At 47.9% G+C, this 121,295-nt stretch overlaps 2 protein-coding genes across 2 annotated transcripts; both read left to right on the top strand.

The window, feature by feature from the left end:
* Positions 1–15,187: 15,187 nt before the first annotated feature.
* LOC148140773 (class I histocompatibility antigen, F10 alpha chain-like) lies at positions 15,188–27,450 on the top strand. The gene is made up of 7 exons (XM_087979558.1): positions 15,188–15,360; positions 22,029–22,289; positions 22,714–22,989; positions 23,106–23,384; positions 25,611–25,730; positions 26,666–26,698; positions 27,419–27,450. Exons 1-7 carry the CDS (start codon positions 15,309–15,311, stop codon positions 27,448–27,450), a joined length of 1,053 nt encoding a protein of 350 aa, XP_087835684.1. The 5' UTR covers positions 15,188–15,308.
* A 28,242-nt stretch (positions 27,451–55,692) lies between these two features.
* Positions 55,693–90,941, top strand: LOC148140772 (cytochrome P450 2K1-like). The gene is made up of 9 exons (XM_087979561.1): positions 55,693–56,136; positions 67,072–67,234; positions 69,372–69,521; positions 77,814–77,974; positions 79,104–79,277; positions 80,638–80,779; positions 83,338–83,525; positions 86,326–86,467; positions 89,283–90,941. The coding sequence occupies exons 1-9, from the start codon at positions 55,945–55,947 to the stop codon at positions 89,459–89,461; spliced, it is 1,491 nt and encodes a 496-aa protein (XP_087835687.1). The 5' UTR covers positions 55,693–55,944; the 3' UTR covers positions 89,462–90,941.
* Positions 90,942–121,295: the final 30,354 nt, after the last annotated feature.

The raw sequence follows: 121,295 nt of genomic DNA, 5'->3' as shown, positions 1-121,295 counted from the left end.
GTCTTCAGTGGGTCACTGATTTACCTGAAATGAAGCAACATCCCGAGGCAACTCAGAGGCAATTTTTATATTGAAGGAATTGATTTTGCATCTGACGTTAACAAATTTCAAATGTTATGTAAATCTCTGTACATAAATATCAGTTTTACATATTCTAGTTCTGAAATAAATATATAAATATTATAAATCTGAGTTATTGTTGAATACTAAAATCTATCACTACTTATCACCATTGTTTAACTACAATCACCAATATGTGTCATTTGTAATCATTAAATGTTATTTATTGACTTATTAATTTTGATGTTTTTATTAATATTTCACAAGAACGATTCTATTCATTTACACAGCAGCAGCTTGTGGCTCTTGGAACCAGCAGATACTGAGCTTCAATTCAATGTGAACTGGGGGAGTTAAGACCATATCCATCTACCTCTATTGTAAAATCCAATTCCCAGATGATAACTCCATACCCGTCAACACAATCAGGGAAAGTCCATTCCCAGAGAGTGGGAACACACAAGTGTGAGGGAATGGAGATTGTGTCAGAACCTGATGGAGATTCTGGACATCGCTTCCATTCCATCGATATTCCCTGAGGATGTGAGTGTGTGTGGTGGGTTTGATCAACATCAGACTTGTACTAAAGGACATAGCTGCTAGACTGGGTCTGCAGCAGGTGGTGAGGGAACCAACAAGAGGGAAAAACATACTTGATTCCATCTTTCCAATCTGGCAGCTGCAGGTACAAATGTCCATGACAGTATCAGTGAGAGTGACCATCGCACTGTCCTTGTGGAGGCAAAGTCCCACTGTCACATTGGGAATAACCTCCATCGTATTGTTTAGATTAGATTACTTACAGTGTGGAAACAGGCCCTTCGGCCCAACAAGTCCACACCGACCCGCCGAAGCGTAACCCACCCAGACCCATTCCCCTATATTTACCCCTTCATCTAACACTACGGGCAATTTAGCATGGCCAATTTGCCTAACCTGCACATTTTTTGGATTGTGGGAGGAAACCGGAGCACCCGGAGGAAACCCACGCAGACACGGGGAGAACGTGCAAACTCCACACAGTCTGTCGCCTGAGGTGGGAATTGAACCCGGGTCTCTGACGCTGTGAGGCAAAAGTGCTAACCACTGTGCCACCATGCCGCCCACAAAGTATTGTGTGGTACTATCACTGTGTTAAATGGAACAGACTTGGATCAGATCTAGCAGCTCAAACCTGGGTATCCATGAGGCACTATGGGCCATCAACAGCAGCAGAACCATACTCCAGCACAATCTGTAACCTCATGGCCTGGTATAGCCCCCACTGAACCATTAACACCAAGACAGGGGATTAACCCTGGTTCAATGGGGAGTGCAGGATGGCATGTCAGGAGCAGCACCAGACATACCTGAAGATGAGGTGTCAACCTGGTGAAGCCACCAAACAGGACGAGTTGCAAGTCACATAACATAAGCAACAAGTGATAGACAAAGCTAAGTGATCCCACAACCAACAGATCCGATCTCAGCTCTGCAGTCCTGCCACATCCAGCCAACTCACTGGAGGCTCCCTAAATATTCCCATTCTCACTGATGAAACAGCCCATTACACCAGTGTGAAAGATAGGCCTGAAGGTTTCACAGCAATCTTCAGTCAGAAGTGTCATCTCAGCCTCCTCCAGTGGTCCCCAGCATTACAGATACCAGTCTTCAGCCAATTCAATATCCACGTGATATCAAGAAACAGTTGAAGACACTGGGTACTGCAAAGGCTTCAGGCCCTGACAACATTCAGGCAATAGTACTGAAGGCTTGTGCTCGAGAACTTGCCACTCCCCTATCCAAACTGTTCCAGTCCAGTTACAACACTGGCATCGACCCAACAATGTAGAAAATTGCCCAGGTATATCTTAGACACAAAAAGCAGGACAAACCCAATCTGCCCCATCAGTCTCCTCTCGATCATCAGTAAAGTGATGGAAGGTGTCATTAACAGTGCTATCAAGCAGCACCTGCTCAGCAATAACCTGCTCAGTGACGCCCAGTTTGGGCTCTGCCAGGGTCACTCAACTCCTGACCTCAATACAGCCTTGGTTTGAACATGGACAAAAGAGCTGAATTCCAGAGGGGAGGTGGGAGTGACAGCCCCTGACATCAAGGCTACATTCGACTGAGTGTGGCATCATGGAACTCGAGCAGAACTGGAATCAATGGGTATTGGGGGAAAACTCTCCAGTGGATAGAGTCATACCTGACACATAGGAAGGTGGTCTTGGTTGTTGGAGGTCAGTCATCTCAGCTCCAGGAAAGCTCTGCAGGAGTCCCTCAGGGTAATGTCCTAGGCCCAACCGTCTTCAGCTGCTTCATCAATGACCTTCCCTCCATCATAAGGTCAGAAATAGGGATGCTTGCCAGTGATTGCACAATGTTCAGCACCATTTGCAACTCCTCAGACACTGAAGCAGTCCATGTTCAAATGCAACAAGGTCTGGACAATATCCAGGCTTGGGCTGACAAGTGGCAAGTAACATTTGCGCCACACAAATGCCAAGTTATAACCATCACCAACAAGAGACAATCCCACCACCACCCCTTGGCATTCAATGGTGTTACCATCACTGAATCCCCCCACTGTCAACAGCCTGTGAGTTATCATTGATCAGAAACTCAACTGGCCTCACCACATAAATGTAGTGGCTACAAGAGCAGGTCAGAGGCTAGGGATACTGCAGCAAGTAACCCATCTCCTGATTTCCCAAAGCCTGTCCACCAACTACAAGACACAGGTCAGGAGTGTGATGGAATACTCCCTGCTTGCCTGGATGAGTACAGCCATCTCAACACTGAAGAAGCTTGATACCATCCAGGACCTAGCAACCCAACTGATTGGCACTGTATCCACCAACATCCAGTCCCTCCACCACTGACACTCAGTTACAGCAGTGTTTGCTATCTAAGGAAATTCATCAAAGATCCTTAAACAGTGCCTTCCAAACCCACAACCACCTCCATCTGGAAGGTCAAGGTCAGCAGATATATGGGAACACCACCACCTTCATGTTCCCCTCCAAGCCACTCACCATCCTGACTCGGAAATATATCACCATCCCTTCACTGTTGCTGGCCAAAATCCTGGATTTCCCTCGCTCATGGCATTGTGGCTCAACCCACAGGAGGTAGACTGCAGCAGTTCAAGAAGGCAGATCACCACCACCTTCTCAAGGGCAACTAGGGACAGGTAATAAATGCTGGCCAGTCAGAGACACCCACATCCCACACAAACAGAATCAATACAAAAACTGGGGGAGGTGTGATACATGGTTATTGTCTCTGGAGGAGGAATCCCGTGACCAAAGTATCATTCCAGAATGAGAAGCCTCTTTCTCCTCCAGGGAGTTGTTCAATGTTCACACCTGGATGTGACAGGACAGCAGAGCTTCGATCTTATCTATCGGTTGTGGAAACACTAAGTTCTGACTCTACTCCCTCTGCTGTTTACTGCACGATCAGTCCTGATCTGTCACTTCACTGACCAACACCATCACTTACAAGTTCCCCTCCAAGCCACTCACCATCCTGACTTGGAAGTATATTGCACTTGGTTCACTGTCACTGGGTCAAAATCCTGGAATTCCCTCCCACCACCACATGAACTGCTGCTGTTCAGGAAGGTAGCTCACCCCCACCTTCTCAAGGACCGTTAGGGACGGGAAATAAATTCCAGCAGCCAGTGATTTCCACGTCTCTCCAGTGAATAAAAAAGACATAATTTTTCAGCTCTGCTTGGTCCTGCTCCTGTGATCCCTCCCACATTCCTCATTGAACCGGGGTTGGTCCCCTGGCTTGGTGGTACTGAGAGACTGGGGGTTGGGTTGAGCCATGAGGTTACAGTTTGTATTGGATGGCAGTTCTGCTGGTGTTGATGACCCACAGTACCTCATGGACACACAGTCTTCATCTGCTCGACCTGTTCACATCCCACAGGAGGGGAGGGGCTTGGGGGTGTGCCATGAGGTTTAATGGTGAAATGTGTTCCCATATGATGGTTATTGGTAGGAGCAGGGTGCAGTGAATGGGCTGTAACCACCCGGCCCCCACTGGGTTCTCTGTACCTGACTCTCACCATCAATCCCCCTCCCCTCTCACACTGGGTTCTCTGTACCTGACTCTCACCATCAATCCCCACCCCCCCTACCCTGCAGATATATGGGAACACCACCACCTTCATGTTCCCCTCCAAACCACTCACCAACCTGACTTGGAAATATATTGCCATTACTTCACTGTCGGTGGGGGGGAGCCTGGGTGTTTCTCTCTCTGCAGTTCCCCCTTCCACACTCCCCTCCCCCAGGGTCTGAGTGTCTCCCCTGTGACTGTGTCCTGAATTAGACTCAGTACCTGGAAGAACACTAGGGTCCATGGGATTCCCAGCCAGCCCAGGGTTAGCAGTGACTGATACTGACCTGTGACCCATGACCCAGGGGGACACCATGCCTCAGTGGTTAGCACTTCTGCCTCACAGCACGAGGGACCTGAGTTTGATTCCAGCCTTGGGTGACTGTCTGTGTGTAGTTTCCCTGATTCTGCCTGGGGTTCCTCCGGGTGCTCCAGTTTCCTGCCACAGTCGAACAGGTGCACCTTGGGTGGATTGGCCATGCTCAATTGCCCACAATGTCCAGGGATGTGCATGTGTATTATCTATGGAACATGCAGGGTTACGGGATGGAATAGAGTGGTGGGTCTGGGTAGGAAAGTCTTGAGAGGGTCGGTGTTGACTCAATGGGCTGAATAGCCTGTTTCCACACTGTCGGGATTCTATAATTCATGAATGGCCTTTAATTTCCCAGTTCCCAGAGACAGAATGGAAAGCTGAATTCTGTACTCATCGGGAGAGACTCAGGAAAAACACAGGGAGGTAAAGGAAAGGATCACAACATTCTGGGAATACACTGTCCCTATTCCAATCAGGGACTGGGAATTAAACACTCTGAGGGGAAACAGCTTCTGTTTACAAACTGGAAAAACCAGTAATACAACAATCTTTGGAAACAGCACCCTATTTGTTGAGAAATTTGATCCATTGTTTGATGTGAAGCTGCAGAAACAGAAAAATGGAACAAGTGCTAAGTGATGACCCGGTCCCAGTGACGGGGAAGCTCCAGCACAGCCAGGCTGAGGTTCAGGCTCTGAGCCAGTAAGGCTGGGGCTGAGAAGAGGCCTCCCCCACCAGCTCTGGAGAATCAAGACAGCACTAGGACCCTGGGGTACCCCTCTCACAGTAAACATATGGCTCACTCCTTCCAACTGGGGGAGGTGACGGTACATCGGGATTGTCCCTGGAGCAGGAATCCAGCAACCCAAGTGGAGCCTCCTCCTCCTACATTGAGTTGTTGAATGATCATGACTGGATGTGGTAGGACAGCAGATCTGATCTGTTGGTTGTGGAATCACTGAGCTCTGTCTCTGCTGCTCCTGTTGTTTCTGCACACCTCGGCCTGTTCTGTAGCTTCACCGAGGAACACCATCATCTGCAAGTTCCCTCAAAGCCACTCACCATCCTGACCATCCATTCCTTCACTGTCACTGGCTCCAAATCTTGGAATTCCCTCCCTCCCTAATGACATTGTGGGTCTGCCTCCAGCACATGGAATGCTCCATGAGGATCACTGGGGAGATGGGTTCTCCCATGACTGCAGGGAACCAGCTGAATCTCCATGCTGGATTCTCTGTACCAGACTCTCACCATCAACTCCCATACTGGATCCTCTGGGACTAAACGTCCCACACCACTCTCTGTCATTAATCCACTCCATGAAGACTCCACACCACACTCTTCCTTTCTCTCTCTGCACACCCCTCCCTCCCCCAGGGTCTGAGTGTCTCCCCTGTGACTGTGTCCTGAATTAGACTCAGTACCAGGAAGAACACCAGGGTCCATGGGATTTCCAGCCAGCCGAGGGTTAGCAGTGACTGATACTGACCTGTGACCCATGAATGGCCTTAACTCTCCCAGGTCGCATTGAACTGACCCTCAACAACTGCTGATACGAGGACCCACAAGCTGCTGAGTGAAAATCTCGTGAAATTATTAGCAATGAATTCAATCAACAACGAACAATTATTTATTGATGACTGACTACAATTATCAGCATTTACAGTCAGTTTAATGATATAAATAGGAAAAGATTGTTTTCTCATTTGCATATTTGCTTTGTAAAAATTGTAAAAAAAAATTCCGTATTGGATCCAATTTACATGACACAAAGTGCAAAGTCAGTCACATTCTTTCAGTGCAGTCTGTGGCTCTCTGAGCTGCCTCACTACATTTATAATTGTCGGTTATATTTTACAATATACACATCACGTTAATCAGACAGCTCCCTCAAGGGGCTTTATAAGGTCATCAATCTCTTCCTGTAATGAGGTGGGAGGGCTGCAGACAAAGACCTTGCTTCATTCAGCATCTATGGGACTTGAAATCCCTTTACATGAAATGCCCCATTCTGGGTTTCACATATTATTGGTAAATGAGGTTTGGCTCTGAAAGGGTTAATGCTGAGGAGTACATTAAGCACTGCCCAATATGATGATGTCACATGGACTTGGATGAAGGGATCAGCTGTGGATGTTGAAGGGGTGAGACCCAGCATGGATATCTCCCTCATCGTCTGTAAAACAATGTCCCCCTCACTCCCCAACGCCAGTGTATCCTGGACCGAGCTGTTACCATGAAGTAAACTCAGTCCTGTTTAAAACAAGAGCCTGTGGTTTTCCTCAACTAACCACTTGACCAACCAGGTCCTGGAGATTCCAACCAGGAAAGAGGATGTTCACATTTAATCTCTCAGATGGAACTGGAGGAGCTGTGGGGAGGATCCATCTTACCCTACGTGTCTGAAAAGTCAATGGTTCATGGTGTCAATCCCTTCAAACAGCCGTGGAAGTGTTCTTGAAGAGCTCGAGGTTAATGAGATCTGGGTACCACTCTGTTGTAGACTGGAATTTTACCTTCCTAACATCTCCATCATTGCACAATGAAGGACCAACGCCATCCAGATAATGAACCATCACTGGATATCTTGATCTAACACTGTATCTATATCTGTATGTGTATGTCCATCAGTATGTTGTGTCTGGATGCAAACAGATGTCTCTGCCTTTGTACTTATCCCCATCCGTGTATATCTTTCTACACTCCTGAGTGAGCTGTGTATGAGTGCACACTGACATATCTAACACTGACCGATATCTGTCCATCTCCCTTTCATTATCTGCCTTTTCTCTCTCACTCTGTGCAATCCACCTACTGACAGGATCCTGCTCTCTGTCTGTGAAATGTGGATCATGTATTCAGACCACATTTTGACCTGGAATCACTTTCCCCTGAGCTACCTCACACTGCCAATGGGGATCAGGCAGTTAACAAGATCCTGACACTAAAATCCATCTAAAAGCTGAGCTGCCAGCTATCGATGCTCTGACCATGAATCACGGTGACAATGTTCAGCTCATGTGGTTCCAGTGTCTGAGGATCCAATCCTGAAGATGGTCTTATTGGGTAAGTTCAGAGTGAACAGTAAGATTATAATGTCTGTTTCAAAGTGACTCTGACACAAAGCAACACAGATGTCTGTAATTGGGAACAAGTTGTTGAAGATGAGAAAGGGTGAGGGAAACCAGCCCTGAAGATCCCTTCGACTGTGAGAGCCATCACCTTGCTGACACTGGATGGAGCCACTCCTGGGGAAAGTCTCACCTGAAGAATCAGGATTCTGACCTGGTGGATCTGGGATCCACAATTCAATTTGTGGAAGCACATTCCCAAGAAAAATCTATATCAATCATTTGATAAAAAACGGTTATAGAGTCATAGAGACATACAGCACAGAAACAGACAGTTCAGTCCAACACATCCAAGCTGACCAGTTATCTTGACATCATCCAGTCCCACTTGCCAGCACCTGGCCCATATCCCTCCAAACCCTTCCTGTTCATTTAACCTTCCTGATGCCTTTTAAATGCAATTGTGCCAGTCTCCACTACTTCCTCTGGCAGCTCATTCCATACACGTAACATACTCCATGTGAAAACGTTGCACTTGAGATCTCTTTTATATCTTTCCCCTCTCACCCTAAACCTATGCCCTCTAGTTCCAGACTCCTCCAGCCCATGTCTATTTATCCTATCCATGCCCCTTATAATTTTGTAAACCTCTATAAGGTCACCCCTCAGCCTCCGACGCTCCAGGGAAAACAGCCCCAGCCTGTTCAGCCTCTCCCTATAGCTCAAGTCCTCCAACCCTGGTACATCCTTATGCATCTTTTCTGAAGCCTTTCAAGTTTCACAACATCTTTCTGAAAGAATTGCATGCAATATTGCAAAAGTGGCCTTACCAATGTCCTGTACAGCTGCAACATGATCTCCCAACTCCTGTACTCAATATTCTGACCAATAAAGAAAAGCATACCAAACGCCTTCTTTACTATCCTATCTACCTGTAACTCTACTTTCAAGAAGCTATGAACCTGCACTCCAAGGTCTCTTTGTTCAGCAACACTCCCTGGGACCTTACCATTAAGTGTATACGTCCTGCTAAGTTTTGCTTTCCCAAAATGCAGCACCTCACATTTTCTGAATTAAACTCCTCAGCCCTCTTTTTGTCGACTGTATGGAAAGCTCCCCATTACCCTTTCCTTTCACAGCTTATGGGGCCATCTGCCCAATGATATGCCGGAAGAACATGACTTGGATTTTTGTGAACTCACTGTTCACCAGGTTTAGCACCAAGCACGCCTTCGGAAGTTGATTAAATAATTCTGAGAGATACTCCAAATGATCCTTCCACGTGTGTCTGAAAATGACAAGATCAACCAAGTACACCACACAATCGAACAATCCCAAAATAGCCTTCTTCGTTAGTCTTCAAAATATGGCATTTTCCGTGTCAAAAGACATCACTTTGAACTGGTAAAGGCTGCTCGCTGTCATATAAGCCACAATTGCCTTCACTCTTTCAGTTAAAGTCACCTGCCAGTATCCTCTGAGTAGTTCAAGCTGAGAAATGTAAGTTGCTTGTCCCACCTTCTCAATGTAATCTTTCAATGTTGGCATAGGGTACAAAGCAGGTTCCATCACTGCGTTGTATTTTTGATAGTCCACACAAAATTGTTGGGTACCATCTGGTTTTGGGACCATCACTGTGCGTGAGCTCCATTCACTGCAACTCATTCAATTATGTCATCGCTGAGCATGTTTTCAAACTCTTTTGGAACTTTTAGCAATTTCAAAATATTAAGTCTACAAGAATGTTTCTTCATTGGAAAAGCATTTCCCACATTTCCACCATGAGCAATTACTTGACTACTTCCCGGCTTATTCCCACATACAGCTATATCTTTATGTGATTGCAATCAGACTTTCAGTACAGTTTGATTTTCCTCTGGATGGGAACTCAGTAATTTAGTGCAAGTTTCTTCATTGTCCAATTTAATTTGAGGAAAATCAAATTCAGACTTATTTGGATTTGGGTCTTCCCTCTGAGTTGTAACAAGTATCCATTCTCATCTCACTTTTCTTCCTTCTCAAACACTTTCTGAGCAAATTCCCACCCTGTTTCCTTTCTACCTGACGTTCTTATCAAATAATTCCCCTCACTCAATTTCCTTTTGATTCTATAAAGCCAACTAACCCTTACCTTTTAATGTTCACCTCCCACTGACAGTAACACGATCCCCTTATCCCCATTAGCAAAACTACACATGTCTGAGCACCTGTTTGCTTCCTGAATCACCACGTGGTGTGCTGGGTTTACACACTGTCCAGCCAACTCACACACTCTATTTAATTTCTCCCTAATATTTATTATGTTGTCCTAATACTTAGTCTCTTCAATGTTGACTCTTCAATATTTCCTTAATTAATTTAAATGGTCCCCCCACCTCATGTCCGAATACTAATTCAAATTTAGCTGATTTATTAGGTATATCCCAAATTGAAAAAAATGTACAAATACAATTTTGTTCTCCCAGTTGTGATGACACTGTGGCATTAAGTGATGGATTTTACCCTGGTTTTTATTTGAAGAGAGATTTTAAGGCAGAGGTACTGAGCAGTCCAGCTGAGCCGTGAGAGTAAACAGCTTGTGAGGCCTTGGGGTTTTTATAAGTTGGAATAATAGAAGCAGCCTGAATGATCCTGTGGGGTCAGGCTCCCACAGAACCAGGATTTTTTTATACCTTTCAACAGTTGCTGTTGGGTTTTGAAGACGTGGAATCTATTTGTCCCTCTCTCAGTTACAGCCAAAAGCTGGGGGTTCTCTTCCTGTTATTGCAGTTGGATGTGAGACAGTCTGTTTTCTGAATTTACAATTTGCCAAGAATATATTTATGGGATATTACTCTATTGGAACAGTTAATTACTAATAGTTATTGCTTCAATTATTCTGTTATGTTTTTAATAGAGTTGTTATTTTGTTGTATTTTGACTACAGTGGGTGAATAAAGTGTGTTCTGCTTTAAATCCGGTAGATGGACCAATCAAATTGCATCTGGAATGCAGCATCTCATGTTGAGCTTTAAAATAAGAAAACGTTAGTGTTCAGACTATCTTCTGAATATTTTGAGGGGATTTGGTCTGGTTCATAACACAATCCCCTGGATTTTCTTGACTGTCTGCCCTCAAGATAGTGTTGAAATGCGGGTGTTCCCCAACAGGAAACCCTGGATGGATCAGGACATACAGAACCTGCTAAAAACCAGGTGTGAGGCCTCACATCAGGAGACCCACTCAAATATAAGGAATCCAGGTGTGACCTTCACAGAGCCATGAAGACAGCCAAGGATCAAAACTGATCCAAACTCGAGACCCAGACAGACACCCGGCAACTATGGCAAAGGCTGAATGACATCACAGGCTTGAAAAAGAGACAGTGCAAGATAGCAGACGATGACACATCCCTCCCAGATCGTCTCAACACCTTCTATGCTTACTTTGAGCAGACCTCTGGTGGAGAGGTAACACCTATTCCAACAAGTCCTGATGAACCTCTCCCAACCGTCGCTGCATCAGAGGTCAGGTCAGTTTTCCTGCGTGTGAATCCAAGCAAAGTAATGGGACCAGAGTACCAGGCCGTGCACTCAGATCATGCGCAGATCAACTGGTAGAGGTCTTCTCGGACATCTACAACCTCTCTCGGCTCCCCACTGCTCTTGACCCACTCCAATTTGCCCATTGGACCAACAGATCCACGTCAGATGCCATGTCACTTGCCCTTCACTCGTCCCTAGAACATCTTGACTCCAAGAACAGCTACATAAGAATCCTACTCATTGACTACAGTTCAGCCTTCAACACTATTATCCCCTTGAGACTGATGACTAAACTTACTGATATTGGACTAATCCCCACTCTCTGCAACTGGATCCTTAGTTCCCTGTCCCACAGGCCACACTCAGTGAAGACTGGGGACAATATTTCATCCTCACTAACACTCAACACTGGAGGCCCCCAGGGGTGCGTACTCAGTCCCCTACTGTACTCACTGTATACCCATGACTGTGTCACCAAATACCAGACTAATGCCATTTACAAGTTCGCTGATGACACCACCACAGTCGATCGAATCTCAGATGGCAATGAACAGTCTACAGACGGGAGGTGGAAGACCTGGAAAAACGGTGCACTGAGAACAACCTAACTCTCAATGCCAGCAAAACCAAGGAACTCATTATTGACTTTCGGTGGGATGTTACTCCTGCCCCCCTGCACAGAGGTGGAACGAGTGGAGAGTGTCAAGCTCCTGGGAGTGGTCATCCACAACAAGCTTTCTTGGACTCTTCATGTGGACACACTGGTGGCAAAGGCCCAGCAATGTCTCTTCTTCCTCAGGCAGCTGAGGGAATTTGGCATGACGCTCTGCCAACGTTTATAGGTGTGCCATCGAGAGCATTCTGTCTGGATGTATCACAACCTGGTATGGCAACTGTACCATTCAAGATCGGAGACGGTTACAGAGAGTGGTGAACTTGGCCCAGACAATCACAAAGGCCAACCTCCCATCTATAGAATCCATCTACCAGGCCCGCTGTCAAGGAAAGGCCGCCAGCATTCTCAAAGCTCCATCCCACCCTGGCAATGTTTTTCTTTCACCTCTACCATCAGGGAGAAGGTACAGAAGTCTGAACACATTCACCAGCTGGTTTCAAAACCGTTTCTACCCGACTGCTGTTAGAATACTGAATGGACTCACAAACTCTTAACATTCGCCTGTACCTGTGTTTTTGTTTTAGCCGCTGTTTACCTATTATTTACTATTTCTGCTATTTAAGTCTGTGATCTGCCTGTATTGCTCGCAAGACAAAATTTTTCACTGTGCCTCGGTACATGTAACAATAAATTCAATTCAATTTAAAGTTTGAATGCTCCCCCATTTCTGGATGGTACACAATTGATTTAAATTATTTAGATGCCTGAGCTCTTCATAATTTCCTTGAATAACTTTGATGTAAAATTTGATCCTTGTTCCAATTGCATTTCTACAGGTTGTCTGTAATGAGGGAAAAATACTGAGTAATTCTTCTCCACTCCTTTCAGCCATGCTATCTCATTCTGGAATGGCCTCTGGAAATCTCAGAGACACATCCATTATCGTCAACAAATATTGATCCCCACTTTTTGTTTTAGGGTTGGGTCTGATGCAAATAATTAAAACTTTTGTAAAAGATTCATCAAATGCTGGAATAGGTATTAAGGGTGTTGGTTTGATCAATAAATGAGTTTTCCAATTATCTGACATGCCTGACATGTCTGGCAAAATGCAACAACATTTTGAAGGGCTTTTGCCAGAACCATGGATTTTCCTGCTCCACGGATGCGGCCTGACCTGCTGTGCTTTTCCAGCACCACTGTAACCTTGCCTCTGATCTCCAGCATCTGCAGTCCTCACTTTCACCGAACATCTTTCTGCAGTCCAGGCCAATAAAAATAAACTTCTATTTTCCTTACTTCCAAATGACCTCCTACTGGTTACTCTCATGGTGCTACCCACAACACCTCCTTTATATCACACACCAGTAATACAACTTGATGAGCTTCTGCCCATTTTTCACCCACTTGAATATGTGATGGTCTCCATTTCCTCATCAACATTTCATTTTTAAGAGAGTGACATTGTGGGACAGGCGCAGATTCACCTTTTCGGTAAAACTGTATTATCTTTCCACCTTTCTGTTGTAATTTCGCTAACATCTCTGAGCTAGAAAACGTATGCTTTGTTCTTGCTTTTTCTCAACAAATTGAACAAATATAGTTTCTGATAATTGAATTTTAACTTGCTTATCTTTTCTCTTCGTTCTCTCCTTCTGTTCAACCTGTGGCTTTGTGACCTTGTTATCACACATTCAGGAATAATTCCAGAATGAACTGTTCTGGAACCGAGAATTTCTCTGTTACTCCATCCACCACTTTTCATCAGACCCTCTAACTTCACCTTACATGAAAGAACACTATGTTTCTCACCATGGACTCCATGTATTCTAGCAATACTTTTTCTGATTACACATCTCTGTATCTCTCCCTAGCAAAGATTGACTTGCTCCCATATCTCTAAAAATCTTAATTTCTTTTCCTACCCGTCTTGGTAAACATGAGGAAACTTTCCTCGCACAAGTGCTGCAAAGTTGAAGAGAGTACTTGTGGATTGGAAGGTAGAAAGCTAGAATTTGGTATTTGTAAAAGGCTAGGGGTGGATGGGGGAAAGCATTGCTTGGTCCCTTTAAAAATCTAGTGCTTTTTCTATGTTTAGAGATTTAAAATGGATGTCTGTGAACAGCAGCTTGAAGGTTTGCAAATCCACAGAGAGCACCCAAATTGAAACATTATATTGAAAGGCTATACAGTTAGCAGGCTAAACACCAGTTATTTTTTCAAGACAACAGGCTTTTGAATTTAGCCAATTAATTTGAGCAGCGACTTCGATACCAAAAATCTATTAAATTTAAGGCTGATGATTTTAACAACAGAAGACCAATCCTATTGTGTGAAATATTGATATGTCATCAAGGAGATGAAGGTAGGGGGCAGTTGGATAAAGACCCCAGAGCTAACTGCCCTCCAGCAGAGCCAATGGCCCTCAGCTCTTAAGAGAGAATCACTGGCTCTCACAGCCTCATCTATGTCTTAGAGAAAGTGCCATTAAAATAAAAATGGTACCAGTGGTACAGCTAGTTAATATTCCTGACAGAAGAATTGTTGGAGAAGGCATAGAACATTCCAGAAGGCACGTAACATGGATGTAATTTTGAGAGACTAAATATTTTTATGTATAAGTGGGACTGTTCTTTATTGGAACAGCATACCATTAGAATCTTGCTGTAATTGGGAATAGTTAGAAGTTAATCAGGATTAATTCTGCTTATTAATAGTTTAGTTAATTTGTTCACTGTTCGAGTGAGATAAATAGATGGTAACGAATTGATTTTAAAGTGAGTGTCAGGGATTTATTTTATTGAACCGCTTGAAGTTGCTGAGGTACACCACTCTGCACACCCCCTTTTACAGATTATGAGGTGAGGTGTTCCTCTTTGGGGATGGGGGGGTGGGGTCAACCTCCACTTTATAACACAAGGAAATTCTTCGCAGTTTTAACTCTCTGCTCTTCATCATGAGTTGCCAATACTTCACAAAGTGAATTCTTGAACTCCAACAAAGTAGTCTCTCCAAGACTGTGATATGTGTCTGATTTATTTTCATGGCCTTATCCACTTCTCAATGTTACTTTGTTTGATTTTTTTCAAACTTTGACCAAGTTCTTCCGTTAGATTTTGAAATTGTTTTCTTTCAGCTTCTGGTACAAGTTCATATGAACATGAGACGGCTGTTTTTAGAATCATGGATTCATAGACTCCCTACAGTATGGGGACAGGCCATTTGGCCCAACAAGTCCACCCGACCCACCGAAGGGTATCCCACAAAGACCCCACACCCTGTGTCCTGCCAATGGGAGAAAGGTCAGTTTTCCCTGTGTCTGTTTCACAGCGAGTAACTCAACCTGTCTGTGTCTGATCTCCCTGGGAACTGGTGACAGAAATCTGTTCACCTCTTTATTGGGTTTTTTACTGAGACTGGGACTGAGACTGGTTCGGCAACTTCAAGTTCAGCAAATGATCAAATTACTTTGTCGATCGGGAAATGGCATTATGGGTAGGAAGGAATGTTTATTTTGTTAATTTTTCAGTTTGTGAACAGCAGATATTTTCCAATCACTTTTTATTCCCAATCCCTGACTGGAATAGGGAGAGTGGATTCCCAGAATGTTGCTGATCCTTTTCTCCGTCTCCCTGTGTTTTTCCTGGGTCTCTCCCGGTAAGTACAGAATTCAGCTTTCCATTCTCTCTCTCTCTCTCTCTCTGTGTCTGGGGTGAATGTGAATCTCTTGGTGAGAGTTTGAAATGGGGGATATTTGATCAGCCGCCTGTTATACACATTGAAGGCAGCACAGTCTGGAAGACTCTGATGGGATTTGTGTCCAGGTTCGTAATCTAAAAGCTTCTTAACAGTGCAAGGTTTGTGAAAGTTTGCAGCTCAGGTTGAGATTTAGGGTGTAGGTTTGCTCACTGAGCTGTAGGTTTGATATCCTGACGTTTCATTACCTGGCTCGGTAACATCATCAGTGGCGACCTCCAAGTGAAGCGAAGCTGTTGTCGCCTGCTTTCTATTTATATGTTTGTCCTGGATAGGGTTCCTGGGATTTGTGGTGATGCAGTAAACTAGGTTGGAAGAGAGACAGGTGAATCTCTGTCTCACCTGGAAGGACAGTTTGTGGCCCTGGATTGAGGTGAGGGGTGTGTTGAGCAGGTTTTGCATTTCTTCTGGTTGCACAGGGAGGTATCTGAGGGTTCGGGGGGGTTTGGTGGGGAGAGTGGTGCAAAGCAAGGAGTGTCAGAGGGAATGGTCCTTGTGGAAAACAGAGAGGGTTGGGGAGGGGAAGATGTTCTTTGGGAAGGGGAAGATGTTCTTGGTGGTGGGGTCTAGTTGGAGTTGGCAGAAGTGTTTAAGGGTGATGTGCTGGATGTGGAGACTGGTGGGACGGTAGGTGAGGACAGGGGGGACCACCCCCTTTATCTGCAGCTCCCCCCATACCCACCCCAAGTCCTGAAGAAGGGTTGTCCCCAAAATGATGAGTTCTCCACCTCCTGATGCTACCTGGCTTGCTGTGTTCTTCCAGCCTCCTGCCTCTCTGGTTTGGATTCCCAGCACCTGCAGTTTTTTTGTCTGTCAATAATAAAATGTGAGCTGTGGTGTGGATGGCCCTCAGTTTGAAATGTGTAAAAACAGTGTATTTTTATTGTGATTTTTAATATTGTGGACTGAAATGGGAAAGCCCTGTTTTCCAGCAGGGATTTACAAGGATGGCTGCATGTTTTGGAAGTAAGGAATTCGATACCTTTTGTGAACCCTGTTTGTGTAGCTGTTGGTTTCAGCTGAAATATCTCCACCAAGGCTGGTATCCTGTCACCAAGTCACATGTTCATAAGATCGAGGAGCAGAATTAGGCCATTCGGCCCATCAAGTCTGCTCTGCCATTCCATCATGGCTGTTCTGCTCCTCACCCCCATTTTCCTGCCTTCTCTCCATATCCCTTCACCCCATTACCAATTAAACATCTGTCTCACTCCTCCTTAAATTTACTCACTGTCCCAGCATCCACCACACTTTGGGGGAATGAATCCCACCGATTCACAACCCTTTGGGAGAAGTCGCTTCTCCCCAACTCTGTTTGAAATTTGCTCCCTCTCATCCTACAACCTCCCGTCCGAGGATGCCCCACAAGGGGAAGCATCCATTCCCCATCCATTTTATCCATGACTTTTATCATCCTGACAACCTCAATTTGATCTCCCCTCATTCTTCGAAACTCCAGAGAGTATCGGCCTACACTGGTCAATCTCTCTTCATGTGACAAACCCCTCATCGCTGGGATCAATCTCATGAACCCTCTTGGGAACTGCCTCCAATGCCATTACATCTTTCCTCAAATAAGGGAACCAAAGCTGTGCACAATACTCCAGGTGCGGTCTCTCCAATGCCTTGTATAGCTGCAACAATACGGCCTTCCCTTTATATTCTATTCCCTGAGCTGGGAAAGACAACATTCCATTCACTTGCTTTACTATCTGCTGGACCTGCATGCGAGCTTTCTGTACCTCATGAATGAGGACACCCACCTCCCTCTGTACCTCAGCATCACAAGTCTCTGCCCATGTAGATAAAAGGTCACCTTCCCATTGCTCGACCCCAATGCATGACCTCACACGTATCCGGGTTAAACTCCATCTGCCACATTTTGGCTGACTCCCCTACCCTATCTGTTGTAAGGTTCCTGTTTCCTTATTGCAATTTACCCTCCTGCCTATTTTTGGCAACCTTCCCTATATCCAAGTCGTGAACGTAGATTGTCAATAACTGGGGCTCAAGGACCAAACCCTGTGGCACTCCACTCGTAACCTTTTGCCATCCGGAAAAAAACCCTATTTATCCCGACTCTCTGTCTTCTGTCCATTAGCCAGTCATCTGCCCAAGATAATAAATTACCCATAATCCCATATTATCCTTTTGTGCGGCACCTCATCAAAAACCTGCCAAAAGTCCAGATACATTACACCTAAAGGATCCCCATTATCTACTTTGCTTCTCACATCTTCAAAGCCATCTAGCAAATTAGTCAAACATGATTTGCCCTTCATAAACCCATGCTGACTCTGATGGACCGCATTCTGACTTGCCACCTGTCCTGATATTGCTTCCTTGATAATTGATTCCATCAACAGATATTAAACTAACTGGTCTATAATTTTTGAATAAGATTAGTATTTTTCCAATCCATGGGAGCTTTTCCTGTGTCGAGGGAATTTTGGAATATTGTAATGAATGGATCCATGATCTCCACCGTCACTTCCTTTAATACCCTCGGCTCTCGGCCATCTGGCCCTGGGGACTTGTCTGCTCTCAATCCTAATAGTTTGCTGAGTACCTTTTCCTGATCAATGCTGATTGTTTTACGTTCTTCCCTTTCTATTGCCTCTGACTCGAACCAATAAGAATGGTCCTTCACTGTGAAAACTGGGGCAAAGCATTGCTTTGGCATCTCTGCCATTTCAGTTGTCCCCACAATTAACTCTCCAGTTTCACCTTCCAAGGGACCAACATTCACATCAGCGGCTCTCTTCCCTTTTGTATACTTATAGAAGCCTTTGCTCTCCTTTTTTGATATTTTGTGCCAATTTTCTATCTTCATTTACCTTAGCTCCTGTTATTAATTTTTTCGTATGCCTTTGCTTATGTTTGCTAGTTCCCCAAGCTTCCAGCCTGCCACTGGCCTTTGCAATATGGTAGACCTTCATTTTTGACTTTATATTGTCCTTGACCTCCTTTTTTAGCTATGGAAGTTTTTGACCTTCTACCCCCTGCCCTCCACCCCACACACTCCCCCCCCCCCCACCCCTCCCCCCACCAACCCCCCAACGCCTTACCACCTTTCTTACTCACTGGGATATATTTTAGTTGTGAGGAATTTTACTAGCCCCTTAAACAACTGCCACTGCTCATCCACTCTCTTATCTTTTAGCCTTCCTGCCCAATCTACTCGAGCCAAATCTATTCCCATGCCTCTCTCATTTCCTATGTTTAATTCCAGAACACTAGTGTGGGACTCCACTTTCTCCCCCCAAACTGGAGTCACCCTTTATTTACAGGTACATAGCACATGACAGTGACTCAGGTAGCACGGAGCCAGCTCCTCGAGTGGACAGAACCCCTGACCCTCCTGTTTATATCTGTCAGCTGGGGCTTCCTGATTGGTTGAGGTTAACAGCCACAATCAGGGAACTCATATTCGATGAGATAAACCTGAGTGATATCATACGGATCAGTACACCAGTAAACTGGGGCTGAGGGGTGGTTTAAAGTGAAGCTGATTGGTTTGTGGCCTCATAGCCGGTTGTAATGACAGGGCTCCTCTGCCCGCCAACAGCAAGGTGATTGGTTGTCAGGGAACTGAACAGCTCAGGGCTGACAGCAAAATTGTATTGAATTTATTGTCATGTGTACTGAGGCACAGTGGAAAGCTTTGTCTTGTGAGCAATACAGGCAGATCACAGAGTTAAGTAGCATAGATAAGCAAATAATAATTAAAACAGCAGCAAAACAAAAACACAGGTACAGGCAAATGCTCCGCGTTTGTGAGTCCATTCAGTATTCTAGCAACAGTCGGGTCGAAATGGTTTCAAAACCAGCTGGTGAATGAGTTCAGGCTTCTGTACCTTCTCCCTGATGGCAGAGGGTATACAAAAACATTGCCAGGGTGGGATGGATCTTTGAGAATGCTGGTGGCCTTTCCTTGACAGTGGGCCTGATAGATGGATTCTAAAGATGGGAGGTTGACCTTTGTGATTGTCCGGGCTGAGTTCACCACTCACTGTAACCGTCTCCGATCTTGAATGGTACAGTTGCCATACCAGGTAGTGATACATCCAGACATAATGCTCTCAGTGGCGCACCTATAAAAGTTCGCAGAGCGTCATGCCAAATTCCCTCAGCTGCCTGAGGAAGAAGAGACGTTGTTGGGCCTTTGTCACCAGTGCATCCATGTGAAGAGTCCAAGAAAGCTTGTTGTGGATGACCACTCCCAGGAGCTTGACACTCTCCACTCGTTCCAGCTCTGTGCTGTTAATGTGTAGGGGGGGCATGAGTAGCATCCCACCGAAAGTCAATAATGAGTTCCTTGGTTTTGCCGGCATTGAGAGCTTGGTTATTCTCAGTGCACCATTTTTCCAGGTCTTTCATCTGTAGTCTCTATCGTCGCCATCTGAGATTCGACCGACTGTGGTAGTGTCATCAGCGAACTTGTAAATGGCATTAGTCTGGTATTTGGTGACGCAGTCATGGGTATACAGTGAGTAGTGTAGGGAACTGAGTACGCACCCCTGGGGGGCTCCAGAATTAAGTGTTAGTGAGGATGAAATATTGTCCCCAATCTTCACTGATTATAGCCTGTGGGTCAGGAAACAGGTCAGGTTCAGAGAGTGGGGCTCAGTCTGAGATCACAAAGTTTAGTCATCAGTCTTGAGGGGATAATAGTGTTTTAATTTTTTTTAAAAATTACATCCTCAAGTGCATTTTAACAAATGGCCCAGATAAGGTATTGAAGGTGTAAACTCCCTGTGTGAGAATGTCTGTGCCACAATGGTCAGAATGATTCAAATCTAAAAACGGATTTACAGACTCTTACATGGATTCATGCAGTTTTTGAGCAAAGTACAATGTAATTCTGCAAGTACAAATTCACCCACAAACTTATATGTGTATGTGTGCATGTGGGTGTGCGCGTGTGTATGTTATGTGTGTGTAGGAGTGTCTGTGTGTGCCCGTCTGTGTGTGTCTGCCTGTCTGTGTGTGTGTGTGTGTTAGGTGTGTGTCGGAGTGTTCGTGTGTGTCCGTCTGTGTGTGTGTGTGTGCATGTTATGTGTGTGTAGGAGTGTCTGTGTGTGTCCGTCTGTGTGTGTCCGTCTGTGTGTGTGTATGTGTATGTAGGAATGTCTGTGTGTGTCCGTCTGTGTGTGTATGTGTGTGTATGTGTATGTAGGAATGTCTGTGTGTGTCCGTCTGTGTGTGTATGTGTGTGTATGTGTGTGTAGGAGTGTCTGTGTGTGTCCGTCTGTGTGTGTGTGCGTGTATGTGTGTGTATGTGTGTGTAGGAGTGTCTGTGTGTGTCCGTCTGTGTGTGAGACATAACAAACAATCCAGGTCTTTTTCAATATATGGTTTCAGTTATATCACACTGTAAACTTTTGCTGTAAATTCTGTGTCCTACAATCTTATTCTCCACAATCACCTGATGAAGTAGCAGCTCTCCGAAAATTAGTGCTTCCAAATAAACCGATTGGACTGGAACCTGGTGTTGTGTGATTTTTAACTTTGTCCACCCCAGTCCAACACCAGTGCCTCCCAATTAATGAAGCAAACCCCAGTTCGAATACCGAATGAAATGATGTGACACAGCTCCTGTTTAAATGACAGGGATAAATGAAGCGAAATTGGACATTTTTAACATCCAGTGGCAGAACTAGGAAATTTCAACCAAATCATTGAGCAAACTTCCTCGTCTCTTGCTTTCTCCCAACAATCTCTCTCTCTTCCTTCCCGCTGTTCTCTCTCTCTCTCTCTCTCTCTTTCCCCTCCCCAGTGTCTCTCTCTCTCTTTCTTTCTGTTCCTCCTGAGTCTCTCCACCTCCTCCCAGCTCTTATCCCCTCCCTACCCTCAGCCTCTTTCTCATCCCCTCTCCAATCTTTAATCCAACCTTCCCCAGAGTCTCATTTCCCTCCCTGGTCTCAACCCCTCCCCCCGCTTCCCATCCCAGTTTCTTTCTGTCCTGTGTAATCTCTCTCTCTCCCCCTCCTTCACAGTCTTTATCCCCTCATCAGTCCCTTTGCTCCTCCCAATCCCTTTCCCTCCTCTGCAATATCTTTGCCTTCTACGCCTGTCTCTCGCCCTTCTCGATCTGTAACCCCACCCATTCTATTCCTCCAGGTCCCAGTCTCTTTTGTCCTCATCCCAATGCTCTCTCTTCACCTCTGACCTTCCTTATCTCATTTCCAAACCCTCCACATTCTCTCCTCACTCCTCAGTGTCCCTCCTCCATGCTGTACAGTCTCTCTTCCTTATTTCCCAGTTCCTTCCCAGTGTCTCTCTCTCCCCCATCCCCAGTATTTATTTTCCAATGCTAGTCTCCATCCCACCCCAGTTTCTGTCCTTCCCCAGTTTCTGTCCCTCCCCTGTCTCTGTCCCTCCCCAGTCTCTGTCCCTCCCCAATCTCTGTCCCTCCCCAGTCTGGCTCTCCTTATCCCCCAAGTCTCTCTTCCTCCCCCCCACCAGCCACATTCTGTCTTGTTTGCTAGTTCCTCTCCCTCCCAGTTTCCCTTCCAGTGCTTGTTCTGCAGTTTGATAACCAGCTCCTCGAACTGTTTATATTACAGAGACTAACTCACGAACTATAAAATATACAATTGTCTCAGGAGAACAAGATTTCCCTGAAGTCACTGTTGTTGCGATGGTCAACGGAATACAAACAGGTTACTTTGACAGTGATACCCGTCGCTGTGTCCCCAGGCAGCAGTTCCTGGCTGATTCACTCAGTGTGAAATTCTGGGATGATGCTACAGATCAGGCGATCACACACACCAGGCTGGCAAAGGGGAATCTGAAATCGATCATGAAAAGGACAAACCAGACTTCAGGTAAAATCTCACCATCAATTGTCCACATTATCCCCCAGGTCACTCCACTCGGTCCATCTCCCAGCACTGACCGCTGGGTCTGTCCACTTAGTCCATCTCTCAACACTGACCCCTGGGTCTGTCCACTCAGTCTATCCCCCAGCACTGACCGCTGGGTCTGTCCACTCAGTCCATCTCCCAGCACTGATCCCTGGGTCACTCCACTCAGTCCATCCCCCAGCACTGACCTTGGAATGTAAAGTGAAATGAGGACTGTCAACTAATTCTGCAACTTTAACTTGAGATTGGAACCCTTTCCCCTCTGATCAGACTGTGACCCTCATCCCCTATTTCCATCTGATATTTGATCCCCTTTCTCTCTGATCAGACAGTGTGTGATTATCTATTATTTATTGATGATTGATCCCTGTCTGGTCACTGACAGGAATTCACACTCTCCAATGGATACATTCTGTTGAGGTCAGTGAAGATGGATCTGTGAAGAGATCGATGAGATTTGGATTTGATGGAAAGGACCACATTAGTTTAGAGCCAGACAGAATGAGATGGGTTGCCGCAAATCACTTTGCAGTGATCAATAAAGAGAAATGGAATTCAGATCAATCCTGGAACTACTATTGGGAATCATATCTGCAAAAAACATCTGTTGAACATTTAAACAGATATCTGGAAGTTGGAAAGGATTATTTCACAAGGAAAGGTATGTATTTCAGTTCTGTTCCATGTTCTGATCTAACTTCACTGATCTATGAAACCGCTCTCCCATTCCATTCAGTGTCTGTCTATTGTTTGTGATTTCACCCTTTCCCATCACAGTTCAGCCTGAAGTGTTCATCTCCAGGAGGGAGCCCAATGGTCAGGACAAGCCGCTCACTCTCTCCTGCCTGGTCACTGGGTTTTATCCTGTAGACATCGAGGTGACCTGGCTAAGGAATGGAGAGGTCATGTCTGAGACACATTCCTCGGGGATACGACCGAACCACGATGGGACCCATCAGATCCAGAAAGAGATTGAGATCAATGCTGGGGATGAGGATCAATACTCCTGTCACATTGAACACAGCAGTCTGGCAGAGGCCCAGCTCTATCAGTGGGGTAAGGGACTGGAGAGTGTGTTTGTGTCTGTGTCTGTGTGTCTGTGTGTCTGTGTGTCTGTGTGTCTGTGTGTCTGTGTCTGTGTGTGTGTGTATATATACATGTGACAGATGAAACTATTTAGAGGACACCTTTTCACTTCCTTGTTTGCAACTACCCACCTTGTTCCCTGTGTTGATATGTCATGTTGGTCTCAATTGTGTTAAAGATTTCAATTCTAAGTTTGAAAGGGTCTCCGAATTTGAAACTTTATTGCTGGAACAGCACAGCAGGTCAGGCAGCATCCAGGGAACAGGAGATTCGACGTTTCGGGCACAGGCCCTTCCTCAGGAATCCTGAGGAAGGGCCTGTGCCCGAAACGTCGAATCTCCTGTTCCCTGGATGCTGCCTGACCTGCTGTGCTGTTCCAGCAATAAAGTTTCAACTTTGATCTCCAGCATCTGCAGACCTCACTTTCTCCCGAGGGTCTCCGAATCCCAAACGTCCAGCACCTTTTGGGGATTCCAGATTCCCACAGCCCTGTTATTGGTGAAGTTCTCATCGATTTCACTCCGGAATAATCTCACCAGAATTACAAGAAGATTTGCTTGTATTCCAGGCTTCAGCACCAGACATGGGCCCAGATTGTCCAGCAGCCAGACAGTCAGAGACTGGACACACCTTGAGAGAGGAGGGTCTGGACCCCTCAGAATTCCTGACTCACTGAATGGGATTTGTCTGGGAAGTTTCAAACCGTATCCGGAACCCTCTGGAAAGATCTCAAGTTCTGAGGTTAGGGATTGGAAGCTTCTTTAACTCCTAGTGTGATGATGCTGCCACTTTAAAAGGTTGTTGGTGTCCTAGTTTTTGTTTTGAAGAGAGGTTGTAAGGCAGAGGCACCAAACTCGCTACTGATCATGACTGAGGTAAACAAGTTGTGAGGCCTTGGAGTTTTTATTTAAGCTGGAACAATAGAAGCAGTCTGAATGGGTGTGGCCAGCTCTCACAGATCCAGATTTCTTAGTTTGGTTTTTTTCAGTTACGTCAGAAGCCTTTGGGGTCTCAAAAGAGTTGGCAGCTTCAGTGAATGTCACCTGGCTTCTACTGTCTGCATTTTTTTCTTGATATTGTTTCCTCCTGGATTGGAGAACTGCATGTAAGAATCTGTGTCTGAATTTACCTTTTTGCCAAGGTGTTTATAGGATGTTACAATATTGCAACAGTTAATTAATAATAGGTACTATGTTCAGTTACATTTTTCAATTGTTAAGTTATTCAAACTTCCTTTTTCTTTTGTTTGTATTTTAATTACAGCGTTTAAATAAATTGTGTTTTGCTTAACATTGAGTTGTTTGAACACTTGCATTGCATCTGGAACACTGCACTTCCCATCCAGTTTTAAAATAAGAAGCAGTTCAGATCTAGACTACCTTCTTCAGATATTTTGAGGGGGCCTGGTCTGGTCCCTAACACCAGAGAGCTGGAAAACTGACCATCTCCAAACGTACTGCTGATCCCTCCATTCACACACTGACGAGGATATCTGGTCAGTGTGGGCAAGTTGGACTGAACATACACACTTGTTGTGTGACTCTTTAACTCTTTGACTCCATCCCCTCAAACACATGACCTGACCTTCTGCAACCAACACTTGACCTCTCCCCAGCACCAACACCAGCTCACCGCCTCCAGATGTCTGTCAGACTCGCAGTGCATCACCCTGGACAGACAACTGGGACACAACACAGAACTCCACAACTGGATCCCTAACAAGGCCCCCTCACCAGCCCACTGTGGCAACCAAACCCCATTCCATTGGTACTCAACATCCCCAACACTCACCAGTGAGTTCCCAAACTGCCCCTTGCCCAACCACTGAGGAAGTGCCTTTCTGGGACACCGAACTACACTCCTCCAACCATTCACTCACTCCTTCACCTCACCCAAGGCCGATCTACCCCACCAGCACTAGTAAGGACAGGACACAGAGATATTGGGGAGAATGGGAACTGAACTGTCTGGGGAGGTAACCCCCAGGACAGGCACAACACGATGTTTATACCCCTATCAATGGGATCCTTGGTGACTTCACTGGAGAGTGAAATCGGGAGAGGGTCAAACCCGCATTTCAACCAATCCCAACAATTCCCAACAGCCCGGAGCAGTTATAATTGTTCCCAATCAACACAGGGTTAGAAATAAATCCAGGAACAGAGAGAATCCTGATATATTTCCAATGTGTTTCAGAAAATCTGAAAAGCAATTGGCTGCATTCCCAACTTGGAAGTCTCATTGCATCAATGGTCATTCTATTGGCTGTTATTGTCGGGATAGTCGGAATAATCATCTGGAAAAGATCACAGAGAGGTAAGAATCAGAGAGAGGAGAATGTGGAACTGAGGGGACAGAGTGAGTGTGGGGGATCTCCAGTACTGGGAGTACAGGGCACTGTGGGGAATGGAACTGATTGAATTCCCACACACAGATACACACGTATAAACACATCTCGTTCCATGTCTGATCTTCCTTTATGTGATCAGCCCAGACCAGGTCTAATATTGATCATTATACCCACTGCACCCAATCAGATCCTCAATGACTGAATATTAATGGAATGGAAGGGATTTTCTGCATCTCCATAAAGTGTAAGGATGGACGGGAGTGTGGGAATGAGGATTTCTGACACAATCCCTGTAAAACCTTCCTTCCTGCCTTGTTTGGGCACCATCTCCTTGATAAATTTTGAAGATCTCTCTCCCTTAATGAGTTTGTGCAGTTTTGGATGACTTATTACTTTGGTTTGACCCTGGGCGTGTGACTCTGATACCGATCATGTTATTCCAGGCATTTGGTTTGTCTCCAGTACCACCGTATTTTTAATGTTTTGGAATGATCTCTCTCTGCCCCATTTAATGGGATTCTGGGTCATCCCTTCTCTTGTTATCCAGCTGTTGACACTTTCCTCCCACCATCTGACATTTGTGATCACCTGCAGAGACTCCACTCACCCCATTTGGATGATCTTTTGATCTCTCTGCCCATTGATCTCCCTGCTGATAAGTTCGGTGTCTGTGAACTTCTCTCTCACTTCACCTGAGGAAGGGGCTACGCTCAGAAAGCTTGTGATTTCAAACAAATCTGTTGGACTGTAACTTGAGGCCGTGTGTGATTTCTGACTGTATTCACACGAGTCCAATACCAACACCCCCACATCAATCTCCATCCCCTCACACTTGTTGTGTTCTCACTCTCTGAGAATGGATTATTCCCCATCCTAATGGACATTTATTTTGTTTCTGCAGGTTCACCAAATGGGACCTACACAACAGCTCTCAGTAAGTGACTGAGGGGACAGAGTTTTGGGAATGATGGAGAAGGTAATGGGAGGTGTAGAGTAGATTCCCTACAGTGTGGAAACAGGCCCTTCAGCCCAACAAGTCCATACCGACCCTCCAAAGAGTAACCCACCCAGACCCATTCCCCTACCCTATATTTACCCCTGACTAACACACCTAACACTATGGGCAATGTAACATGGCCAATTCACCTGACCTGCACATCTTTGGATTGTGGGCAGAAACTGGAGCACCCGGAGGAAACCCACACAGACACGGGGAGAGTGTGCAAACTCCGCACAGTCACCCGAGGTGGGAATTGTACCCGGGTCCCTGGTGCTGTGAGGCAACAGTGCTAACCACTGAGCCACCGTGCTGCCCCTATGAGAGTGTAGAGTTATATTTGCCAGGGTGTTGCTCAGGGTGATGGGTCCATCTCCTCACAATGCTGTTTCTCAGCCAACACTCGCTTATCGTCCTGTTTCTCTACTCCATGTCCCCAGTGTCTCTCCTTCGAATTGTCACCCTCCATTCTCTTCCCCCACTGCCCCTCCCTCCACTCACTCACCCTTCATTCCCAATTGGGGGTGGGCTCAGAGAGTCTGGTTAGTTAGTGCTGAGGGTGATTAAATCCTGGGTCCAGTGAGTGATAGAGAATATCTCACACTGCCTCATTTTATATTTGATATAACTTCTCACATTCTGTTTTTATTTTCTCAGCTTCTGATATCTCTGGTGCAGCTTCTTCATGATTCAGTAAGTGACATGTCAACTTTTCTCTGACTGAAATTTATTCAGATTAATATTCTCTAGATTTATTTGTAGCATTTTCACATCTCTCCTGACCCTGTCCCACCCTCCCAGTCACTGTTAAACCCTGTCAGACTAATTCCCCTCCCCTCCTGACCCTGTCCCACCCTCCCAGACACTGTTAAACCCTGTCAGACTAATTCCCCTCCCCTCCTGACCCTGTCCCACCCACCCAGACACTGTTAAACCCTGTCAGACTAATTCCCCTCCCCTCCTGACCCTGTCCCACCCTCCCAGACACTGTTAAACCCTGTCAGACGAATTCCCCTCCACTCCTGACCCTGTCCCACCCTCCCAGACACTGTTAAACCCTGTCAGACTAATTCCCCTCACCTCCTGACCCTGTCCCACCCTCCCAGTCACTGTTAAACCCTGTCAGATTAATTCCCCTCCCCTCCTGACACTGTCCCACCCTCCCAGACACTGTTAGACCCTGTCAGACTAATTCCCCTCCCCTCCTGACCCTGTCGCACCCTCCCAGACACTGTTAAACCCTGTCAGATTAATTCCCCTCCCCTCCTGACTCTGTCCCACCCTCCCAGACACTGTTAAACCCTGTCAGATTAATTCCCCTCCCCTCCTGACTCTGTCCCACCCTCCCAGACACTGTTAAACCCTGTCAGTCTAGTTCCCCTCCCCTTCTGACCCTGTTCCACCCTCCCAGACACAGTTAAACCCTGTCAGACTAATTCCTTCCCCTCCTGACCCTGTCCCACCCTCCCAGACACTGTTAAATGCTATCAGACTAATCCCACTCCCCTCCTGACCCTGTCCCACCCTCCCAGACACTGTTAATCCCTGTCAGACTAATTCCCCTCCCCTCCAAACCCTGTCCCACCCTCCCAGTCACTGTTAAACCCTGTCAGACTAATTCCCCTCCCCTCCTGACCCTGTCACACCCTCCCAGTCGCTGTTGAAACCCTGTCAGACTAATTCCCCTCTCCTCCTGACCCTGTCCCACCCTCCCAGACACTGTTAAATGCTATCAGACTAATCCCACTCCCCTCCTGACCCTGTCCCACCCTCCCAGACACTGTTAAACCCTGTCAGACTAATTCCCCTCCCCTCCTGATCCTCTCCCACACTCCCAGACACTGTTAAATCCTGTCAGACTAATTCCCCTCCCCTCCTGACCTGTCCCACCCTCCCAGACACTGTTAAACCCTGGCAGACTAATTCCCCTCCCCTCCTGACACTGTCCCACCCTCCCTGACACTGTTAAACCCTGTCAGACTAATTCCCCTCCCCTCCTGACCCTGTCCCACCCTCCCTGACACTGTGAAACCCTGTCAAACTAATTCCCCTCCCCTCCTGACACTGTCCCGCACTCTCAGTCACTGTTAAACCCTGTCAGACTAATTCCCCTCCCCTCCTGACCCTGCCCCACCCTCCCAGACATTGTTAAACCCTGTCAGACTAATTCCCCTCCCCTCCTGATGTGTCTCACCCTCCCAGACACTGTTAAACCCTGTCAGACTAATTCCCCTCCCCTCCTGACCCTGTCCTACCCTCCCAGACACTGTTAAACCCTGGCAGACTAATTCCCCTCCCCTCCTGACACTGTCCCACCCTCCCTGACACTGTTAAACCCTGTCAGACTAATTCCCCTCCCCTCCTGACCCTGTCCCACCCTCCCTGACACTGTTAAACCCTGTCAAACTAATTCCCCTCCCCTCCTGACCCTGTCCCGCACTCTCAGTCACTGTTAAACCCTGTCAGACTAATTCCCCTCCCCTCCTGACACTGCCCCACCCTCCCAGACATTGTTAAACCCTGTCAGACTAATTCCCCTCCCCACCTGACCCTGTCCCACCCTCCCTGACACTGTTAAACCCTATCAGACTAATTCCCCTCCCTTCCTGACCCTGTCCCACCCTCCCAGACACTGTTAAACCCTGTCAGACTGATATCCCTCCCCTTCTGGCCCTGTCCCACCCTCCCAGACACTGTTAAACCCTATCAAACTAATTTCCCTCCTCTCCTGACCCTGTCCCACCCTTCCAGTCGCTGATAAAACCTGTCAGACTAATTCCCCTCCCCTCCTGATCTGTCCCTCACTCCCAGTCACTGTTGAACCCTGTCAGACTAATTCCCCTCCCCTCCTGACCCTGTCCCACCCTCCCAGACACTGTTAAACCCTGTCAGACTAATCCCCCTCCCCTCATGACCCTGTCCCACCCTCCCAGACACTGTTAATCCCTGTCAGACTAATTCCCCTCCCCTCCTGACACTGTCCCACCCTCCCAGTCACTGTTGAACCCTGTCAGACTAATTCCCCTCCCCTCCTGACCCTGTCCCACCCTCCCAGACACTGTTAAACCCTGTCAGATTAATTCCCCTCCCCTCCTGACACTGTCCCACCATCCCAGACACTGTTAGACCCTGTCGGACTAATTCCCCTCCCCTCCTGACCCTGTCGCACCCTCCCAGACACTGTTAAACCCTGTCAGATTAATTCCCCTCCCCTCCCGACTCTGTCCCACCCTCCCAGACACTGTTAAACCCTGTCAGATTAATTCCCCTCCCCTCCTGACTCTGTCCCACCCTCCCAGACACTGTTAAACCCTGTCAGTCTAGTTCCCCTCCCCTTCTGACCCTGTTCCACCCTCCCAGACACAGTTAAACCCTATCAGACTAATTCCTTCCCCTCCTGACCCTGTCCCACCCTCCCAGACACTGTTAAATGCTATCAGACTAATCCCACTCCCCTCCTGACCCTGTCGCACCCTCCCAGACACTGTTAATCCCTGTCAGACTAATTCCCCTCCCCTCCAAACCCTGTCCCACCCTCCCAGTCACTGTTAAACCCTGTCAGACTAATTCCCCTCCCCTCTTGACCCTGTCACACCCTCCCAGTCACTGTTAAACCCTGTCAGACTAATTCCCCTCTCCTCCTGACCCTGTCCCACCCTCCCAGACACTGTTAAATGCTATCAGACTAATCCCACTCCCCTCCTGACCCTGTCCCACCCTCCCAGACACTGTTAAACCCTGTCAGACTAATTTCCCTCCCCTCCTGATCCTCTCCCACACTCCCAGACACTGTTAAATCGTGTCAGACTAATTCCCCTCCCCTCCTGACCTGTCCCACCCTCTCAGACACTGTTAAACCCTGTTAGACTAATTCCCCTCCCCTCCTGACCCTGTCCCATCCTCCCAGACACTGTTAAACCCTGTCAGTCTAACTCCCCTCCCCTCCTGACCCCGTCCCATCCTCCCAGACACTGTTAAACCCTGTCAGACTAACTCCCCTCCCCTCCTGACCCTGTCCCACCCTCCCAGACACTGTTAAACCTTGTCAGACTAATTCCTTCCCCTCCTGACCCTGTCCCACCCCTCCAGACACTGTTAAACGCTATCAGACTAATCCCCCTCCCCTCCTGACCCTGTCCCACCCTCCTATTCACTGTTAAACCCTTTCAGACTAATTCCCCTCCCCTCCTGATGTGTCTCACCCCCCCCAGACACTGTTAAACCCTGTCAGACTAATTCCCCTCCCCTCCTAACCCTATCCTACCCTCCCAGACACTGTTAAACCCTGGCAGACTAATTCCCCTCCCCTCCTGACACTGTCCCACCCTCCCTGACACTGTTAAACCCTGTCAGACTAATTCCTTCCCCTCCTGACCCTGTCCCACCCTCCCAGACACTGTTAAATGCTATCAGACTAATCCCACTCCCCTCCTGACCCTGTCCCACCCTCCCAGACACTGTTAATCCCTGTCAGACTAATTCCCCTCCCCTCCAAACCCTGTCCCACCCTCCCAGTCACTGTTAAACCCTGTCAGACTAATTCCCCTCCCCTCCTGACCCTGTCACACCCTCCCAGTCGCTGTTGAAACCCTGTCAGACTAATTCCCCTCTCCTCCTGACCCTGTCCCACCCTCCCAGACACTGTAAAATGCTATCAGACTAATCCCACTCCCCTCCTGACCCTGTCCCACCCTCCCAGACACTGTTAAACCCTGTCAGACTAATTCCCCTCCCCTCCTGATCCTCTCCCACACTCCCAGACACTGTTAAATCTTGTCAGACTAATTCCCCTCCCCTCCTGACCTGTCCCACCCTCCCAGACACTGTTAAACCCTGTCAGACTAATTCCCCTCCCCTCCTGACCCTGTCCCATCGTCCCAGACACTGTTAAACCCTGTCAGTCTAACTCCCCTCCCCTCCTGACCCTGTCCCATCCTCCCAGACACTGTTAAACCCTGTCAGACTAACTCCCCTCCGCTCCTGACCCTGTCCCACCCTCCCAGACACTGTTAAACGCTATCAGACTAATCCCCCTCCCCTCCTGACCCTGTCCCACCCTCCTATTCACTATTAAACCCTTTCAGACTAATTCCCCTCCCCTCCTGATGTGTCTCACCCTCCCAGACACTGTTAAACCCTGTCAGACTAATTCCCCTCCCCTCCTGACCCTGTCCTACCCTCCCAGACACTGTTAAACCCTGGCAGACTAATTCCCCTCCCCTCCTGACACTGTCCCACCCTCCCTGACACTGTTAAACCCTGTCAGACTAATTCCCCTCCCCTCCTGACCCTGTCCCACCCTCCCTGACACTGTTAAACCCTGTCAATCTAATTCCCCTCCCCTCCTGACCCTGTCCCGCACTCTCAGTCACTGTTAAACCCTGTCAGACTAATTCCCCTCCCCTCCTGACCCTGCCCCACCCTCCCAGACATTGTTAAACCCTGTCAGACTAATTCCCCTCCCCTCCTGATGTGTCTCACCCTCCCAGACACTGTTAAACCCTGTCAGACTAATTCCCCTCCCCTCCTGACCCTGTCCTACCCTCCCAGACACTGTTAAACCCTGGCAGACTAATTCCCCTCCCCTCCTGACACTGTCCCACCTTCCCTGACACTGTTAAACCCTGTCAGACTAATTCCCCTCCCCTCCTGACCCTGTCCCACCCTCCCTGACACTGTTAAACCCTGTCAAACTAATTCCCCTCCCCTCCTGACCCTGTCCCGCACTCTCAGTCACTGTTAAACCCTGTCAGACTAATTCCCCTCCCCTCCTGACCCTGCCCCACCCTCCCAGACATTGTTAAACCCTGTCAGACTAATTCCCCTCCCCACCTGACCCTGTCCCACCCTCCCTGACACTGTTAAACCCAATCAGACTAATTCCCCTCCCTTCCTGACCCTGTCCCAACCTCCCAGACACTGTTAAACCCTGTCAGACTGATATCCCTCCCCTTCTGGCCCTGTCCCACCCTCCCAGACACTGTTAAACCCTATCAAACTAATTTCCCTCCCCTCCTGACCCTGTCCCACCCTTCCAGTCGCTGATAAAACCTGTCAGACTAATTCCCCTCCCCTCCCGATCTGTCCCTCCCTCCCAGTCACTGTTGAACCCTGTCAGACTAATTCCCCTCCCCTCCTGACCCTGTCCCACCCTCCCAGACACTGTTAAACCCTGTCAGACTAATCCCCCTCCCCTCATGACCCTGTCCCACCCTCCCAGACACTGTTAATCCCTGTCAGACTAATTCCCCTCCCCTCCTGACCCTGTCCCACCCTCCCAGACACTGTTAAACCCTGTCAGACTAATTTCCCTCCCCTCCTGATCCTCTCCCACACTCCCAGACACTGTTAAATCCTGTCAGACTAATTCCCCTCCCCTCCTGACCTGTCCCACCCTCTCAGACACTGTTAAACCCTGTCAGACTAATTCCCCTCCCCTCCTGACCCTGTCCCATCCTCCCAGACACTGTTAAACCCTGTCAGTCTAACTCCCCTCCCCTCCTGACCCTGTCCCATCCTCCCAGACACTGTTAAACCCTGTCAGACTAACTCCCCTCCCCTCCTGACCCTGTCCCACCCTCCCAGACACTGTTAAACCCTGTCAGACTAATTCCTTCCCCTCCTGACCCTGTCCCACCCTCCCAGACACTGTTAAACGCTATCAGACTAATCCCCCTCCCCTCCTGACCCTGTCCCACCCTTCTATTCACTGTTAAACCCTTTCAGACTAATTCCCCTCCCCTCCTGATGTGTCTCACCCCCCCCAGACACTGTTAAACCCTGTCAGACTAATTCCCCTCCCCTCCTGACCCTGTCACACCCTCCCAGTCACTGTTAAACCCTGTCAGACTAATTCCCCTCTCCTCCTGACCCTGTCCCACCCTCCCAGACACTGTTAAATGCTATCAGACTAATCCCACTCCCCTCCTGACCCTGTCCCACCCTCCCAGACACTGTTAAACCCTGTCAGACTAATTTCCCTCCCCTCCTGATCCTCTCCCACACTCCCAGACACTGTTAAATCCTGTCAGACTAATTCCCCTCCCCTCCTGACCTGTCCAACCCTCTCAGACACTGTTAAACCCTGTCAGACTAATTCCCCTCCCCTCCTGACCCTGTCCCATCCTCCCAGACACTGTTAAACCCTGTCAGTCTAACTCCCCTCCCCTCCTGACCCTGTCCCATCCTCCCAGACACTGTTAAACCCTGTCAGACTAACTCCCCTTCCCACCTGACCCTGTCCCACCCTCCCAGACACTGTTAAACCCTGTCAGACTAATTCCTTCCCCTCCTGACCCTGTCCCACCCTCCCAGACACTGTTAAACGCTATCAGACTAATCCCCCTCCCCTCCTGACCCTGTCCCACCCTCCTATTCACTGTTAAACCCTTTCAGACTAATTCCCCTCCCCTCCTGATGTGTCTCACCCCCCCCCAGACACTGTTAAACCCTGTCAGACTAATTCCCCTCCCCTCCTGACCCTGTCCTACCCTCCCAGACACTGTTAAACCCTGGCAGACTAATTCCCCTCCCCTCCTGACACTGTCCCACCCTCCCTGACACTGTTAAACCCTGTCAGACTAATTCCCCTCCCCTCCTGACCCTGTCCCACCCTCCCTGACACTGTTAAACCCTGTGAAACTAATTCCCCTCCCCTCCTGACCCTGTCCCGCACTCTCAGTCACTGTTAAACCCTGTCAGACTAATTCCCCTCCCCTCCTGACCCTGCCCCACCCTCCCAGACATTGTTAAACCCTGTCAGACTAATTCCCCTCCCCACCTGACACTGTCCCACCCTCCCTGACACTGTTAAACCCTATCAGACTAATTCCCCTCCCTTCCTGACCCTGTCCCACCCTCCCAGACAATGTTAAACCCTGTCAGTCTAGTTCCCCTCCCCTTCTGACCCTGTTCCACCCTCCCAGACACTGTTAAACCCTGTCAGACTAATTCCCCTCTCCTCCTGACCCTGTCCCACCCTCCCAGACACTGTTAATCCCTGTCAGACTAATTCCCCTCCCCTCCTGACACTGTCCCACCCTCCCAGTCACTGTTGAACCCTGTCAGACTAATTCCCCTCCCCTCCTGACCCTGTCCCACCCTCCCAGACACTGTTAAACCCTGTCAGACTAATTCCCCTCCCCTCCTGACCTGTCCCACCCTCCCAGACACTGTTAAACCCTGTCAGATTAATTCCCCTCCCCTCCTGACCCTGTCCCACCCTCCCAGACACTGTTAAACCCTGTCAGACTAATTCCCCTCCCCTCCTGACCCTGTTCCACCCTCCCAGACACTGTTAAACCCTGTCAGACTAATTCCCCTCTCCTCCTAACCCTGTCCCACCCTCCCAGACACTGTTAAATGCTATCAGACTAATCCCACTCCCCTCCTGACCCTGTCCCACCCTCCCAGACACTGTGAAACCCTGTCAGACTAATTTCCCTCCCCTCCTGATCCTCTCCCACACTCCCAGACATTGTTAAACCCTGTCAGACTAATTCCCCTCCCCTCCTGATGTGTCTCACCCTCCCAGACACTGTTAAACCCTGTCAGACTAATTCCCCTCCCCTCCTGACCCTGTCCTACCCTCCCAGACACTGTTAAACCCTGGCAGACTAATTCCCCTCCCCTCCTGACACTGTCCCACCCTCCCTGACACTGTTAAACCCTGTCAGACTAATTCCCCTCCCCTCCTGACCCTGTCCCACCCTCCCTGACACTGTTAAACCCTGTCAAACTAATTCCCCTCCCCTCCTGACCCTGTCCCGCACTCTCAGTCACTGTTAAACCCTGTCAGACTAATTCCCCTCCCCTCCTGACCCTGCCCCACCCTCCCAGACATTGTTAAACCCTGTCAGACTAATTCCCCTCCCCACCTGACCCTGTCCCACCCTCCCTGACACTGTTAAACCCTATCAGACTAATTCCCCTCCCTTCCTGACCCTGTCCCAACCTCCCAGACACTGTTAAACCCTGTCAGACTGATATCCCTCCCCTTCTGGCCCTGTCCCACCCTCCCAGACACTGTTAAACCCTATCAAACTAATTTCCCTCCTCTCCTGACCCTGTCCCACCCTTCCAGTCGCTGATAAAACCTGTCAGACTAATTCCCCTCCCCTCCTGATCTGTCCCTCCCTCCCAGTCACTGTTGAACCCTGTCAGACTAATTCCCCTCCCCTCCTGACCCTGTCCCACCCTCCCAGACACTGTTAAACCCTGTCAGACTAATCCCCCTCCCCTCATGACCCTGTCCCACCCTCCCAGACACTGTTAATCCCTGTCAGACTAATTCCCCTCCCCTCCTGACACTGTCCCACCCTCCCAGTCACTGTTGAACCCTGTCAGACTAATTCCCCTCCCCTCCTGACCCTGTCCCACCCTCCCAGACACTGTTAAACCCTGTCAGATTAATTCCCCTCCCCTCCTGACACTGTCCCACCATCCCAGACACTGTTAGACCCTGTCGGACTAATTCCCCTCCCCTCCAGACCCTGTCGCACCCTCCCAGACACTGTTAAACCCTGTCAGATTAATTCCCCTCCCCTCCCGACTCTGTCCCACCCTCCCAGACACTGTTAAACCCTGTCAGATTAATTCCCCTCCCCTCCTGACTCTGTCCCACCCTCCCAGACACTGTTAAACCCTGTCAGTCTAGTTCCCCTCCCCTTCTGACCCTGTTCCACCCTCCCAGACACAGTTAAACCCTATCAGACTAATTCCTTCCCCTCGTGACCCTGTCCCACCCTCCCAGACACTGTTAAATGCTATCAGACTAATCCCACTCCCCTCCTGACCCTGTCCCACCCTCCCAGACACTGTTAATCCCTGTCAGACTAATTCCCCTCCCCTCCAAACCCTGTCCCACCCTCCCAGTCACTGTTAAACCCTGTCAGACTAATTCCCCTCCCCTCCTGACCCTGTCACACCCTCCCAGTCACTGTTAAACCCTGTCAGACTAATTCCCCTCTCCTCCTGACCCTGTCCCACCCTCCCAGACACTGTTAAATGCTATCAGACTAATCCCACTCCCCTCCTGACCCTGTCCCACCCTCCCAGACACTGTTAAACCCTGTCAGACTAATTTCCCTCCCCTCCTGATCCTCTCCCACACTCCCAGACACTGTTAAATCCTGTCAGACTAATTCCCCTCCCCTCCTGACCTGTCCCACCCTCTCAGACACTGTTAAACCCTGTCAGACTAATTCCCCTCCCCTCCTGACCCTGTCCCATCCTCCCAGACACTGTTAAACCCTGTCAGTCTAACTCCCCTCCCCTCCTGACCCTGTCCCATCCTCCCAGACACTGTTAAACCCTGTCAGACTAACTCCCCTCCCCTCCTGACCCTGTCCCACCCTCCCAGACACTGTTAAACCCTGTCAGACTAATTCCTTCCCCTCCTGACCCTGTCCCACCCTCCCAGACACTGTTAAACGCTATCAGACTAATCCTCCTCCCCTCCTGACCCTGTCCCACCCTCCTATTCACTGTTAAACCCTTTCAGACTAATTCCCCTCCCCTCCTGATGTGTCTCACCCCCCCCAGACACTGTTAAACCCTGTCAGACTAATTCCCCTCCCCTCCTGACCCTGTCACACCCTCCCAGTCACTGTTAAACCCTGTCAGACTAATTCCCCTCTCCTCCTGACCCTGTCCCACCCTCCCAGACACTGTTAAATGCTATCAGACTAATCCCACTCCCCTCCTGACCCTGTCCCACCCTCCCAGACACTGTTAAACCCTGTCAGACTAATTTCCCTCCCCTCCTGATCCTCTCCCACACTCCCAGACACTGTTAAATCCTGTCAGACTAATTCCCCTCCCCTCCTGACCTGTCCAACCCTCTCAGACACTGTTAAACCCTGTCAGACTAATTCCCCTCCCCTCCTGACCCTGTCCCATCCTCCCAGACACTGTTAAACCCTGTCAGTCTAACTCCCCTCCCCTCCTGACCCTGTCCCATCCTCCCAGACACTGTTAAACCCTGTCAGACTAACTCCCCTTCCCACCTGACCCTGTCCCACCCTCCCAGACACTGTTAAACCCTGTCAGACTAATTCCTTCCCCTCCTGACCCTGTCCCACCCTCCCAGACACTGTTAAACGCTATCAGACTAATCCCCCTCCCCTCCTGACCCTGTCCCACCCTCCTATTCACTGTTAAACCCTTTCAGACTAATTCCCCTCCCCTCCTGATGTGTCTCACCCCCCCCAGACACTGTTAAACCCTGTCAGACTAATTCCCCTCCCCTCCTGACCCTGTCCTACCCTCCCAGACACTGTTAAACCCTGGCAGACTAATTCCCCTCCCCTCCTGACACTGTCCCACCCTCCCTGACACTGTTAAACCCTGTCAGACTAATTCCCCTCCCCTCCTGACCCTGTCCCACCCTCCCTGACACTGTTAAACCCTGTGAAACTAATTCCCCTCCCCTCCTGACCCTGTCCCGCACTCTCAGTCACTGTTAAACCCTGTCAGACTAATTCCCCTCCCCTCCTGACCCTGCCCCACCCTCCCAGACATTGTTAAACCCTGTCAGACTAATTCCCCTCCCCACCTGACCCTGTCCCACCCTCCCTGACACTGTTAAACCCTATCAGACTAATTCCCCTCCCTTCCTGACCCTGTCCCACCCTCCCAGACACTGTTAAACCCTGTCAGTCTAGTTCCCCTCCCCTTCTGACCCTGTTCCACCCTCCCAGACACTGTTAAACCCTGTCAGACTAATTCCCCTCTCCTCCTGACCCTGTCCCACCCTCCCAGACACTGTTAATCCCTGTCAGACTAATTCCCCTCCCCTCCTGACACTGTCCCACCCTCCCAGTCACTGTTGAACCCTGTCAGACTAATTCCCCTCCCCTCCTGACCCTGTCCCACCCTCCCAGACACTGTTAAACCCTGTCAGACTAATTCCCCTCCCCTCCTGACCTGTCCCACCCTCCCAGACACTGTTAAACCCTGTCAGATTAATTCCCCTCCCCTCCTGACCCTGTCCCACCCTCCCAGACACTGTTAAACCCTGTCAGACTAATTCCCCTCCCCTCCTGACCCTGTTCCACCCTCCCAGACACTGTTAAACCCTGTCAGACTAATTCCCCTCTCCTCCTGACCCTGTCCCACCCTCCCAGACACTGTTAAATGCTATCAGACTAATCCCACTCCCCTCCTGACCCTGTCCCACCCTCCCAGACACTGTTAAACCCTGTCAGACTAATTTCCCTCCCCTCCTGATCCTCTCCCACACTCCCAGACACTGTTAAATCCTGTCAGACTAATTCCCCTCCCCTCCTGACCTGTCCCACCCTCTCAGACACTGTTAAACCCTGTCAGACTAATTCCCCTCCCCTCCTGACCCTGTCCCATCCTCCCAGACACTGTTAAACCCTGTCAGTCTAGTTCCCCTCCCCTCCTGACCCTGTCCCATCCTCCCAGACACTGTTAAACCCTGTCAGACTAATTCCTTCCCCTCCTGACCCTGTCCCACCCTCCTATTCACTGTTAAACCCTTTCAGACTAATTCCCCTCCCCTCCTGATGTGTCTCACCCCCCCCAGACACTGTTAAACCCTGTCAGACTAATTCCCCTCCCCTCCTGACCCTGTCCTACCCTCCCAGACACTGTTAAACCCTGGCAGACTAATTCCCCTCCCCTCCTGACACTGTCCCACCCTCCCTGACACTGTTAAACCCTGTCAGACTAATTCCCCTCCCCTCCTGACCCTGTCCCACCCTCCCTGACACTGTTAAACCCTGTGAAACTAATTCCCCTCCCCTCCTGACCCTGTCCCGCACTCTCAGTCACTGTTAAACCCTGTCAGACTAATTCCCCTCCCCTCCTGACCCTGCCCCACCCTCCCAGACATTGTTAAACCCTGTCAGACTAATTCCCCTCCCCACCTGACCCTGTCCCACCCTCCCTGACACTGTTAAACCCTATCAGACTAATTCCCCTCCCTTCCTGACCCTGTCCCACCCTCCCAGACACTGTTAAACCCTGTCAGACTGATATCCCTCCGCTTCTGGCCCTGTCCCACCCTCCCAGACACTGTTAAACCCTATCAAACTAATTTCCCTCCCCTCCTGACCCTGTCCCACCCTTCCAGTCGCTGATAAAACCTGTCAGACTAATTCCCCTCCCCTCCTGATCTCTCCCTCCCTCCCAGTCACTGTTGAACCCTGTCAGACTAATTCCCCTCCCCTCCTGACCCTGTCCCACCCTCCCAGACACTGTTAAACCCTGTCAGACTAATCCCCCTCCCCTCATGACCCTGTCCCACCCTCCCAGACACTGTTAATCCCTGTCAGACTAATTCCCCTCCCCTCCTGACACTGTCCCACCCTCCCAGTCACTGTTGAACCCTGTCAGACTAATTCCCCTCCCCTCCTGACCCTGTCCCACCCTCCCAGACACTGTTAAACCCTGTCAGACTAATTCCCCTCCCCTCCTGACCTGTCCCACCCTCCCAGACACTGTTAAACCCTGTCAGATTAATTCCCCTCCCCTCCTGACTCTGTCCCACCCTCCCAGACACTGTTAAACCCTGTCAGTCTAGTTCCCCTCCCCTTCTGACCCTGTTCCACCCTCCCAGACACTGTTAAACCCTGTCAGACTAATTCCTTCCCTTCCTGACCCTGTCCCACCCTCCCAGACACTGTTAAATGCTATCAGACTAATCCCACTCGCCTCCTGATCCTCTCCCACACTCCTAGTCACTGTTAAACCCTGTCAGACTAATTCCCCTCCCCTCCTGACCTGTCCCACCCTCCCTGACACTGTTAAATCCTGTCAGACTAATTCCCCTCCCCTCCTGACCTGTCCCACCCTCCCAGACACTGTTAAACCCTGTCAGACTAATTCCCCTCCCCTCCTGACTCTGTCCCATCCTCCCAGACACTGTTAAACCCTGTCAGTCTAACTCCCCTCCCCTCCTGACCCTGTCCCATCCTCCCAGACACTGTTACACCCTGTCAGACTAACTCCCCTCCCCTCCTGACCCTGTCCCACCCTCCCAGACACTGTTAAACCCTGTCAGACTAATTCCTTCCCCTCCTGACCCTGTCCCACACTCCCAGACACTGTTAAATGCTATCAGACTAATCCCCCTCCCCTCCTGACCCTGTCCCACCCTCCTATTCACTGTTAAACCCTTTCAGACTAATTCCCCTCCCCTCCTGACCTGTCTCACCCTCCCAGACACTGTTAAACCCTGTCAGACTAATTCCCCTCCCCTCCTGACCCTGTCCTACCCTCCCAGACACTGTTAAACCCTGTCAGACTAATTCCCCTCCCCTCCTGACCCTGTCCCGCACTCTCAGTCACTGTTAAACCCTGTCAGACTAATTCCCCTCCCCTCCTGACCCTGCCCCACCCTCCCAGACACTGTTAAACCCTTTCAGACTAATTTTCCTCCCCACCTGACCCTGTCCCACCCTCCCTGACACTGTTAAACCCTATCAGACTAATTCCCCTCCCTTCCTGACCCTGTCCCACCCTCCCAGACACTGTTACACCCTGTCAGACTGATTTCCCTCCCCTTCTGGCCCTGTCCCACCCTACCAGACACTGTTAAACCCTGTCAGACTAATTCCCCTCCCCTCCTGACCCTGTCCCGCACTCTCAGTCACTGTTAAACCCTGTCAGACTAATTCCCCTCCCCTCCTGACCCTGCCCCACCCTCCCAGACACTGTTAAACCCTGTCAGACTAATTTTCCTCCCCACCTGACCCTGTCCCACCCTCCCTGACACTGTTAAACCCTATCAGACTAATTCCCCTCCCTTCCTGACCCTGTCCCACCCTCCCAGACACTGTTACACCCTGTCAGACTGATTTCCCTCCCCTTCTGGCCCTGTCCCACCCTACCAGACACTGTTAAACCCTATCAAACTAATTTCCCTCCCCTCCTGACCCTGTCCCACCCTTCCAGTCGCTGATAAAACCTGTCAGACTAATTCCCCTCCCCTCCTGATCTGTCCCTCCCTCCCAGTCACTGTTGAACCCTGTCAGACTAATTCCCCTCCCCTCCTGACCCTGTCCCACCCTCCCAGACACTGTTAAACCCTGTCAGACTAACTCCCCTCCCCACCCTGAAGTGATTGCCTCGTGTCTGTCCATTCCTGACCTTGTGGGTTTCCTGGCCCCCAGTACAGGACATTCCCGGAGCCTCATTGCAGAATAACAGGATTTTCCTGTTCCAGTATGAACATGGACACCATTGTCCATCCTTCCATATCACAGCAGACACACAGAAATACAGCTCATTGTTCACACTCAATTCCTTCAGGACAGAGGTCAATGTTTCTGGGAATGTGTTTCCACAGGTTGAGCAGTGGATCCCAGATCCCCAGGTTTGGATCCTGATTCTTCAAGTGAGACCTTCTCAAGTCCTGTTTCCATCCCGTCTCAGAAATGTGAGCAGTGTCACCGTCAGAGGGATCTTCACAGATGGTTCCTCCCTCACACTTTCTCATCCTCAGTGTCTTCAGTGGGTCACTGATTGACCTGAAATGAAGCAACGTCCTGAGGCAACTCAGAGGCAATTTTTATATTGAAGGAATTGATTTTGCATCTGACGTTCACAAATTTCAAATGTTATGTAAATCTCTGTACATAAATATCAGTTTTACATATTCTAATTCTTAAATAAATATATAAATATTATAAATCTGAGTTATTGTTGAATACTAAAATCTATCACTACTTATCACCATTGTTTAACTACAATCACCAATATGTGTCATTTGTAATCATTAAAAGTTATTTATTGACTTATTAATTTTGATTTTTTATTAATATTTCACAAGAACAATTCTATTCATTTACACAGCAGCAGCTTGTGGCTCTTGGAACCAGCAGATGCTGAGCTTCAATTCAATGTGAACTGGGGGAGTTAAGACCATATCCATCTGCCTCTATTGTAAAATCCAATTCCCAGATGATAACTCCATACCCATCAACACAATCAGGGAAAGTCCATTCCCAGAGAGTGGGAACACACAAGTGTGAGGGAATGGAGATTGTGTCAGAACCTGATGGAGATTCTGGACATCACTTCCATTCCATCGATATTCCCTGAGGATGTGAGTGTGTGTGTGGTGGGTTTGATACCAACATCAGACTTGTACTAAAGGACATAGCTGCTAGACTGGGTCTGCAGCAGGTAGTGAGGGAACCAACAAGAGGGAAAAACATACTTGATTCCATCTTTCCAATCTGCCAGCTGCAGGTACAAATGTCCATGACAGTCTCAGTGAGAGTGACCATCGCACTGTCCTTGTGGAGGCAAAGTCACACTGTCACATTGGGAATAACCTCCATCGTATTGTGTGGCACTATCACTGTGTTAAATGGAACAGACTTGGATCAGATCTAGCAGCTCAAACCTGGGTATCCATGAGGCACTGTGGGCCACCAACAGCAGCAGAACCGTACTCCAGCTCTATCTGTAACCTCATGGCCTGGCATAACCCCCACTGAACCATTAACACCAAGCCAGGGGATTAACCCTGGTTCAATGGGGAGTGTAGGAGGGCATGCCAGGAGCAGGACCAGACATACCTGAAGATGAGGTGTCAACCTGGTGAAGCTACCAAACAGGACGACTTGCATGTCACACAACATAAGCAGCAAGTGATAGACAGAGCTAAGTGATCCCACAACCAACAGATCCGATCTCAGCTCTGCAGTCCTGCCACATCCAGCCAACTCACTGGAGGCTCCACAAATATTCCCACTCTCACTGATGAAACAGCCCATTACCTCAGTGTGAAAGATAGGCCTGAAGGTTTCACAGCAATCTTCAGTCAGAAGTGTCATCTCAGCCTCCTCCAGTGGTCCCCAGCATTACAGATACCAGTCTTCAGTCAATTCAATTCACTCCACGTGATATCAAGAAACAGTTGAAGACACTGGGTACTGCAAAGGCTTCAGGCCCTGACAACATTCAGGCAATAGTACTGAAGGCTTGTGCTCGAGAACTTGCCACTCCCCTATCCAAACTGTTCCAGTCCAGTTACAACACTGGCATCTACCCAACAATGTAGAAAATTGCCCAGGTATATCTTAGACACAAAAAGCAGGACAAACCCAATCTGCCCCATCAGTCTCCTCTCGATCATCAGTAAAGTGATGGAAGGTGTCATTAACAGTGCGATCAAGCAGCACCTGCTCAGCAATAACCTGCTCAGTGACGCCCAGTTTGGGCTCTGCCAGGGTCACTCAGCTCCTGACCTCAATACAGCCTTGGTTCGAACATGGACAAAAGAGCTGAATTCCAGAGGGGAGGTGGGAGTGACAGCCCCTGACATCAAGGCTACATTCGACTGAGTGTGGCATCATGGAACTCGAGCAGAACTGGAATCAATGGGTATTGGGGGAAACTCTCCAGTGGATAGAGTCATACCTGACACATAGGAAGGTGGTCTTGGTTGTTGGAGGTCAGTCATCTCAGCTCCAGGAAAGCTCTGCAGGAGTCCCTCAGTGTGGTGTCCTAGGCCCAACCATCTTCAGCTGCTTCATCAATGACCTTCCCTCCATCATAAGGTCAGAAATGGGGATGTTTGCCAGTGATTGCACAATGTTCAGCACTATTTGCAACTCGTCAGACACTGAAGCAGTCCATGTTCAAATGCAACAAGGTCTGGACAATATCCAGGCTTGGGCTGACAAGTGGCAAGTAACATTTGCGCCACACAAATGCCAAGTTGTAACCATCACCAACAAGAGACAATCTCACCACCACCCCTTGGCATTCAATGGTGTTACCATCATTGAATCCCCCCACTGTCAACAGCCTGTGAGTTATCATTGATCAGAAACTCAACTGGCCTCACCACATAAATGCAGTGTCTACAAAAGCAGGTCAGAGGCTAGAGATACTGCAGCTCGTAACTCATCTCCTTATTTCCCAACGCCTGTCCACCAACTACAAGACACAGGTCAGGAGTGTGATGGAATACTCCCTGCTTGCCTGGATGAGTACAGCCATCTCAACACTGAAGAAGCTTGATACCATCCAGAACTTAGCAACCCAACTGATTGGCACTGTATCCACCAACATCCAGTCCCTCCACCACTGACACTCAGTTACAGCAGTGAAATTCATCAAAGATCCTTAAACAGTGCCTTTCAAACCCTCAACCACCTCCATCTGGAAGGTCAAGGTCAGCAGATATATGGGAACACCACCACCTTCATGTTCCCTCCAAGCCACTCACCATCCTGACTCGGAAATATGTCACCATTCCTTCACTGTTGCTGGCCAAAGTCCTGGATTTCCCTCCCTCATGGCATTGTGGCTCAACCCACAGGAGGTAGACTGCAGCAGTTCAAGAAGGCAGATCACCACCACCTTCTCAAGGGCAACTAGGGACAGGTAATAAATGCTGGCCAGTCAGAGACACCCACATCCCACACAAACAGAATCAATACAAAAACTGGGGGAGGTGTGATACATGGTTATTGTCTCTGGAGGAGGAATCCAGTGACCAAAGTATCATTCCAGAATGAGAAACTTCTTTCTCCTCCAGGGAGTTGTTCAATGTTCACACCTGGATGTGACAGGACAGCAGAGCTTCGATCTTATCTATCGGTTGTGGAAACATTAAGTTCTGACTCTACTCCCTCTGCTGTTTACTGCACAATCAGTCCTGATCTGTCACTTCACTGACCAACACCATCACTTACAAGTTCCCCTCCAAGCCATTCACCAACCTGACTTGGAAATATATTGCACTTGGTTCACTGTCACTGGGTCAAAACCCTGGAATTCCCTCCCTAATGACATTGTGGGTCTCCCACCACCACATGAACTGCTGCTGTTCAGGAAGGTACCTCACCCCCACCTTCTCAAGGACAGTTAGGGACGGGAAATAAATTCCAGCAGCCAGTGATTCCCACATCCCTCCAGTGAATAAAAAAGACATCACTTTTCATCTCTCCTTGGTCCTGCTGCTGTGATCCCTCCCACATTCCTCATTGAACCGGGGTTGGTCCCCTGGCTTGGTGGTAATGAGAGACTGGGGGTTGGGGTGAGCCATGAGGTTACAGTTTGTATTGGATGGCAGTTCTGCTGGTGTTGATGACCCACAGTACCTCATGGACACACAGTCTTCATCTGCTCGATCTGTTCATGTCCTACAGGAGGGGAGGGGCTTGGGGGTGTGCCATGAGGTTTAATGGGGAAATATGTTCTCACAAGATGGTCATTGGCAGGAGCAGAGTGCAGTGAACAGTCTGTTTCCACCCCCCCCCACCCGACACTGGGTTCTCTGTACCTGACTCTCACCATCAATTCCCCCCCCCCCCACACTGGGTTCTCTGTACCTGCCTCTCACATTAATCTCCCCCCGCCTCCACACTGAGTTCTCTGTACCTGACTCTCACCATCAATCCCTCCCCCCCGCCCCACTGGGTTCTCTGTACCTGACTCTAACCAGCAATCCCTCCTCTCCCCCCCACCACACTGGGCTCTCAGTACCTGACCCTCACCATCAACTCCCCCCCCCCCCCACACACTGGGTTCTCTGTACCTGCCTCTCACCATCAATCCCCCCCTCCCCCACTGGGTTCTCTGTACCTGACTCTCACCATCAATCCCTCCTCTCCCCCCCACCACACTGGGTTCTCTGTACCTGACCCTCACCATCAACTCCCCCCCCCACCCTCCCCACACACTGGGATCTCTGTACCTGACTCTCACCATCAATCCCCCCCGACCCGCCCCCCCCCGGGTTCTCTGTACCTGTACCAACCGGATTCACTTTAATTAAAAGTTTCAATCAATTCAGAAATAAATCCTTTTCACAAAAGCCCATAGGCCAACCTGACTCTCTGTAATTAATCCACTCCATGTTCCCTCACATCAAACTCTCTGTCAGGTTTAGCTTATTGATCACTGTGAGAGGTAATTTCGGTTTAAACTTTAAGATGTGCCTGGACCACAGACTGGTCTATAATAAAAGACAAAACTTTTGTTTCTTTTCTAGAACATTTTATATACTCAAAAGTAGAATAGTTTAAATTGTGCAGAATGCTGACAATTTGTGAGCAGAGTAAAAACAAACAGGCCCTTGATTGATGAAACCATTGACACAGGCGGGAAGGATGAGTCCTTGACTGATAAGACTCCAGGATGGGGGAACGACTCGAGAGACATCTGTTTCAGATTAAAGCCTTTGACTGATAAGACTACAGGGTGAGAAAAACAACAAACTTTGGAGACTCTGGAGCCTTTTGTTGCAGACTTTGTGATAAAAATAATGATGTTTTTAAGAATGTGAACCTCATGGCTTGTTGGAGCCAAGGAGAGGAGGGACTTGTGCTGTATATAATGGGAGACTTTGTAAGCCTCAGCGCGCCTTTTCTTCAAGGGTGCCCGACTCTGCAGACTTGACTTGTTAATAAAACTTTGTTTTCCTGAATTTGTCTAGAGCGATTATTGAGAAGCGATTTTCGTTTCTAACAATCACTGACTGGGTGAAGAATCTCTCTCACTGTAACTGTGTCCTCCTGTTCTGAATCTCTCGGTTTAGTTTAAAACCAATCTCAGATTTCTCGTTTCCAGACTGTTTAATGTTTTATAAATCCCATCATGTGCTTCCTTTCCTGGTAGAATAGCCCAATTCTCTTTGCCACCTGACCCAGAACCTTGACCATGGGGGTGAGCCTGGGTGTTTCTCTCTCTGCACTCTCCCCTTCCACACTCCCCCCTCCCAGGGTCTGAGTGTCTCCCCTGTGACTGTGTCCTGAATTTGACTCATTACCAGGAAGAACACCAGGGTCCATGGGATTCCCAACCAGCAGAGGGTTAGCAGTGACTGATACTGACCTGTGACCCATGACCCAGGGTGGCACCATGCCTCAGTGGTTAGCACTTCTGCCTCACAGCACCAGAGACCTGAGTTTGATTCCAGCCTTGGGTGACTATCTGTATGTAGTTTCCCTGAGTCTGCATGGGGTTCCTCCGGGTGCTCCAGTTTCCTGTCACAGTCGAACAGGTGCACCTTGGGTGGATTGGCCATGCTCAATTGCCCAGTGCCCAGGGTTATTTTTTGGCTAACATGTGCAGGGATGTGTAAATTGGGTGGATTAGCTGTAGGGATTCTATGATTCACGAATGGCCTTTTAATCTCCCAGTTCACAGAGACAGAATGGAAAGCTGAATTCTGTACTCATCGGGAGAGACTCAGGAAAAACACAGGGAGGTAAAGGAAAGGATCACAACATTCTGGGAATACACTGTCCCTATTCCAATCAGGGACTGGGAATTAAACACTCTGAGGGGAAACAGCTTCTGTTTACAAACTGGAAAAACCAGTAATACAACAATCTTTGGAGACTGCACCCTATTTGTTGAGAAATTTGATCCATTGTTTGATGTGAAGCTGCAGAAGCAGAAAAATGGAACAAGTGCTAAGTGATGACCCGGTCCCAGTGACGGGGAAGCTCCAGCACAGCCAGGCTGAGGTTCAGGCTCTGAGCCAGTAAGGCTGGGGCTGAGAAGAGGCCTCCCCCACCAGCTCAGGAGCATCAGGACAGCACTAGGACCCTGGGATCCCCCTCTCACCGTAAACATATGGCTCAGTCCTTCCAACTGGGGGAGGTGATGGTACATCGGGATTGTCCCTCAGGCATAGAGTCACGGAAACAGACCCTGCAGTCCAACTTCTCCATATTTCTGACATTGTACCTATTAACCGTGTGTGTACATCTTTCTACAGTCCTGAGTGAGCTGTGTATGGGTGCACACTGAACACTCTATGTGTATCTGTCTATCTCCCTTCCCTTATCCCGGTTCCGTAACTTCACTATCAGCCTCTTCTCGGCCACTTTGTGTTATTGCCTGTCCTGAAGTCTGCATTGGAGGATGGTCACCGGGAGATCTGAAGCTGAATGTCCCTGCCCGCTGAAGTGTTCCCCACCTGGGAGGGAGCACACGCCTGCCTGGTGATGACTGAGCTGTTTCCCTGAGGGTAACTCAACCTGTCTGAGTGTGACCATCCTGGGAACTGGTGACAGGAATCTGTTCATCTCTTTATTGGGTATTTTACTGAGACTGGGACCAATCATTGACTCTCTGCTTCTGCAGCTTGAAGTTCAGGAAATGATCTGCAGCTCAGCATTGACATGGAGTGGCGGGGAGAAGGTGGTTTGTTCTTATAGACTCTAACAGCAGTTGATCCCGTTCCCTCACCCTGAATGTTTTATTCCCAATACCTGATGGGAATAGGGAGAGTAGATTCCCAAAATGTTGGTGATCCTTCTCTCCATCTCCCTGTGTTTTTCCCGGGTCTCTCCCGGTAAGGACAGAATTCAGCTTTCCATTTTCTCTCTCTCTCTCTCTCTGTGTCTGGGGTGAATGTGAATCTCTTGGGGAGAGTTTGAAATGGGGGATGTTTGACCAGCCGCCTGTTATACAGCCAGCCTGATCTTTTACACATTGAAGGCAGCACAGTCTGGAAGACTCTGATGGGATTTGTGTCCAGGTTTCCTGACAGCAGGATGTAGACACCCTGAGATCAGAGAGGCTCCAAGCAAATGGGAAATGGTTCCAATGGACAATTTAATTTTCACATTGATTGGGAGAAGCCAAACAGCTTCATCATTCCTGGTCTAAAGTCTTGTAAACACTGCGGGGAGGAGAAGGAGACTCCATGTTTAACCAAGCCCAGGCTCAGGGATCCATGACGGAGGTGACTCAGCAAGTCTGAGTCTATAGTGCTTCTCCCAAGACCGAGGCAAAGTGGGCCATCCTCCCCCACCACACTCACCAAGTCCTGACCTTCTTGAGAAGATATGTCCAGGTCGAGGGAGAGAGTACCGATGTGGTCGATTCTTTCGGGATCTGGACCAGCAAATGACAGGTCAGGGTAACCTTGAGGGTCGATACCAGTGGGAACACCCTCCACCCACCCTCCAGCTTTGCCATCGGATGAAGCAGAGGTTACCTGACATACGCAGGGCAGCCAAAAGTGTGCCGAACCTGCGGGAGGTCAGGCCACATGGCGGCGGATTGTAAGGTGACCGTCTGCCGAAACAGTAAGCAGGAAGGCCACCCGACCAAGGAATGTAAGGAGGCCAAGAACTGTAATCTGTGCGGAGAGGCGGGCCACATGTACAAGGCCTGCCCAAGACGAGGGGCCGCCACCTACGCACAGATGGCCAGAGGTGGCAACACGAGCCGTGGACCGAGTAAGACCAGCAAGGTACCACAAAACAGCACGGGAACGGTGTCTGGAGGCACCCAGAAGGAAGGGCGGGCTGTAGGGGAGCAGACGGCAGACAGCGGGGAGATGCAGCAGCCGATCCAAGCTCCTTCAGGACAGACGGAGGAAATGGAAGAGAAGGGACCAAAGGAGGCAGAGGATTGGATTACCGTCAAAAGCAGGAAGTGGAAACCTCCCAGAGCCACCCAGCGAAGGGGGAAGCGACACCTACACGGTGAGGATACAGGCAGCTCTTCCGACGGTGAGGACGGGCGCAAGGAGGGTCGTCACCAGAGGAAGAGACAGAGCGCCGCGGGGAAAAAGGAGGGCAGCACCGCCCAAGCAGGAAAAGACCATCCCTCTGAGGGGACGGGTAAAGGCCTCCCCCGACCCGGTGAGAACCAAGAGGTACCCACCGGCCCACAGCTCCAGGTAACTGGGAGCAGCGGTCCTGTGACAGCCCCACTGTCAGATGGAGAACTGGACCATGCGGAGCCTGGGCCCGACCCGAAGACACCAGAACAGGGAAATGGCTCCAGCGTGGAGCCGGACAGCTACCTCAGCCCTGGGATGGTCCAGCAGTTTGCCGTCACCACGGGGATGCACACAGCTACCCCAGAGGGGCAAGACCAGCAGAAAATGGACGCTGTGAACTGAGTAAACTGTTAAAATGGGGTTTAGAATTGCCAGCATCAATATGCGTAGCATCAAATCGGCTACGCGATGTGTTTCTACGATGGCCTTCCTGGCCAACGTTAAAGCTGACGTCCTGTTTCTGCAGGAGTGTGGGATACCGCACCTCAGCAGCTACAGGAGATGGTCGAGATTGTGGGCCCATGGGCTGTCAGTTTGGTCGGGGGGCAACGATAGCCGCGCCTCCGGCCTGGGTATCCTGTTGAGAGGAGGCAACTTCACCATCTCCGAGGTTAAGGAGGTGATGGGCGGGCGTCTCCTCGTCGCCGACGTCATGTACAGGAATGCTCCCCTGAGACTGATTAATGTGTACGCCCCAGTGGGTAAGAGGGAACGGTTGGCCGTCCTGCAGCAGCTTCCACTGTTGCTGGCTACGTCCAGGCCAGTCAGTCTGGCCGGAGACTTCAACTGTATCATTGATGCAGATGGACGATCCGGCGGGGGGGACAGTAAACTGGACACCACGCCCAGAGCCCTGATGGACACGGTAAAAGATGCCAAGCTGCACGACGTCTTCAGCACCCCTGCAGACGGAGCGCAGCGTAGATACACCTGGTCACGGGCAGACGGGTCTATCTGCTCAAGGATAGATGACCTGTTTGTGTCCTGAACGCTCTTGGTCAGATCCACCAATGTCAAGCCGGTGTTCTTCTCTGACCACTGCCTCCTACTGGCCGACTGTCGCCTACAGGATGAGCAGCAGGCTGGTAAGGGAACGTGGAAGCTGAACACCAAGCTGTTGACCCCGGGAAACATTGAGGAGCTCAAGAGGGACTACGCAGGTTGGAGAACCGTGAAGCCCCTCTTTGAGTCCCCAGAGGACTGGTGGGAAACAGTAAAAGGGAACACCAAGAGGTTCTTCATCCTCAAAGGTGTTCAGGAGGCGAGAGAGAGGTGGGGAAAACTGTCCCAGCTCCAGGAAAGTTTGCAGAACCTGATCCTGCTGCAGACGATGGGGGTGGATGTCACGGAGGACCTCAAGGAGGTGAAGGGTCAGCAAGCCTCGCTCTTTGCTTCGGAGGCCTCCAAGATAATCTTCCGGTCCAGGGTCTGCTCGGTGGAGCAGGACGAGACGTGCTCACGTTTCTTCATCCAGAAGGTGCACAAAGAGAGCTCTGTGCTCAGCAGCCTGAAGGAAGAAGATGGCTTGCTAACGTCATCACAGGCTGACGTCATGAGGATCAGTAAATCCTTCTATGCCACTCTGTATGACGCGAAGCCGACCAACAGCGCGGCCTCCCAGTCGTTCCTGTCCTCTATCACGGAGGTCTTAGACGAAAGAACACGGGAGAGGCAGGACCAACTGCTATCTCTGGACGAGCTGACCAAGGCCCTCGAGTCCTTCAAAAAGAATAAAACTCCCGGAAGCGACGGCTTATCGGTCAAGCTCTATTCCGCTCTGTGGGACTTGATTGGCCAGGACCTGCTGGAGGTGTATGTCAGTATGCTTCGGGCAGGTACCATGAGTGAATCCATGAGGAAAGGCATCATCACCCTCATCTACAAGCGGAAGGGGGAGAGGGAGGAACTCAAAAATTGGAGACCAATCTCACTGTTGAATGCGGATTACAAAATTCTGTCAAAGGTAATCGCCAACCGGGTCAGGTCTGCTCTGGGGTCGGTGATTCACCCTGACCAAACCTGTGCTGTGCCAGACAGGAAGATTGCTGAGCGACTCGCGCTCCTCAGGGATACGATCGCCTACGTGCAGGACAGAGGGTTGGACACCTGCCTGATCAGCCTGGACCAGGAGAAAGCCTTTGACAGGATATCACACAGGTATATGAGAGATGTTCTCTCCAAAATGGGCTTTGGGGAGGGAATCTGCAATTGGATCAGACTGCTCTACACCAACATTGTCAGTGCAGTCTCAATCAATGGGTGGGAATCAGATAGCTTCCCAGTCAGATCTGGAGTCAGGCAGGGCTGCCCTCTCTCTTCTGCCTTGTTTATGTGCTGCATAGAGCCATTTGCCGAGTCCATCAGGAAGGATGCGAGCCTGAGAGGGGTGACTATTCCTGGCAGTGGGGGCCTGAAAGTTAAGGCCTCCCTGTACATGGATGACGTCGCCGTTTTCTGCTCGGATCCGCTGTCCGTGCGCAGACTCATGTGCATATGTCACCAGTTCGAACGGGCCTCGGGGGCCAAGGTAAACCGAGGCAAGAGCGAGGCCATGCTCTTCGGGAACTGGGCCGACCAATCCTCGATCCCCTTCACCGTCAGGACCGACCACCTGAAGGTGCTGGGTATTCGGTTCGGGGGGGCTGGGGCATGCGCCAAGACCTGGGAGGAGTGTATCAGCAAAGTGAGGCAGAAACTGGGAAGATGGAAGCTACGGTCGCTCTCCATCGCGGGAAAAACCTGGTCATCAGTCGTGAGGCACTGTCATTGCTGTTATACGTGGCACAGGTCTGGCCTATTCCCAGAACCTGTGCCGCTGCAGTCACCCGGGCCATCTTCCAGTTTATATGGAGGTCAAAGATGGACCGGGTCCGAAGGGACTCGCTGTACAAAGATCTGGGCAACGGGGGAAAAAATACACCCAATGCCACCCTCACCCTGATGGCCACGTTTGTGTGTGGCTGCATCAAGCTGTGCGTGGATCCCCGGTACGCAAACACCAAGTGTTACTACGTACTGAGGTTCTACCTGTCCCCGGTGTTGCGAAGGATGGGCCTGGCCTCGCTGCCACGGAACGCTCCGAGTAGTTGGACCGTTCCGTATCACCTGTCCTTCGTGGAGAAATTTATGAAGAAAAACACCTTTGACCACAAGTCCTTTAGGAAGTGGTCAGCACGTAGTGTCCTTGAGACCCTTCGGGAAAAGGAGAGGGCGGATCCTATCGAGCGGTTCCCTGAGCAGACTGTCAAAGCCATTTGGCAGAATGCCTCATCGCCAGAACTTTCCAACAAGCACCAAGACATGGCTTGGCTGGTGGTGAGAAGGGCTCTGCCTGTGAGATCCTTTATGCACGCCCGGACTCTCAGCCGCACCACACGCTGCCCTCGAAGCGGCTGCGGGGGGGACCAGACTGTCTCACACCTCCTTCTGGAATGTGCCTACGCAGAGGAAGTCTGGAGAGGAATGCAGTGGTGTTTGTCGAGGTTCGTCCCAAGCAGTGCCGTGACGTGGGACTCCGTGCTCTACGGCCTGTTCCCCGGGACGCACACCGAGACGAACATCAACTGTGCCTGGAGGATCATCAACTCGGTGAAGGACGCTCTCTGGGTTGTCCGAAACCTGCTGATCTTCCAGCTGAAGGAGTTGACCCCGACTGAATGTTGCAGACTGGCACCTTCCATGGTCCAGGACTACGTGTTGAGGGACACGCTGAAGCTTGGGGCAGCTGCCGCCAAGGCGCGGTGGGGAAAGACCACTGTGTAAAGTCTGCCTGCCTAACGAAGAACAGGGGGCCCGCGCAGTCATTTGGGCTCTGCCGACGCCTCAGCTAATTATATGGACATATGATTCAAAAATGTACAGAAAAATGTACAAAATGATAAATTCTGATCTCTGTATGTAAATGTTAACATATGTATGGCATGACCAACTGTACAGACCATCAAATTATTTTATGAATAAAGTATATTTTTGAAATAAAACAAAATAAATTGGCAGGGCAGGAGCAGCCTCATTAAACAAGCTGGGACTGATTGTGGGACCAGGAAGCATTCCAAATTGTCAAAAATTCACAAACTGTTTTTCATTTTTCTTCTGCCAAAAGTTTCAAAACATCACACACGAGTCAAACACTGGTGTTGTATGCTTACAGATCCAAACTGTAGTTGCTTAACACTTTTATGCAAACCTTGAACTTTAAGTGCAATCGAGCAGGGGCATGATCGACTCTGAAGAGAATGACAGGATTGTGGGCCAAGAGACTTTGGTTCAAATGAGCAGCTCTGGAATTGACACACCTCTCTCTCCCGAAGTGGATTCCTCCTGTTCTTCAATGTGGAACGACAAGTCAGAGACAAAAACACTGCAGATACTGGAATCCAAAATAATCAGGCAGGAGGCTGGAAGAACACAGCAAGCCAGGCAGCATCAGGAGGGGGAGAAGTCCACATTTCAGGTGTAACCCTTCTTCAGGACTGGGGGTGGGGGTGGGAGGGGACCTGCAGGTAAAGGGGGTGGTGGGGGCAGAGTGGTGAAGTGAGGGATAGGTGAAGACAGGTAGAGGACACGACCTGGTTGGTCAATGGAAGGAGTGAATCCGGTGGGTGTCAGGGAGCAGTGGAAGGGGGGGGGGGGGGGGGGGGGGTGGTGGGCTGGGAAGGGAGTCAGGGAATGGTACAGGAGGTTATTTTGAGCAACGAGTTTTTCCTCCCCCTTGTCATCCAGAAGCCCTTTGCTGCACCATCTCCATTCCAGGTTCCACGGCTCTAAACACCCCACACCCCAATGCAATAAAGACAGAGTCACCCTTGTCCTCACCTATCACTCCACCAGTCTCCACATCCAACGCATCCTCCTTAAACACTTCCACCAACTCCAACTAGACCCCACCCCCTCCACACCGCCCTCTGCCTTTCGCAAGGACCATTCCTTTCAGCAGCCCTTGGTTTGCACCACTCTGCATCGGGGAGACCAAACCTAAACTTAGGGAACGGTTCACCGAGCATCTCAGGTGGGACCGCAGGGACTGACCGGACCTCCCATTTTAATTCCCCTTCCCACTCCCTTTCCAACACGACCAGCCTTGGTCTCCTCCACTGCCACAATGAACCCAACTGCAAATTGGAGGAACAACACCTCATCTTCGTCTGGACAGCCTCCAGCCTGGAGGACTCAACATTGGGTTCTCCAGTTTTAAATAACCTCCCTCCCCAACCCCCCGTCTCCCTTCCCAACCCCTCCCCCATCCCTTCCACTGCTCCCTCCCACCAACTGGATTCATTCCACCCATTGACCAAATGGGTTGTACTCTCTACCTGTCTTCACCTATCCCCATTTCACCACCCTGCTCTCACCACCCCCTTTATCTGCACCCCACCCCGAACACCCACCCCTAGTCCTGAAAAAGGGTTACACCCGAAACGTTCACCTCTCCACCTCCTGGTGTTGCCTGGCCTGCTGTAGGATTACAAGAGAGGGCAGCACCGTTTCTGTGCCAAGAAGCTCAGGTTACTGTGTACCCAAATGTTTAATGGAATTTCACAGGGAAGGTGTGGCTTAAAAACACTCGGTGAGACAAATCAGGAAAAACAGCTTGTTGTTTGCCAGTCGGGGACTGGACTGAAGGACATAACACATTCTCACATCACTGGTGCCTGAGCACTCTGACACGATGGCTCTCCTCAAGCTTTTCCCCACAGACTACACCTTGGCCCTATCGCTGCTGGCCCTCTTTCTCTTCCTGGTCATGTCCGTAATTCGGCGGAGAGTTCCCATGAATTTCCCTCCCGGACCAAACCCGCTTCCTCTGATCGGAAACCTGCACCAACTGGATCTCAAAAGGCTGGACTGGTCTCTCATTGGGGTAAGTGAGAATCCTTCACTGGGGGACTGTCTGAGGGATGGGGCGGTGTGAGGGAACAGCTCCCAAGGAGAAGCTCACAGAGACCGAGAGAGACACAAACCGAAGCAGATCCCTAATCCCTGACTGAGGAATCTGTTAGCCCTGGGGGCTGTGTTCTGAGAGTCTCTGATCTCTGGTCGGACTTTAATTCTAAACAGAACGGGAGGCAGAAAAAAAAAGCAATTGCAAAGTTATGGCACCTCAGAGAGTGACCAATCTGGGAAATGTTCAATTTAATTAACGTGACAGTAAAGCGAGAGCGACGCTGGACGATGGACCGAATGGCCTCTGACCATGCTGGATTTGGTCTGAATCCTGAAGCCTATTTGAGAGCTTATCAGATCCTTACAACCAGATATTTAAAGCAGAGAGGGGATCGATATAAAATGATGGAAGAAGATTTGGGAGAATCAAAAATCTCTGGATTTTTTATTTCAGGCCATTATAACCAGATAATGACATTGTGAAAGTTCAGGAAAACACCTGAATTCACGTCCTGATCAAAAACCTGATCAAAAACCGAAGTGAGGTCAGTGCAAAGGGAAGGGACTGGTTTGTGAGAGTGAGTGTTCCTTTGAGGAATATCCCAGAGCCAAGTGCCCATCAAATATGTGTCACAAGGGAAAGAAAAAAAAGTCTTAAAATTCAGTCCAATAATCATGAACAAAATGCAGACTGATTTGTCTTTTTGTTTTGCAAATACAATCACCGCTTCCCAACGCAATTTAAAGTGCAAGGGTCCATACCACCAGAGGGGGGGCCCAAGGTTGGGAATGGAGTGGAGCAGGGTTGCAGTGGGAGGATTGGAAAAGCAACAGCTCTAAGGAATTTGGAACTTGGGAGATATGGCATGATTTGGAGGAGCCGGTGTTGGATTGGGGTGGACAAAGTTAAAGCTCACACAACACCAGCCAATAGCACTGCTTCTGCATCAGGTGGTTGTGGAACAAACACAGGATTTATAGCAACAGGATTGCAGTGTCATGGAGTGTCATATTTAACAAATAAAGATCCAGTCTTTCATCTTTTAGAATGATCATGTTCGTTTCAGTTCTTTCATATGTAAATCCCAGAACTTCTTTTAAAGTTACATTCTCGAGGTATCTTGAACAATAGGTACCAACTCAACTCAGATAATGCATTGAAGGTGTGAGGTTAAAATCTGTCGGTGTCCCAGTTTACAGAATCTGACATGTATTTATGCAGTTTTTGAACAAAATAAAATGTAACACTTCAAGTACAAACTCACCCCACAAACATATATTCTGGATTAGTGGAGCTGGAAGAGCACAGCAGTTCAGGCAGCATCCGAGGAGCAGTAAAATCAATGTTTCAGGCAAAAGCCCTTCATCAGGAATAAGGGCAGTGAGTCTGAAGCGCTGAGAGATAAACTAGAGGAGGGTGGGGGTGGGGAGAAAGTAGCATAGAGTACAATGGGTGAGTGGGGGAGGGGATGAAGGTGATAGGTCAGGGAGGAGGGTGGAGTGGATAGGTGGAAAAGATTAGATTAGATTACTTACAGTGTGGAAACAGGCCCTTCAGCCCAACAAGTCCACACCGACCCGCCGAAGCGCAACCCACCAATTACCCTACATTTACCCCTTTACTTAACACTACGGGCAATTTAGCATGGCCAATTCACCTGATCTGCACATCTTTGGAGTGTGAGAGGAAACCAGAGCACCCGGAGGAAACCCACGCAGACACGGGGAGAATGTGCAAACTCCACACAGCCAGTCGTCTGACTCGGGAATTGAACCCGAGTCTCTGGCGCTGTGATGCAGCAGTGCTAACCACTGTGCCACCGTGCCGCCCCACGGAAAAGGACTTCGGCAGGTAGGACAAGTCTGGACAAGTAATGGGGACAGTGCTGAGCTGGAAGATTGAAACTAGGATGAGGTGGGGGAAGGGGAAATGAGGATGTTTCACAACCATGTCGTGAAACAAATTCAACTTCAACAGCTTCCTCATTTCCCCTTCCCCCACCTCATCCTAGTTTCAAACTTCCAGCTCAGCACTGTCCCCATTACTTGTCCGGATTTGTCTGACCTGCCTAGCTCCTTTTCCACCTATCCACCCCACCCTCTCCACCCTGACCTATCACCTTCATCTCCTCCCCCACTCACCCATTGTACTCTATGCTACTCTCTCCGCGCCCCCACCCTCCTCTAGCTTATCTCTCCACGCTTCAGGCTCACTGCCTTTATTCCTGATGAAGGGCTTTTGCCCGAAACGTCGATTTTGCTGCTGCTCCTTGGATGCTGCCTGAACTGCTGTGCTGTTCCAGCACCACTAATCCAGAATCTGGTCTCCAGCGTCTGCAGTCATTGTTTTTACCTACTTTCTCCCCACCCCACCCTCCTCTAGCTTATCTCTCCACGCTTCAGGCTCTCTGCCTTTATTCCTGATGAAGGGCTTTTGCCCGAAACGTTGATTTTACTGCTCCTCGGATGCTGCCTGAACTGCTGTGCTCTTCCAGCACCACTAATCTAGAATCTGATTTCCAGCATCTGCAGTCATTGTTTTTACCACAAACTTATATGTGTGTGGGTGCGGGGGAGACTGAGTGTGTGTCTGTGCATGTGGGGGTGAGTGTATGTGAGAGAGTGAGAGGGTGGGGGGTGTATGTGTGAGTGGATGAAAGAGGGTCTGTGTGTGTGTGGTGTGTGTGTTTGCGTGTATGTATGAGAAAGTGTGTGTGTGTGTGTATATATACATATTCAAAGTTTGGGAGAAGATTTGTCGCTCGGGTGCTCATTGTTGTGGTTCTGTTCACCGAGCTGGGAATTTGTGTTGCAGACATTTCGTCCCCTGTCTAGGTGACATTCTCAGTGCTTGGGAGCCTCCTGTGAAGCGCTTCTGTGATCTTTTCTCCGGCATTTATAGTGGTTTGAATCTGCCGCTTCCAGTTGTCAGTTCCAGCTGTCCGTTGCAGTGGTCGGTATATTGGATCCAGGTTGATGTGCTTATTGACTGAATCTGTGGATGAGTGCCATGCCTCTAGGAATTCCCTGGCTGTTCTCTGTTTGGCTTGTCCTATAATAGTAGTGTTGTCCCAGTCGAATACTGGCCAACATTGACCTTCCTGGCCAACGTTAAAGCCGACGTCCTGTTTCTGCAGGAGTGTGGGATACTGCACCTCAGCAGCTACAGGAGATGGTCGAGCTGGTGGGCCCATGGGCCGTCAGTTTGGTCAGGGGGCAACGATAGCCGCGCCTCCGGCCTGGGTATCCTGTTGCGAGGAGGCAACTTCACCATCTCCGAGGTTAAGGAGGTGGTGGGTGGGCGCCCCCTCGTCGCCGACGTCATGTACAGGAATGCTCCCCTGCGACTGATTAATGTGTACCCCCCAGTGGGTAAGAGGGAACAGTTGGCCGTCCTGCAGCAGCTTCCACTGTTGCTGGCTACATCCAGGCCGGTCATTCTGGCCGGAGACTTCAACTGTATCATTGATGCAGATGGACGATCCGGCGGGGGGGACAGTAAACTGGACACCACGTCCAGAGCCCTGATGGACACGGTAAAAGATGCCAAGCTGCACGACGTCTTCATCGCCCCTGCAGACGGAGCGCAGCGTAGATACACCTGGTCACGGGTAGACGGGTCTATCCGCTCAAGGATAGATTACCTGTTTGTGTCCCGAACGCTCTCGGTCAGATCCACCGACGTCAAGCCGGTGTTCTTCTCTGACCACTGCCTCCTGCTGGCCGACTGTCACCTACAGGACGAGCAGCGGGCTGGTAAGGGAACGTGGAAGCTGAACACTAAGCTGTTGGCCCCGGGAAGCATTGAGGAGCTCAGGATGGAGAACCGTGAAGCCCCTCTTGGAGTCCCCAGCGGACTGGTGGGAAACAGTAAAAGGGAACATCAAGAGGTTCTTCATCCTCAAAGGTGTTCAGGAGGCGAGAGAGAGGCAGGGAAAACTGTCCCAGCTCCAGGAAAGTATGCAGAACCTGCTCCTGCTGCAGACGATGGGGGTGGATGTCACGGAGGACCTCAAGGAGGTGAAGGGCCAGCAAGCCTCGCTCTTTGCTTCGGAGGCCTCCAAGATAATCTTCCGGTCCAGGGTCCGCTCGGTGGATAAGGATGAGACGTGCTCACGTTTCTTCTTCCAGAAGGTGCACAAAGAGAGCTCCGTGCTCAGCAGCCTGAAGGAAGAAGATGGCTCGATAACGTCATCTCAGGCTGACGTCATGAGGATCAGTAAATCCTTCTACGCCAGTCTGTATGACCCGAAGCCAACTGACAGCGTGGCCTCCCAGTTATTCCTGTCATCTATCACGGAGGTCTTAGACGACAGTACAGGCGAGAGGCTGGACCAGCCGCTATCTCTGGACGAGCTGACCAAAGCACTCGAGTCCTTCGAAAATAAAACTCCCGGAAGTGACAGCTTACCGGTCGAGCTCTATTCCGCTCTGTGGGACTTGATTGGCCAGGACCTGCTGGAGGTGGATGTCAGTATGCTTCGGGCAGGTACCATGAGTGAATCCATGAGGAAAGGCATCATCACCCTCGTCTACAAGCAGAAGGGGGAGAGGGAGGAATTTAAAAATTGGAGACCAATCTCACTGTTGAATGCGGATTACAAAATTCTGTCAAAGGTAATCACCAACCGGGTCAGGTCTGCTCTGTGGTCGGTGATTCACCCTGACCAAACCAGTGCTGTGCCGGGCAGGAAGATCGCTGAGAGTCTCGCGCTCCTCAGGAATATGATCGCCTACGTGCAGGACAGAGGGTTGGACACCTGCCTGATCAGCCTGGACCCAGAGAAAGCCTTTGACAGGATATCACATAGGTATATGAGAGATGTTCTCTCCAAAATGGACTTTGGGGAGGGAATCTGCAATTGGATCAGACTGCTCTAACACCAACATTGTCAGTGCAGTCTCAATCAATGAGTGGGAATCAGATAGCTTCCCAGTCAGATCTGGAGTCAGGCAGGGCTGTCCCCTCTCTCCTGCCATGTTTGTGTACTGCATAGAGCCATTTGCGGAGTCCATCAGGAAGAATGCAAGCCTGAGAGGGGTGACTATTCCTGGCAGCGGGGACCTGCAGGTTAAGGCCTCCCTGTACATGGATGACGTCGCCGTTTTCTGCTCAGATCTGCTGTCCGTGCGCAGACTCATGTCCATATGTGACCAGTTCGAACAGGCCTTGGGGACCAAGGTAAACCGAGGCAAGACCGAGGCCATGCTCTTCGGGAACTGGGCCGACCAATCCTCGAACTCCTTTACCGTCAGGACCGACCACCTGAAGGTGCTGGGTATTTGATTTTGGGGGGCTGAGGCGTGCGCCAAGTCTTGGGAGGAGCGTATCAGCAAAGTGAGGCAGAAACTGGGCAGATGGAAGCTACGGTCGCTCTCCATCGCAGGAAAAAACCTGGTCATCAGGTGTGAGGCACTGTCATTGCTATTATACGTGGCACAGGTCTGGCCTATTCCCAGAACCTGTGCCGCTGCAGTCACCCGGGCCATCTTCCAGTTTATATGGAGGTCAAAGATGGACCGGGTCCGAAGGGACTCACTCTATAAAGATCTGGGCAACGGGGGAAAAAATACACCCAATGCCACCCTCACCCTGATGGCCACCTTTGTGTGTGGCTGCATCAAGCTGTGCGTGGATCCCCGGTACGCAAACACCAAGTGTCACTACGTACTGAGGTTCTACCTGTCCCCGGTGTTGCGAAGGATGGGCCTGGCCTCGCTGCCGCGGAACGCTCCGAGTAGTTGGACCGTTCCGTATCACCTGTCCTTCGTGGAGAAGTTTATGAAGAAAAACACCTTTGACCACAAGTCCATCAGGAAGTGGTCAGCACGTAGTGTCCTTGAGACCCTTCGGGAAAAGGAGAGGGCGGATCCTATCGAGCGGTTCCCTGAGCAGACTGTCAAAGCCATTTGGCAGAATGCCTCATCGCCAGAACTTTCCAACAAGCACCAAGACATGGCTTGGCTGGTGGTGAGAAGGGCTCTGCCTGTGAGATCCTTTATGCATGCCCGGACTCTCAGCCGCGCCGCACGCTGCCCTCGAAGCGGCTGCAGGGGGGACGAGACTGTCACACACCTCCTTCTGGAATGTGCCTACGCAGAGGAAGTCTGGAGAGGAATGCAGTGGGGTTTGTCGAGGTTCGTCCCGAGCTGCGCCATGACGCGGGACTCCGTGCTCTACGGCCTGTTCCCCTGGACGCACACGGAGACGAACATCAACTGTGCCTGGAGGATCATCAACTCGGTGAAGGACGCTCTCTGGGCGGTCCGAAACCTGCTGATCTTCCAGCTGAAGGAGTTGACCCCGACTGAGTGTTGCAGACTGGCACATTCCAAGGTCCAGGACTACGTGTTGAGGGACGCGCTGAAGCTTGGGGCAGCTGCCACCAAGGCGCGATGGGGAAAGACCACCGTGTAACATCTGCCTCAGCTAAATATGTGGAGGGTCAATGTACAGACTTGTATATATGAATGATTACTCGATCTCTGTATGCAAAGAAATGGAATGTTTATGTATGTATGGCTTGACCAATTGTACAGATCTTCAAAATACTTTTATGAATAAAGTATATTTTTGAAATATAAAAAAAATCCTGGTTCAAGAACGTCACTGAATGAATGAAGAACATTCAGAAGGTGAACAGCTAGTGGCTATGCACCAGCTGGGTGGGGCCCTGCAGTTTGAGTTGAGGGAGCTGTGTTCCAGGTTGGTAACTGTGCCACCGCGACACCCTCCCGGGCACCCCCACCACCACCCAAGTACACACCCGTAACCTCCTCCTCTGCTCCAGATGTCTCCTACAACAGCACTCAGATCAGCCTCGTCTTCCCTCCAGCTCCCACCTCCACTTCTGGCTCCGCCCTCTCTGCAAGCAAGACTCGGACTACATTTCCCAGGGTCACCCCTGGGTCCTACTGCCAACCCTCAGCCTGTCAGCCAGTGCACCCACTCTCCCTCCTCACCCATCCACCTCCACAATGCACCCTACCCCTCCACCTCTTCCTCTTAACCTCACCCCTCCCACCCCAGCATCCCTTCCCCCCACATCCCCACAACACTCCCCAGCCCACTGCCCTCCCAATCTCCTTTCTCCCCCACACTCACTACCCTCTACCACACCACATATCCAAAACTCACCCACCACATGCCATCACCCTTCTCCCCTCCCCCACATCAGCCACCTCAGGATTCCACCCCAAAATTCCCAATCTCCCTCTGGTGAACCCCTCTTCCACCTCCAAGGTTCCTCCTCCACTTGGTCACCACCCGCCCTTGTCCTCTTCATTCCAGACGGCTGACGTGACATCTACCGCTTCAATGTCTCCAACCCTCCCCCACCCACTCCAACCTCACCCCCTCCAAACGTGCAGCACACCACTCGCTCCTCACCAAACGCACTGACAAAGATAGTTGTCTGGACAACGGACCTCAATGTTCCAGAGGCTGAACGTCAACTCTCCAACACCACGTCCTACCCGCCCCCCTTGCCCACGACCCCCTCCCCCCACCAACCTTCGCGACCCATCAGGCTAAATTCACTCACACTGTCTGTGCCCTCATTGTCTCCAGTGATCTCCCCTCCACTGCCTCCAAACCCATAGTCCCCATGCCCCACACTGCCCGGTCTACCTGCTCCCCAAGATCCACAAGCTCAACTACTCCAGCTGACCCATCGTCTCGGCATGCCCCTGTCCCACCGAACACATCCTGTCCTACCTTGACTCCATCCTCTCCCCCTTGGATCAGGCATTTCCCACCTACACCCACGACACTGACCACACCCTCCATCTCTTCAGCAACTTCCAGTTCTCTGGCCCCCAGCGCTTGATCTACTCTCTGGACGTGCCGTCCTTATTTACATCCATACCCCACAAGGATGGTCTCCAGGCCCTCCGCCTCTTCCTGTCCAACAGACCGATCCAGACCCCTCCTCCACCAATACCCTCCTCCACCTTGCTGAAAGGGTCCTCACCCTCAATAACTTTTCCTTTAACTCCTCCCATTTCCTCCAAATCAAGGTGATGTCCATGGGCACCTGGATGGGCCACAGCTACACCTGTCTTTTTGTTGGCTATATCGAACAGTCCCTCTTCAGTACTTATACAGGCACTGTGCCATAACTCTTCCACCATTACATCGATGACTGCATTGGGGCAGCATCCTGAATCCAGACTGAATTGGAGCTATTCAGCGATTTCACCCACAACTTCCACCCCTCCCTCAAATTCATTTGGTCCATTCCGGACACCTCCCTCCCCTTTCTTGACCTCACCATTTCCATCTCCAGCGACAGTCTCCAGATGGATGTTTACTACAAGCCCACAGACTCCCGTGACTACCTGGACTACACCTTTTCCCACCCAGTATCCTGCCAGAATTCCATCCCATTCTCCCAATTCCTCTGCCTCTGCCGCATTTGCTCAGACGAGGAGACATTCCTCTCCCAAGCATCCCAGATGTCCAGCTATTTTGAATAACCAGCTATTCCTCCCTCCATCATCCAGAGAGCCCTCTGCTACACCACCTCCATTTCCCACTCCACTGCTCTAAACCCCCACCAAAGCAATAATGTCTGAGTCCCCCTTGTCCTCACGTACCATCCCACCAGTCTGTGTATCCAATGCATCATTCATAAACACTTCCGCCAACTCCAACTCGACCTCACCACCCAGAATATCTCCCCCTGCCCACCCCCCTCTGCCTTCTGCAAGGACAGTTCCCTTCGACAGTCCTTTGTTTGCACCACTCTCCCCACCAACACCCCCGAACCCCCAGGTATCTTCCCCTGCAACCAGAAATGATTCAAAACTTGCCAGTACACCACCTCCCTCACCTCCATCCAGGGCCCAAACAGTCCTTCCGGGTGAGACAGAGATTCACCTGCCTCTCCTCCAACTTAGTTTACTGCATCAGGTGCTCCCGATGTGGTCTTCTCTACATCGGGGAAACTGAATGTAAACTTAGGGAATGGTTTACCGAGGATCTCTGCCGGGCCCGCAGCTGCTTTAATCCCACTTCCCACTCCCTTTCTGACATGACCATCCTTGACCTCCTGAATTGCCACAACGACCCCAATAACAAATTGGAGGAACAGCACCTCATCTTCCGCCCGGGCTGCCTCCTGCCTGGTGGACTCAACATTGAGTTCTCCAATTTCAAATAACCTCCCTCCCCATCCCCCGAATCCCTTCCCAGCCCCTCCCCCATCCCTTGCACTGCTCCCTCCCACCAACTGGATCCATTCCTCCCATTGACTAACCAGGTCATACCCTCTACCTGTCTTCATCTATCCCCACTTCACCACCCTGCCCCAACCTCCCACTTTATCTGCAGCCCACCACTCCCAACACCCACCCCAGTCCTGAAGAAGTGTTGCCCCTGAAATGTTGACCTCTCCACTGCCTGGTTTACTGTGTTCTTCCAGCCACCTCCTGCTTGTCCATAGCAGAACCTCAAAGGAAACAATCTCCAGATTACCCATAGTGCCACACACGGGTCAGGAAACAAGATGGAAGATAAGCAGATGGATACGTGCCAGGGGATATGGCATTTGGGGGGGTGAAAGTTTGGGGGAATTAGGCTCCTCAGAGATTAGTAACAATTCTGGAGCCGTTGAGACTTGTCCCGGCCGGATGGTTTGCACCTGAATAGAGGCTAGACCAGCGTCCTGATGGGATAGTATATTAATGTTATTGAGGAGGGTTCAGATTAATTTTTAGGGGGGGGATGGGAATGAGAAGATAACACTAGAGAGGAAAATCCAGGAATTGGAAGAGACAGCTAGCAAGAGAGTGAAAAAGGTTACTTACATTCTGAGTAAGAGGAACAGCAGTAAGGTCAAAATGACCATCACTGAGCCTGCCCATGAATTCATGGAGTGTGGTCAATGATATTGGTGAGTCGCTGATGCAGATAGCCAGCCACATGGGAACATGACAACATGGAAATAAGTTAGACCTGAATCTACAAGGACAAAGTATTGCTGTTCCTTCAGTGTCACTGGCTCAACAGTGGATGTGCAAAGAGACTTGAGAGTTTGGGTGCACAGATCTTTGAAATATTGTAAGTAGGTTCAGAATATAATCAAGAAAGTTGGTTGAATGTTGGCCTTCATACCTGGAATACAAAAGGATGAATAAATTAAGCTGCAGTTAGACAGGACCCTGGTCAGAGCCCACGTGGAGCACTGTGAGCAGGTCTGGGCTCCACACCTCAGGGAGGATGGAATGGCCTTGGAGGGAGCACAGCGAAGGTTTACAGGAATAATGCATGTCCTTCAGGGGTTAGGTTATGAGGAGAGATGATCCAAATAAGGCCTGCTTTCTCTTAAATTTAGAAGGATAAGGGGTGATCTGATCAAAATCTTCGAGATTATTAACATGAAAAGGGTGGATAATGATAAACTATTTCCACTGTTTGGAGAGTCTCGAACGAAAGGACACAGTCTGGGCCAGACCATTTGGGAGGGAGATATGAGAAAGGGTGGTAGAACACTCTTCCACAAATGGCAGTGGGTGTGGGATCAGTTATTAGTTTTAAACTTGAGGTAGATACATTTTAATGAAGCAAAACCATGAGGGGATATGGGCCAAAGGCAGGAACATGGAGTTCGGCCAAAGATCATTCATGATGTCATTGAGTTGTGGAGGGAGCTTGAGGGGCTGAATGGCCTCCTTCTGTTTCTATGTTCAACATTCTGGAATTCCTTTCCCAACACCATTGAAGGTTTACCCACCTGCACTGCAGTGGGTCAGGAAGGCAGCTCACCAACACCTTCTCGAGGGAAAATACAGATGGGCATCAAATTCTTCAGAATTGGGGATTAATATTCTTTCCTTCATTTTTCGCCCCTGACTTGTGCTACAGCTGATTAGAAATGAAACCTTAATGAAATAAATCTCTCTTTGTTAGCTTGCAGAGAAATATGGCAGTGTATTTTCAGTGGAGCTCGGCCCGCTGAAGGCAGTGGTGTTGACTGGTTACGACACAGTGAAAGACGCTCTTGTGAATCACGCTGATCAATTCAGTGGGAGGCCACACTTACCGATATATGACGCAGTTTCATTCCAAAGTGGTAATTTCCCTCTTTCATCTCTGTGTTACTCTTTGGTCATTTCTGTCTTCAACTCAGCTCACCCGATCATGCTGGTTAAAGTGACACAAAATGTTCTGGAATTGAACTGTAGCCTTTTAGCCACTATTTCCGTCAATTTATAAATACCCAAGCTTCTCATTCACAATAATCCTGGGTTAGGCCAATGTTTATCAGTGATTACAACTGAAATGGTCCTGCTCCCCTGCCCTTTCCCTGCATCCCTGAAAAGCCTTTCCCTCGTCAGGCACTTATTCAAATCTTTTTTGAAAACTTCCATTGAATTTCCATTGATCAGGCACTTCTGATCATCACCATTCAATGTGTCTTTCACAAACCCTCTTTGTTTCTTTTGCCAATGCTATGAGCTCTGTGCCATCTGATTCTCAGTCCTCCAGCCAATGGGAAACAGTGTCTTTTCATTGACTCTGACGAGATCCCTTATGATCTTGGATATTTCCATCCAAAAGCCCACACAACCTTCTCTTCTCCAAGGTGAACAACACCACCTTTGACAAGCGATCATCTATCATTCGTCTGATGGTGACCCTCGCTCAACCATTTCCCGACAATGTGGCGCTCAGAATTGAATACATTGCTCCACTTGAAGCCAAACAAATGTTTTATTAAATTTCAACATAATTTCCTTTGGTTTTGCTGAAGAAATACACATTTTGACAATCTGAATTCTTGCAATGTGCTAGAAAATGCCAAAGTAATGCCAACCAAAACTTGTGCTGTGTGAGAGGAGGGCTACTAGCAATTAAAATCATTACATTTCACATCCACAGAAATACATAGTGCAACTTTGGCATCTCATTCAAAACCCCAATATGCTCGAGCTTCCTGCTGTCATATTAAATGGCAGGGATCAGATCCCGAGCTGCTAACAGACCTCACACCCCTCCCTTGGTTAAGCTGCTGGGTTGGCAGTCAGACCCTGTTACCTTCCTACTTTTTATTTCCTGCCAATTGGCCACTTGCCAATACCTTGCTGTCTCAAGGTACTGCACTTCTCCCTCACCTCCCTCAATATAATGGGAGTCATTGAATACCTGGGACAATCCCCTGCATCAACAATTTGTCTAACTCCATAAATGTTGCTCAAGCTACAGAACATTAACCTTCACATGATATATTCGAGTTGTTCAATATTAAATCAACAAATAAAAAGGGCACATTTTACTGTGGGACAACCTTAAATATGAACTGACAAATACAGAAATTGGGAGTCATAGATCATAGAGTCATAAAACACTGAAACAGACCCTTCGGCCTAACCAGTCCATGCTGAACGTAATCCCAAACTAAACTTATCCCACTTGGCTGCGCTTGGTCCACATTCCTCCAAACATTTCTTATTCGTGTACTTATCCAAATGTCTTTTAAATGTTATAACTATATCCACTTCTACCACTTCCACTGGAAGTTCATTCCACACAAAAACCACACTCTGTATAAAACAACTGCCCCCATGTCTTTTTTTAAAACCTTTCTACTCACATCTAAAGAATATGCCCCTTGCCTTGAAATCCTCCATCCCGGGGAGAAAAGACACCTGCCATTCACCTTATCCATGTCCCTCATGATTTTATAAACTTCTGCAAGGTCACCCCTCAACCTCCCACACTCCAGTGAAAAACGTTGCAGCCTATGCAGCCTCTCCCCATACCTCAAACTCTCTAATCCCGGTAACATCCTGGTGAATCTCTTCTTAACCCCGTCCAGCTTAATAATATCCTCCCTGCAACAGGGAGACCAGAATTGGGCAGACTACATCAAAAGAGGCCACTTGGTTACAAAAATCAGAGGGAAGATGAGATTTGGTTTTACGGCTGTCATTGTCATCTGGAATGCAGTACCTGGGATGGTTCTGGAAGCAGGGTCAACAGGAACATCCAAAGGGGAATTGAGAATGACAACATCAAGAAGAATTTTGTGAAGTCAGACCAATGGCTCACTCCCCCAAAGAGCACTCATGGATACAATGACCTTCCTCTTGGTTGTAGAATGGTGTAATTCTCAGGAAAGGAAAGGGCGTTAGAAACCTGGGGTTTGGCAGCACTCACAGCAGAACCCGTGTACAATATTTGATCAGCTTTTTGTGTGTCACTTTCAGGCGTGATATTCAGTGACGGGAAGTTGTGGCGGGAGAACCGAAAGTTTGTGATCTCAGCTCTCCGAGGATTTGGCATGGGCAAGAAATCCATTGAAGACAGGATCAATGAAGAGGCCAGCTTTCTTGTCAATGTGTTTGAGAGTCACAAGGGTGAGTGCTTGGTAGGTCATGACATGCTGGGATTCATGGTTCCCTCGAAATTGACATCTACAGAAAAGATTTTCACTTGAACAAAAGATCCCAACACCAACTTTAGATCAAGAGAATGTTCCAGGGCAGCATTCACATACCAATGCTGCTGCTGCTGTGAAGATTCAGGTCTATTATTCCCCTCAATTTAACTAGGTCCTGCCTGATCAGCAGAGACTCTGCCACTCTGGTTCTTTGACCATCGCCTCCACGTGTTGGTGACAGGCTCTCACGTATACAGCAGAGATGTGGGTGGCGAGGTACCTAGACTTGCTGAGCTATGGCTGTGGTGAGGCTCCCAGGTCAGTCACTGTTGGGGTGGCCCTTGGGGGCCCTCAGGTTCCAGGTCCCAATACAACTTGGAGATGAGTGGAAAGCATCCTTGTGGGATTTCTTATTTTAAAATGTGGACTGGTCCGTGCACACCGATTCCCACAGGACACAACAGGGTGTGACACTGGTGCAGTGGCAAGGGAGTTTGAAGGTAATTTGAGTCCAGACTCTGGTGTGTAAGCACAGACACAACATGGTCTGTGTCTGGTTGTCCGCTCCTGCACAAAGCTTACTGAATTATTTCCATTCCTTCAGTGTGGACGGTGGTTGCTAAAAGTTAGGTGCGATGGTGTATTAACAGCCTTTCTCATGCTCTTCCCAACTCTCGGGTCAATTTAGGCATTTGTTTGTTCAAGCCATTGGTCCATTTCACCCCTAAAATCTGTTTGTTCCTCCTCGACTTGGTCTGACATAATTGACAGGTGAAATCACCGTTGTCCCTCTCTCTCTCACTGAGTAGACATGACTGGTGCTGAGTTTAACCTTAAACATGCCTCAGGTGAGGGACGAGATTGAAAAGGTGGGACCTTTATAGCAATCACAGCCAGTGTGAGAATTGAGACCATGCTATATGTTCAAACCTTTACACATGGCATTGGCACCGCTGACTGCCAGCAACATTTTGCCTGTGTCTAGTTGCCTCTTGAGAAGGAGATGGTGAGCTGTCTACTTGAACAATTCCAGTTCACGTGCTGTAGGTTGACCCACAATGTCCTAACAGAGGGAATTCCAGGAGTTTGATTCAGTGATGTTAAACAATGATACATTTCTTCCTCCCAACTCCAGTCTCTTCGGAGATGTAGCTTTGAATCCCATCGCTGCCAAGTCATTTTAAGCTGAAGGATTCTGCGTAACCTGAGGTGGAGGATGGGAAAAAATTGTGGCTGTAACAGCTGCTCCATATTGGAGATATTGCAGTGTTGGAGATGATTTCCTGGAATCTTTGGAGCAGTAATTACTGTTTTATAAGCTGTTGCTTTGATTATTTTGGGAAGAAATCAAAAGAACAATGGTTTTAAAAATGATGAAGCGAGACAAAGCAGATATCACATGGAAGGTTAGAAATGGAGACATCAAACCGAAACAGCTGAGTGACCCAGGAATGACCCTGTACAGCTGTGTGACCCAGCAATGACACTGTACAGCTGTGTGACCCAGCAATGACCCTGTACAGCTGCATGACCCGGCAGTGAATGTGCACAACTGTGTTACACAGAAATGACCCTGAACAGCTGTGTGACCCAGCAATGACCCCGAACAGCTGTGTGAGACAGCGGTGACCCTGTACAACTGTTCTAATGGAGGGAATTCCAGGAGTTTGATTCAGTGATGTTAAACAATGATACATTTCTTCTTCCCACACTCCAGTCTCCTCAGAGATGTCGGTTTGAATCCCATCGCTGTGACCCAGCAGTGACCCTGCACAGCTGTGTTAACCCAGCAGTGATCCTGTACAGCTGTGTGACCCAGCAGTGACCCTGTACAGCTGTGTGACCCAGCAGTGATCTTGGACAGCTGTGTGACCCAGCAATGATCCTGTACAGGTGTGTGACCCAGCAGTGACCCTGTACAGCTGTGTGACCCAGCAGTGACCCTGTACAGCTGTGTGAGACAGCAGTGACCCTGTACAGCTGTGTGACCCAGCAGTGACCCTGTACAGCTGTGTGACCCAGCAGTGACCCTGTACAGCTGTGTGAGACAGCAGTGACCCTGTACAGCTGTGTGAGACAGCAGTGATCCTGTACAGCTGTGTTACCCAGCAGTGATCCTGTACAACTGTGTGACCCAGCAATGACCCTGTACAGCTGTGTGACCCAGCAGTGACCCTGTACAGCTGTGTGAGACAGCAGTGATCCTGTACAGCTGTGTTAGCCAGCAGTGATCCTGTACAACTGTGTGACCCAGCAATGATCCTGCACAGCTGTGTGACCCAGCAGTGACCCTCTAAAGCTGTGTGACCCAGCAGTGACCCTGCACAGCTGTGTGACCCAGCAGTGACCCTGTACAGCTGTGTGAACAAGCAGTGATCCTGTACAGCTGTGTGACCCAGTAGTGACCCTGTACAGCTGTGTGAACAAGCAGTGATCCTGTACAGTTGTGTGACCCAGCAGTGATCCTGTACAGCTGTGTGACCCAGCAATGATCCTGTACAGCTGTGTGGCCCAGCAGTGACCCTGTACAGCTGTGTGACCCAGCAATGATCCTGTACAGCTGTGTGACCCAGCAATGAACCTGTACAGCTGTGTGACCCAGCAATGACCCTGCACAGCTGTGTGACCCAGCAGTAACCCTGTACAGCTCTGTGACCCAGCAGTGACCCTGTAAAGCTGTGTGACCCAGCAGTGAGCCTGTACAGCTGTGTGACCCATCAATGACCAAGTACAGCTGTTTGACCCAGCAGTTACCCTGCACAGCTGTGTGACCCAGCAGTGATCCTGTACAGCTGTGTGACCCAGCAATGACCCTGCACAGCTGTGTGACCAATCAGTAAGTAACCCTGTACAGCTGTGTAACCTAGTAGTGACCCTGCACAGCAGTGTGACCCAGCAGTGATCCTGCACAGCTGTGTGACCCAGCAGTGACCCTGTACAGCTGTGTAACCCAGCAGTAACCCCCCGCACAGCTGTGTGACCAAGCAGTGACCCTGTACGGCTGCGTGACCCAGCAGTGACCCTGTACAGCTGCGTGACCCAGCAATGACCCTGCACAGCTGGGTAACCCAGCAATGACCCTGCACAGCTGTGTGACCCAGCAGTGACACTGCACAGCTGTGTTACCCAGCATTAATCCTGTACAGCTGTGTGACCCAGCAATGGCCCTGTACAGATGTGTGAACCAGCAGTGACCCAGTACAGCTGTGTTAACCAGCAGTGATCCTGTACAGCTGTGTGACCCAGCAATGACCCGGTACAGCTGTGAGAGACAGCAATGATCCTGTACAGCTGTGTGACCCAGCAGTGACCCTGTACAGTTGTGTGACCCAGCAGTGATCCTGGACAGCTGTCTGACCCAGCAAAGACCCTGTACAGCTGTGTGAGACAGCAGTGATCCTGTACAGCTGTGTGACCCAGCAATGATCCTGTACAGCTGTGTGACCCAGCAGTGACCCTGTACAGCTGTGTTACCCAGCAGTGATCCTGTACAGCTGTGCGACCCAGCAATGATCCTGTACAGCTGTGTGAGACAGCAGTGATCCTGTACAGCAGTGTTAACCAGCAGTGACCCTGTACAGCTGTGTGACCCAGCAGTGATCCTGTACAGCTGTGTGACCCAGCAATGACCGTGTACAGCTGTGAGAGACAGCAATGATCCTGTACAGCTGTGTGACCCAGCAGTGACCCTGTACAGCTGTGTGACCCAGCAGTGACCCTGCACAGCTGTGTGACCCAGCAGTGATCCTGTACAGCTGTCTGACCCAGCAAAGACACTGTACAGCTGTGTGAGACAGCAGTGTCCCTGTACAGCTGTGTAACCCAGCAGTAATCCCCCGCACAGCTGTGTGGCCAAGCAGTGACGCTCTACAGCTGCGTGACCCAGCAATGACCCTGTACAGCTGCGTGACCCAGCAATGACCCTGCACAGCTGTGTGACCCAGCAGTGATCCTGTACAGCTGTGTGACCCAGCAAAGACACTGTACAGCTGTGTGAGACAGCAGTGACCCTGTACAGCTGTGTTACCCAGCAGTGACCCTGTACAGCTGTGTTAACCAGCAGTGATCCTGGACAGCTGTCTGACCCAGCAAAGACCCTGTACAGCTGTGTGAGACAGCAGTGACCCTGTACAGCTGTGTGACCCAGCAATGATCCTGTACAGCTGTGTGACCCAGCAGTGACCCAGTACAGCTGTGTTACCCAGCAGTGATCCTGTACAGCTGTGTGACCCAGCAATGAACCTGTACAGCTGTGTGAGACAGCAGTGATCCTGTACAGCAGTGTTAACCAGCAGTGATCCTGTACAGCTGTGTGACCCAGCAATGACCGTGTACAGCTGTGAGAGACAGCAATGATCCTGTACAGCTGTGTGACCCAGCAGTGACCCTGTACAGCTGTGTGACCCAGCAGTGACCCTGCACAGCTGTGTGACCCAGCAGTGATCCTGTACAGCTGTCTGACCCAGCAAAGACACTGTACAGCTGTGTGAGACAGCAGTGACCCTGTACAGCTGTGTGACCCAGCAGTGACCCTGTACAGCTGTGTTACCCAGCAGTGATCCTGTACAGCTGTGTGACCCAGCAGTGACCCTGCACAGCTGTGTGACCCAGCAGTGACCCTGCAATGCTGTGTTACCCAGCAGTGATCCTGTACAGCTGTGTGGCCCAGCAATGAACGTGCACAGCTGTCTGACCAAGCAGTAACCCTGTACAGCTGTGTGACCCAGCAGTGTCCCTGTACAGCTGTGTAACCCAGCAGTAATCCCCCACACAGCTGTGTGGCCAAGCAGTGACGCTCTACAGCTGCGTGACCCAGCAATGACCCTGTACAGCTGCGTGACCCAGCAATGACCCTGCACAGCTGTGTGACCCAGCAGTCACCCTGCCCAGCTGTGTGACCCAGCAGTAACCCTGCACAGCTGTGTGACCCAGCAGTGACCCTGCACAGCTGCGTGACCCAGCAATTACCCTGCACAGCTGTGTGACCTAGCAGTGACCCTGCAAAGCTGTGTTACCCAGCAGTGATCCTGTACAGCTGTGTGACCCAGCAATTACCCTGTACAGCTGTGTGGCCCAGCAATGATCCTGTACAGCTTTGTAACCCAGCAATGACCCTGTACAGCTGTGTGACCCAGCAGTGATCCTGTACAGCTGTGTGACCCAGCAGTAACCCTGTACAGCTGTGTGACCCAGCAGTGACCCTGTACAGCTGTGTGGCCCAGCAGTGATCCTGTACAGCTGTGTGACCCAGCAGTAAGCCTGTACAGCTGTGTGACCCAGCAGTAACCCTGCACAGCTGTGTGACCCAGCAGTGACCCTGCACAGCTGTGTGACCCAGCAATGATCCTATACAGCTGTGTGACCCAGCAGTGACCCTGCACAGCTGTGTGAGACAGCAGTGATCCTGTACAGCTGTGTGACTCAGCAGTAACCCTGCACAGCTGTGTGGCCCAGCAATGATCCTGTACAGCTGTGTGACCCAGCAATGACCCTGTACAGATGTGTGAGACAGCAGTGATCCTGTAAAGCTGTGTGGCCCAGCAGTGATCCTGTACAGCTGTGTGACCCAGCAGTAACCCTGTACAGCTGTGGGACCCAGCAGTAACCCTGCACAGCTGTGTGACCCAGCAGTGACCCTGTACAGCTATGTGACCCAGCAATGACCGTGTACAGCTGTGAGAGACAGCAATGATCCTGTACAGCTGTGTGACCCAGCAGTGACCCTGTACAGCTGTGTGACCCAGCAGTGACCCTGCACAGCTGTGTGACCCAGCAGTGATCCTGTACAGCTGTCTGACCAAGCAAAGACCCTGCAGAGCTGTATGGTTTTGCTGTTTAGTTCGAAATGTATCTGGACATTGGCGTTCATTCTGAGAAAAATGAACAAACAGTAAAATTCGAAGCTGACCTTTGAGAAACCATGTGGGGATCTCACAACAGGGAGCAGTGAAATGGCTAGCTTGAAAGTGTAACCTGACTGTGGTTTTTGGTAAATCTACAACAGTGAGTATAAGGGGTACTTTTGATTATATGTTTTTATTAAGATCTCTCTCTTCAATAAACTTTAATGATATAAAACACAGGTACTAAGTTATCCTTTTTTGAGCGGTACGACAAGGCTATTTTCTGCGTCTGTCGATTAAGGTGTAAAGATGGCTTTTAGTAGAGTGATGTGCTCTTCCTGTTGGATGTGGGAGATTGGGGAGAGTTTCCAAGTTACTGATGATTACATCTGCAGGAAGTGTGTTGTTTGCGAATTCTATTGGATTGCATGGATTGGTGAGAGTGGCAGGTTGAGGAAATGAGGAATTTACAGGAGCAAGGGGTGTGGTGGATGGCAGCTTCAGGAAGGGAGAAAAACTGCACAGACAGTCCGGTAGATGGGTTAACTCCAGGAAAGGTAGGCAGATAGTGCAGGAGTCTCCTGTGGCTATTCCATCTCAAACAAGTATGTTGTTTTGGAAAATGTAGGAGGTGGTGGGCTCTCAGGGAAATGTAGCACCAAGTTTTTAGTAGTGAGACTGGCTCTAATGTAACAAGGCGGTATGTCTCCTTCAAAGTGATTTCTTGTAACTAAGAGGATTGATGTGGGCAGAGTGGTGGGTGTGATCCAAATGGACTTCAGCAAGGCATTCAACAAGCTTCCGCATGGTAGACTGGTTAGCAAGGTTAGATCTCATGGAATACAGAGAGAACTAGCCATTTGGATATAGAACTGGCTCAAAGGTAGAAGACAGAGGGTGGTAGTGAAGGGTTGCTTTTCAGACTGGAGGCCTATGATCAGTGGAGTGCCACAAGGATCAGTGCCTGGGTTCATTGATTTTTATCATTTATATAAATGATTTGGATGTGAACACAGGAAGTATTGTTGGTTTGTTTGCAGATGATGCCAAAATTGTAGGTGTTGCAGACAGCAACGAAGGTTATCTCAGAGTACTACAGGATCTTGGCGAGATGGGCCAGTGGACGAAGAGTGGCAAATAGAGGTCAATTTAAATAATCGGAGATGCTGTATTTTGGAAAGGCAAATCAGGCAGGGCGTATGCACTTAACGGTAAGGTCCTCGGGAGTGTTGCTAAACAAAGAGACCTTGGAGGGCAGGTTCATAGTTCCTTGAAAGTGGAGTTGCAGGTAGATAGGATCGTGAAGAAGGCATTTAGTATGCTTTTCTTTATTGGTAAGAGCAGTGAGTATAGGAGTTGGGAAGTCATGTTGTACAGGACATTGGCTAGGCCACTTTTGGAAGATTTTGTGCAATTCAGGTCTCCCTTCCTCAAGGAAGGATGTTGTGAAATGTGAAATGGTGTAGAAATGATTTACAAGGATGTTGCCAGGTTGGAGGGTTTGAGTTATAGGGAGAGGCTGAATAGGCTCGGGCTGTTTTCCCTGGAGTGTCGGAGGCTGAGGGGTGACCTCTTAGAGGTTTATAAAATCATGAGAGGCATGGATCAGGTAAATAGACAAGGCCTTTTCGCTGGGGTAGGGAAGCCCAGAACTACAGAGCATAGGTTTAGGGTGAGAGGGGAAAGATATAATGGACGCCTAAAGGGGCAACATTTTCATGCAAAGGGGGGTACATGGATGGAATAAGCTGCCAGAGGAAGTGGTGGAGGCTGATATGGTGACAACATTTAAAATTCATCTGGACATGTGTATGAATAGGAAGGGTTTAGAGGGATATGGGCCATGTACAAGCAAAAGGCACTAGATATAGATGAATTGGATGGAATGGTCTATTTCTATGCTGTACATCCCTATCACTATGACTCATCTAAAAGCTGCAATTTTGACTTCCCGCTTCCTGATTAATCTTAAATCTTCCCAATTCTGACAAAACTCAGCAGGTCGGGGCATATATGTGGGAGAGAAAACAGCGTTAACCTTTCGAGTCCCCTTCTTCAGAACAGGAACATTGAATAGGGAACTGGACCGATTCCTGAAGAAGCAGGGAATAGAGGGATATGGAGTGTGTGGAGGCAGAAACGTTTTAGTTCAGAAAGGTTTCATGCATCAATACAGGCTCGATGGGCAGAAGGGCCTGTTCCAGTAATGTACTGTTGTTTGTTAAAATACTAACTCTGCTTTCTCCCCAGGGATGCTGCCAGATGTGCTGAGTTTCTCCAGCAATTTCTGTTGTCGCTTCAGATTTGCAGCCTCTGCGGTTCTTTGTTTTATATGAGTAACTTGTGCTTTGTGAAAGAGGACAATGATTGAAGTATGATTACTGTTTAGAGGCCTTTTTGTAATGGAATTCTGTGTTTATTCACAGGTCAGCCTTTTGAAACTGCACAGATTATGTATTTGGCTGTGAGCAATATCGTCTGTTCCATCATATTTGGAGACCGTTTTGATTATAACAATGAAGTATTTATCCATCTAACAAACATGGTTAATGAGAACACGAGACTGTTGGGAACAGCTCCAATACATGTAATTGTCGTTTTGTGGTATTGTACTCAGGCTGAGTGTTGAGGTCATTTGCAATTTGGTGTGTGTGACGTCCACATTCCTGAGGAAGGGCCTGTGCCCGAAACGTCGAATCTCCTGTTCCCTGGATGCTGCCTGACCTGCTGTGCTGTTCCAGCAATAAAGTTTCAACTTTCACATCTGACTTGTTACAGGTTGAAGAATCGTGTTAACATTCTGTCTCAGTCATAAATGCTGATATGTGAGACAGGCTTACGTGGGCTAAATTGGAAAACTTTTGGTCAGAAAATAAACGTGGAAATCTATTTTAAAATAAAGCAAAGAACTGCAGCATTGCTGGCAATCAGAAAATGGTTGGGAAGTTGCTGGAAAGACCCAGGAGGTCTGGTCGTCTCTGAGGAGAGAAAGTTTCAGGTCCAATGGCCCTCCTTCAGCACTGACAAAATTAATCTGGCCTGGCACTGAACGTGTTGTCACCGTAATGAGTTTTCTGAACTCATTTAGAATGAAGTGAGGCATTTTATAGAATCACAGAAAGATTCCCCGAAGTGGAATCATTCTCCCAGACTCTTGATATGGAGAGGGAGTGGGTGGGGTCGGGGTGTGGGGGGGGGGAGGTGGGGTAATACTTTCAAGAGATGTGATTCCCTCAGCTTCCCACATGAAGGAAAATGATGCAAGTGACATCAACCTGGGGGAGCCGGGTTCAAATCCTGCTGTGGTGGATGGCGGAATTTCAATTCGCTTTAACAATACAAATCTGGATTTAAGAGTATAATGATGAATATAATTGGCAAGAAAAGCCCAGCTGGTCCACTAATTTGGAGGAAATCTGCTGTCCTTACTTGGTCTGACCTGTATCTGAGTTTTGGAATCCATGTGTAACAGATGATAGCTGATAGGTCACCCATTCTGGATGAGAGCTAAAGCATTCAAACTAAAGCTGTAAATTTGGAGGGTTTATGGGTTGGGGTAGGGGCACTGAGGAGAGGAGAGGAAGTGAGGTGTTGCCATGATAATCTCCTATCTCCCATGAAGCATCACTGAATGTAAGTAGTTGCTGCACTGACCGTGGACGAGCGATCACTGGATCCTCCAAAGGCCTGATCCTTATGTTCTTGTTCCAATCCAGCTGTTCAACTCTTTCCCATCTCTGGGATTTCTGATTCCGAGCCGCAGGAAGATTATTCAAAATCTCGTGAAGGTGCATGAAATCATTGAAGATTTCTTCAAAGCTGCCAAAGAGACGTTGAGCGAGAACAGCATCCAGACACTCAGCGAGGCCTTAATTCTGAGGCATCAGCAGGTATAGTGACACACCTCTTCAGCACTAAGGGGAATCTCTCCAGATTTCAGACTCCACACCAGGACTTTGTGGGTTTTGATGGAGGAAGATTCTGTGTCAAACATCTGTTAAAATGTCGCTCAGTGCTGCCCCTCGTTTCTGGATACAACCACGAATGTGTAACTTCAAGCGCTCACTGTATCTGATTATTTATCTCATCGTTTTGCTCATGACATCACGTGGATGCTCAATGTGTCCAGAATATAGCATTGATGGTGTGTGAGCTTCAATCTTGCAACAGTCAACACAGAAAGTCTCATGAGTAATTTAACTGAGGAGAGGTCTTTCCTAATTTTACACATTATTTTCCCCGAACACTGCCCTTGAAATTACACCTGGATCTGTTGTTCAGTGCTTTGGAACCACACTATTCTCATTTTGACTGGGAAATCAATCTCTTTAATGAATTTAAACCCCACATTCATTAAGTCCTGCCCCTTCATCTCTGCTGAGCTGCCAGAGTGAATTGAAACCTAATGGTGAACTCAGACAGGAAAGGCAACTTTCCTTCAGAGAATTGGAGGGTAATACAGCAAAGGGGAAGGTCGCTCGGCCCATCATATCGATAGCTGCTCCCTGGTAGAGCTATCCCACTCCCCTATTCTTTCTCCACTGCCTTGTCACTTATTTCCCTTCAAGTATATCCCCGACTCTCGTGTGAATGTAGCTTTGTGTCTGTGTCAGGAATTCCAGTCACTCAGCATCGCATTGCAGTAGAGTGCTCCTTGTTGCCCCCTCCTACTGGACTTGTCCCTGACCCACCCTGCTCCTGCAATCATCTCTCCTTACTTATCCAGTCAAACCCATTCATGATTTCCAACAGTTCTATCGAATCTCCCCTTGACCTTCTCCCCTTCAGTAAATCTGCCCTGCACCCACGCCCCAGCATTGACATTTTCCCAAAAGTGTGGCACCAGAACTGGATGCAATATTCCAGCTGAGGCCTCACCAGATTTTTATATATATTTGTATATAAAACAGAATGGTGTGGGTTAACTTCCTGATGTACGTACTCAGTCCAACAAAAGCTGTAAAGTTGCTTTAAAGGACTTCTCGACCTGTCCCTCCACCTTCAAATTGGTGAAATCTATTGCCTCCCCAAAGCCTGACCATGAGTGAGTGTATTTCTCCTCCCTCCACTTCCCATTTCCCTGCATTGTATTCTATCTGCCAAGTCTGTCATTGTCATTGTGACGTTCATGACCAGAGGCTGGAAGGATCACTATCCTCAGGCACACATACCCCTGTCCAGACATTTATGGAGCTGAATATTTTCCTGAAGGAGGCGACACACTCTCCTTTGTTTCATTTTGTCTTGAAGGAGCTGGGAGGTGAAGATTTAGAGAGTAAGAAAAAGGATATCGTGGTTACAATCACTGACCTGTTTGCTGCTGGCACAGAAACCACCTCCACTACCCTGTGCTGGGGACTTCTTCTGATGGTAAACTACCCAGAAATCCAGAGTAAGGAATTCTTCACTCTGTGTTTGTTAGTTTGCTGGTTGTGCCTAAATTGGCATCTGAATCTAATATAATATTGTTGCTTGTATAATTGTATCTTGTTGCTTGTAATGTATATAGATGTTTGGGAGGGGAATGCAGACATGGTCTGATTGATGCGTTTGTGGATGACACACAGTTCAGGGGTGCTGTGGATGGTAAGGAGGATTGTCAGAGGATACAGCAGGAAAGAGATTGGTTGGAGAGTTGGGTGGAGAAATGGCAGATGGAGTTTAATCCAGACAAATGGAAGGTGATGCATTTCGGGAGATCGAATGCAGGAGGGAAGTACTGCACACAGTAAATGGCAGAAACCTTCGTAGCACCAACATACCGAGGCATTTGGTGTGCAGGGCCACAGTTCCCTGAAAGTGACAACACAAGTTGATAAGGAGGTCAAGAAGACATCTGGGCGTGCTTGCCTTCACTAGTCAGGAATAGAGGATGAATAATTAGCAAGTCATGTGGCAGTGGTGTGGTACTTTCGTGAAGCCACATTTGAAATATTGTGTACAGTTCTGGTCACCACACTACCAGAAGGATGTGGAGGCTTTGGAGAGGGTTCAGAAATGGTTGATAAGGATGTTGCCTGGTGTAGAGGGCATTAGCCATGAGGAGACAGTGGAAAAACTCAGTTGTTTTCACTATAATTTCAAAGGATGAGGGGTGACCTGATAGATGTTTACAAATTATGAGAGGCATGGATAGATGGAGTCCTTAATGACAGTTCCTGGGTGACATCAATTTAAGGTAAAAGGGGGTAAGTTTAACAAAAATGTGAGAGCCAAATTTTTCTTACCCAGAGGGTGGTAAGTGCCTGGAGGAGGTGGTGGAGGTGGAGACAATAGTAACGTTTAAGAGACATCTTAACAATTGAGGAACAGGCAGGGAATAGAGGGATACTGACCACATAGAGGCAAAAGGGTTTTAGTTAGAGAGGCATCACGTGTCAAGCACAGTCTTGTTGGGCCGAAGGTCCTGTTCCTGGGCTCTACTCTCCTTTGTTTTGTTTTAGTCAGTCCTTTATGTTCACTGAGGGAGGTTAGTTCCAGTCATGAGTATCTTGGCACATGGCATTTCATATCTACATCTGGTGCTCAAACCCACCCTCCCCTCAGGGTAAAATACTGACCCCTGTAAGAATCTGATTGAGAATAAGACAAGACATTGTCAGTCAGGAACCCAGTGACCATCAAGAGCAATACTGAAACAGCTCTGGGTCAGCACGATATTGGCCATCTCAATCAGAAACCCCTCCAATGGTTGGGATTAGAAAGAGCTGATCATTAGTGAGCCAGCAAGTGGAGTCTTCCTGAGCTTGAGCCCAAGGTGACACCTCTGGGCACAGAGGAGACAACTTTCATTGCAGGTTCCGGGATGATTCCCAGGGTGACGTTCATAAAGACACAAAATCAATATTGACACATCTCATCAATCCACATTTTAAATTCTGTATTTGATTTCTGCCCTGGAATTGGAGCACAAAAACTTTATTAAACACCAGAGAAAGTGCTAGACCTGGGAGTGCAGGTTTGAAAGAGAGCAGAGCTATAACCTGTTGACAGTGTGGCACAGTCATACTCCTGCATCTACACACCAATCCCACTAGGTGGAGCCTTGCAGTCCAGCACTGAGCTCCATACCTGGATCGATGTTCGGAGAATTATCCAATTTATCACAATTTTCCTGAGTTTAAGCCCAGGTGAACACCCCAGTAGCTGCACAGTGAACCCTCCAATCTTGTGGATCGTTGTGGTCAAGGGGAACCAACGGCATGGAGTGTGGAGACAGAGCATTGATAAGCCTCGAACAAGTTGTATCCAAGACCTCTCTCGCTCTCTGACAGAGAGACAAAGCCTCCCTCAGGGACATCGGGAATCCAACAGAATTGGCAGATCCTCTGTCAGTCTGATTCACTTGGGTAAATAATTACCTCACTGTCTGATTCCCAATTGGACTGAAGGCAAGAAGGCTTTATGTAGGTTGAGGTGAACAGTTATCCCAATAAACAGGTCACTGAGGAGGGGATGGGCCACTTGGATTGATTTGTTATACTTTCGATCTAGGTTGAGGGGGGGAATACTCTGGGGGTGGCCCTAAAATGTCCCTCCTGGGATCATCCTGCCCCTGCCGAGTTTCCTGCCCAACGCTTATTTTATGGAAATTTCGGCTCGACAAATCAGCACTTTCAATCGGATCCTTCTCAAGGGTAATAAATATGAATAGTGGAATGGAATTATTTTAAATAGATTGTCAAATTGTCCTCAGTAGTTTACAATAAAAATTTACCTTGGAGGTTAGCACACAGTGGGTGGTATCACATCAGCTGTGTGTTTGGGGCAGTTTAATGTTTATGCCTGTCAGAGTTGATGAAGCAAAGTATTGAGAGGGGAATGTACTGGCAATGGAACTGATCGAGCCCGTTCCGTGTCACTCAACAACACAAAGTTCTCCACTTCAGTTCAGTCTGCTGTAAACTGTTACCCTCCATCCAAAGATCTTTACCTTTTTGCCTATTTCAGGGAAAGTTCAAGATGAAATTGATCGGGTGATAGGAGCTGGTCGATTCCCGAGGACAGAAGACCAGAGACACATGCCCTACACTGAGGCTGTGATTCACGAAATCCAGAGGTTTGCCAACATTGTCCCCACGAACCTTCCTCATTCGACAACTGAGGACACGCATTTCAGAGGGTATTTCCTTCCAAAGGTATCAGAGATACAAGGCTTACTTTTCACAATTTGTGCCACTTGGAGCATTGTTCGAGACAAAAGAAACTGCAGAGACTGGAAACTAATATAAACAAACAGGAGGCTGGAAGGACACAGCAAGTCAGGCAGCACCAGGAGGTGGGGAAGTGGGCGTTTCGGGTGTAACCCTTCTTCAGGACTGGGGGTGGGGGTGAGGGGGTGAGGTGGGGATGGGGGTCAGAGTGGTGAGGTAGGAATAGGTGAACACAGGGAGAGGGCACGATCTGGTTGGTCGATGGGAGGAATGTATCCAGTTGGTAGCCAGAAGGAAGGGTCGATCAGAGGAATGGAAGGGAGGAGGAGGGGCTGGGAAGTGAGCTGGATGGGGAGGTAGATTATTTGAAATGGGAGAACACAGTGTTGAGTCTTCCCGGCTGTAGGCTGTCCAGGCAGAAGATGAGCTGCTGTTCCTCCAACTTGTGGTCTGGCAATGGAGGAGGCTGAGGATGATCATATTGGAGAGGGAGTGGGAAGGGTTATTAAAATGGACAGTGACTGGGAGGTCAGGTCGGCCCCTGTGGGTCCGGCTGAGAGGTTCAGTGAACCGTTCCTTAAGTTTACATTTGGCCTCCCCAGTGTAGAGAAGACCACATTGGGAGGACCTGATACAGTAAACTAGGTTGGAAGTGAGGCAGGTGAACCCCTGTCTGACCTGGAAGGACTGTTTGGGGCCCTGGAGGGAGGTGAGGGAGGTGGTGTACTGACAAGTTTTGCATCTTTTCCAGTTGCAGGGGAGGTACCGTGGGTTGGATGTGGGATGACAGGGAGATATTGGTGGGGAGAGGGGCATAAACCAAAGGGAACATTTTTTTCCGGAGGGCAGAGAGGTGTGAGGAGGGGAGATGTTCTTGGGGTTGGGTCTAGTTGGAGTTGGCCAACCTGACCTCCCAACCACCACCTATTTCAATTCCCCTTCCCATACCCTCTCCGACATGTCCATCATCCTCCACCTCAACATTGAACTCTCCAATTTCAAACAACCTCCCTTCCCATCCCCCGACTCCCTTCACAGCCCCTTCCCCTCCCTTCAACTGCTCCCTGCCACCCTTCCCACCCAAAACCCTCCCCCACAACCCCACCCCATCTTTATCTCCAGCTCCCCTCACCCCCCACCGCCGGTCCTGAAGAAAGATTTTACTTGGAACATTGTTGCCATGGTAATAATATTATGGTACTTTCTGAATAAATGCAGGAACTGAGTTAGAAGGGAAACAAATTAAAACGGGGAATTTCAATGTTGAGGATTGCTATTAAAAAGTCTCATTGAAGGTTCTCATCACACAACCTTGTAAGAAATGGGGAAGTGTGCTGTTTTTACAGATATCGAAAAGCAAGAGTGTGTATGTGCAGAAAAGGGGTACAGGGAAAAATATCAGCTAGGCAAGCATTAGGGAAATGTATCTTTATCTTTAATGAATAATTGTGGATAATTTAATACTAACTTTAGTGCAGAATTATTAAAGCAAATAATTCTTTTTAATAATAGTCTCAGCAAAATAGCTGAGACAGCTGAAACGCATAAACCAAGCATGAAAAGGTACATTGTTAAAAGGTATGTTCAAGAATGGAATGTACCTGTGAACAATGGAAGATGTTCCAGGCAAAGTAAAAGAACATCAGGATACAAGTTTCGCCTTATGTCAGCACTTACAGAGGGAAAGGTTGCCAACTTGGAGAAAAGGGGGCAATAAGAGCGGAGCGCAGCTGGGTAGTGGTAGAATACAATAAGAAAGATTGGGTAATGTAAGAGTCGGGAGAGGTGACCTCACGCAGCTCAAAAGAATAACTGTGAACTAGTTTGAATGTTCATTGCTCATTTGCTTCTGCATTTGATGCCCTTTCTTGCAAGATCGTTGAATAAATTGTCTTGTTTCCAGTTTTGGTGGTCTCGTCTAAATTTTATTAAAATTGTTTCTAACAACCTCAACGGTGAAAAATGAGGCCATTTCTCCCATCTCATCTGTACTAGCTCACTTTAGCATTTTGACAGAACCAAACGCCTGCCTTTCCCCCATAAGCCATTGGTCCTATTGAAATAATCATCAAGTGCTCTCCTGAATGCCTCATGTGACCCTGCCTTGACCATACTTCATTCCAAACCCAGTCACTAACTGTGGGAAGAGGTTTGATTTTAAATCTCACCTCACATTTGTGTTTTTTAAAATGCGTTAAAACTGTGCTGTCTGATTCTCAATTCAGTTACAAACACTTGGCACTCATCAGGATGATGCCAATGTAAAGGGTAACATTGTTGTTAATGAATGAGAGGAGAGTGCTGATTGGTTGGCCAGTAAACCCTGAGTAGCAGAGGCTAAAGAAAATGCACCCGTTAATGATGACTGGCGCTTAACTTCCAAGCTCTGGTTAAGTTTTAAACTGGGCAGGTTGACTATGATTTCCCTGAAGGGTGAACTGGAGAGAGGCAGTCACCTATTTTATTGAGTTGAACAGGCTCAATCTATGTACGTGTTCCTTCTGTCAGCAAGTAGCGGGGCCCTGTGCACTAATCTACCCAGCCTCCGCTGCAGGTAAATGTGTCCCACTGCAGGCCAAACAGCAATTTGGATTTTAGGAACTGAGTTTCTTTAATCGTGGGGAAGAGCCGCTACATTTGACAATAAGGTGGAGTCGGTTATAACCTGAGGTGTCTAGTGAAACTAACAGGATCAGGGAGAAAACTGGGTTTTCCACATCCTGCATGACTCACTCTCCATTAAACACAGGCACAGTAACACATTCAGGCTTTCTGTGTTTTTCAGGGAACGTACGTTATTCCTTTACTGACCTCGGTGCTGTACGATAAAACCCAATGGGAAAAGCCCCACCAGTTTAACCCGGCTCACTTCCTGGATGCTGATGGGAATTTTGTGAAGAGAGAAGCCTTCATGCCTTTCTCTGCAGGTAACCGGTTGTAAAAGGGGCCATGTGTTCCGTTACTAAAATATTCCCATTTCTGAAGTGAGGCAACTGACTGTGGAGAGCCAGCTCTGATTTGAACTGGGAGCGAGTTCCAAAATTTCACAATGGGAGGGAACTCCACGATTCTGAGCCAGCGACACTGAAGGAATGGGGAGATGGAAAAGGCAGGCCAGTGGATGTGAAGAATGTGGAATGAGCCATAATCCTATTGAATGACAGAACAGTCTCCAGGAGCCGAATGGTCTGCTCCAGTTCTTATTTCTCGTGGTCACAAGGTCAGGATGGTGAGTGGCTTGGAGGGACTGTCGTGTTTCAAGAAGCCAGCTCACCACCACCTTCCCAATGGGACAAATCAGGAATGGGCAATAAGTGCTGGGCCCAGCCAGTGATGTTCATGTTCCATGAGTGAATAAGGAGAAGGGAAGTTAAATTCGAAGGCTATGACCAGTAATGTCAACTAATTCAGCTCAGGAGGTGCCACAGGTCCTGCGATCCCATAGGGGTTTGGTGGGACCACACTCAGTCACAGTTTTGGTCTCTCCACCCAAGGAAGGGTAAAGTTACCTTAGAGAGAGTCACTGAGCTGACTCCTGGAACAGGATCTTGGTGCTCTATTCCTTAAAGACATTGAAATAAGAATAATTCTTCAGGCCCTGGAGAGGGGATGTGTCATAGAGTCAAAGAGATGTACAGCATGGAAACAGACCCTTCGGTCCAACCCGTCCATGCCGACCAGGTATCCCAATCCAATCTTGTCCCACCTGCCAGCACCCGGCCCATATCCCTCCAAACCCTTCCTATTCATATCCCCATCCAAATGCTTCTTAAATGTTGCAATTGTACCAGCCTCCACCACATCCTCTGGCAGCTCATTCTATACCCATACCACCCTCTGGGTGAAACGTTTGCCCCTTAGGTCTCTTTTATATCTTTCCCCTCGCACCCTAAACCTATGCCCGCTAGTTCTGAACTCCCTGACCCCATGGAAAAGACTTTGCCTATTTACCCTATCTATGCCCCTTAGAATTTTTAAACCACTATAAGGTCACCCCCAGCCTCCGACACTCCAGGGAAAACAGCCCCAGCCTGTTCAGCCTCTCCCTATAGCTCAAATCCTCCAACTCTGGCAACCTCCTTGTAAATCTTTTCTGAACCCTTTCACAACATCTTTCCGATAGGAAGGAGACCAGAATTACATGCAATATTCCAACAATGGCCTCACCAAGGTCCTGTACAGCCACAACAGGACCTCCCAACTCCTGTACTCAATACTCTGACCAATAAAAGAAAGCATACCAAATGCCTTCTTCACTATCCTATCTAACTGCAACTTCACTTTCAAGGAGTTATGAACCTGCACTCGAAGGTCTCTTTGTTCAGCAACATTCCCTAGGACCTTACCATTAAGTGTATAAGTCCTGCTAAGATTTGCTTTCCAAAAATGTAGCACCTCGCATTTATCTGAATTAAACTCCATCATTTCTGTTCAATGGACAGCCTCACAGTAAAGGAGTGTCCATTTAGGACAGGGAGAAGGACAATGTTCTCTCACTCAGAGTGGGGTGTGTCTTTGGAATTCCCTGCACTGAGGGTCTGTGGATGTTCAGTCATTGAGTAGATTCAGGACCGATTCAGGATCTGAGTTAAATGGATAGGAATGGGGAAGGTTTGGGAAGGTGGGGTGAATGAGCAAAGAGCTTGAAGGGCCGAATGTACTCCCAGCTGTTTGATTTCTGTCTGTACGGGGATAGAGAGACACACTGTGGGAATGGAATTGCTTGCAGTTGGTGACCATTGAGATGGTTTCAGCGATGGGGGTTTGGAAGATGGTGGTCTATGAACGGACTGTGTGTGTGTGTGTGTGTGTGTGTGTGTGTATGTCTGTGTGTGTGTATGTGTGTGTGTCTGTGTGTGTGAGTGGGTGTGTGTGTGGGGGTGTCAGTGTGGGTCTGTGTGTGTGTATCTGTGTGTGTTGCTGTGTCTGTGTGGTTGGTGTGTATGTCTGTGAATGTGTTGGTGTGTGTGCGTCTGTGTGTGTGAGTGTGTGTGTGTGTACGTGTGTCTGTGTGTATGTGTGAGAATGTGTGTAAGTGTGTGTTGGTGTGTGTTGGTGAGTGTGCGTATCTGAGTATGTGTGTGTGAGTGTGTGAATGTCAGTGTGTGTGAGTGTGTGTGTCTGTGTGTGTGAGCGTGTGTGTATGTGTGTGTGTCTGTGTGTGTGAGTGTCTGTGTGTGTGTCTGTGTGTGTGTATGTTGGTGTGTGTCTATGTGTGTTTCTGTATTTCTGTGTGTGAGTGCCTGTGTGTGTGTCTATGTGTTGGTGTGTCTGTGTGTGTGTGTCTGTGTGTGTAAGTGGGTGCGTGTGGGGGGGTGTCGGTGTGGGTCTGTGTGTGTGTCTGTGTGTGTTGGTGTGTCTGTGTGTGTTGGTGTGTATGTCTGTGAGTGTGTTGGTGTGTGTGCGTCTGTGTGTGTGTATGTGTGTGTGTGTGTATGTGTGAGAATGTGTGTAAGTGTGTGTTGGTGAGTGTGTGGGTCTGAGTATGTGTGTGTGTGTGTGTGTGTGTGTGTCTGTGTGCCTGTGTGCCTGTGTGAGAATGTGTGTAAGTGTGTGTTGGTGTGTGTTGGTGAGTGTGTGTGTCTGAGTATGTGTTTGTGTGTGTGAATGTGAGTGTGTGTGAGTGTGTGTGTCTGTGTGTGTGTGTGTGTCTGTGTATGTGTCTGTGTCTGTGTGTCTGTGTCAGTGTGTGTGTGTCTGTGTGTGTGGGTGAGGTACTGACCGTCCCCTGTTCTTTTTCAGGTCGGAGGGTGTGCGCTGGTGAGGCACTGGCTAAAGTGGAGCTCTTCCTGTTCTTCACCACTCTGCTGCAGAAATTCCACTTCCAGGCCCCACCAGGCGTGACAGACCTGGACACCAGCCCGAGAATCGGCTTAGTGTCCAACCCGAAACCCCACCGGGTTTGTGCTGTGTCTCGCTGATGGGACCCAGCGACAGGCCCAGTCGGTCTTTCACTGCTGGGTTTATAAAGGTGGGAGCTGCAGCACAAAGTGTGAGGCAGCACCAGAACCGGATTACCCTGTCTCTATGTGACGTGGCACACAATCATTTACTCTTCGTACAAATCTATATCGTCCCACCTTCACTTCTGTAACGATAATGTTTCCAGGGAATCGGCTGAGAATGTTCTCCCATTACAAAAGGAGGCAGACATTTCATTGAGGGTTTGAATGCTCTTTGCAAATTAACTCAGACCCCATTCCAAACCTGTCTGACTGATTCATTTTGAGGTGAATCCTTGCTTTTTGGAGCATTACATTCATTGAGGTATTTGAACTGATGCATTGCAATGACTGAATGATTAAACCATGTTCCCGAATCTTGCAATAATTCGCATTTCTCTCTGAATTGTTTGTTTGGGAGGTTTCACACAGCCTAGTCAGACTGGTCGGTCTAGTTCCATACAAACCTAATTGTGCGAAAACTGTCAGATTAAAATGAATAACTGAATGGTTTAACCATGTTCACTATTAGAGTCGTACAGTCATAGAGATGTACAGCACAGAAACAGGCCCTTCAGTCCACCTTGTCCATGCTGACCAGATATCCCAACCTAATCTAATACCTTTTGCCCACACTTGGTCCATATCCCTCCAAACCCTTCCTATTCATACACCCATCCAGATGCCTTTTAAATGTTGTAATTGTTCCAACCTCCACCACTTCCTCTGGCAGCTCATTCCATACACTCAACAGTCTCTATGTGAAAAAATTGTCCCTCAAGTCCCTTTTAAATCTTGCCCCTCTGACAGTAAACTTAAACCCCTCGCGTTTTAGACTCCCTACCTTGCGGAAATGACATTGGCTGTTCACCCTCTCCATATCCTTCATGGTTTTTGTAAACCCCTAGAAGGTCACCCCTCAGCCTCCGACACTCCAGTAAAACCAGCCCCAGCCTGTTCAGCCTCTCCCTGAAGCTCAAATCCTCCAATCCTGGCAACATCCTTTTAAATCTTTTCTGAACCCTTTCAGGTTTCACAACATCCTTCCTATAGCAGGGAGACCAGAACTGAACACAGTATTCCAAAAGGGCCCTAACCAAGGTCCTGTACAACCACAGCATAACCTCCAACTCCTATACTGAAGTGAATTGTTAATCTGCGACAGCCCATTTTGCTCTCTGTAATAATTGAGGAGTCACAGCTGGAAAGGAAAATTGTTTCTTATTGGACACCAAAATAGAGCCATTACTTGTTTTGTATATGAGCCAGTCCCAGCCTGGGGCAGACGCACCCCTGAGTCTGCAGCACGATGGTCCTGTGGTTAGCACTGCTGCCTCACAGCGCCAAGGACCCGGGTTCGATCCCAGCCTCGGGCGATTGTCTGTGTGGAATTTGCACAGTCTCCCCGTGTCTGTGTGGGTTTCCTCCCACTATCCAAAGATATGCAGGTAAGGCTGGATTGGCTGTGCTAAATTACCCCACAGTGTTCAGGGATGTGGTTAGATGCATTAGTCAGGGGTAAATGTAGAGTAATAGGGTGGGGAATGGGTCTGGGTGGGTTACTCTTCAGAGGGTCAGTGTGGACTTGTTGGGCTGAATGGCCTGTTTCCGTCCTGTGAGGATTCTACTCTATGAATAGTGCCCAGAGTGTGGGGCCCGGACTGGTGGCTGGTTGCTTGCTGTTTTGAGTCAGAGCATGGAGATGAGCAGGTTTGTACTTTACCTCTGTTACACAGGCTCATGTATATCACACTGAGAGGCCACATGATAGAGAATTCATAGTGCCTTTTTGAACACCTCTGTATCCCTGGGTCTGTCGCTTAAACAGATCTCTGCTCGCAACTCACAGTGTCTCCGGGACCAGACCAAGATTAATCTTTGTGCATTTAGGGAAGAGATAGAATCCCCACAGTGTGGGAACAGGCCATTTGGCCCAACAGGTCCACACCAACCCTCCAAAGAGCATCCTACCCACACCCATCCTTAACCCTAACCCTGCCCTCCTCGTGGCTAATGCACCATCCTGCACATCCCTGGATACTGTGGACTATTTAACACAGGCCAATCCACCCTGACCCACAGCCCTGAACACTCTGGGCAATTTACTGTGCCAATCCATCGAACCTGCACATCCCTGGACACAATGGGCAATCCACCTAAGCTGCACATCTTTGGACTGTGGGAGGAAACTGGAGCACCTGGAGGAAACCCACTCAGACACGAGGAGAATGTGCAAACTCCACACAGACAGTTGCCCGAGGGTGGGATTGAATCCGGGTCCCTGCCGTTGTGAGGCAGCTGTGCTAACCACTGAGCCACCTGTGGTGAAAGGGTTAAAAATTATGTCCCAATACATGTGTGAATCTAACCGGAATGGAGGTGTTGCTTAGTCCCGTGTGAATCTTATTACACACCTCCCCGTGTGAATCTTCTTATCTGTATGTAACCAGAATGGAATGTGTTTTTTAGCCTTGCTCTGCTGTTCACATGAATGTTTATATCTGGAAAAGAGTATATCAGCTGGAAAAGTCTCCAGTTCGGTGAGTCTGCTCCGGGGTTACGTTTAACCGCCGAGCGTGGGTTGTTGGCAACCGCTCTACGAGAACTGACGGCTCCCAGTTCCGGTAACATGTAGAGTGAGTATAAGCCAGACCCAGGAGTCTGCTCCGGGGTTACGTTTAACCGCCGAGCGTGGGTTGTTGGCAACCGCTCTACGAGAACTGACGGCTCCCAGTTCCGGTAACATGTAGAGTGAGTATAAGCCAGACCCGGGAGTCTGCTCCGGGGTTACGTTTAACCGCCGAGCGTGGGTTGTTGGCAACCGCTCTACGAGAACTGACGGCTCCCAGTTCCGGTAACATGTAGAGTGAGTATAAGCCAGACCCGTTGTAAGTATGAGACCTGGTTGTGGCGACGCTGCGGGGAATAAAATGCTCATATTCTAGCAGACTCGCCTCTTGGTCGTTTGTTCTGTGTCAGACTACTCTCCTACGAACCTGACCTTGAGAATTTTTTAAAACATTTTGGCGCTGCGAGCAGGGTCAATCGCAATTGAGGAGAGATTTTGATACAGAACAATGTTTTGGAAAAAGACTAAGAAACCAGAAGAACAAACTGTGGAGGTCCCGACCGTCCCGGGATGGCATGGATGTGGGCATGTACGTGGCAGTTTGTTTGAGAAATGGTGGGGGGCGACCGGAGGAACCCCAGGGTCGCTGCTGTCCACCCTTGAGAGGATCCCAGTCCTGCCGAAGAACCCCTTGCCTGGGGTACAGCGGAGGATGTGGGCATGTCCAAAAAGCTGAAGCGGAGTTAACAGAATTGAATGGGATTGAACTGAACTGAACTGAATGGAACTGAAGTGAATCAAATTGAACGGAACAAAATGGAACTGAGCTAAATTGAATTGAAATGGACGGAACTGAATTGAACACAATTGAATTGAACTGAACAGACCTGAACTGAGCTGAATTGAACTACACTGAATTGACTGAACTGAAATTAACTGAAACGAATTGAACTGAATTAAGCATAATGTAACACATGTATTGGGCCAAGCAGTGGAATGTGGTGTAAAATTATGTCCCAACACATTTGTGAATCATAATGTAACACATGTATTGGGCCAAGCAGTGGAATGTGGTGAAAGAGTTAAAAATTATGTCCCAATACATGTGTGAATCTAACCGGAATGGAGGTGTTGCTTAGTCCCGTGTGAATCTTATTACACACCTCCCCGTGTGAATCTTCTTATCTGTATGTAACCAGAATGGAATGTGTTTTTTAGCCTTGCTCTGCTGTTCACATGAATGTTTATATCTGGAAAAGAGTATATCAGCTGGAAAAGTCTCCAGTTCGGTGAGTCTGCTCCGGGGTTACGTTTAACCGCCGAGCGTGGGTTGTTGGCAACCGCTCTACGAGAACTGACGGCTCCCAGTTCCGGTAACATGTAGAGTGAGTATAAGCCAGACCCAGGAGTCTGCTCCGGGGTTACGTTTAACCGCCGAGCGTGGGTTGTTGGCAACCGCTCTACGAGAACTGACGGCTCCCAGTTCCGGTAACATGTAGAGTGAGTATAAGCCAGACCCGGGAGTCTGCTCCGGGGTTACGTTTAACCGCCGAGCGTGGGTTGTTGGCAACCGCTCTACGAGAACTGACGGCTCCCAGTTCCGGTAACATGTAGAGTGAGTATAAGCCAGACCCGTTGTAAGTATGAGACCTGGTTGTGGTGACGCTGCGGGGAATAAAATGCTCATATTCCAGCAGACTCGCCTCTTGGTCGTTTGTTCTGTGTCAGACTACTCTCCTACGAACCTGACCTTGAGAATTTTTTAAAACACCACCTCAGTGCTGTCCCTAGATTTCCACTGTCTTTCTCTCCCTTCCATGTCACCTTCTCCTGCTATTGCTGAAGGCATCTCACTGACATAACAATGTAGGAACACAAGAAGTGGGAATGGGACTGACCAATTGAACCCCTTGATTGAATATGACCAAGGCTGAACTTATCTTGACTTCAACTCCACTTTGCTGCCCACTCTCCATATCCCTTCAACCCATCACTAATTAAACATCTGTCTATCTCCTGCTCAACTTTAATCAATGTCCTGGCATCCACCACATCCGTCCACATTCAACAGAGATTTGCCTGCACTTCCACACACTACTGTGTCCGTTGCTCCCGATGCGGTCTCCTTTACATTGGGGAGACAGAATGCCAATTTGTGGAACGTTTCATGGAATATCTCTGGGATACCTGCACTAAACAACCCCTCCACCCTGTGGTCAACCACTTCAACTCCCCCTCCCACTCCCGCAAGGATTTGCAAGTCCTGGGTCTCCTCCACCACCAAATTCTGGCCACCCGACGCCTGGAGGCAGAATGCCTCATCTTCTGCCTTGGTACCCTCCAACCACACGGAATCAATGTTGATTTCACCAGTTTCCTTAATTCCCCTCCAATTCCAGATCCAACTTTCCAACTCGGCACCTCCCTCTTGAACTATCGTACTTGTCCATCTTCCTTCCCACCCTCCACTCTGTCACCGTCACCCTCCCCTTCATCGACCTATTGCATTCCCAACTGCCTTCCCCCCCACCCTCACCCACTCTCCCATTTATCTCTCAGCCCCCTTGGGCACCCCCTCTCATTGCTGTTGAAGATCTTATGCTCGAAACGTTGACTCTCCTGCTCCTCGGATGCTGCCTGACCAGCTGTACTTTTCCATTACCACACTCTCGACTCTGATCTCCAGCATCTGCAGTCCTCACTTTCTCCTGCTGCCAGATCTGCTGAGTTTCTCCATCCAGACCCCGATGTTTGCAGCAGATTTCCAGCACACACTGTATTCGACATTACTTTTCCCAGGTCTCGGACCTCAGTGGTATTTCGAAACAGGGGCTCGGAAAAATTGCTTAAGTGAAGGAAAATGCAGAAGTGGCATTCATGGGGAGGTAATAAATGGCAGAGAGAAAATCGTACGTGTGGAGAGAATTGCAAGTAAGTGTAGGAATTATGTAGGATAGGGACAATCACTTGGCAGTTACTGCGGTATGGAACAATGTGAAAGGGGGGAAGTGATGATTGGAAGGGGTATCTGTGGGGTGAGTGAACGAAAGCTCAATAAACATGGGACTGCCCAGAGCAAAATGGCAGAAGTTCTCTCAAGGATTATCCCTCTGCTGGACAAATACAAAATCGTCTTCTCTGTGGATTGGAAACCAGGGGAGGGGTGGGGAGGTGGTGGGTGGGATAGAGAGAAAGAAAGAGAGAGACAGGATCCACCAATTTTGGCATCATCCGCAAACTTACTAACCATATCTCCTGAATTCACATCCACATCATTGATATAAATGATGAAAAACCATGACCTAAATGAGCAGTAGGGCAACATCTACAGGCTGAATGGTCTACTCCTGTTGCTACCTTGTGAGGGGAGCATTGTAACTGTGCAGGCAGCTGGGGTGACTATCTTCCTTAATGCTGGAAAACGGTCAGCTCCAGTCACAGTCAGCTCCACAGACCGCAGCAGATGGACCACTGCCTCCCTCTGCTGGAGTAACCCCTACACTGCACATAACGGCCAGTTGAAGTTCCAGCACAAAAACAAGTGAAAAGCCCTTCCTCATGAAGAGTTTATGCCTGAAACGTCGACTCTCCTGCCCCTCGGATGCTGCCTGACTTGCTGTACTTTTCCAGCACCACACTCTTCAACTCTGACTCTCCAGCATCTGCAGTCCTCACATTCTCCTCCGTTATTATCGGTACACCTCACAAACCTGATTCTGTTGTGATTACCACCTCTCACCCCCAGGGAACACAGGGACAGCAGACCATTTAGCCCGCCATTTAATGTAGCCATGGCTGATTGAACAGTTACCATTTACTCACACTATCGCCATAGTCCCTTTTACCAACGATACCTAAAACTCTAAACTTTAAAGACAGCTAATTCCTGATTTCTTAGGATTCAAATTCCAGCATCTGTCGCAATTGGATTCGAACCTGCGCCTCAGAACATCTCCTGAGCTGTGGTTTGTACCAATATCCCATCGCCTCCCCAACAAGCCACGCTCTTTTTCCCTTTTATGTCACGAATGGATCAAACTTTCTGTCAAAATGATGGATCCTGGTGCTTCAAATGCTCCATTCTGTGGGGAATTCCCTACCTGCAACACGACGTGGAAACAAATCCTCCAAAGTTCCATGCTCATTCCCATGCAACAATTGTAAGTGTTTCCTCTGGAGTTATCCGAAAAACAGGAATGGTTTCTGCATGCCCACTTCTTCAAATTCCTTCCCAAAGTTAAAGATGCCCATTTGTTGTCCCCAACACTCCACAGTATAAAGTCCGAGATTGACATCATATCCTCGCTGTGGCAGCTCCTTAACCTGAATCAATGATATGGAAACATGGGTGGTACGGTGGCTCAGTGGTTAGCACTGCAGCCTCACGGCACCAGGATCCAGTTTCGGTTCCACCCTCGGGCAACTGTCTGTGTGGAGCTTGCACATTCTCCCCGTGTCCAAGAGTGTGTAGGTTAGGGTGGATTGGCCATGGGAAATGCAGGGTTATAGGGTAGGGGGTGGGTCTGGTTGGGATGCTCCCTGGAGGGTCAGTATGGACTCGATGGGCCTAATGACCTGCTTCCACACTGTAGGGACTCGATGGTTTCTGTGCAATATTTCCCACATTTTCTCAAATGATGTCTATTTAATATGAAGATTGGGGATCCCCACTGGCAAAACACGCAATGCTGACATGAGAAACAGCACAAGTGGTTTGGATCTGGAATACATTGCTGCAGAGCACACAGGAGGCTCAATCAGTTGTGGCCTTCTGAGGAGAATTGATTAACTATCTGATTTAGAAATAGGGCAATCCTGTCTAACAGAGAGCTCTTCCTGGGATGTAAGCACTCTCTCGATTCTCTTATTCCCCAAGTGTCATCGATGCACATTGGCACATTTTGACCTGGCTACAGAATTGGCTATTTGCCAAGAAACACCGAGTGGATATAAGGGCTTCTTTTTCAGGTCGGTGACCTGTAACCAATGGGGTTCTCCAGAGGTCAGTGCTGGGACTACAAGTGTTTCTATTAACCACTTGGAGGAAGGAAGGGGATGTACCATCACCAAACTTACAGACAACATAAAAATGGGTGGAAAGGCAGGCAGTTTATGGAGGGAACTGAAAGAACTTTGGATGCTGAAAATCATAAACAAAACACCAATTGCTGGTTTCATCCCACCATCAGACTGACCATGGACTACTCCTTAGTAGCTGTCTCATTCTTCGACACATGTGGACCTCAGTATTCCACTCTCCCCAAACCCACAGATAATCTCGTAATGCTACAATTCTCCAGCTTCCACCCACAACATATTAAAACAGCCATCCCCTATGGACAAGCCCTACACATTCACAGGATCTGTTCAGATGAGGAGGAACATGACGGACACCTGAAGGTGCTCAAGGATGTTCGTAAAAGAACAGGGTTCGATGATCAACTCATCGACTGCCAGCTCCGATGTGCCACAGCGAGTACCCGTAATGGCCTCCTCAGGAGACAGATACGAGCTGCAACCAACAATATCCTTTGTTGTTCAGTACTTCCTGAAAAATGACACCATGTTCTTCACAGCTTGCAACATGTTATCGATGAGGATGAGCATCTCGCCAAGACCTTCCCTATGCCTCCAGTTCTCACCTTAAAACAACCACCAGACCTTAAACACACTGCCCAGCCTTCAGGATAACATCGACCACAACACTGTACATCCCTATCATGGGAACCCTGCAGGACGTGTCAGAGTGCGGACACGGATACCACCATTACACGTGGGGACACCACCACCATGTACTGGCTGTATCCCAATCTTTGTCTCGGCCAGCGCTGTCTACCTCATACGCTGCAGGCAAGGATGCCCCGAGGTATGGTTCATTGGTGAGACCAAGCAGACGCTACAACAACAGATGATACCACACAGCAATCACCAGGCAGGGGTGTTCCCTTCCAGTTGGGGAACACTTCAGCAGTCAGGGAAATTTGGCCTCAGATCATCGGGTGACCATCCTCCAATGGGACTTTGGGATATACAACAACTCAGAATGGCCGAGCAGAGGCTGATAACCAAGTTCAGTATCCATGGGGATGGCCTCAACTGGGACCTTGGGTTCATGTCGCACTACAGGTGACCCCACTACACTACACACTCTCCCTCACACACAAGCACACATATACACACACACTCTTACATACTCACACAGTCACTCAGACCCTCTCTCATACACACTCTCTCTCTCATACACACAAACATACACCTCCCACACTCACACATTTTCACCAAGCTTTTACACATGCAAACACACTCTCTCACTTTCACTAACACTCACCTACTCACATGCACATACCAACTCTCTCTCTCTCTCTCAAACACATGCACACACATATTAGTCGATAGGGTGAAGTTATATCGGTAGTATTATATTTGCAGATACATTTTATTTTGCTCAAAAAATGCACAATCTGCAGGCAGTCAATACATGTATGTTTTGTAAATTTCATGTTGGAAATAGAATCAAAGCCCTTCTTCAGGAAAGGTTGGACACAGACAGACTCTAACCTCACACCTTTAATGCATTGTCTGAGCTGAATTATCACCATTTGTTATGAAACCTGAAGTTATCTTTTTTTATAATCAATTATAATTGCAGAATTGCAGAAGTAACATTAATTTACCTATATCCCACAAATTTCCCCTTTTTCTTTCTTTACCATTTGTTATCTTCTGCATTTTTCTTTTAAGCATCGCCCCCGAAATTCGCAAGCATCATTCCGGAAATTTCATCCAACTTGGTCTCACTCATCTCCTCAATATTTAGTTGATAAAGTTCTTCTGTCTGATTTCCTTTTAGGGGCATTTGTTTCATCAAGGCTGTCTCAATCAGTCTTTGGGTGAGCCCTCGTATACAGGGTACGATACAACAGCCAATGGCCACCAATACCCCAACTACTACTATCAGGAAAGTAAGGATGGAAACTACCACCCCCTTCCATTTTCCAAACCAGGATACAAGTCATCCCGTGAGAGATGTGTCTACTCCTGAATTCTCAGCCAGTTCCTCTGCTAAGGTAGTCAATCCCCTTAAGGCCCGAGTAATTGAACCATCAGATGCAGTGTTATCAGGAATAAAGGTACAACAGCTTCCTCCTAACATCACACACACTCCCTTTTTCTGCTAAAATCATATCAAGGCCATTCTGTTTTCCCATGCCATCCTACTTGTTGCATCAAGCTGTTCTGATATTCCTTTAACCGCATCTCTTGTATAATTTATAAATCACTGTTGATTATAGAAAATGTAATTTATCCAGTCTACATTTTTATTAATTGTTACCCACCAAAAGAGAGCTGACTCAAAGCCTGCTGCAATCTGGTTACGAGCCTTGAATTCATCAGGTACCCCCCTAGGGACTCCTACCGAATCGAGATAAATCCTGTCATCGAAAGAAGTGTCTAACAGTGATCTCTTATCCCTTCCCTTTTTCCCTATGATCTTTTCCTTCTCAAATGCCAGGGTAAATGGAATTGCCAATTGTACAATTGCACATATCCCTCTCCAATCCGGAGGGAGGGTGGGTCTCAATATTTTGCTTCCACAGTACCACCACAGATCCGCTCGGGGAACCTTTAGTGCTGAGTAGTTCCCTCCTTTCTCCGTTTTGGTAACATTTTTAATCTCTGTACACAATTTCAGCTCCCCCAAATCTGTAGACTGACTCGTCTACACACACATGACGTGTGATTTCCAACTGCGGCGGAAAATGTGGGGGGAGCTTGTACATCTTTCTTCTCCAAGGCAGGGAACATCAGAGATAGGGAGGTACAATTCCTATCATTCCATGCAGTCGCATCCTGGTACAGGGCTATCATACATTTCATGCCCTTCCTGTCTCGTTTCCACCCGAGCGGAAAGGGAACCACCTGGGCCACTGGCCGACCGGAGGCACTTGCATAGCAATTGCTTTTGTTCAGACTTTTTACAGTATACTTTCCCCATTCAACCCAGGCATTTGCATCCCCATACCCAGTCTCTATCTCGATGGTCTGCTTCAAATCCTTTACCTCTATAATTTTTACTACTTTAGGATCAGCGGGAGGGGTGAAAGGTTGTATCTAATTATCCAGTAATTCCGCCCGTTTTCCCTGTCCTATGCTAATTCGAAAACAACAGCCCACAGAATTCTTCCCGTGTGCTTTCATTTCGATCCCAAATGTTTCATTTAATTGTATCTCATCGGTGTGTGTCTCCCCCCCTCCCCCCCAAATTGCTTCATGCCATGTGGTTTTCTTTATTGTCAGGTATATTGGGTTACACTTTTTATCGGGACAATCGCGAGCTGATTTGAAGGGGGTCCGGTGTACTGTGACGAGACCATTATACCAAATACCATCCCCAAGGCCATCCCCATAGGACTTAAGATGTATCTCTGAGCGGCAGTACTGTCTCTGATTATCTACATCCCCACAATTTACTAAGCTGCATACCTCAGCATCTATTACTTGTGGATTATCAGACTCAGGAACCATTAATAATACATATGAAAAGGATATTTGACAAAATCTCAATACTAAGAGGGCTAACATCATAACTCTAAGCATTCCCAGTGCTTTAAACATCATGCTGAAGCACAAAATGACTTAATATGCAATCCTACAGAAATAATCCCCGCACTCGTGTCGCCACTGTATAATCAGTTACTCAAAGTCTCTTTAGTCTGAGTTTCAGCGGGTCTTGCGTTGATTCGGCTGTCCAGACTTCTTCCTCAATTGGAGATTCCACTGGCCCTTTGATCCGAGTGTAGTGAGTCCAGCCTTTCTCCGCTGTCCTTATTGCCATTTCGGAAGTCAAAAGAGCCTGGTACGCCCCTTCCCAGTCCGGCTGCAATTTAGTCTCTGTCCATGATTTTACTAAGACCCAATCTCCCGGCTGGATGGGATGAACGGTGAATTCAAGGGGTGGAGTCTGTGCCAATAAACCCTGTTTCCTGAGGAAAGACAAAGAGGAGGACAAGCCCAGTATATACTTCTTTAAGAACAAATCTTTAGTTTCGGGAATTGGCAATTCTCCATTCGTTCCCAAATAAGGTAATCCAAATAAGATTTCATAGGGGGATAGTCCCAAATCTTTCCTTGGGGCTGTTTGTACTCGCAAAAGAGCTATAGGTAAACATTTGGTCCAAGGGAGTCTGGTTTCTATTATCAATTTAGAGAGCTGTCGTTTGAGTGTTTGGTTCATTCTCTCAACTCTTCCTGATGATGGCGGGTGCCATGGAGTATGGAATTCCCAGGAGATTCCCAACCCTCTCATTGCCCCCTGTAACACTTTAGAGATAAAATGAGTTCCTTGGTCGGAATCTATACGGTGTACTAGCCCATATCGGGGAATTATGTGCTCCAATATTGTTTTAGACACCTCACTCGCAGTTGGCGGTAGCTAGGGGGTATGCCTCAACCCAACCAGATAGATGATCTACTATGACCAACATATATTTTAGTCTCCCTACCCTGGGTAACTCAGTATAATCTAACTTGTATATCTGGAAGGGTCTCAATCCCGGGTCTCTTCCTCCTGGGGTCTGTTTTCTCAAGACTTTCTTATTTACCTTTCTGCATATTATACATCCCTCACATATTTGTTTAGCAATGGTATATATCCCTTTACATCCATATTCCCTAAGAACTAAATCACACATTGCTTGTACTTCCCAGTGACTGCCTTGGTGTAGGACAGCCATAATCTCTCGCATCATCATTTTGTTTAACATTTCCCTTCCATCAGGTAACATCCAATGCCCATCTGCTGTTTTTGCCGCCCCTAAATCTTTCAATTCTTTTTTTTCTCTTTCAGTAAATATAGGAGCTTCCCGAGGACCTGGGACAGTAGGTATTAGGGAATGAATCACCACTTCTTGTGGGTTCAGGGCTGCTTCCCTAGCTACTTCATTGGCTAGTCTATTTCCCCTAACCTCTGGTTCATTTCCTTTCTGATGACTATTTACGTGCACTACTGCTATTTCTCAGGGGAGCAATAGGGACTCCAAGACCCGTTTAATCAATTCTTCATGTACTAATTCCTTCCCCCGGCTGTTGATCAGTCCTCTTTCCTGCCATATCTTTCCAAAAGTGTGCACAACACCAAAGGCATATTTGGAGTCAGTGTACACAGTTGCCTCTTTATTGTCTAATGCCCTAAAGGTTCTTTCCAATGCATAGAGTTTGCAGGTCTGAGCTGACCACCCATTTGGCAACCTTCCTGCCTCCACCACACTACCTTTCGTCCCATCTACGACTGCATGCCCATTATGTCGTCTCTCTTCAGTCACCCGGGATGATCGGTCTATAAAAAGTCTAGCTCCTGCATGAAATGGAACATCTCTCAGGTCCATGCGGACCTTAGTTTGGCATCCTATAATGTCAAGGCAGTTATGCCCTGGATTCTGAGGAGAGTCTCCTTCCCCTTTCCAAAGAAAGGCAGCTGGATTTAAACAATTGTCCGTGACCAACACTAGATCATCTTTTTCTATTAATATTGCCTCATATTTCAAAATCCGTGAGTCTGTAAACCATCGCCCAGCTTTTTGGTTTAGGATCGTTCTCACTTGGTGTGGGGTGCTTACTAAATGTAAGCTTTCTGCTTTCCTCCACCAACAGTGCAGTGGCAGCCACAGCCCGCACACACTCAGGCCACCCCCGGGATACTGGATCCAATAGCTTCGAAAGATATGCTACTGGCTGTTTCATCCCTCCCCACCTCTGGGTTAATACTCCCAAAGCCGCTCCCTTATCCACAGTAGCAAAGAGGTGGAAAGGTTTATCTCGGGAAGGTAAGGCTAACATGGGGGCATGGATCAGATCTCTTTTGAGTTCCTCAACTAGTTCTTTTTACTGATCGTCCCAACTTAGACATTTTGGTTCCTCCTCCAATAGTTTGAGATATAATTTCCTAGTCTTCTGAGCATAGGAATCTATCCACAATCTGCAATATCCCGTTAGACCCAAAAATTTACGTAACTCCCGTTCAGTCCTGGGCAGCGGCATCCCCACTATTCCCTCTATCCGTTCCGGGCTTATCTTTCGCTTTCCCTCACTCACTAAATGTCCCAAGTAATTCACTTCTTGCTCCACATATTGTAGTTTGTTTTTAGATACTCGCAGTCCCTGCTGACCCAGGAAATTCAATAATTTGTTAGTAGCTTCTACTACTCTTTCTCTTCTTTTTCCTGTTACTGAGAGGTCGTCTACATACTGCAACAGGGTAGTCCCCTTGGGGCTGCTAAATTTCTCTAATATTTGTTCTAACATCTGTCCAAATAAATTTGGGGATTCCGTAAACTCCTGGGGGAGCACAGTCCACCGGTATTGCTGTTTCCGTCATGTCTTGGGGTCTTCCCATTCAAAGGCGCACAAATTCCTACTTTCCTCCGTCAAGGGACAAGCCCAAAAGGCATCCTTTAAATCTATCACACTAAACCATTTGTGGTCATGAGGGATCTTACTCAATAACGTGTAGGGGTTTGGCACCACTGGGTGCCTGATCTGTACTATTCGATTTAATGTTTTCAAATCCTGCACCAATCGATAAGTTCCATCAGATTTCCGCACTGGTAGAATTGGGGTATTATAAGGAGACATACATGGCTCCAACAGTCCATCTCTAATCAGTCCCTCAATTACTGGCTGCAGTCCTCGTTTACCTTCTATGGAAATGGGATATTGTCGCTCACAGACAATGTCTCCTTTCCTTTTTAAATTTACTTCAAGGAGAGGGATCTGTAGTCCTCCACGATTCCCTTCCCGAGCCTCTCTCTCCATATCCTCTGTCAACATTGCCATTTGTACAACTAATTCTTTTTCCTGAATTCCAATCTCCAGTCCTAAGAGGATAATTAAGTCTCTACCTAGTAAGTTACTTCCTATATCGGGGATATACAACATTTCCCCTGTGACCCTGTCCTTAGGACCTTCTATCATCATAGGTTCAAATACTGGGACAGTAAATCCCTCCCCTTTCACCCCAGAAACAGTAATTGACCGTGTCGACATTTCTACGTTCATTGGTTTAAAATTCAGCGATGACCGTGCTGCCCCCGTATCTCCTAGGAAGACTACCTCTTCCCTATAGGGTCCCACCTTCAGGTTTATCAAGGGTTCCTGGTGGGCCCCCGAGGGCAGGAACCCCTGACACCCCTATTCTTCATCAAAATTAAAGATTGTAAGTTGCTTTTATTCGCGTTGACATCAAATTCGGACGAGTGTTTGAAAACAAAGTTGGAACTTTCCCTCCTCTTTTTCCGCGAATCAGGAGGCAGCCTGAAGGAAACAGGGGCGGTGCACGTCCTTTTAAGGGTTAGATGCAGATAAGCAGCGCAGGCACAGCCGTGGGTGGTATTTGAGTAAAACGGGAGTCCTGGAGACATTCGGTGATCCATTTGAAGAATGAAGCTGATCGACAGGCAGGGCAGGTTGAGGAAGTGAATGTTCGATGTTGCAAAAGTGAGTGAGTGTGAGAGTGAGAGGGAGCGGCTGTTGTGGGGTGTGAGCGAGTGTGAGTGCTCAGTTTTCAATGTGACCCACCTTCCAACCATTGCTTCGGCCTTTTGGCTCGGAATATGTGTAGTTCCTGAGGACCAGAGGAAGAGATTCTGCTTGAGTGCTGTCGGTTCGACGCAGCAGACGTGTGCTGGTGGGGGAGAAACCAAGGGGATCGTGTTGCGAGTCGTCGGAGCTGCTGGAGGCCATTGCTGGATTGTGATTGGATGTTGGAGGATAGTTTGTTTGTGCTGACCTGCTCTTGGTAGATTTTTTTTTAATTCCAAAAATATACTTTATTCATAAATAATTTGATGGTCTGTACAATTGGTCATGCCATACGTATGTAAACATTTCCATACAGAGATCAAAACTTATTATTTTTTTGATCATATGCCCATATAATTAGCTGAGGCGTCAGCAGAGCCCAAATGACTGCATGGGTCCCCTGTTCTTCGTTAGGCAGGCAGTGGGTCCAGGACTACGTGCTGAGGGACGCGCTGAAGCTTGGGGCAGCTGCCGCCAAGGCGTGGTGGGGAAAGACCACCGTGTAACATCTGCCTGCCTAAAGAAGAGCAGCTGGCCCATGCAGTCATTTGGGCCCTGCTGACGCCTCAGCTAAAAATGTAATTGTACAGACCTGTAAATAGGAATGATTACTCTGTTTCGGTATGCAAACAAATGGAATGTTGACATATGTATGGCATGTCCAACTGTACAGACCATCAAAGTATTTTATGAATAAAGTATATTTTTGAGATAAAAAAAAGAAAGGCTGTCTGTGATCCTGAACAATGGAAACACCACAGACCCTGCTCAGTAGAAACTGTGGTCAACGAATTGTCTGTCTTTGCACTAATCCTGCTCCCCATTTGTCTCACTGTTATACTGCACCTCACCTCCAGTTAATTTATTTCAGGCTTGAAGATAATCTGCACACCAGACAGGAAACTGTTCAATCCCCACCCTCTTTAACTGGAAACGAAGATCACTCCACCTTCCCCACAGAGCTCCAGGATGCTGATGTGCTTCTGTGTGCACTCACTCAGGAACTGAACACCAGGTCATTGTTGGCACCTTCTCTGTCGCATTGGAAATGATGACCCTTTCAAGAAGACAGATCCAAAGACACACAAACCTCTGTGTGAGGATAAAACCTCAGCTCATCTCTGTTTTAAATGATTGACCCTGTATCTTTAAACAGTAACGAGTCGGTAGAGATTTGCCCATCAGAGGAAACACTCTCTCCACATCTCCTTGCAAAGACCCCTCAGGAACTTTTATGGTTCAGTTGAGTGCCCTCTTCTGAAATACAGCAGATGCAACTGTGGCCTGGTCACCATTTCAACATGAGACAATCCATAAATACCAAAAGAACTGTGGATGCTCCAATTCAGAAACAAAAAAAATTACTGGGAAAAGTTCAGCAGGTCTAGCAACATCTGTCTAGAGAAATCAGATTCAAGTTTCAGGGACAGTGACTGTCTTCAGATCTGATGGTAGCTGGGGAAAGCTTGGTTTCAGGCCATTCCATGTCTTAGTCTATTACACCTTCACTGAACTCCTTCCAACACATTTACATCATTCACTCAACAACACAACCAATACTCTACACAAAACTACTGGTGTAGTTCCTTCTAAATGCCTTATAAAACTAACGTGACTGTTACCCAGTTGTGGGGGAATCTCTGCAGTGGGTGGAGACACCAGCGGTTTCACAGAAGCGTCACCTTCTGGTTTAACTTCATTTGTTATGAAAGAAGAAAAGTATCAGACCCTCCTGTGTATTTGGTGATGGGTAATGATGCAGAGTTGTTTAGGGGGCTTAACGTGAAGGTGTTCCTCGGCATCAGTGACCAGAGTACAATAAAATTGACCCTGCAGTTTGAGAAGGAGATTGACTCAGGTGTAATTTTATTATGATTGAGTAAAGACAACTACAAAGACATGAGGGAGGAGCTGGCCACAGTTGATTGGAAGTGGAGACTTGCAGGAATGACAGTGGCGGGAGGTTCTGTGTGGAATATGAAAGGTACAGGAGACATTCATGCTAAGAAAAGGAGAAACATAATACAGGAAGAACGAGGTAACCATGGCTGACAAGAGAAGTCAGAGTCAGCTTAAATGTAAAAGAAAACACACAATGTGGTGAAGGAAAAACAAAGGATTGGGAAGACCTTCGAAACCTGCAAAGGACAACTAAAAAGTAGTAGGAGGGAGAGAAGATGAAATATGATGTTTGTCCAGCTGGTAATGAGAAAGATGATGGCAAGAGTTTTTTTAGGTCCATGAAGGATAAGGGAGAGGCAAGAGTCGACATTCGACCATTAGAAATGAGGCTGGAGAAGTAGCAATTGAGAACAAAGAAATGGTAGAAGAACTGAATCGATACATTGCTTCAGTCTTCATGGTGGAAGACCCCTGCAGCATTCCAGAACTTCAAGAGATCCAGGGAGCAGAGTAACAAGAAGATACTAGGGAAGCTCAAGGGTCTGAAGATGGAGAAACCTTCCAGACCAGATGGACTGTAGCCCAGAGTTTTGAAGAAGACAGCTGAGGATATTGTGGAAGCAGTAGCAGTGATCCTTTAGGACTCACTGGAGTCAGAGAGAGTCCTACAGGACTGGAAAAAGACCCATGTAACACCCTTTAAGAGGGAATAGAGGCATGTGGCCGCAAATTATAGGCTGGTTAGCCTGACCTCCATCATTGGTTCATTTAAGAGTCCATTTTTAAGAATGAGATATCAAAATACAGGGTACAATTGGGTTGAGTCAGCATATCTTCATCAAGGGGCATTCATGTCTGACAAATCTGTTTGAATTCTTTGAGGAGATAATGAGCAAGTTAGACAAAGGAGAGCCAGTGGATGTGATCTAAATGTACTTGTTAGAAATTGGTAAAAACTGCCTCAGACTTTCATCCTTAGTTGGAGTTGAAATCAGTCTCTGATTGTTTCAATGACGGAATGCCTTGTGTTAATAGGTATTTGGATGTGGAGTAAATCTACGATCAGAGGCAGATGAGGATTATTTACTGTGGGCAGTGATGTTTCCATTTGTAGATTGCAACAGTCTGACCTTCCACAGCAAGTGCTACTGTTATCTCAGAGATTCAGCTGTGGGGTTTCAAAACATTTTACTTTCATTTGTTCAGTTGCAGTTCTTCCCCACAATCAAACTGTTTCTGAGAATTGCTGAAGTTTTGTTTTTACTCACATCATGTTTCATTTAGGGAAATGGGAGGTGCTACATTTTCGAAAGGCCACTTAATGGTAAGCTCCTGGGGAGTGCTGCTGAGCAAAGTGACCTTGTTGTGCAGGTTCCTTGAAAATAGAGTCCCGAGTAGATAGGATAGTAAAGAAGGTGTTAGGTATGCTTTCCTTTATTGGTCAGAGCATTGAGTATATACGTTGGGCTGTCATGTTGTGGCTGTACAGGATATTGGTTCACCCACTTTTGGAATACTGCATTCAATTCCAGGCTCCCTGCTATGGGAAGGATCTTGTGAATCTTGTAAAGGTTCAGAAAAGATTTATAAGGATGTTGCCAGGGGTTTGATGGTTTGAGCATGAGGGAGAGGTTAAATAAGGTACGGCTGTTTTCCCTAGAGCATCATAAGCTGATGGGTGACCTTACAAATGCTCATAAAAACATGAGGGACAGGGTGAACAGTCAAAATCTTTTCCCTGGGGTGAAGGGAGTCCAAAACTAGAGGGTATAGGTTTAAGGTGAGAAGGGAAAGGCTTAACATGGACCTAAGGGGCGAGGTGGTCACACTGAGGGTGATGTTCGCATGAAATCAGCTGCCAGAGGAAGTGTTGGATGCTGGTACAATTACAGCATTTAAAAGGCATCTGGATGGGTGTAAGAATAGGAAGAGTTGGGTGGAATATGAATGAAATGCTGCCAGATGGTCGGCATGGACGAGTTGGACGGAAGGGTCTGTTTCCATGGAGTACAGCTCCATGACTCTATGTCTCTGTCTCATAGTAGGGACTATGGTGATGATAATATCATTGAACTAATTCTGCTGAAATCCTGGATAATTCTCTGGGACATAGGTTCAATATACACATTTAATCAAAATTCAATTCAATTAAATAAAAACAGGCATTGAACCTCCGTGTCAGAATGGTGACCATGATTCTGAGCACTGACTGTGGGGAAAATCATCTCTTTATTCACGAGCTTTCTTTAAGGAAGAAAATCTGCCATCCTCACATGGTCTGGCCTACATGGGACTCCCGAGCCACAGAGGTTGTTGACTTTGAAGTGTCCTCTGAGATGGTCACTCAGTTAAGGGCAATTATGGACAACAAATACGTGTCTTGCCTGTGACACTCATATCCAAGAGAACATCAAGATTCTCTGAATACTGTAATGAGTACGGTCCAAGCATGCCCAAAATTTGATATAAGGAATGAAATTGGGCAATGCTGGGGGGGAATCAATTAATCAGTGGAAACAGAAACTGATGAGTTGGGGATGTTTGTGGAGTCTCCTTCTCTCATCTTCCAGAGTAAAGAAAACGTCATCTCAGGCTTCCATTGGAAATCCTGACACAACACCCACACTGGGGAATTCCCCGGGAAGGTTGAATTGCGATGGGCTGATTTACTCTGTAACTTCAAGCTGATCATGTGGCTGATCTCAAAGTGGAGCTGAGGCCTCAGTCTGATCAGCCATGTTCGTATCCAATAACAGGATGGTACCAGTGGCTGAATGGCCTCCTCCTGCTTCTCTCCTAGTCTGGGCCCAGCCTGGAATTCCTGATTGGAAAATCCCAGAGGAAATAGACAGTATCATTGGGTCAGTAAAAGCTTCCCAGAAAGTGGTGCCACTGCCTGGAAGATATGGTGCCTCCACAATCCCTGCCATTAAACACTCGCCCACAGCGACTGATCAGGACAACATTCAAGGGAGAAATAGGAAGATACCCACTGGAACTTCCTGAAAGTGGGAATGCACTGACTGTGTGGTAACTGCCCGTGTGGTAACTGCCCAGGAGACTGAATATCGGAGGGTCATTACCAACCATCTGGAACCTTCGATAAAGGTCTCTAACTCTCCGGGAGATGTGGGGACTCTAGAGGGTTCAGACTGACTTACCTTGACAGTGAGCCAGGAAAGGACAGAGCGAGTTAAACCAGCTCCAACTGCTGACTAGATACAAAACTGACTGTCACCAAACACTCACATAGAATTCCTATCACTAACACTGACCACACCCCTTCACTCTCACCCTCCCCATAACTGAACACTCTCCCAATTACTCACACCATCCCCTTGGAACTCACTGTGTCTAAATGCATGTCCCCAGGTGTCAGCAAATATGGCCTTTCCAGGATTTACCTTGTTCTAAATTTCCAAACTCTCAGAGACAGCTCCTGAGAGAAGGTAAGGCTGCAAAGCAATATGGGTGTCAGTAAATACTGTCTTGGAGATATTCTACACAGCAGGCAGGAAACTGTTCAATCTCCACCCCCTTTAATCAGAATCTATGATCACTCCACACGCTAGCACAGATGTGTGTGCTCACTCAGAAACTCAGCACCAGGTCTTCATCACCTCCTTCTCTGCAGCTTTGAAATCAATGGGATTTTCACTCATCCCCTGGAAAATTTCTTCCATCTCTAAGAATCCTTGACTTATAAATATCCAAGGGTCTGTTTCCAGGAGAGTGCAGACCCTGTAAAATACACCTACAGCTGGTTTGGAACCAATAAATCACTTAGCAGCATCTAAATCAGAACCAATCAAAATGCACATCTGATTCAATGGTCACCCGGGTCTGATAGAATCTGATACTGGCCCCAACTGTATGAGTGATTGTAGATCCAGTCTTTAACAACACTTGCTCTGGAATCCAACCCTTAAGTTTGAATAAGACCCCAGCCAGGCTGAAAATCTATCCCGGGGAACCCTGGTGAATTGTGGGTGCATCTTTGGTTCCAGTCTCTTATGAGAAGCAGCTGGTTTACTTCCCAGTGGTTAAAGTAAAAGGATCAGGCCCAAGCCTGATGGACCAAAGCTGATTGAGAAAGAGTCAATTTGATTGGCTGAACATTTTTTAATGAGAAAATGGTGCTTGAGTGAAATCCTAATTAAATACCCAGAAGGCTTTCAGGAAGGTCTGGGGACTGTCAAAGGAGCCAAGGCCACCTTGCATGTTGACTAAAAAGCAATCCCATGATTCTGCAAGGTCGATCCAGTGCCATTTGCTCCACACGCAAAAGTAGGAGCAGGAATCAGGCAGCGAGAAAGTGAAGGGTTCATCAAACCAGTGCAGTTTGCTGAAGGGGCAGCACTAATCGTACCGATTGTGAAGCCTAACTGGTTGGTTCACCTTTTTGGGGATTTCAAACAAATGGGAAACCACTTTTCGCAGCTGGATATATAACAAATCCCATGCACAGAAGAATTATATGCAAAACCAATGTGGGATGTCCTTCACAAAGACAGACATGAGCCATGTGTACCTGCAGTTGTGTTTAGACAAGAATTCCAAGAAATATGCTCCAATTAATCCTCATAAGGGTTTGCACCAATATATAATACTGTCTTTCGGGGTACCATCAGCCTGTGCCATTTTCCAGTGGACAATGGCAAATATTTTACAAGGTGTGCTCCACCTCACACCTATCTGCATTACACGATAATAACCTGGGAAGAACTATAAAGAGCATTGAGAGAACTTGGACATGGTGCTTTAATGTTTCTCCAAGGGGACTGTGTACCTTACGAGGGAAACATATGTGTTCTAGGCACTCCAAGCGACATACCTGAGCTACAGAGTCAACAAGACCAGGTTACACCCAGTTGGAAGATAAAGTGAGGATGACCAAACGCTCCCCAGCTTCCATGTCTGTACTGGAGCTTGGGTCACTTCATTATTTAGCAATTGATTGCTGATTTGAATAACACTAATAATTCCTGTATTATATATTTCTTCATTCGATTTTTTTTCTTCAATCCTAGCTTTCTATAAAATTTGCAGAATTATTTTTCCTGGTTTGACTGCAATAGACAAATACCAAAGCTATGTTTCTGTGAGAAATATGGAATGCTCTTTTTTCAGCTATACTTCCATTGAATTATTTAAATTATTCTTTCACTTCACCTGAGCATTTGCACCCTATTTCAAACCAAAACTAAAACTGAGCTCAAAAACAAACTGCCTCTGGCTGGTGTGTGTCGCTGGCATAATCATTTCCCGACTTAATGCAATGTGAATTCTGAGGCTGGGACTCAGCGTGTGTACACACACATACGTGCTCAAATACACCATGCTCCTCCTCCTCCTCCGACCACAAAGCACTGTGCACACAATGGGCTGGATGAGGATGAAAACCCAGCGTAAAGCCCCCTGTTTCCGACCCCTGCTTTTCTCTGCACTCTGCAGAGGCCAGCTCAGAGTGTACACCATCACAGGCAATGTTAAGTCAGTGTTAGTGAAGCCCAGTTCCTTCACTCAGACCAATCGCCTCTCCTCCCCTGATGTCCCAGATGTGGGATCTAGTCTGTCCACTTCTCACTTTGTTTCTTAAATAAAAAGACAAAGATTTTAATAGTTAGCTCAAATGCAGGTCTCTTGTTTTTTTCTTAATGTTTCATCTTTTCCAGGTCATCAATTTGTTGCTGTAACATTTTTGCTCAGCAAGCTGCTGGGTTTCTTCATGCCGAACTTTATTTGAAATAAATTGTTTATTGCTCATCCAGCCAAGATCTGAAGCTGCTGCCCACGGGGAGTAAAAGGTTCTCAAAAGGCCTGATTGCTTTTTGGAGGGTGGAAAAGGTCATTTTGCCCCAGTGGAAATGAGAAGTGTTGACAATGCTCTGCATATCTACTACAATCTCTGCAGGGAGAAACACCAGTCCGTGACCCTTTTTCAGAACAAGAGGATGTCCTGGGCCTCAAATGTTGGCTCAGTTTCTCTCTCTACAGAGAAACTGTAGAGTTAAAAATCACACAACACCAGGTTATTTGGAGGCACAGTTGGATGGAAATGTGGTGTTGTGTGACTTCTAACTTTGTACAAACCAGTCCAACACCAACACCTCCAAATCATCTGTCCGCAGATGCTGTCTGAACTGCCGAAAATTCTCAGCATTTTCTGTTCATATTCCAGATTTCCAGCATCTGCAATACTGAGCTGAACTATTATATGCTCCAGTAGCATTTATAAATTTGGTTAGTTCAAGTTAAAAATGGGAAAATATTTCTCACTCAACGCAGAGTGCAATCTTTCTGTTAACAAAACCCTCTTTGGTCAAGGAAAGTAGCACATTGTTGCCAGGGAAGTTGCCAAGTTCCACTCCTTTCGATATGACAGTGGGATATTGTGTAAGAGCAAGTTCAAAGAAGCAGAGCTGGTTGCCTAAACAAATGGACAAGTTCTGTCTGTCTGACAAAGCAGTGGTTGCAAAGTGGGCCATGCTTAAATCTGAGCTTTCAAAGTGTTTTAAAAATCGAGGAATGAAATGCAAGAGGCAAAAGTTTTGCGAAATGCAAGTAAAACATTGCAACTCCAACTCTTTAACTGTGGATGAATATTCTGAGTTCCGAAAGGATTTGAAGGAAGGATTAAAGAGTGGGATGAGGGTGTTGGATGTAAGGAGCTCACAAATAGGGCATCACCAAGGTGTTTGATCCCTCTCCCTGGACATGGAGCCTGGATTTCATAGCTGGGATTGAATTTGGTTTTTGTGAGCCACAGAATAAGAGGGGACAATGAAAGTGGAATTTCTGACAAATCTGACCTTATCAAATGTCTGGTTTGTCCTCTTGATCATTACAGTCAGAATCACCTTTGCTGTGTTTGCATGTTGGTTCACCAGGTCGGTGACATAATTCCAGAAATGCACATTGAAATAATCTGCAATGAATTGGAGATGTTCTGATGGGTTTTACAGTCACAAGAACCTATTGAAACTCTGTTGACCATTGCAAAATTTCAAACCATAGGAAAATCTTTAATACCTGAGACTATTATGTACAGCAAAGTGAGTAAGTTTAGTATCTGTAAAGGAAACAATTAAAGGAGCTGGTTGATAAATATTAAAATAAGCATTACAACAATGTACTGGGTTCCATCAATCATAAAAATGCAAAAAACACCTGGAATATCACCTCTGCAAGAAATTACTCTGAAAATCACTTTAATGCTGAAAGATGCAATTAAAGAGACAGACTAATAAACATTTACCCCAAAAACCACCTGATCAAAGAGAGGCTCATCCACACATTGACTCTCTCCAATAATCCACCAATTTATCACACCCTTAGAATCCTGTCTGACATTTGAGGCAGAATCAGATTCAACTGGGTCAGGATTAACTGCTGCAGCCTCTCTGAGCAGGGAGTAAACACAGAATCAGTGTCACTCAGACACTCGATGGAGTCAATATGCACACTGGGGAGAGGCTGGGACACAATCCAGGGATTGGATTGTTCAACAGAAGATCACTGACCAGAATAGGAACCTGGGATATAGCTGGAATGTTATTAACCTGGAACAGTGACTGGAATATACCCGATCAATTATTAACCTGGAACAATACCTGGGACACATCCAGTACATCACTGACCTGAAATAGTAACCTGGTACACATCGAGACTATCACTAATTTGGAACATTAGCCTGACATACACCTGATCTATCACTGATCCAGAAAGTAACCTGAGACCCTGGATTACTTGTCAATAACATTACTTTACCCCATTGTCCCCCGTACCTCTGGTGTGGAACAGGAACCTCGGTTAATCTTGATATTGCACCCAGGATTGTACTTTTCTGATTTGAACCATTTCTCATTCGCTTTGTGTTCTCTGATCTCTTTAGGCATCCTACTATTGGGAGACCTGGAGCGTCAGGTTGGCTGTATAACAGGCGGCTGATCAAACATCCCCCATTTCAAACTCTCACCAAGAGATCACATTCACCCCAGAAACACACACACACTTTCACACACACAAACACACACATTCTCTCACACACAGCCACATACTCTCACACTCACGCGCACACACACTCTCACACACACACAGCCACACACTCTCACACACGAACACACAAACACACACACTCTCTCACACACACACACACAGCCACACACTCTCACACTCATGCACACACACAAAACCTCACACTCTCACACTGACGCACACACACTCTCTCACACACACTCACACACACAGCCACACATTCTCACACTCTCACACTCTTGCACACACACAGCCACACACTCACGTGCGCACACACACACAAACACACACACACAAAACCACACTCACACTAACACACACACGCGCACACACACACGCACACACTCTCACACTCACACACACACTCTCATGTACACAGGCACACACACATACACACACACACTCATGCACACACACACACACTCACACATGCACACATACAGCCACACACATACACACACACACACACACAGCTGCCCTCACTCACACACATACACACACAGAGCCACACACATGCTCTCTCTCTCTCACACACACAGTGCCCCCCACACACACACAGCCCGACGCACGCACACATATCCATACACACACACATACCCATGCACGCACGCACACGTGCGCACACACACACATGCATGCACACACACACACACACGCATACACAATTTTTTGGCAAGTTCCACCTTTGCCCTGTACAGGACAATGTTGGAGAGATTATCTGGGGAACGGGGTTCAGGTCCACCCCTGCGTAGAACTCCAGGGAAGTTGTGTGGGGAGAGAGAGGGAGGGAGAGAGAGAGAGAGGGCAGGCGGTCAGTCATTTGGAGACTGCGCCTGGGCTCCCATCGATGTCCAGGACTGTTCTTGGCAGCGTTTCAGTAGGCCGAGTTCATTTTTAATCATTGTAAACAGAAGACAAGATCAGGGTTGAAACACTTCTTTGATGTAAGGTTTCTTTCGGGACCTTGAGATCTTCTTCGGATAATCTGAAATGTGGATAATTGATATTCGCATGATTGAGGTTCCTCCGTAGAAGATTACCCAGGCGTGCCCTATTCACAAAAAGCAGGACAAGTCTAACGTGGCCAAATGCTGACCCATCAGTCTACACTTCATCATCAGCAAAGTGATAGAAGGAATGCTATTGAGTGAATTCCTCACTGATGTTTGGTTTGGGTTCCACGAGTGACATTCAGTCCCCGATCTCATTACAGCCTTGGTTCAAGCACGGATAATAGATTGGAACTCAGGAGGTGAGCACGACTACACTTGATATCAAGACAGCAAGAGCAAACTTGGAGTCAATAGGAATCAGGGAAATCTCTCCACTGATTGGAGTAATATCTACCCTGGGTCTACAGCTCCAGCCAGCAGCTTCATTAATGACTGTCCTCCCGCCAAAAGGTCAGGGCTGGGAATGGTCACTGACAAGTGAACAATGTTCAGCACCATTCACAACATCTCAGGTACTGACACAGACCATATACAGCAAGACCTACGTGGGATCCTGGTTGAGAAGGTAAGGTATGATAAGAATAACAATAATAAGGTTGAAGATCTGAGATGCCTCAAGAGGGGCCTCTTGGTTCGAGATCGGTCAAAAGAATCGACAAATGCGGTCTATTCAAAAAGCAAGGGTCATTAGTTTATTGAATTAAGGTACCCTGACGTAATTCTGTCCAGCAACACAGAGATTGAAGCTTCTGTGTTCCTTGGTGAAGCTGCGCAATTACATTTGAAAATTACACATTATTTTTTTAAATAATAGTACAGCATAAATCACAAAAAAGACCAATCACATATCATGAGGTGACATGATTTACAGCAAGTTAATCCAATGATATTTCCTGGGAAAGAGTTCTTCGTTACAAAAATGTCCAATCAACTGTGATATGGTGATGTGATTGAAGACAGGCTAATCCAATGGTATTTTCTTTAAGAAGGAGATCTTATTTATGTAAATTGTCATGCCATGTATCAGTTCAAGGTTAGTTAATTGTGTCATTATTGTTCTTATGAAAACTCTATTGTCCTCTTATCTTTGAACTGCAACATAATTCTGCAAATCAGCAGTATGTTCAGCAGTATGGTTCACAGGCCATTTTATAGTATTCTTTTAAATCAAGAAACCATTTTGATGTGATAAAAATCTACATATTTTTGTTGCTTAAATGCAAATTTTAGATCCTCAGGGTAAGGGAAGCTACAGGGCAAATTGGAGCCAAAAGTGGACTTGGCTTTGTGACAGGAAGTAAATGATTGGTAAAAAAGTTTGATGATTGGATTTGTGTATGAAGCTTGTGTTCAGCAGTGCACTGCAGGGTTCAGTGCTGGCCCTTTGCTACACATAGCGTACATTAATGATTTGCAAATGTATACGTACGTTACTTCACATGTCAATGTGAGACACCCAACCTCCAGTCAGTGACTGTAAACTACAGCTTTGTACAGGCAGTTAAGTGTTAGCGAAAATTACACCAAACTTTATTAAATCATTTGTTTTATTGATAAGGTCAGAAGTCACATGACACTAGGTTATAATCCAACAGGTTTACTTGAATCACAAGGTTTTGGAGAGCTACTCCTTCATCAGATCAAGGCAGGTGACGTTTTATTCATAAACAGATGATAGCTGATTAAACTTTTACAGTTTCAAAGCAAATCACTTGATGAAATACAATTCTCCATGGAATATGGAAACACTTGTTGAAAATCTTGTTGACAGTCATGTACACTTTTTTTGTAGAGGAAATTCAGAATAAAACCTTAGAATTAAGTATTGGCTATTATTGAATGCAAGCAACAGCATCTGAAATAATTATTTGAAGAAAAAAATTCTGAATCAATGAAATGGTACCACATAATTATAACAAAAGTTGACCACAAATGTAACTGTCATGTTTAACTCATCTGCCTCTTGCTGAAGCAGTCCTTGTGTTCATTCTTGGTCCATTACAGGAAAAGGGCAAACAACTAATTTGCTCGAAACCAACAAGTGTCGAAGTGTTCCAGGCTGCATGAAAGAACCATCTCACGTGCTAGAGAACCAAGCTAAATGGCACATATTACACAGAAAAAATCCCATCTTTGCAAGTTTAAGAGTTGATTGTTTCGAACATTTGAGAAACAAACAAAACCAGAATACCTCGTTTGGTGGCAGTGAGTATCTATGACCAAGCCGAAACCACTTTAAATTAACAATACCACTGGTTTGGAAAATCAACCCACATTCGTGCCAGAAGGAAAGCATCTTGAATTGTACAGAAATGAAAAAACAGAAACATGGGCTGACAGAATGATGAATGTACTGCTGGAGCTCACAATTAATTAGGAAGCTGATTATATCTTAGAGGCATTCGAAACATTTAAACCAAAGCACAAACTGCCATTCAGTGGCTTCCTGAAAGGCACTAGCAACAGTGAGAGAGCCGAGATGCTTCCTTGACTTGATTCAATACACAAGCACCTTCATATTAAATGTGTCAGAACACACAGCAAACCTGTGGGAGGTGTTGTATGCTAAATGTCAGAGCTGCCTGACAGAAGTGCAAAGAAATTTCAGAAGGTAATATGCAAGTAGTTCTGTCTATTATACAACAACAGAAAGAAAACTGTCCCTCTCCAAATAGATGCTTATACCAAGGAGATAGGGAGAGATACAAGGGGGAAAGACAACAGCATTGACATCCAAAGCTCCATCCTCAGATACTCCAAAAGAAAGGAACACTTTCATGGGCATAAGAATTTCCATGTTGATGTCCCTGTAAGGAAGGTCATCGTGGAGAGTGATGAATGAAGCAAACCCACAAAAAAGCAGCTGCAAGATGCCTGATGTTATTCTTGAGGTCTCAGAGTTACAATTCCAATCTGAAAGACAAGGCCAGGAATAGAAATGGAGCTGGCACATACCTGGTTCTCAGTTGTTGCTACAGGTGAAACATGGAATAGAAAATCAATGTGGAAAGACTCATCACTTTGTGAAGGTGACGCTGCCCTGAACCTGAATCAGATTAGAATCAGATTAGAGATGAGATCGACAAAGTCAAGGAGTTACAGATGGTTCGTGAGCAAGAGATCCAGAGATCACCTGGTCAGGTCCAGCAATCACAGCCAGCAGTACAGCTGCAGCACGGTGACTCAGTGGTTAGCACTGCTGCCTCACAGCGCCACGGTCCCACGTTCGATTCCAGCCTCAGGCAACTGCATGGAGCTTGCACATTCTCCCGGTGTCTGCGTGGGTTTCCTCTGGGTGCTCCAGTTTCCTCCCATAATCCAAAGATGTGCATGTTAGGTGAATTGGCCATGCTAAATTGTCCATAATGTTCAGGGATCTAGAGGGTAGGTACATTAATCAGGGGTAAATGTAGGGGAATGGGTCTGGGTGGGTTACTCTCCGGAGGGTCGGTGCCGACTTGTGGGCTGAAGGGCCTGCTTCCACACTCTAGGGATTTTAATTCTTAAAAAAATGACAGCTCAGTGAAAAACGGGGTTCCCACTGACTGTATCCAGAATAATTGAGCCCAACACAATACATGAAGATCACTTGGAATGGAGAAGTGGAAGCTCAGAGTCATAAAGTTGTGTACTGGACAGGCATCTACAAAGACATTGAAAATATAGTGTCTCCATGCAATGTATACCAGGACGAGAAAAACAGCCAATAGAAAGAGAGGATGATAGCTGCTGACGTACCATCCAGATCAGGGCACGCTGTGGGAGCTGATTTGTTCACACACAATCAAGAATCATAGTTCATTATTCAGGATGGCTACTTCAAGTTTAACCCTTTGATGGAATAGGTATAAGACTCACAGCAATGATCTCAGTAAAACAATTTTAGGGGCTTGCTGAGCAAGGGATCGCTGAAAGATTAATATCAGAGAATGATATCCAATTCCCAATCACAAAGTTGAAGGATTTCACTGAATAGTATGGGTTCAACATCATTACCTTCACATCAAGATGTAACCAGATGATCAACAGAATCCCCTGTGAAATGCTGAGACAAAGGGAGACCCAAACTTGACCTTATACTCACTTTGATCCACACCCCTCAAAACTTACATACAGCCAAGGGGAGGTGATGGCCCACTGGTATTATCACTAGACTGTTAATCTCACAACCCAGGCAATGCTGTGGGACCCAGGTTCAAATCCCATCTTGGCAGTTGGTGGGATTTGAATTCAATAAATATTTGGAATTAAGAATCTAATGATGACCGTGAATCGATTGTCAATTGGCAGAAAAACATCTGGTTCGCTAATATCTTTACAGAAGGAATCCTTGCCTGGTCTGGCCTCCATTTGACCCTGGACTCACACCAATATGGTTGACTCCTAACTGCTCTCTGGGCAATTAGGGATGGGCAATAAATGTAGACCTAGCTAGAGGTCATCCTGTGATTGAAAATAAGCCAACTGTGGAGTTGTTGAATGGAAGAAGGTGTAAGATCACTCTTTAATCTAACTACATTCTCCAGGTGACCAGGAGGAAGATGGACAACAATTCACTGGAGTAGAAGAAAGAGGAGGTCTACATTTAAACAAATATGCTCAAACTGAGCTGCGCTGTTTCTGGACAAACTATACTTATACAGGGACCAGTCACAAATGCCTGGAGTTAAGCAAAACTGTCACTAATGCTGAGGTAGCAAGGTCATGCAAAATGTTGAGTGAAATTAGTGAGCAAATAAGAAAAGACTGAGTCCATATTCAACCTCCACCAGAGCTGGGAACATGGAAAAGACCATCAACAATCCCAGAAATGTCACTATCCAGGGAGTGAAGATGAACAGGATCACCAGAAAGAACATAGCATGAGCAATAGTGAGCACAATTCTGAACAACATGGAAACTTGGAGCAGGACGTGTCCATTCTGCCCTTCCAGCCTGCTGTACTATTCAATATTATCATGGCTGAACATTTATTGCAATGTCGCATTCCCACTTTTTCCTTTCGGTGCCTTTAAAAAGTGGGAATGTATCTCCATGCACAATAATACCTGGGCAACATCCCAGCATCTCATCACTGAGAGCAACAAAAGCCAAATCTCCAAGTTGGAGACACAATGAGGTACCTCAGCGATACCATTCATTTCCAAATATCCACTGACAGTCTTCCTTAGTTTGGAAATGGTAATGACTGGAATTGGTCACACTGGGACTCCTGTTGTGAGCAGAGATTCCAGGAGCTGATCTTTGACTGAATTTAACTAAATTGTTGAAACTGAGGTGAAATGGAATATCTTGTTTTTAATCTTTCAGACATTCAGCATCATGGATTAGGTCCTCATTGAGGGTACTGGTCATCTGTGACTGTCACTGGGGTTGGGATGTTGTTATGAGCCCACAGGAAGCAGTTTGGCCTCGACTGTGTCTTTATTCAATTGACTGTAAGGTGGATCCTACGATAAGAGCCTCATGGTAGAGGTCACATGACAATGGAAAGCCTGGAGGTACATGACCACAGCATTACTTCTGTACTTCCCAAAGAGATGCTCACTCTAACATCTTTGCTGAAATTGGAAAGAATCGAATCAAAATCTGCAGTAAGTAGCTGGAAGTAGATGGATTGTGGGGAGATAGATTGCAGGTAGCTGTCTGCATCTGACAAATAAAAATCCTCTTAATGCAGTGATGTAAATGTGAAGCAGAGCACATTCTCTGCCTCTGGATCCAACACTGCTCACTTCAAATCAATCCTTGATCAAAAGATGGGATGAATATGCTT

This window comes from Chiloscyllium plagiosum, unplaced genomic scaffold, assembly GCF_037043375.1.
Source record: "Chiloscyllium plagiosum isolate Xiang-an unplaced genomic scaffold, Cpla_swu_hap1 HiC_scaffold_35, whole genome shotgun sequence".
Classification (NCBI taxonomy): domain Eukaryota; kingdom Metazoa; phylum Chordata; class Chondrichthyes; order Orectolobiformes; family Hemiscylliidae; genus Chiloscyllium; species Chiloscyllium plagiosum.
This window is presented reverse-complemented; position numbering and strand designations above follow the sequence as displayed.

What these genes read in the sequence shown, in the direction of transcription:
- LOC148140773 (XM_087979558.1), top strand. Translation starts at nt 15,309, where the DNA reads ATGTTGCTGATCCTTTTCTCCGTCTCCCTGTGTTTTTCCTGGGTCTCT. An exon ending in TTTTTCCTGGGTCTCTCCCG is followed by an intron (nt 15,361 to 22,028) that starts GTAAGTACAGAA and finishes TTTATATTACAG; the next exon opens with AGACTAACTCACGAACTATA. An exon ending in CTGGAAAAGATCACAGAGAG is followed by an intron (nt 25,731 to 26,665) that starts GTAAGAATCAGA and finishes TTGTTTCTGCAG; the next exon opens with GTTCACCAAATGGGACCTAC.
- LOC148140772 (XM_087979561.1), top strand. Translation starts at nt 55,945, where the DNA reads ATGGCTCTCCTCAAGCTTTTCCCCACAGACTACACCTTGGCCCTATCG. An exon ending in CGCAGTTTCATTCCAAAGTG is followed by an intron (nt 67,235 to 69,371) that starts GTAATTTCCCTC and finishes TGTCACTTTCAG; the next exon opens with GCGTGATATTCAGTGACGGG. An exon ending in TGTGTTTGAGAGTCACAAGG is followed by an intron (nt 69,522 to 77,813) that starts GTGAGTGCTTGG and finishes GTTTATTCACAG; the next exon opens with GTCAGCCTTTTGAAACTGCA.